The sequence below is a fragment of the Oncorhynchus masou genome, chromosome 22, assembly GCF_036934945.1.
Source record: "Oncorhynchus masou masou isolate Uvic2021 chromosome 22, UVic_Omas_1.1, whole genome shotgun sequence".
Lineage (NCBI taxonomy): Eukaryota > Metazoa > Chordata > Actinopteri > Salmoniformes > Salmonidae > Oncorhynchus > Oncorhynchus masou.
The window spans coordinates 55,829,176-55,973,354 of NC_088233.1; the positions used below are offsets into that span (position 1 = coordinate 55,829,176).

Consider the following 144,179-nt stretch of genomic DNA (forward strand, 5'->3'; position numbering starts at 1 on the left):
CCTCTATGTTGTTGTGGGAGTGAATGAGAGCAGAATATATCAGCTGTCCATTAAGCAGCCATTTTGTGATCCCACTTTTTCCTCATGGTAGTCACTTGCTCACGAAGAGAAGAAAGAATACTCCGGTTGGAACATTATTGAAGCTATATGTTAAAAACATCCTAATGATTCATTCGGTACTTAGTTTGAAATGTTTCTTCGGCCGGTAATATCACTTTTTTAAGTTTTTGTCCGATATAACGCTGACCAGAATTAGCGTTTGGATATGTATACCAAACGCTCTAAAAAAAGAAGGTATTTGGACATAAATAACGGACATTTTCGAACAAAACAAACATTTATTGTGGACCTGGGATTCCTGGAGTGCTTTCTGATGTAGATCATCAAAGGTAATTTTCACTGGTAGTTGTCATATCGATCCTGGTATCAGGATTGCAGCCATAACAGAACAAGGGTGAGTAGCCTAAAGTACGTGTTTTTTACGAACACACTAAGTAGCGTCACATCAATGACATATATATGTTAACTAAGGATTAATGACACATTGACAACGGGGTGACAGAAGGGCATATCCAGGGGAGGATTCATGATATGCACTCATTACCGATATAGTTTTCACTTGTCATTAACCAATGTGTATAAGTGACGAAATAGGCGCCCTTATCATTTTTGGTTCCAACAGGTCTTGTTTGTGACTACGTCACGCATTCTCACATCTGGGCCCCCGCCTGCGGACAGGCTCATCCCCTCAGACCCCAGAGGCAAGAGACAGTGCTCTGACATGGGAGTCCAATACCAACGTATTTTCCCACTTTGGTTTACTTTATTATCGTTCTTGATTTTTCGTTCATTTTTAGGTTCATGATAAGCAGGCAGATATGGTGTACAGGTTTTTTAAATGTATATCGATGCATAATCGGGAATTTAAGGTCATCAGTCTCAATGTAAACGGACTGGGAAGTGCCATCAAGAGCAATAAGGTAATAGCAAAGATGAAACATGCAGAGAGTTGACATACTATTCTGGCAGGAAACTCACTTATCCACACCTGAACACAAGAAACTCAAGAAAATGGGATATAAGAATACTTTTTTTTCTTCTTACAAAATAGGTAGAAGGGGAGTTGCAATCTTGATCCCAGATTGTTCATTTTGAGTTTATGACAGAAATAAAAGACAAGGAGGGTAGTTATATACTTGTTAAATGTAAACTGAATAACAAACCTCTGGCAATCTTATCTGTGGAGGGGATTTAAACACGATTTTAAACTCAAAATTGGACAGCACAAATCAAAATAGGAAAATGAGTCTAGTTGCTAAAAGGATCAATAGGACATTGCAGGATCTAGGACTGCTTGATGTGTGTGGCGTGACACCCACAAGACCGATAAGGAATATACTTTTTACTCAACCCGCCACACTGAATACTCCAAGTTAGACTACTTTGTCATGTACAGTGCAGATAGACACAGGCTTAAGGATTGTAGGATCGGGCAGAGCGACTTCATAATGGAGTTGACCTTTTTCTACACTCTACACCTAAACCAATAAATACTATATGGAGACTTAATACAAGCATGCTGAATGATCCAGCATTCAGGGAATCAATAAAGACAGAATTGAACATCTATCTGGAGAATAACGATAATGGGGAAGTATCCCCTGATTCATTGTGGGATGCAGCTATAAGGTGGTTATTAGAGGAAAGATCATAGCCACATCTTCTCTCAAGAAAAGGAATAAAGCACAGAAACTGCTGAAATTACAGGAAACCCTAAAACTTAGAACGATCTCATAGTCAATACAAAGGCCCTCTTATATTACGAGAGATTCAAAAGGTAAAACAGGAAATTGACCAGATTTATAGAGAAGAAGTAGAGAAAAAGCTTAGGTTCCTGAAACAACGATATTATGAAGCTCAAAGGCAACCAAATTACTAGCATGGAGACTCAGGAAACAACAAGCACAGAATACCATTTTCAAAATAAAAGACCCCAAAACAAAAAAGATTACATGCAAATTGCATGAAATACAGAATGCATTTGAATCATATTACACAAATCTGTACAAGCAACCAGAGAAGGCAGATGCACAGACAATAGAGCATATTTTGACCTCACTTTCATCTCCCCTCAGTTGGGACAGAGCATAATGATAGACTCATTTAAGAAATATCCACCGGAGAAATTAATAAAGCAATATCTAAAAGTAAACAAGTCTCCAGGCTCTGATGGCTTCCCTTCAGAATGGTTCAAGACCTTCGGAGAACAACTAACACCTCTACTTAAGACCCTGAAGGCTTCCCTTCAGAATGGTTCAAGACCTTCGGAGAACAACTAACACCTCTACTTAAGACCCCGAAGGCTTCCCTTCAGAATGGTTCAAGACCTTCGGAGAACAACTAACAGCTCTACTTAAGGCCTGTTTTAACTGGACTCTGCAGGAGTGGGGTCTCCCACCATCATAGAGAGAGGCCATCATATCTGTAATCCCTAAATAGGGTAAAGATAAAGAATGCAGTTTATATAGACCTATCGCAATTCTTAACACGGATTATAAACTATATCCATCAATAATAGCCAAAAGAATGGAGAACATAATCCCAGAATTGATTGACAGAGAACAAAGTGGTTTCATACAAAATAGGCAGACACAGGACAATATAAGAAGAACACTACATGTCATTGACCACATTACTCAGTATAAGACAAGTGCAATATTAATCAGTCTAGATTGCAGAAAAAAATTTGATTCAGTGGGATGGGATTATCTATTCCAAGTTATACCAATTTGTAAATCGCTCTGGATAAGAGCGTCTGCTAAATGACTTAAATGTAATGTAAAATGTTATGGAAAGATTTGGTTTATACAAAGAAGTGATACAGTGCATCAAAACACTGTATTCATGTCCGACCGCTAGAATAAAGATAAATGGACATTTGTCACTAACGATAAAATGAGAGCGAGGAGCAAGACAAGGCTGTAATCTTTCACCCACGCTCTTCTCCTTGTACCTCGAACCATTAGCACAGGCAATAAGACAGGACCCAACCTTAGAGGGAATAACAATAATAGGAATTGAACATAAGATATGCATGTATGCTGATGACGTTCTGTTATTCCTTAAAGACCCAGGCTCAAGTGGACCTAGACTGATTGGATGTTTTACAAACACCCTGAATATGTTCCAAATATGTGCTTAACGTACACCATAACCAAGCCCTAGAATATAATTATACCCCACAGGAAGAGCAGGTATAACTTCCACTGGACCTCTTCATCCATTAAATATATTGGAGCATATTTACCAAAGGATACACCCAAACTTTATTGCATCAATTACGACCACATCAACAAGAAAATATATGATAACCTAGACAGGTATAATTCACTTCCCTCAGATCTTAGTAGTAGAATTGAAACAATCAAAAATGAACATCCTGCTGAGGTTACTGTATTTGTTCCAATCACTGCCCATAGAAATCCCACCTAAACAGTGTAGGGATAAACGGATATCAAGGTTTATCTGGAACTGTAAGAGACCAAGAACTAGATATACAACATTACATTACCAAACAACTGTGGGGGTGTGGCCTTACCAAACTTAAAAGATGATTATATGTCAGCCCAATGAGACCTCTGGTGTGTTGGTGCAATTCAGAATAGGAATCCAAGAAAGACACCGAGACGACTTTGACAGAGATACATATACAGTCAGTTTTGGGCAATAAGGACATGGTAATAGAAATATGTAATAGACAAAATCAGTGGATTAATGTCTCTCTGGAGACATGGTTTAGGTTAAGTAAATAAACATGGTTTGGATAAACAATATTTTTACAGATACCTACAAGTTTGACATTTTCGCAACTCTAGGGGCAGTATTTTCATTTTTGAAAAAAAAACGTTCCCGTTTTAAAATGGGATATTTTGTCAGGACAAGATGCTAGAATATGCATATAATGTTTCCAAAACTGTAAAGATATTGTCTGTGAGTATAACAGAACTGATGTTGCAGGCGAAAGCCTGAGAAAAATCCAATCCGGAAGTGCCCCAGGTTTTGAAAGCGCTGCGTTACAATGAGTCCCTATTGAGCTGTGAATGTGCCATCAACTAGCTTACGCTTTCTACGTATTCCCCAAAGTGTCTACAGCATGGTGACGTAGTTTTACGCATTTATGTTGAAGAATAGCCGTAGGCGCCGAGAGAGATTCTCTCGTAAAATACAAAGGTAGCCATTACTCAAATCGGTCCTACTGAAACACTAATTGTCCCGATGGATATATTATCGAATAGATATTAGAAAAACACCTTGGATTGATTATAAACAACGTTTTCCATGTTTCTGTCGATATTATGGAGCTAATTTGGAATATTTTTCGCCGTTTTCGTGACTGCAATTTCCGTGCGATTTCTCAGCCAAACGTGAAGAACAAACGGAGCTATTTCACCTACAAAAATAATATTTTGGGGAAAAATGAACTGGCTATCTAACTGGGAGTCTCGTGAGTGAAAACATCTGAAGTTCATCAAAGGTAAACAATTTAATTTTATTGATTTTCTGATTTGTGACAAGGTTGCCTGCTGCTAGCAAGGCATACTGCTATGCTAGGCTATCGATAAACTTACACAAATGCTTGTCTAGCTTTGGCTGTAAAGCATATTTTGAAAATCTGAGATGACAGGGTGATTAACAAAAGGCTAAGCTGTGTCTCAGTATATTTAATGTGTGATTTTCATGAATAGAAATATTTTCTATGGATATTTATGTCCGTTGCGTTATGCTAATTAGTGTCAGGCGATGATTACGCTCCCGGATCCGGGATGGGGAGTCACAAGAAGTAATTTCTTAAGGGAGATAAAAGTGATTGACCCTCGAGCACCTCCAAAATTAATCCAACTATTCAGTAACGCATACAACTTGGGGAGTAACAAAAAAACTATTTCAAATCTCTACTTGGGTATTCAATCCTAAAAAGAAACATTCTACAAACTATATTAAAAAGAAATGGGAGGAGGAACTTAACACTGAAATAACTGATGAAACATGGTTGAACATATTAGAGAAGAGAATTCTGTTTGAAGAATGTTATACGTTTCTTCATAACAACTAAACTGGAATCAAAACAGACGGGCTCACTTATTGGAGAGAATGCGGTCTGTTGAGGGAGGATCACTCTCATATCGTTTGGACCTGCCCCGCAAAATGAAACTTACTGGGGAGGAATAAGATCTAACATTGGAAAAATAATGGGATTTGACATAGAACAAACATGAATTTCTTTGTACTTGGTTGAAATACCTGACAATATCAGGCGATATCATCATTTGGTTTCTCCTTTCTGAAAAATAGGTAACTGAGCAACACCTCAGATAAGGGGAGACCATGGCTGTGTGTCATACTTTTTACTCGCTCAGATTAGGGGAGACCAGAAGACCTATTGTCACACCTGATCTGTTTCACCTGTCTTGTGCTTGTCTCCAACCCCACCAGGTGTCTACCATTTGTCCCCATTATGCCCTGTGTATTTATACCGTGTTTTCTGTTTGTTTGTTGCCTACCAGTATGTTTTTCTGTACTTCTGTTTTTCTAGTCTCTGTTTTCTAGGCCTGCCGGTTCTGTCCATTGCTGCCTGCCCTGACCCTGAGCCCGCCTGCCCTGACCTCGAGCCTGCCTGCCGTCCTGTACCTATCAGATTCTGACCCGGTTTACAAACTTCTGCCTGTCCTCGACCTGCCTCTTGCCTGCCCCTCGTCTATTAATAAACCACCTGCCTCCCGTGTCTGCATCTGGGTCTCATCATGTGTCGTTATACACTGCTCAAAAAATAAAGAGAATACTTAAACAACACAATGTAACTCCAAATCAATCACACTTCTGTGAAATCAAACTGTCTCCTTAGGAAGCAACACTGATTGACAATACATTTCACATGCTGTTGTGCAAATGGAATAGACAACAGGTGGAAATTATAGGCAATTAGCAAGACACTCCCAATAAAGGAGTGGTTCTGCAGGTGGGGACCACAGACCACTTCTCAGTTCTTATGCTTCCTGGCTGATGTTTTGGTCACTTTTGAATGCTGGTGGTGCTTTCACTCTAGTGGTAGCATGAGACAGAGTCTACAAACCACACAAGTGGCTCAGGTAGTGCAGCTCATCCAGCATGGCACATCAATGCGAGCTGTGGCAAGAAGGTTTGCTGTGTCTGTCAGCGTAGTGTCCAGAGCATGGAGGCGCTACCAGGAGACAGGCCAGTACATCAAGAGACATGGAGGAGGCCGTAGGAGGGCAACAACCCAGCAGCAGGACCGCTACCTCCGCCTTTGTGCAATGAGGAGCAGGAAGAGCACTGCCAGAGCCCTGCAAAATGACCTCCAGCAGGCCACAAATGTGCATGTGTCTGCTCAATCGTCAGAAACAGACTCCATGAGGGTGATATGAGGGCCGGACGTCCCCAGGTGGGGTTGTGCTTGCAGCCCAACACCGTGCAGAACGTTTGGCATTTGCCAGAGCACACCAAGATCGGCAAATTCGCCACTGGCGCCCTGTGCTCTTCACAGATGAAAGCAGGTTCACACTGAGCACGTGACAGACATGACAGTCTGGAGACGCCGTGGAGAATGTTCTGTTCTTTGGGTGGGCCGCACAGCCCTCCATGTGCGGCCCTCCATGTGCTTGTCAGATGTAGCCTGACTGCCATTAGGTACCGAGATGAGATCCTCAGACCCCTTGTAAGACCATATGCTGGTGCGGTTGGCACTGGGTTCCTCCTAATGCAAGACAATGCTAGACCTCATGTGGCTGGAGTGTGTCAGCAGTTCCTGCAAGAGGAAGGCATTGATGCTATTGACTGGCCCACCCGTTCCCCAGACCTGAATCCAATTGAGCACATCTGGGACATCATGTCTCGCTCCATCCACCAACGCCACGTTGCACCACAGACTGTCCAGGACTTGGCGGATGCTTTAGTCCAGGTCTGGGAGGAGATTCCTCAGGAGACCATGCGCCACCTCATCAGGAGCATGCCCAGGCGTTGTAGGGAGGTCATACAGGGAAGTGGATGCCACACACACTACTGAGCCTCATTTTGACTTGTTTTAAGGACATTACATCAAAGTTGGATCAGCCTGTTGTGTGGTTTTCCACTTTAATTTTGAGTGTGACTCCAAATCCAGACCTCCATGAGTTGATAAATTTGATTTCCATTGATCATTTCTGTGTGATTTTGCTGTCAGCACATTCAACTATGTACAGAAAAAAGTATTTAATAAGAATATTTCATTCATTCAGATCTAGGATGTGTTATTTTAGTGTTCCCTTTATTTTGTTTGAGCAGTGTAGTATGAACTGGCCATGACTGAGCTAGAAGACTTGGGCCAGCTCCGCAATGCTGTCTGCCTGCAAGGAGCCACCATTGGAAGAAGACACAAGGAATTACTTCAGAACCTTATGGAAAGATGACCAGGGTTTCAAATCATTACTGGAGCAATTCTGTGGATTATTTATCAGGCAGCATGCCACAACTGAAACCTCCCAGACGCTCAGTAATCCCACTACCAATGGTGATTTTGTCCGGCCTACCCCGGCATCCCGTGAACCCTGCTTACCTCCTCTGGGGAGCTATGCTGGAGATCCTGGAACCTGCCGGGTGTTTCTCTTAAAGTTTTTGAGCTGCTGCTCTCTTCATTTCCTTCACATCGGATAATGCTGATGTTTGGAAGGGCACTCACCTGGGCTATGACGGTTTGGGAGCAACAATCCGCATTTGCCTTCTCCTGTAGGATTTCGGGGCGGAGGTGAGGAAGGTGTTCCATTCTCCAATTTTCGGGAGAGAGGTGGGCCGAAAGCTACTTCTACTACTTCCGGACTCCCATAGTGTGGCAGACTGCACGGTAGACTTTCACACGTTGGCCTTCACCTGTTTGACATCTTCCTTCATGGATTATCGGAGAAGATTAAAGACCAGCTCGGGAGTTACCCTTCGACCTCGACTCCCTCATAGCCTTAACCATAAGTATCGATGGGCACCTATGTGAACGTAGGGGGAGAGGAGGTCTGTTCTGGCCACACTCGCTTGTCCACGGCTGATTTCTCACCTCCAAAGAGCCGCAGAAGTTCCCGACGCCTGCATTCCTGAGAGGATCCGAAGACACTAGAGCCCCCTTGGGAATCATTGGGGACATGTGACTCATTTCCTCCCGAGCCTATGTAACAGGGCAGGGCTAGATTGTTGCTTAAGGTAAGATTCGCAGGCTGAGCTCCAACAGTTGCCGGTATTGTGGTGATACAGGGCATTACATTTCCACCTGTCCAGTAAAAGACCAGGCTCGTCATTAGGTACGTGTATGCTGGTGGGCCATACTGGGAAGATTCTAACTCCTATTACTCGTACCCCTTTTCATGTTATCCTGCTGTGGGGTGACCGGTTGAAATCTCATTGACTGGGGCTGATGAGAGCTTCATGGACGCTACTCTAGTATCTGAGATGGATATCTAAACACAACTTTTCCCCATTCCCATGGATGCCAGAGCTCTGGACGGACGCTCCATTGGCAGGGTCACTCACAGTACTGTTAACCTGCGAGTGTCGGGCAATCACAGCGAGTTCATACAGCTTCTACTTATTGAATATCCCCATGTTCCTGTTTTCGGATTTTCATGGCTCTAGAGGCACAACCCCCTGATCGACTGGACCACTGGTTCTATCCTGGATAGGAGCCCGTTGTGCCATACACATTGTCTTAAGGTTGTCCAGCCTGCCCCAGGACATCCTCCTGGAGCTCTGGAAAAGCCTTGGATTTTTTGGCATTCCCGCAGAGTCCCAGGACCTTCTGGAGGTTTTCAGCAAGGCTCGCACCACACCACCTCGTGGGCGGCTATATTCCCTGTCAGGCCCTGAGACCAAGGCCATGGAGGAGTACATTGAGAACTGTCTGCCTGCTGGGAGCATTAGTCCTTCTGCCATCCCTGCCACGCAGGTTTCTTCTTTGTGGAAAAGGACAAGACCCTGCGTCCATGTATCGACTACCAGGGCCTCAGTGACATCACTGTAAAGAACCGTTACCCTCTACCACTCCTCTCCTTGGCTTTTGAACCTTTCCAGGGGGCAACTATCTTTTCTAAGTTGGACCTTCGGAACGCCTACCACCAACTTTAGATACGAGAAGGAGACGAGTGGAAGACAGCCTTCAACACAGCTAACGGACACTACGAGTACCTACCTCGACGACATCCTTGTTTTCTCCCGTTCTGCTCAAGAGGATGTCCGACAAGTCCTCCAGCTACTCCTTGGATAACTAGATGTTTGTGCGGAGAGTGAGGGAATTCACACATTTCTTTTCTGGGATACGTCATTGCTGCAGGGAACGTTCAGATGGATCCTGACAAGGTGAGAGTGGTGGTGGATTGGCCCCAACCCACCTCTAGAGTGCAGCTGCAACGATTTGCACTTTTCTACCACCGCTTCATTCGGGGCTACAGCACCCTGGCTGGTCCCCCCCCCCCCATCCTTCACCACAGCCCCCATCCTCATCCATCCGGACCCGTCCCATCAGTTCGTGGTGGAGGTTGACGACTCGGACGTTGGAGTAGGGGCCGTTCTGTCCCAATGTTCGGCCCAGAACCAAAAGTTGCACCCCTGCGCTTTCTTTTCTCATCGCCTCAATACCGCTGAGAGGAACTCATAAAATAATTTAAATGTTGAAAGATAATGATTAAATAATTCCACTCTGAAACCTTATAATTGTATGAATTTGATTAGAATCATAACATTTATAATCTGATGATGTGTGTAAATTTTAGTCAGAATTAGATTAAACAATGTATCTGTATAGTGGAAAAACACAGACTGTCTGAGCAAGGCGTAGCTTAGGATTTGAACTTGTATGTGTGTGCCGAAGGAAAACACCTGAGAACAATTAAACTGTGTTTGGACCGACCTGGCTAGGCCTCTGAGAAACTTATGATAGCATAGGGAGTACTTCTCAAGGTCTCCCTAATCTTGGGGAATGGAACTGTCGGCTGGGTAGTGAAACACTGTGGTGAGAACTATGGAGAAGGATACAACTCACTTACTGTTTGTGTGTATGTATGTGCATAGGATACCAACTGGTTGTGTGGAAGTATGTGTGCAGCTATAAAATGGATTTCTTTGTATAATGGACATCAGAATGTTCTTGTGAATAAACTGTACTATGTTTTTGCGTAAGTCTTTGACTAATTATTATTAAACCAATGGACTTACAGATCTCGGGGATTGGTCAGAGCTATTGGTTGTCAGTTATTATCATTGGGATTGAAAATTCTCATGACAGGAACTAATGTTGGTAAATTGGGAGCTTCTTGTGGTCAAGATGGAGCTGGAGGAATGGTGGCACTGGCTTGAAGAGCAAGAACACCCATTCTTAGTTTGGCCCGATCATAAGAATCTTGAGTATCTCCGCACTGCCAAACGCCTCAACTCTACGCAGGCTCGTTGGGCTCTGTTATTCACTCGGTTCAACTTTACCATCATCTACAGCCCTGGTTCCAAGAATGTTAAGCCTGGTGCTCTCTCTCGCCTGTATAGTTCCACGGCTACACCATCAGACCCAGAGACTATCCTCCCTACCTCCTGTCTCACTGCTACACTGGTCTGGGAAATCGAGAGTCTGGTTCGCAAGGCGCAGCGTTCCCAGCCCGGAGCCCTGTAATGGGCCCATTCCTCGACGCTTACCTGTCATCCCGGGTCCCGTCGTACCCTGGCTTTCATCCAACAACCACTATGGTTTCTGATGTCTCCACATTCGTCGCCGTCTGCACTGTGTGCATTCAGAACAAAACTCAAGCAGAAAGTTCCGGCTAGCCTCCTTCAACCACTCCCTGTTCCTCATCGCCCCTGGTTCCATGTATCCCTGGACTTTGCCACTGGTCTCCCTCCATCTGATGGCAACACCACCATCCTTACAGTGGTGGATGAGTTTTCTAAAGCTGATGATTTCATTCCCTCCCCAAGTTACCTTCAGCCAAGGAGACAGCCCAGCTCATGGTACCGCACTTCTTCCGACTCCAAGGACTTCCTGTCGACATCGTGGTCTTCAGTTCTCATCCCAATTCTGGAAGGCGTTCTGCACCCTCATTGGGTTGTCGGCCAGCCTGTCCTCAAGGTTTCATTCTCAGTCCAACGCCCAGTCAGTGCGTGCTAATCAGGACGTGGAGAAGACTCTTCGTTGCCTCGTCTTGGCCAATCTCCCCCCCTCACCTGGATCCAGCAACTTGAGTGGGCGGACTACGCCTGGAACACCCTTCCCTGCTCGGCCACTGGGCTCTCATCTTTTGAGTGTTCCCTGGGTTATCAGCTGCCGCTATTCCCAGAGGAAGAGGTCAGCATACCCTCAGCCCAGATATTTGTCCGTCGCTGTCGGCGTACCTGGAAGAGAGCCACCTCCAGGTATCGGCGACAGGTGGATCGCCACCGGTCGTCTTGTCTCGTCAAGCGTACCAGCGTGTTTTTCTGTACTGCTGGTTCTTATCATTGCTGCCTGCCCTGACCTAGAGCCTGCCTGCCGTCCTGCACCTATCTGACTCTGACCCGGTTTACAAACTTCTGCCTGTCCTTGACCTGCCTTTTGCCTGCCCCTTATTTATTAATAGACATCAAAGACTCTAACCATCTGCCTCCTGTGTCTGCATCTGGGTCTCATCCTGTGTCGTTATATCTATAGACAATCTTACGAGACTCTTTTCTAGATTATTAGAAAGACCAGTGTCTTGGGTTGAAATGGGTTACCTTTTGTCCTTATAGCTTATTCAGGGGTGAAAGATGTCATTTCTTACCAGTATGGGCTGGACCCCCAAGCACGTTCACACTTTTTTTTCATAGCCTAGGTGTAATCATATAATTACATATGCCTGTAGAATCCCTATTAGTGTAATATATGATCTCTGTGGACCTAGTAGCCTAGGCCGAGTGAAGATTTGTCATCACTTTTAACATGCAATACCTTTTAACATAGGTAGCACATGGGTTTCAAGTTTGGGGAAGTAAATTTTCACCATAAAAAAATGCACCTTTATTATAAAGCAATCAATGCGTTGTTTACAGATTTTATAGAAGAGCCTACTATTCCTAATGTGATGATGAAATTGAATAGTCCTAAAACATAATAATATACAGTAACTCAATCACTGCTCGCAAAAGACTGCTCAATGCAGCGGGTAGTGGCGTAGAGTAGGCCTAGTCTATAGAAGATACATTTCTTCGCACAGGAAAATGTTGGCCTTTTATAAACATTTCATGCAATTTTATTATGCTTTATATGACTGGAGACATTTTCTTACCCCCTTTTTCTTCCCAATTTCGTGATATACCGGTCACAGCCAGTTGTGACACAGCCTGGGATTGAACCCGGGTCTATAGTTACAGCCTTGTGCCACCCAGGAGGCCATGACTGGAGACATAAGCATCATATTTTGTATATGACAAAAATTACAGGGTAGCTTACTCTGCTGACACTGACAAACAGATCAATAAAAATTATGTCTGACCCATTTAATAGGCCTAGAAGAAGGGGTGACAAATACAATATGACGTCCATCTAACCTGGAGGAGGAAATTATTGTCCAACAACTAATTTTCGTTGACACTGACCCAAAGATAGACAGTTAATATGCACACACACGAGATTTGGCAGATGTTCTCCACTGGAGTCTTTTCATTGTCTTCTCTTTACAACAATAGCCATTTGCTTTCAAAACAGTTTTTCCGCGATTGTATTTTTAAATATTGCGATATATAGATTATGCGATTTAAACAATCCAGAGCTTTTTATTTTATTTAAAGAAGCGAATTATCCCCTGTGGCCAAATTATGCTTTCTGGTGTCGTAGCTTATTTTGAATGATTTGATTTGTTTATAAATAATGTGATTTTATGAGTTTAACCAGTTGGCTCTCCCAAAGTTAAAGATCGTATTCCTGCTTAAGTTCTTTCTTGAATTGTAATTTCTAACTCAGAACAATTGTTTTTACTTGTTTTAGGGGTATATCAGCTTTATTTTTCCAGATAGATTGTGGGTTCTGTCAATGTAATTGTCTGCATCAAAACGTTTTTTTCTTTATTTATTATTTTTCTCTTAACCCTACCACCCCTCCCTTAACTTCTTGCGTCGAGCAATCCCGGATCCGGGATCCCTATTTATAGCCTCAAGCTCATTAGCATAACGCAACGTTAACTATTCATGAAAATCGCAAATGAAATGAAATAAATATATTTGCTCTCAAGCTTAGACTTTTGTTAACAACAGTCATCTCAGATTTTAAAAATATGCTTTTCAACCATAGCTAAACAAGCATTTGTGTAAGAGTATTGATAGCTAGCATAGCTATAAGCCTAGAATTCAGCCAGCAACATTTTCACAAAAACAAGAAAATCATTCAAATAAAATCATTTACCTTTGAAGAACTCCAGATGTTTTCAATGAGGAGACTCTAAGTTAGATAGCAAATGTTCAGTTTTTCAAAAAAATATTATTTGTGTAGGACAAATCGCTCCGTTTTGTTCACGTTTGGCTATGAAAAGAACCTGTATCCAGTTATAGCCTCAAGCGCATTAGCATAATGTAACGTTAACTATTTATGAAAATCGCAAATGAAATGAAATTAATGTGCTAGCTCTCAAGCTTAGCCTTTTCTTAACAACACTGTCATCTCAGATTTTCAAAATATGCTTTTGAACCATAGCAAAACAAGCATTTGTGATAGCTAGCGTAGCATTTAGCGGGCAACATTTGCACAAAAACCAGAAAAGGATTAAAATAAAATCATTTACCTTTGAAGAACTTAGAACTTACATAGCAAATGTTCAGTTTTTCCTTAAAGATTCTTTGTGTAGGAGAAAACGTTCCGTTTTGTACATCACGTTTGTGTACCAAAAAAAACAGAAAATTCAGTCATCAAAACGGCGAACTGTTTTCCAAATTAACTCCATAATATCAACTGAAACATGGCAAACGCTGTTTAGAATCAATCCTCAATGTGTTTTTCACATATCTCTTCATTGATATATCGTTCGTGGTAGTCTCCTTTCTTCGGTGAATCGCTTGGAAAAAGACGTGCAGTTGAAGATGACGCACCAATTTCAACGGAGGACACCGGGCGGACACCTGGAAAATGTAGTCTCTTATGGTCAATCTTCCAACGATATGCCTACAAATACGTCACAATGCTGCAGACACCTTGGGGAAACGATAGATCGGGCAGGCTCATTCCTTGCGCATTCACAGCCATATAAGGAGACAATGAAAAACAGAGCCTCAAAAATCCTGCTCATTTCCTGGTTGAAGTTTCATCTTGGTTTTGCCTGTAGCATCTGTTCTGGGGCACTCACAGACAATATCTTTGCAGTTCTGGAAACATCAGAGTGTTTTCTTTCCAAAGCTATCAATTATATGCATAGTCGAGCATCTTTTTGTGACAAAATAATGTGCTTAAAACGGGCAAGTCTTTTTATCCAAAAATGAAATAGCGCCCTCATAGATGTAACAGGTTAAGAACAAATTCTTATTTTCAATGACGGCCTAGGAACAGTGGGTTAACTGCCTGTTCAGGGGCAGTACGACAGATTTGTACCTTGTCAGCTCTAGACATCTAGTGGAAGCCTTAGGAAGTGTAACATAACCAATATCCCACTGTGTATTCAATAGGGTCTGGGTTGAAAATCGACCAACCTCAGATTTCCCACTTCCTGTTTGGATTTCTTCTCAGGTTCTTGCCTGCCATATGAGTTCTGTTATACTCAAAGACATCATTCAAACAGTTTTAGAAACTTCAGAGTGTTTTCTATCCAATACTGCTCATAATATGCAAATATTAGCTACTGGGGCTGAGGAGCAGGCCGTTTACTCTGGGCACCTCTGGGCACCCTTCATCCAAGCTACTCAATACTGCCCCTGCAGCCATAAGAAGCTTTAATAAGCAGACTGTGTTTGTCCATTGTTGTGACAAAGATGAATATCTGATAAAAATGTATGTGTAATATATGCAGAAATCCAGGTAATTCCAAAGGGTTCACATACCTTTTCTTGCCACAGTATATACAGTACCTTGCAAAAGTATTCGGCCCCCTTGAACTTTGCGACCTTTTGCCACATTTCAGGCTTCAAACATAAAGATATAAAACTGTATTTTTTTGTGAAGAATCAACAACAAGTGGGATACAATCATGAAGTGGAACGACATTTATTGGATATTTCAAAAAATTTGAACAAATCAAAAACTGAAAAATTGGGCGTGCAAAATTATTCAGCCCCCTTAAGTTAATACTTTGTAGCGCCACCTTCTGCTGCGATTACAGCTGTAAGTCGCTTGGGGTATGTCTCTATCAGTTTTGCACATCGAGAGACTGAAATATTTCCCATTCTTCCTTGCAAAATAGCTCGAGCTCAGTGAGGTTGGATGGAGAGCATTTGTGAACAGCAGTTTTCAGTTCTTTCCACAGATTCTCGATTGGATTCAGGTCTGGACTTTGACTTGGCAATTCTGGATATAACACCTGGATATGTTTATTTTGAACCATTCCATTGTAGATTTTGCTTTATGTTTTGGATCATTGTCTTGTTGGAAGACAAATCTCCGTCCCAGTCTCAGGTCTTTTGCAGACTCCATTAGGTTTTCTCCCAGAATGGTCCTGTATTTGGCTCCATCCATCTTCCCATCAATTTTAACCATCTCCCCTGTCCCTGCTGAAGAAAAGCAGGCCCAAACCATGATGCTGCCACCACCATGTTTGACAGTGGGGATGGTGTGGTCAGGGTGATGAGCTGTTTTCTTTTACGCCAAGGTGGCTTGTGGCAAACTTTAAACGACACTTTTTATGGATATCTTTAAGAAATGGCTTTCTTCTTGCCACTCTTCCATAAAGGCCAGATTTGTGCAATATACGACTGATTGTTGTCTTATGGACAGAGTCTCCCACCTCAGCTGTAGATCTCTGCAGTTCATCCAGAGTGATCATGGGCCTCTTGGCTGCATCTCTGATCAGTCTTCTCCTTGTATGAGCTGAAAGTTTAGAGGGACGGCCAGGTCTTGGTAGATTTGCAGTGGTCTGATACTCCTTCCATTTCAATATTATCGCTTGCACAGTGCTCCTTGGGATGTTTAAAGCTTGGGAAATCTTTTTGTATCCAAATCCGGCTTTAAATTTCTTCACAACAGTATCTCGGACCTGCCTGGTGTGTTCCTTGTTCTTCATGATGCTCTCTGCGCTTTTAACGGACCTCTGAGACTATCACAGTGCAGGTGCATTTATACGGAAACTTGATTACACACAGGTGGATTGTATTTATCATCATTAGTCATTTAGGTCAACATTGGATCATTCAGAGAACCTCACTGAACTTCTGGAGAGAGTTTGATGTACTGAAAGTAAAGTGGCTGAATAATTGTGCACGCCCCATTTTTCAGTTTTTGATTTGTTAAAAAAGTTTGAAATATCCAATGAATGTCGTTCCACTTCATGATTGTGTCCCACTTGTTGTTGATTCTTCACAAAAAAAATACAGTTTTATATCTTTATGTTTGAAGCCTGAAATGTGGCAAAAAGTCGCAAAGGGGGCCGAATACTTTCGCAAGGCACTGTGTATATATATATTTCTCTATATTTCATTTGATCATGATCATATTAATGTATAACCCCTGAAAATGCATGTTGATAGTAATGTCCTATCTTGAGATATTTGAGTTTATGATATTTTGAAGACCTAAGTACTATGTTTAGTAAAGGTGAAGAGTGTCAGCTGGTACATCAAATGTATGGCTGCACAACCCACCACACCTCCCCACAGCTACCCACTGGTTCTTGGGAGCTGGACAGCTGGTGCCTATGGCCGTCCGGCTGTGGGGTGGCTGGGAAAGACCCCAGCCTTTGCATCTGCTGCCTCCCTCCCTTTACTTTCCTCCCCCTCCCCCTGTCAGCTGAGCAGGTTGGCATTTTATGGGATGACTCATGTACTGGAGGCAGCTCTGCAGAGCGGTCACTAGCTGGCACAGCCACAAAGTCATAAAATCAGATTTGAACCATAACCCTAACCACACGGCTAACCCGAATGCCTAACCCTAACCTTAAATTGAGACCGAAAAGCACATTTTTGTTTTCATTCAATATAGATAATTTTGACTTTCCAGCTGGCCCATCTTGGCTCAGTTTTGCCTCCAGGGCAAGATTCATGACAATAAACGCCAACCCGCGTCAGCTGAGAGGGAGTTGCAGGGGGACAGCTGGTGGGCTGCCGGGGGCTCCGAGACACTGACATCATCTGTTAGAGACACTGGGGCAAGCCCCCGCATTTCCCTCTACACATGCACACAGACATGAACACGCACGAGCACACACACATGGGGCCCCAGTAGCATGCTTGTATGTGGAGTTTATGGGCTCAACATATAATGGTGAATCCTCACAATGTACACACACCACCACCAGCACAACAATCCCCACAAACTGATGGTATAATACTTTATTTGATTCTTTGTAGCTCAGTTGGTAAAGCATGGCTCACGCAATGCCAGCATAGTGTGTTTTTATTCCCGGGTCCACCCATACATAAAAAATGGTATGCGCACATCACTGTAAGTCGCTTTGGACTTTTTTCAGAAGCTGACATATACCAGAGGGTTTAGAAAATTGAGAAAATATTCTACCTTGAATATTTGTTTAATAATAATTTGGAGATGCGGTAAGAGTTTGACAACCATGGAAACGTCACCCACACATCCCCCGTAGGGGATAAATCCAGAATCTCCTCATTGGCGCCCAGCAAAATTAGTCTGCATTTAGTTGATATGTGTATTTCACACTACAGTAGGGTAAAAATCTGATTATAATTATTGTATGGATGTCGTTACCAATTCAATTTCATGTCACCATCACCAATCAACTGCATTATACTTAAAAATGTCCACCACCAATTTCTAACTTGCTAGCTATGGTACCAGATTAGCATTTACCAAACAATTATCTATATCCAAAAAGGAAAACTTATAATTATTATGCAGCGAAAACAGCCAAATTGGATTTTAGTAACCATACTGTAGGCCTGTTAAATTTTGATAGACTTGACAAATATCCTCTTTGTAGAATTAACATTTTTGAATGGGCGCCAGTGACGGTGTCCTTGTGCTATCCTCCACTGTATAGACATCTTGTTCTCTGACACAAAAACAAAATGTCACCCCATAACACAATCACATACACCCCGGTATTTATGAGATGCATGCCATTTTTCCCCTGGTCTCCATGGTGATGGCATGGCCAGGTTCATTATGTCACTCTCTTGGGGTGCAGAGGGCCCTTCCAAGGCGCCTTGTAAACTGGGGTAAAGCTGTTCAATTTGGCTAATTACTGAAGTTATGGCGCCTGCCATGGCTGGAGGAGACAGACCCCTGGAGAGGGAGTGAGAGACAGGCAGAGAGTGGGACGGAGATATGGAGTGGGGAGGAGAAAAGGGCATGAGGGAGAGAGGGATGGGGAGGAGAAAAGGGCATGAGGGAGAGAGGGATGGGGGAGGAGAAAAGGGCATGAGGGAGAGAGGGATGGGGGAGGAGAAAAAAGGGCATGAGGGAGAGAGGGATGGGGGAGGAGAAAAGGGCATGAGGGAGAGAGGGATGGGGGAGGAGAAAAGGGCATGAGGGAGAGAGGGATGGGGGAGGAGAAAAGGGCATGAGGGAGAGAGGGATGGGGGAGGAGAAAAGGGCATGAGGGAGAGAGGGATGGGGAGGAGAAAAGGGCATGAGGGAGAGAGGGATGGGGGAGGAGAAAAGGGCATGAGGGAGAGAGGGATGGGGAGGAGAAAAGGGCATGAGGGAGAGAGGGATGGGGAGGAGAAAAGGGCATGAGGGAGAGAGGGATGGGGAGGAGAAAAGGGCATGAGGGAGAGAGGGATGGGGGAGGAGAAAAGGGCATGAGGGAGAGAGGGATGGGGGGAGAGAGGGATGGGGGAGGAGAAAAGGGCATGAGGGAGAGAGGGATGGGGAGGAGAAAAGGGCATGAGGGAGAGAGGGATGGGGGAGGAGAAAAGGGCATGAGGGAGAGAGGGATGGGGGAGGAGAAAAGGGCATGAGGGAGAGAGGGATGGGGGAGGAGAAAAGGGCATGAGGGAGAGAGGGACGGGGGAGGAGAAAAGGGCATGAGGGAGAGAGGGATGGGGAGGAGAAAAGGGCATGAGGGAGAGAGGGATGGGGAGGAGAAAAGGGCATGAGGGAGAGAGGGGATGGGGGAGGAGAAAAGGGCATGAGGGAGAGAGGGATGGGGGAGGAGAAAAGGGCATGAGGGAGAGAGGGACGGGGGAGGAGAAAAGGGCATGAGGGGGAGAGGGACGGGGGAGGAGAAAAGGGCATGAGGGAGAGAGGGATGGGGGTGGAGAAAAGGGCATGAGGGAGAGAGGGATGGGGGAGGAGAGAGAGAGAGAGAGGGATGGGGTGGAGAAAAGGGCATGAGGGAGAGAGGGACGGGGAGGAGAGAGAGAGAGAGTGTGTGACTTTGATTACATTTACAGTTAACAATCAAAAATCGATTCTCTATTAGCTATTATTCAAAAGTCAACTTTTTAAAATCATTTCTGGGAGGTAATTTGTCTCCTGTTTCACAAAAACTCTTTTTACTTTTGACATATTTACACAAGTATTTTGTGCCAATGACGCTTATTGAAAATAATGTAATTGAGAGAGATGAAAAGCTGGTGAAGACTAGAGAGAGCCTTATTTAGGCCGAGAGGGCACCTTTAGGCCAGCCAAGTCCTGGAGGCATTCACATTAACAACATAACCAGTCATGGTCAGTGGGACCTCTGGAATCACACTGGCCGACAACAATAGCGAGGCATGGGTCGGGGAGAGGTATTAACAAAGTTTAAATGAGCAGAAGTTGAGGGGAAGGGGAGAGGGGGGATGTAGAAGCCGGAGATCCTTTTGTCCTCAGAAGTCTGTCCAAACAGGGGTCAAGACGGGGGTCCCCTAATTGAAGTGCTCTCTGCCAGATAGGCATCACTGGATTCCAAGGTTCAGCCACCAACAAGGGGAAGGGGGGCGGGTCTCTACTAGGGTTGTGCCGAGTAGTTGAACAAAACGAGTATCTCAACATATATGGGACATTTTTTTTGGTAGGATTATGATCCAAGTATTCTTTGTAATTATCCGTGATTGGAAAAAATATTCAGGTGCCAGCGCGTATCTTTTTCATGTCAGTCAGTCGTGCAAGGTTCTTGGTTAAGTGTTTGTAAGTAAGCATTTCACGGTAAGGTCTACACCTGTTTTATTCAGTGCAGGTGACAATACTTGATTGATTTGATTCTACATGGCCTAAATAACTCCACTGGCTAGTTTTCCTGTTTGTAAAGAGAATGGCGGGCTGTACGTTGATCCTGCTGCTTTGAAAGGATAGAGTGAAGCTGTATTTCTCCATACACTCACTTCAAAATTTCACCTAATCACTTTTCCTCGCATGTTCAGTCTGACCACTTAGATTGCTGCCGCCTGCTACTATGATAAATTCCAAGGCGAGGACGTTTGCTATTAAGCTGTCAATGTGCATAACATCGAACAAGCAGGGCATGGGTAGGGACAAAAATATGATGAGCATTCTGACTGAGTGACAGCAAACTTGGCTGCCCGCAGCAAGTTGAGGTCAAAGACACACACACACACACCCCGTGCGCGGCTCCTAATCTGCAGCATTTTTTCAGCGAAAACTTGTTTCGGCATATTAAGACACCTTTTTTTTCAGATCACAAGTATCATCCGGTCCGACTATCAACTGTGAATTTACAAATACGATTACAAATACGAGTATGGCCATGTCGAAACACCCCTAGTCTCTACAGTTGTACAATGACATAGCATCCTAGCCCAATGTAAACCTAGTAATTTGTAGGTTAGTATTGTATATTTGCTTTTTTGTATCCACAATGGGGCCCAGAATTATTGGATCCCTTGACAAAGATGAGCAAAAAATGCTATATAAAATACAGCATTTAAAAATATATATTTTAAAATAATACAATTTTTGAAATTGGTTGGTTAACAAATAATAAAACATTTAAATAAATAAGAAGATAGCGGTCCAAATGATTGGATCCCCTGTTTTCAAAACTCCAGCACCCTGCCCTCTCAAGGATAATGACACTGAGCCTTTTTCTAAAACAAGAAGCTCCCACGCTGAGGTCTGTCCAACGCTGGTCCGACCAAGCTGATTCCACACTCCAAGACTGCTTCCATCACGTGGACTGGGATATGTTTCGTATTGCGTCAGACAACAACATTGACGAATACGCTGATTCGGTGTGCGAGTTCATTAGAATGTGCGTTGAAGATGTCGTTCCCATAGCAACGATTAAAACATTCCCAAACCAGAAACCGTGGATTGATGGCAGCATTCGCGTGAAACTGAAAGCACGAACCACTGCTTTTAATCAGGGCAAGGTGACTGGTAGCATGACCGAATACAAACAGTGCAGCTATTCCCTCCGCAAGGCTATCAAACAAGCTAAGCGTCAGTATAGAGACAAAGTAGAATCTCAATTCAACGGCTCAGACACAAGAGGTATGTGGCAGGGTCTACAGTCAATCACGGACTACAAAAAGAAAACCAGCCCTGTCACGGACCAGGATGTCTCGCTCCCAGGCAGACTAAATAACTTTTTTTCCCGCTTTGAGGACAATACAGTGCCACTGACACGGCCTGCAACGAAAACATGCGGACTCTACTTCACTGCAGCCGAGGTGAGTAAAACATTTAAACGCGTTAACCCTCACAAGGCTGCAGGCCCAGACGGCATCCCCAGCTGCGCCCTCAGAGCATGCGCAGACCAGCAGGCTGGTGTGTTTACGGACATATTCAATCAATCCCTATACCAGTCTGCTGTTCCCACATGCTTCAAGAGGGCCACCATTGTTCCTGTTCCCAAGAAAGCTAAGGTAACTGAGCTAAACAACTACCGCCCCGTAGCACTCACTTCCGTCATCATGAAGTGCTTTGAGAGACTAGTCAAGGACCATATCACCTCCACCCTACCTGACACCCTAGACCCACTCCAATTTGCTTACCGCCCAAATAGGTCCACAGACGATGCAATCTCAACCACACTGCACACTGCCCTAACCCATCTGGACAAGAGGAATACCTATGTGAGAATGCTGTTCATCGACTACAGCTCGGCATTTAACACCATAGTACCTTCCAAGCTCGTCATCAAGCTCGAGACCCTGGGTCTCGACCCCGCCCTGTGCAACTGGGTGCTGGACTTCCTGACGGGCGGCCCCCAGGTGGTGAGGGTAGGCAACAACATCTCCACCCCGCTGATCCTCAACACTGGGGTCCCACAAGGGTGCGTTCTGAGCCCTCTCCTGTACTCCCTGTTCACCCACGACTGCGTGGCCACGCACGCCTCCAACTCAATCATCAAGTTTGCGGACGACACAACAGTGGTAGGCTTGATTACCAACAACGACGAGACGGCCTACAGGGAGGAGGTGAGGGCCTTCGGAGTGTGGTGTCAGGAAAATAACCTCACACTCAACGTCAACAAAACTAAGGAGATGATTGTGGACTTCAGGAAACAGCAGAGGGAACACCCCCTATCCACATCGACGGAACAGTAGTGGAGAGGGTAGTAAGTTTTAAGTTCCTCGGCATACACATCACAGACAAACTGAATTGGTCCACTCACACAGACAGCATCGTGAAAAAGGCGCAGCAGCGCCTCTTCAACCTCAGGAGGCTGAAGAAATTCGGCTTGTCACCAAAAGCACTTACAAACTTCTACAGATGCACAATTGAGAGCATCCTGGCGGGCTGTATCACCGCCTGGTACGGCAACTGCTCTGCCCACAACCGTAAGGCTCTCCAGAGGGTAGTGAGGTCTGCACAACGCATCACCGGGGGCAAACTACCTGCCCTCCAAGACACCTACACCACCCGATGTTACAGGAAGGCCATAAAGATCATCAAGGACAACAACCACCCGAGCCACTGCCTGTTCACCCCGCTATCATCCAGAAGGCGAGGTCAGTACAGGTGCATCAAAGCTGGGACCGAGAGATTGAAAAACAGCTTCTATCTCAAGGCCATCAGACTGTTAAACTGCCAACACACTGACTCAACTCCAGCCACTTTTATAATGGGAATTGATGGGAAATGATGTAAAATATATCACTAGCCACTTTAAACAATGCTACCTAATATAATGTTTACATACCCTACATTATGCATCTCATATGTATATGTATATACTGTACTCTATATCATCTACTGCATCCTTATGTAATACATGTATCACTAGCCACTTTAACTATGCCACTTTGTTTACATACTCATCTCATTTGTATATACTGTACTCGATACCATCTACTGTATCTTGCCTATGCTGCTCTGTACCATCACTCATTCATATATCTTTATGTACATGTTCTTTATCCCCTTACACTTGTGCATAAGACAGTAGTTTTGGAATTGTTAGTTAGATTACTTGTTGGTTATTACTGCATTGTCGGAACTAGAAGCACAAGCATTTCGCTACACTCACATTAACATCTGCTAACCATGTGTATGTGACAAATAAAATTTGATTTTATTTGATGAGATTGGAGAACACATTGGGACAGATCTTATTGACATGAACCCTATTGAAAACCTGTTGTTTGAATTTAATTAAAGCAGATCCTCACCAGACATCACCGGCAACAATGTTGCCTATGGGCACAAACCCTTCGTCGCTGGACCAGACAGGACTGGAAAAAAGTGGTCTTTACTGACGATTCGCGGTTTTGTCTCACCGGGGGTGATGGTGGGATTAGTGTTTATCGTCGAAGGAATGAGTGTTACATTGAGGCCTGTACTCAGGATCGAGGTGGAGGGTCCGTCATGGGACACATTTTTCAATTTCTGTCACATGTCTGTGGAACTTGTTTAGTTTATGTCTCAGTGGTTGAATCTGGTTATGGTCATACAAATGTTAAGTTTGCTGAAAATAAAGGCAGTTGACAGTGAGAGGACATTTCTTTTTTTGCTGAGTTTACACACACACACACACACACACACACACACACACACACACACACACACACACACACACACACACACACACACACACACACACACACACACACACAGTGCCTTCAGAAAGTATTCCAACTTTTTTTCACATTTTGTTACGTTACAAACCGTATTCTAATTATTATTTTTTTTTTTATCCTCAGCAATCTACACACTATATCCCATAATGGAAAAAGCAAAAACAGGTTAATTTTTATTTTTGGTAATTCAAACAAAATAAGAAACATACCTTATTTACATAAGTATTCAGACCATTTGCCATGAGACTCGAAATTGAGTTCAGGTGCATCCTGTGTCCATTGACCATCCTTGAGATGTTGCTACAACTTGGTGTCCATCTGTGGTAAATTAAAAATTGTTTGAACATGATGTGGAAAGGCACACATCTGTCTATAAGAGGTCCCAAAGTTGACAGTCCATGTCTGAACAAGAACGTAGCCATGAGGTTGAAAGAATTGTCCATAGAGCTCCGAGACAGGATTGTGTTGAGGCACAGATCTGAGGAAGGGTACCAAAACATTTCTGCAGCTTTGAAGGTCACCAAGAACACAGTGGCCTGCATCATTCTTAAATGAAAGAATTTTGGAACCACCAAGACTCTTCCTTAGAGCTGGCAGCCCCACCAAACTGAGCAATCGGGGGAGAAGGGCCTTGGTCAGGGAGGTGACCATGAACCCGATGGTAACTCTGACAGAGCTCCACAGTTCCTCTGTGGAGATGGATGAACCTTCCAGAAGGAGAACCATCTCTGCAGCACTTCACCAATCAGGCCTTTATGGTAGAGTGGCCAGACAGAAGCCACTCCTCAGTAAAAGGCACATGACAATCTGCTTGGAGTTTGCAAAAAGGCACCTCTCTGGTCTGATGAAACCGATGTTAAACTCTTTGGCCTGAATGCCAAGCGTCACATCTGGAGGAAACCTGGCACCATCCCTACGGTGAAGCAAGGTGGTGGCAGCATCATGCTGTGGGGATCATGCTGTCAGTTATGAGGTATTGTGTAGATTGATGAAAAAACATTTTTTATCAATTTTAGAGTAAGACTAACATAACTTAATGTGGAAAAAGTCAATGGATCTGAATTCTTCCCAAAGGCACTGTAGGCTCATATATAGGCTATGTGCCAATATTCGTTAAATTTCAGTTATTGTTTTCTTGCTCAAACCATGCTCAACACCTATTAAACTCCAATAATTTCTCTCAAAACACAGTGATGTCGATTTGCATTGAACTTCCCCACCAGATAGATATTCAAATTCCAAATTCAACATTTACTGTTGTTCCACTATACTTGGCATTTCTCATGTAGAGGGCCAATATTGCATAATCATCGCATCCTCGACTAGGCTACATACTGTACATAACATTACGTTAGACAAAAATCTAAAGGCTTGTTTTCGTATATATGACAAAATCCCTCGCATTTCACACATCCATGTGCTTTCACTGAGAAAAGATGAAGGTCTATACTACCTATATATAGTATATATATATAGTATATATCATACATTGTTTAAAAAAAGCATAAGAATAGATTTTATATACCTTTATTACCACTGCTGCCTGGTGGTGTATGCTGCTAAAGTGGTTAACTATGCAACTTTGCAGTATTTTTTTGTGTGTTATTTCTTACATTATTAGCCCTGACATTTTTTCGTGTTACTACATGGTCATGTCTCCATTTTGTTCTTCCCTTCCTATAAGCAGAAACTCAAACAGGACGTACCTGTGCTAAGGTCTATTCAACGCTCGATTGAACAATCGGAATACATGCTTCAAGATTGTTGTGATCACACGGACTGGGATATGTAACTTCTGAGAATAACATTGACGAATACACAGATACGGTTACTGAGTTCATCAGGAAGTGTATAAGAGATGTTGTACCCACTATGACTGTTGAAACCTAACCAAACCAGAAACTGTGGATAGACGGCAGCATTCGCGCAAAACTGAAAGCGAGAACAACCGCATTTAACCATGGCAAGTTGACTGGGAATATGGCCGAACACAAACAGTGTAGTTATTCCCTCCATAAGGCAATCAAACAGGCAAAACATCAGTACAGAGACAATGTGGAGTCGCATTTAAACCGCTCAGACGAGAGACATTTGTTGCAGGGTCTACTGACAATTGCGGTCTACAAAGGGAAAACCAGCCACATCGCGTCTTGCTTCCGGACAAGCTAAACCCCTTCTTCACCTGCTTTGAAGATAACACAGTGCCACCGATGCGGCCCGCTATCAAGGACTGTGGACTCTCCTTCTCCGTGGCCGACGTGAGTAAGACATTTAAGCGGGTTAACCCTCGCAAGGCTGCCGGCCCAAACGGCATCCCTAGCCGCATCCTCACGGCATGCACAGACCACAGACCAGTGTTTACGGATATATTCAATCTCTCCTGTTGGGGAATAATCAGAATTAGTTGGTAACATAGGTAAGATGTTTTATATTCATCATATGTTTGTAAGTTACTTCTCATCAGAATGTTTATTTTTGTATAATACTGTGGCTGGGTTGCAGTCATCTGTTCTCTGTCAGGACTAAGTTACTTGGGCTGCAGAGAGGGGAGAGGTCAAGCGTGTATCTCTTGCCTCCACAATGTCTGTGTGCCAGTCAATGTGTCTCTGTGATTTTGTCAAGGAGGGGTGGATTCGATATATGCCTGTTGATATGAGGATTTGTATTATGGTTCTGAGTTTGAGAAAAGAACATAGTTTAGGAGACAAAGCTGAACGATAAATTATGGCCAATGCTGTCTGGCTATGTGTGTCTTTGCTATAAAGGATCTCAGTTGCAATGTGTAAGGGACTCTCAGAGAATTCATTTATAGACACTGAATTGATCTGAGAGTCACAGGGTTGTGATGGAGCTCATATAATTAAAGATGGACTTTATGATAACTCTGACTTGTGTGTGGTTTGCTCTCATGTGTGTGGTTTGCTCTCTTGTGTGTGGTTTGCTCTCATCATTGGTAAATACAGGAAATTTCCACGACACTCCCTATCCCAGTCTGCTATCCCCACTTGCTTCAAGATGTCCACCATTGTTCCTGTACCCAAGAAAGCAAAGGTAACTGAACTAAATGACTATAATCCCATAGCCCTCACTTCTGTCATCATGAAGTGCTTTGAGTGGCTAGTTAAGGATCATATCACCTCTACCTTACCTGATACCCTAGATCCATTTTAATTTGCTTACCGCACCAATAAATCCACAGACAATGCATCACACTGCACACTGCCCTATCCCATCTGGACAAGAGGAATACCTATGTAAGAATGCTGTTCATTGACTATAACTCAACACCATTGTACATTCCAAGCTCATCATTATGCTCAGGGCCCTGGGTCTGAACCCCGCCCTGTGCAATTGGGTCCTGGACTTCCTGACAGCCGCCCCAGGTCATGAAGGTAGGAAACAACACCACTTTGCTGATCCTCAACATGTGCCCCACAAGGGTGCATGCTCAGCCCCCTCCTGTACTTTGCAGACGACACAAGAGTAGTAGGCCTGATTACCAACAATGACGAGACAGCCTACAGGGAGGAGGTGAGGGCCCTGGGAGAGTGGTGCCAAGAAAATAACCTCACTCAACATCAACAAAACAAAGGAGCTGATCGTGGACTTCAGGAAACAGCAGAGGGAACACACCCCTATCCACATTGATGGGACCATGGTGGAGAAGGTGGAAAGCTTCAAGTTCCTCTGCGTACACATCACTAACGATCTGAAATGGTCCACTCACTCAGACAGTGCGGTGACGAAGGGGAAACAGCGCCTCTTCAACCTCAGGAGGCTGAAGAATTTTGGCTTGACCCCTAAAACCCTCACAAACTTTTACAGATGCACAATTGAGTGCATCCTGTCGGGCTGTATCACCATCTGGTACGGCAACTGCACTGCCCACACCCGCAGGGCTCTCCAGAGGGGGGTGCGGTCTGACCAACTCATCATCGGGGGCTAACTACTTGCCCTACTTGCCCTCCAGGACACATACATCACCCGATATCACAGGAAGGCCAAAAATATCATCAAGGACATCAACCACCTGAGCCACGGCCTTTTCACCCCGTTATCATCCAAAAGGCGAGGTCAGTACAGGTGCATCAAAGCTGGGACCGAGAAACTGAAAATCAGCTTCTATGTCCAAGCCATCAGACTGTTAAATAGCCATCACTAGCCGGCTTCCACCCAGTTATGCAACCCTGCACCTTGGAGGCTGCTGCCCTATATACATAGACTTAGAATCACTGGCAACTTTAATAATGGAACCCTAGACACTTTAATAATGTTTACATACTGCTTTACTCATCTCATATGTATATACTGTATTCTATTTTACTGTATTTTAGTCAATGCCACTGCGACATTGCTCAATCTAATATTTATGTATTTCTTATTTACATGATTATACTTTTAGATTTGTGTGAATTGTTTGAATTGTTTTTAGATACTACTGCACTGTTAGATGCTACTGCACTGTTGGCGCTTGGAACTGTAACGGGTTTCTTCTATCTCCTTCTCTGACGAAGAGGTGGAATAAGGATTGGACCAAAATGCAGCGTGATTCGTTCGATACATCTTTAATGATGAAAAAAACACAAACAATACAAAACAACAAACGTCGAAAACTGAAACAGCCCTGACTGGTTTAACAAACACAGAGACAGGAACAATCACCCACAAACACACAGTGAAACCCAGGTTACCTAAATATGGTTCCCAATCAGAGACAACGATAATCACCTGACTCTGATTGAGAACCGCCTCAGGCAGCCATAGACTAATCTATACACCCCACACAACCCCAAGACGAAACACACTACAAATAAACCCATGTCACACCCTGGCCTGACTCAATAAATGAAGATAACATAATAAATATAGACCAGGGCGTGACAGGAACACAAGCATGTCGCTACACCCGCGATAACATCTGCTAAATATATTTATGTGACCAATAAAATTTGATTTGAAAATTATGATAATAATAATGCCCTTTTAGTAAGACTGCCTGAAATTTCTGCCTGTTTTGGTAAGATGGAGCTTTGGCCTGCCTGGTGACATCACCAGGTGGTCAATTAGTTAATACACCAATAAGAACCAGCTCTGTTGCTCATTGGATGTGGCAGGGCTTGCAAACTATCACAGATTACAAACGGAAACCCAGCCTCCTTCTAAGTTTGCTTCAAGACAAGCAACACTGAATCATGCATGAGAACACCAGCTGTTCCGGTCGACTGTGACCACCGATAGCCGAAGTGAGTGAGTGCTGGCAGTGGCGCGAAGGTGCAAGGTTTTGATGAATAAATAAGTTGTAGGTGTGTTGAGGCTTGACCCCTCACTGGCCAATCAGAACATGCTCCATGACTAAATATGTGGTTGGTTCAAGTTGTGTATTTACTGTCTTTTAAGTATTGCTTGGAATCAACTACAATTCAAATTTGAGTGCATTATAGTTTGTTAAATAGCTTACAGAAATTAAATAACAAAAATGTAGACCTACAGTATCTCATCTTTAATAAATATATTGACAGTCCACATTTTTCTAAGTGATTGCATGGCTTCAATATGGAAATACTGTATATAGGCCTAAGTACAGTTCACACTGATATTGTGTCATGGTTCCACCTGTCACCAGAGTGCGGCAGAGACTGTCCTAGAGATATTAATAACACTTAGCTTAGCTCAATTTACTCATTATGATTTCCCTGTTAAAAGAGGTGTGTTTTCAGTTGTCCTTTGCAGAAGCTTGAATTGTTTACCGTGTGCGTTCATTTCCTGAGTGAGTTTCTGAGACTTAGTGTTTGTTGTTTTTTCAAGTGTACTGTGATCCTGCGGCTACTGTTGTTCAGTAAAGTATTATGTTCATCCTTAACCACTGATTCCTCATCTGGTCTCTTTGCACCTGGGTCCAACCTCACCACATATAGGGGCTAGGCCTATTGTAAATTGCATTATGGTTGAGCATGGACATGCCAAACATTGTCAATAAGCAAGATTAAATTCATTATTGATAAGGCCTAAAAGAGTGGATCATTCTAATCAAATTCTAAACAAAACTGAACAACAACTTGTTATAAATCGGCTATGTCTATATACACTTACCCACACCACAATTGCTCCCCGTGGGCATATAATATGCGACCGACCACCTTGATTCTGTCTTATGTAACAAAATTAGAAATGGTGTTTTTTACATTGGATAAAAGCAGAGACACAGAACTACAAAATGGTATATAATACACTGCATTTTTGAGGAACAATGGGAAAGTAATTCTGCTTTGAAAGTTGATAAACTTGTAACCTCAATTTTGATAAAATGGCTTTTTTATGTTTTGGTACTACTAGAGAACTTTCCTATGTCTACAGACGGTTGAGACGGTTGAGCTAGCGTGTGCTAATGTGATTCGCATGATGTTGTAAATAACAAGAATATTTCCCAGAACATAGACATGTCTTATATGGGTAGAAAGCTTAAATTCTTGTTACTCTAACTGCACTGTCAAATGTACAGTAGCTATCGCAGTGAAAAAATACCCTGCTATTGTTTGAGGATAGTGCACAACAACAAAACTTCTATCATGACAACTGGTTTGATACATTCACATCTGAAGGTAAATCATGTACTTGCATTTATTTGTCATCCTGACTCAAAGATAAAATGTAGCATGATTTGTTTGATAAAATCCATTTCTACTTGCCAGGTTTGATAGCTTTCCACCTTGCTCTGATTTGTCATCCTGAGGGTCTCATAAAATGTAGCATAGATTTGTTTGATAAAATCTTTCCAGTCCAACCAGCTGTGAGATGCTGACCACTGTCACAGTGCTGTCCTTCACAACACCAGCAGTGTTCACTCTGATCTTTCTGAAGTGCTGCTTGATGAGGCCAAAGCAAACTTGGTGAGGTCTGTGATCAGGAAGTGAAAGTCCAGACTGTGGTAGAGCTAGTGCATGGTCTGCCAGACACAATACCAGAGCACAAACTTGTTCTTGTTTTGGCCACTGCAGTTATCACAATTCAGGTCCACACAGTTTCTCCAACTTCGTAGTTGGTGAAGAAATGGTGCATGTAGTTGAGGACTGTGCTGCTGCCTTTGCTGGATGACATGCCTTCATCAATCAAGTAGTTGACTTGTTGTGCTATTCTTTCACAGCAGACAAACAAGCCACACTTGCAAGTAGTTAAAGGGTATTTGGGACTTGGCTGTATAGGGTCAGAAGTATAGTGCACCTGCAAACAACACAAATACATGAATTAAGATAAATTAAAATGAATTGTTTCACCCCTGCCAGTCTATCTTTACACAGCTCAGTGAAAGGCATTTGATGGGTCGTCAGCTAGCTAGTTAAAAGTCAGCTTTAACTTGGGGTCTGTTGTTTAGACAGATAGCTAGCTAAACAATTAATCATAATCCCAATCCATAAAGTACTAGCAATACAAACCGATTGTCAGAGCTAGCTACAGTTAACCAATCAATGTTAGCTAGCTAATATTAGGCTATAACAAGCCTTGCGAAATGGCATTCTGAGATATCACCACACACAGGTCATACACGTAATGTTAGCTAGCAACCCAGACATCTAACACCAGTAAGCTTCAATTTGGGGTATTTTGTTTAGACATTGTTTAAACAATTGTTTATACAAATTGTTTAAACAATTAACCATATTCCCAATCCATAAAGTACTAGCAATACAAACTGATTGTCATTGTTTGCTAAAGTTAACCAAATTGGTTCAATGTTAGCTAGTTAGCTAGCTAACATTAGGCTATAACTAGCAATGCAAAATGGCATTCTGAGATACACACAGATCGTAAACGTATGTTAGCTAGCGATCCAGCCATCTAACGTCAATTGGCTTGCTAACAGTAAGCTTTAACTTGCAATGAAAACAACTTTCTCCCAAAATTAAAATGTATAAAATATGAATCTGTAGCTAGACTCTTACCCGTATACATGGATGAACGATTCACTGCAGACTGCAACCCCTTTCATTAAATAAGACGACCTATGTCATTTCCGTTGCTTGGCCCATTGTTGTGTCAAGTCACTCTGGTTCACACTGATCGTGTACAATGCCATAAGAATCATCTTAAGCTTTAACCCCCACCCTCGTTCTGGTCATTTTACTCACCCGAGCAGAGCTGGTTAGGCTGTTTTCATGTTATCCATAGCGTTGGTGACTGTAACTGTGCTCTTGGCAACAATTTAATTAGGCTTTTTTGCTGACGTTTACTGAAACTGGCCATATTCAACGGGTGTTGAGCGTTGGTAAATTCATCAGTTATTCTGCGATCTGGCACACTCAGACAAGAGTGCTCTGAAACACTTGTTGCAGTGACATACTACTGAAATGGATACTGCCACACCCTGATCGGTTTCACCTGTCTTTGTGCTTGTCTCCACCCCCCTCCAGGTGTCGCCCATCTTCCCCATTATCCCCTGAGCATTTATACCTGTATTCTCTGTTTGCCTGTTGCCAGGTCTTACCAGCGTGCTGTCCCATTTTCTTGTTTCTCAAGTGTTTGTTTGCTAGTTTTCCCAGTTCTGACCATTCTGCCTGCCCTGACCCCAGCCTGCCTGCCGTCCTGTACCTGCCTGACTCTGACCTGATTACGAACCTCTGCCTGTCCTCGACCTGCCCTTTGCCCTGTGCTATAATAAATGATTGAGGACTGTACTATCCGCCTCCTGTGTCTGCATCCGGTCATATCCTGAGTCGTGATAGATACTTGCATAGTGAAGTCTTTTGTTAACTTCTTGAAACTCCCCATCCCGGATCCGGGTTTGTGACTAAAGCCTCAGGCTCATTAGCATAACGCAACGTTAACGATTTCTGAAAATCGCAAATAAAATGAAAAGAATGCGTCTGCTCTCAAGCTTATTCTTTTCTTAACAACACTGTCATCTCAGATTTTCAAAATATGCTTTTGAACCATAGAAATTGACTAATTTGTGTAAGAGTATGCAAAGCTAGCATAGCATTTTGAGTAGCATGTAGCATGCAACATTTTCACAAAAACCAGATAACCAAATAAATAAAATCATTTACCTTTGAAGAGCTTCTGATGTTTTCAATGAGGAGACTCTCAGTTACATACCAAATGCGCAGTTTTTCCTGAAAGCGTCTGTGTGTAGGAGAAATCGTTCCGTTTTCTACATTGCGTCTGGCTACCGAAACGAACCGAAAATTCAGTCACCTACAACGTAAAACTTTTTCCGGATTAACTACATAATATCGACCGAAACATGGCAAACATTGTTTGGAATCAATCCTCAAGGTGTTTTTTCACATATCTCTTCATTGATATGCAGTTCGTGGAAGCTTGCTTTCCTCTCTGTATCCCATGTAAAAATACTGGCAGGTGACTTTTGCGCACCAATTTCGGCACAGGACACCGGGCGGACACCTGGTAAATGTGGTCTCTTATGGTCAATCTTCCAATGATCTGCCTACAAATACGTCACAATGCTGCAGACACCTTGGGGAAACGACAGAAAGGGCAGGCTCATTCCTCTCGCATTCACAGCCATATAAGGAGACAATGGAAAACAGAGCCTCAAAAATCCTTGTCATTTCCTGGATGCCATCTCATCTTGGTTTTGCCTGAAGCTCACGTTCTAGGGCACGCACAGAGAATATCTTGGTATTTCTGGACACGTCAGAGTGTTTTCTTTCGAATGCTATCAATTATATGCATAGTCGAGCATCTTTTTGTGACAAAATATCTTGTTTAAAACGGGAACGTTTTTCATCCAAAAATGAAATAGCGCCCCCATAGATGTAAGAGGTTAAGTTTATTATGCGATACATATTTAAAAAAATCTGTGTTAGACAGGATTACCTACACATACTGACCATCTCAAATAGACAGAAGCGTGTTATATGGCAGATCAAGCTGAACTCATCTCTCGGCAAGTCCAGCCCACTCATTATCTCAGACAATCATGGCTAGCGGGAAGGTTGCTTACTTTTTCTGTGGCTTATCCAACTAGGCTCGTAATTTAAACAATTTATAGATGGCATACAAGTTTGTTATTAAGGCACATGAAAGTTCACATGTTCGAGAAGGCATTTCTGCCCAAAAACACATTTCGATAAAAAACATTTTTTTTACGTTCAAACGTCTCTCCTGTGAAGTAGTGACCTGCGACATACACCTAGTTTCCTGAAACGGGTCACACATTAAAATAACACAAACTCTGGAGGGTTTTACGCACATCCACACTTTTTACAATAGCTTGGCAAATATCCAGTATAAAGAGAAAGGAAGAATGTCCACTCACCGTTATAGTGCTCCCAAATATAATGTTTTATGAACATAATCAGAAACATTTTACAGATCAGGATGGTGAATCATTTGAATAAGGTTGGTTTTAACCCGTTAGTCTAGTGGGGGATTAATATAACATCATACAAGGATAAAAAATACTTGATGCTGTTGAATCAGTCTTCGTTATTGTAGGTCTTGGGTAAGGGTAGCCTGTGGAGAGCTCAAATTTTGAACATATGAAACGAAAAACAAGAATTTGTCACAGGAAAATAATTTCTAAATACGGGCTTCACCATTATTCACCGAGGTTCTCACCTCTCGTTTCATGATAGGCATGGACACATGCAGCCTACATCACGGAGGGGTTTCACACGTCCAAAACGGGAGATGAATGGTTCATTTAATGTAGGCCTTCCTGCAATTCATAAATAAAAAAGGGAATATCAGCTCACTGTTTAGCTCCTTTCAAACTTGATCTTATAATAAAGATTCCTTTTCAAGTGGTCTCACGAGCCAATCCCTTTAGCGACAGTCTGGACTACTTCGTGATTGCATTGGGTAAAAAAATGCCTTCATTGAGAGGAGGGGACGCTATTCTTGTTTTTTTTTATCAAAATGGGAAAAAATACTTGTTTTTTATGTTTCTAAGCAAAAAGTATACAGTTACCAAAAGCACATTACTCTTGTTCCATGTGCATGTGAGCATGTGCATGTGAGCATGGTGAGCATGGTGTGTCAGTGTCACGCCTTGGTCTTAGTATTTTGTGTTTTAGTTAATTAGTTGGCCAGGGTTTAACATGGGTTTATGTTTGTTGTATTTTGTAGTGGTTTTTTTTTGTTATTGGGATTGTGGCTGAGTAGGGGTGTTGCATAGGTTTGGCTGCCTGAGGCGGTTCTCAATCAGAGTCAGGTGATTCTCGTTGTCTCTGATTGGGAACCGTATTTAGGTAGCCTGGGTTTCACTTTGTATTTTGTGGGTGATTGTTCCTGTCTCTGTGTTAGTGTTCACCAGACAGGCTGTATATATTTTTCACGTTCCGTTTGTTGTTTTTGTATTTATATAAGTTATTTCATGTATCGTCATTTGTTTTATTTAAAGACATGAGTAACCAACACGCTGCATTTCGGTCCGACTTTCTTGCGACAAACGAAGAACGCCGTTACAGTCAGAGCTGGATATGCTGTGTTTCCGCTGTCAAAATTCATGCCATAACCAATCTCATTACTGCTAAAACCAGCTTTTGGTTGGTCTTAAATATCCCTACCAGCGCTGCCTGAAATGAGCACTTTGGATCATGTTTTCAATTGCACACCTCAAATATTTCCACCCCTCCCATCTTCGTGCTAGCGAGTTGATAGGTACATTTACTAATCATTGCACAATAGTTTGAAAATAGCAGAGCGTCGGTTCTGTCGAAATTGTCAAAGAACGTGCGCTTGACACTAGCGCCGCCTTAACATCATCCGAAAATAGAGCCACCATTCTGTAATAAATATATTTTTTTCAAGCAGACTACGATAGTCCCTGTGTCCAAGAATGCCAAGGTAATCTGTCTGAATGACTATCGTCCCATAGCACTCACATCTGTATCCATGAAATGCTTTGAAAGGCTGGTCATGGCACAGAACAACACTATCATCTCAGACACCCTGGACCCAGTCCATTTGCATACCGCACCAACAGATCCACAGAAGAGGCCGTCTCTATTGCACTCCACATTGCCATTTCCCACCTGGACAAGAACACCGGACAAGAACACCGATGTGAGAATGCTGTTCGTTGACTACAGCTCAGCTTTCAATACCTTAGACTGAACACCTCCCTCTGCAACTGGATCCTGGACTTCCTGATGGGCCCCTCAACACGTGGACCCCTCAGGGGTGCATGCTTAGTCCCCTCCTGTACTCCCTGTCCACCACGATTGTGTGGACATGCACAACACCATCATTAAGTTCGACAATGACACAACAGTGGTAGGCCTGATCACCGACGAGAATGAGACAGCCTATAGGGAGGAGGTTGGAGAGCTGGCAGTGTGGTGCCAGAACAACAACCTCGCCGTCAATGTCAGGAAGACAAAGAAGTTGATCGTGGACTACAGGAAATGGAGGGGCCAAGCGCTCCCACGTTCACATCGACAGGGCTGTATTGGAACGGGTCAAGAAATTCAAGTTCCTCAGTGTCTACATCACTAAGGATCTATCATGGTCCACACATAAGTCGTGAAGAGGGCACAACAATGCCTCCTCCCCCACAGGAGGCAAATTGTTTTTGGCTTGGGCCCTGAGATCCTCAAAAGGTTCTACAGCCTCACCATTGACTGGCATACCGCTTGGTATGGCAACTGCTTGCATCCACTACCCTCTATAGCAAGGCGCTGTAGATGGTAGTGTGTACAGCCCAGTACATCACTGGGGCCGAGCTCCCTGCCATCCAGGTCCTCTATAACAAACGTGTCAGAGGAAGGCCCTAAAAATTGTCAAAGACTCCAGCCACCCAAGTCATAGACTGTTTTCTCTGCTACCGGATGGAAAGCGGTACTGATGCACCAAGTCTGCAAACCAACAGGACCCTGAACAGCTTCTACCCCCAAGCCATAAGACTGCTAAATAGTGACTTAAATAGTTAACCAAATAGCTACCCAGACAATCTATATTTACCCTTGTTGTACTAACCTTTTTGTCTCATCACATATACTGCTTCTACAGTTTATCTGTCACTTTATTCCTAGTTATATGTATCTACTGTATCTACCTCAATTACCTTGTGGCTATTTTCATTATTTATTACATACTTACCTGATTCACCTGCATCACCGAAGCCGCCCGCCGTAGTGCTGTAGTAACACTGGTGGGGTCAGTGGACTTGGAGCCTACATTGACTGTTAGCACAGATTCCTTTTTTGATGGTAAATCCACTCTTCCACTGTTAGTAGCCATCGTAATCGTTTGGGACAAAGTGAGTCCTGTGTATGACTGAAGCGCCAGGGGTTCACCTGACCCAGTCTGGCCGCCAAATCCTCACGAACCGGTCCAACTTTCTTCCCACCGTCTCGTCTCGCATTTCCACTAAACATGTTGTCCGGTAAACAGTGTATGTAGTATGCTGCAGCCACCACCAGGCCATTCCCTTCTTGACGTCAAAGCTGCAATGTATTGTTGGTACTGTATATGAGTTTTGGATAAATGTAATTCAATTTTCGAAAATAGAAATGAATAATTTTTTTATATGCACTTTTGCATGAAGTCCATTTAGATGGAATTTCATCAATCTACGTTGTTACATTTGTGGAGATATATCATGCAACCTGCCCTTCAAGGAACCTACAACACCATACATAAGCAATGGCAGAGTGTCGTACACAAAAGTACATAGAAAAGAGACGCTCCATCGCTGCGTTTTAGTAGTTTGCGTAAAGTGTGCAGTGGTCTCTAGAGACTTTAGCTAGCATGATTCGGTTGGTGACATGAGCATCTATGAATGGTTGTGCGGTGCTTGAATTATACTGAAGGATTTTTCTGTGTTTAGAGCCCTTGTGCCAAACAGTTAACCAAAAGCATCTACATTTTTTTAATTATTAATTTATCTTATAAATTACCAGCATATTTTTGTGGGAACCTTTTGACTGTATGGACATTTGCAGTAGTAAAAAAAAAAAAAAAATTTACTATGACGAGTATAGTTAACATGAATTAAAATGACAGTAACCAACACAGTATGACACATAATTAGTCGACCAAACTGTATCCTTCCCCATTTAGTAAATCAGGAAGCCAGTGTTTGGGAAGGGGAGAAGAGGGGGAGGAGGGAGAGGATATATGTCCATCTGCTGTGGGAAATTAAGCGTGATCAATTCATCTGGACTGTCACCCATATACTGTGACGCCCGCTAAGTGGCAAAGTGGCCATCTGCTCCAATAGAAAGGTCGCTGGTGTCCATCAATCTGCTATTGATCCCACAAATTGTTTAATGATAAAGAAGGTTAATTAACAATTTGTCTTCATTTTTTAATTTAAGCCCCATTGATTAATTCACACAGAGTGATGCCTGAAAATAGCCCAAGTTGGTTATGAGTGAACAATGGATGACAGCTGAGTGACTGCTAAATGGTGGCTTTGTGAAGCTGCCGTGAGGTTTGCGATCTGAAATTGAGTTGAGCATATTGAATTGAGTTTAACATATTGTATTAATAAATCCTCCACATAGCCGTCATGTTATGTCTAGGGATCACCATTTGTCCACTGTCTGTCTGCTTTCAATGGACAAAGCTGCTGACAAGCTTCATAATCTAATTTGATCAAACCTCTATTCAACTTTATTCCATTGAACCATGTTTTTGAGTCCAGTCAAAAACAAAATCACTGTCCTCTTGTTCAGGGAGAGCGAATGTGAATTGACATGAGGTTGAGATTCCTTTGTGTTAAACACTCTAAATGTGATTTAGTTGTTAATGAGTGAATCCAAATGTGAATTGCAATCCAGAATGTTTACCAAATAATAATAATATGATACAGTAACTTAACAGACACTTCTATCCAAAGCATTACACAGTTCACACATACATTTGTGCAACTGGTGTCATGGATCCATGTCTTACTGTAAACTAATACCCTATATCCCTTTCCTAATCCTAAGAGTCTTAAGAGTAAATACAAATAGGCCATGCGATCCACTCTGCCACACACTCACAGGACACCACACAGAGGTGTTTCCCACACTCGGTCTGTGTGTCAGGTGTCAGACCCATGACTAATCTATGTGTTTGGTGACAGCAGTGTCACTTTTTGTTTGTCAACAAATACTGTTCCTCTCTTATCTAACTCCAGACCCACGAGAAACAATCACTGTAGAGGAACCAGAAGTGTGTGTGGTCTGCCACCGTCATGGCGGAGGCTAAACTTAGGGAATGGAGGATAGAGACTCTTTAAGTGTAGTAGTCTGTCTAATGTTTACCTAATGTATCATTTCCAGGTTAAGATGGATGGTCTTCCACTTGTGTTGCAGTGTCATCTCTGGCCAGCAGCAGGCAGTGTTGACCATGGTCTCTACAGCTACCGGTAGACAGTGGTAAAAACACTCCTTAATAGTTTTGCCCTGAATGCCAGCTGTGCTTATCAAATTTTTGGGAACCTTCATACAACATTCGAACAACTTGAAATAACTTAAATCAGAAAACTAAGTATCACAGAATTTTCAGAAACTTTGGAGAACAAAATGTAAATTACATTCAGATGGGTTATTCCAGGTGTCCTTCTTCAACCCCCCCCCCCCACACACACACACACACACCTTCCCACAAGCACCCCAACTCAGTAGAGCGACCAAACACAATGCAAGCACCTCTGCTACACCCAGCCTGGGAGAGAGAAGTGGCTCTTTGTTGGTGAATGGCCACTCTGTGTGAGCAGTGGCTGTGTGTCGTTTTGTCTGTACTTTTGGGGCTGCCTTCGAAACCCAACAATATGTCTCTACCTCCTTGCAGTAGACCAACTCTGTCTAGCTGTCACCACCATGAGTGTCACATCCCTATAGGGTGAAGTAAGTGTCCCTCACGTGTCTCACACACACACACACACAGACATAAACATAGACAAGCTCACACACGTACGTGAAGGCGCGTACGTACGCACATACACAAGTGTTAGATACACACACAGAGTCCCACACACAGACATAAACATAGACAAGCTCACACATGCACGTGTGCACGCGAGCATGTACACACACACATGGAAACGGTGTCGTGGCAAGCTCTGCGGGCCAGGCTGTGTCCTCAACGCACCTGTGTTGGCACCACCTTTGCCCATTTATGCCTGCTACTCCCTGGCTGGCACACAGAGGCTCCGCTGAGCTCAAGTCCACTCTCACATCCGAACGGGCACCATGCCACCCTGCCACCCTGCCCCCTCTCATGCCCACTCTAAGAGGTCTTTCATGTCTACGTGGGCATGTCATATATTTTGCAATGATTTCACTTCCCATAATGTTTCCACTGGATGTTTGCATTGGCTGCAGATGGAATAATTGGAGTGAAATGGAAGCGACAGGGAACGTGTTGATGTCAGTAATTTAGAGGAAGTGTGGTGTATTTTGAGTTTGGGCACGCATGTGTGTCGGATATGCTAATAAATGAACTGAGGTCCTTCGTGAGTGAGTTGTGAGTGATGTGTGGGAGGGGGAGTTTTGTGTGTTTGGCTCTTAGCTGTACTATCCAGCAGAGGTGCTAATGAGCCTTGAAAGAGAGCAGATTTACTAATCACACAGGCATGTATACACACACACACACACACACTTTCCCTCATCTTCGTCTTTCCCTCTTCTTTCCCCGCTTCCCCCGCTATGTCGGTGACTGTTAGAATGTTTCAGAGGATTAGACAATAACAATTGACATCAGTTTTAGGATGAGGATTACCTTGGCCTGCCAGAGTTTGTTACTCTGTCTGAGTAGCAGCAATGCCACTGTTATCTACAGGCTCCTTAGGAGATGCACTGGGGATGACATCATCTCAAGTGTGGGTGGGGTGGAGGGAAATGTGTCTGTGGAAGGGAGGGGGGTTGGGGGGGTGGAGGAGTGTGTATGGTGTGTGACTCGGCTGGGGGCCAGAGACTACAGCAGGAACAGACACTGACTCACCGTCTGTGAGTTTATATGTTAATATGTGAGTTTCCAGCTCTCTCTTTTCCCGCCAAAACTAGCCTACTGTTTCCCCTCCCCCATCCACCCCTCCTTCCCTCCATTATATTCTGTCACTGTGTCCTCTCAGCTCTTTCTATCTATCCCTGACCTCTGACAGTGCCCTGTTGACTCAAGAGGCTAAAGAAGCCACAAAGTGCTCCTCGTGCCTCCAGCCCAAATAGCTTTACAACCTGTTTGGGAGTGGGGGAGGGGAGGGGGAGAGGGAGGGAGGGGGGGAGGGGGCAGGGGCAGAGAATAGATAACTAGACAGTGTAATTTTACATCATCAAATCAAATTTTATTAGTCATGTGCCGAATACAACAGGGTGTAGACCTTACAGTGAAATGATTACTTACGAGCCCCTAACCGACAGTGCAGTTAAAAAAACCCGGATAAGAATAAGAGATAAAAGTAACAAGTAATTAATATAAGTAATTTATGTTCAATATCATCCTCATATCCTAACATTAGATAAAATATTAAACAACAATTAATGTAGTGTCTTGTGTTATACCTGGAGTGCAGGTGAGATACCTGTTAGTTATGCAACACATACTCACAAAACCATCTACGAATTTGTAGGAATGCCTCGAAATATAGCGTACTTTACATGTGTGAGAATGTGTGCTGTATGTACTGTAAGTAGCATACACAGCATTTGTTCGCTCATCTCTCCTTCAACCACTCCCTCCCTCAACACCCTCTCGTTCTCTTTTCTCATCGCCTATTCATCAGTCCCTCACTCACTTTCGCTCTCTCTCCCTTTGTCCCAGACAGATCGTCCAAATATTCACTCTTTCACTTACCTTGCACAACGTCCCTATTGTCACATTCCCTTCACTTTCCTGCACTTTATGTCACAATCACTCACTCAATTGAATTCAAATCAATTCAATATAAGCTAAATGTCCAGTCTGTAACTTTTTACAATTCCAACTTCCCTGTTTTTCAAGAATACGACTAGAAATATCTGAAATAAAGTAGCCTTCTTAGCTGATCTTTACTTTGTACCAACACAACACTCTCAGCATTGTCCTGACCACGATGTCCAAAAAGTGTGTCATAGTCATCACATTTTTTGCTGCTCCAAAATGCACTATGTTACATGTATCTTTCTGTGCAGGCGCCAAACTCAGAGGTTAAACTCGGAAGTGTGCTGAATATCATACTCATTTTTAGTCAACAGTCGCTTATTTTGGTTTTACAACTTTTCACAGGTAACACAATAAGATAGAGAACAAGGAATAGAAAGAGTGCAATAGGCAGATGAGTACAGTATGAGGGATCCAATGACCAATCCTATTGAGATGTGTCTGTGGCTAACTCGGTCCTCTCCGGGGAGTATACGTTGGCAGAGATAAGGATGCCACTGTGTGGCAGCTGGCGCGGAGACAGAGATGGCACTTACAGTGCCAGCCAGGGGAAAGATAACACAGACGCCCCAAAAGGCAAGCAGACAAGCTCACTCAGCTCAATGTTTTTTCCTTCGGGAAGAACCGAGGTCACTGCCATTTAGTATCAGTAGGGCACACACACATATATCCGTGCACACAAGCACGTGCACACACCCACAGCAAGTGATGCCACTCAGAGAAAACACATACATTTTTGTTTCAGCCCTCACACACACCCTTCATTTGTTTGAAATTCCACGGAATAATCTTGACCCCCGAGGTGGCTGAAAGACGCATGCAGTAATATGTCATAAGCCTCACAGCACGAAATCACGATGCCCTCCGCAGACGAGGCATGCAGCCGTAGGATAAAACGTGTCCTTATCTGCTGTGACCTGCTCGGTCGAGCTACAATAGTGGAGACCAAATGCAATTGAAAAAAATAACAAGAAGCCAACAAAGACGTGGAAGACCGGGTCTTTAGACCTTTTTAAGGTAAGGCCTACATCGGCACTACTCAGTGTTTCCCCTATTTTCAGCAGTGGCCCACTGACTGGAAGTCTATGGGAACAGCTAGCATGTCATTACGCTAACGCTAGAGGGCCTGGAGTGCACACACTGAAACAGTCATGTAGTGAGAGAGAAGGGGAAAGGGAAAGAAAGGGAAAGAGAGAGGAAAGGAAAGTAGAAAAGGGAAAGAGAGGTGGGAAAGAGAGAGTGGGAAAGAGAGTGTGTGTGGGGGTGGGGGGTGTCCTTAGTGCCTCCTAGCTTGCCATTCTGGTCGCCCAGACAAAGGGCCATTGTCCCCAGGGCTCTGCACACGTCAACAATGGACTGAGTGACAGGCGACTCCAAACCTCAGTGCCGGCAATGGCAGCTTTGTTTAGAAGGGCTCGTATTGTGGGGGACAATGGCCTCGGTGCTCTGTTCTGGCTCTCTGTGTGGAGAGAGCTAGGTAGCGGCCCAACGTGGAAGCTTCAAAACAAACTGTTGCGCATCTCTATATCATTCGCTAGTCCTTTTTAGCCCTTTCTAATAACTATTATAGCTATTAGGGCTTTAGGCTCAATGCTGCTTTCCCTCTCTTTCTTATCTCTCTCCATCCTATTCTCACTCTTGTTTGTTGCCATGGGGTGTCAGAGCTGTGCATGTGTGGATCTCTGTCTAAACCTCTGTCTGCTTCTCTCTTTCTCTCCCTCTCCCCTCCTCCTCTATCTTTCAAGTCTTGTTTGCTTACATGGCTTTCCAGGACTGGAGTCACACTGCTAAGTGGAGGCTTTGCGAAATGGGAGAAGCTGAAGTTTGTCATAAGGTGAAGTCATAAGGATCAGAGGCCTCATGCCCATAGGGGGTACACGGGCACATGCCCCATCAAATTTGTCCTGTTTAAAGAAATATATTTTCATTGATTTAATTTTTGTTGTTGTGTCTCTGTATTACTAATAGCCACCTAGCAATTTTACGAAGTTGGCTTTAGCTCGCCCAGATACGTTCCCATTCTCCCAACCTGATAACTAGCTACCTAGAAGCCATTTCAATCAAGTTTTAGCGAAGCTAGCTTTTCTAACTCCCTTAGATGGCATGCACGCTGGCGAGGTTGGTAGACTTTAGAAATAACTACCTAACATTCCTTTCAATCTTTTACCCAGATTTCAGCAGAGATGTAGACAAGCATACAGTAGCGGTGCGTGGGTAAAATCACTGAGAAAGCCAAGCCAAGCCAGTATAAAAGCCATATTACAAACTATGCTGGGATAATTGTGTTGTTTGCTCTATAACCCATTTGTTCATACGCCACCGTGACATACAGTAAGGCCGTGACAACAAAAAGACAACAGTCACCAAGTGGTGGAATAAAATCACCAACCTATACGTTTGTTTAATCACCAGACGGGAGAAGTCCACAAAGAAAATGTGCATGTAGCAAACAGTTATATCACATGCAGCATGGTCAAGCAAGTTCAGGTTTTCGACAGTTTTTGACAACAACTACTGATTTAGAACCACAGAGTAACCTCAAGTCCACACAAAACTGGAGCACAGTCTCCACTATTTCAACACCATTTCAACTTAAACATTTAAACATCATCATATTAACAAGGCTATAAATTCTTAGATTATTACACTGAAAACAAACTTAAAGATACTGTATCCAAAAATATTTAGTCTAATCAATGTTGCTAAATATCATGTGGCTGCCCATGGTACTGATTTCTGGCACAGGCAGACAAGAAACAGACAATTTTTTCTGAAGACAATGTCTTGCTTAAGAAGCGATTTGATTGGTCTAAAGCCAAATCCAAACTGGCCAAACCCAAAGTTGAGCCCGCTCAATGCTGATTGGCTAATTATTGTCATAATTCTTTTATGGATTTGCCAAAAGACACCTAAAGACTCTCAGACCATGATAAACAATATTCTCTGGTCTGATGAAACCAACATTGAACTACTCGGCCTGAATGCCAAACGTTTCATCTGAAGGAAACCTGGCACCATCCTTACTGTGAAGCACGGTGGTGGCAGCATCAAGCTGTGGGGATGTTTTTCAACGGCAGGAACAAGGCAAAGATGAACGGAGCCAAGTACAGAGAAATCCTTGATGAAAATCTGCTCCAGAACGCTCAGGACCTCAGACCGGGTCAAAGGTTCACGGGACAACAGGACAACAACCCTAAGCACACAGCCAAGACAAAGTGCAGGAGTGGCTTTGGGACAAGTCTCTGGATGTCCTTGAGTGACCCAGCCAGAGCCCGGACTTGAACCCGATCAAACATCTCTGGAGAGACCTGAAGATAGCTGTGCAGAAACCCTCCCCATCCAACCTGACAGAGCTTGAGAGAATCTGTAGAGAAGAATGGGAGAATCTCCCCAAATGCAGTTGAGCCCAGCTTGTAGCATCATACCCAAGAGGACTCGTGGCTGTAATCACTGCCAAAGGTGCTTAAACAAAGTACTGAGTAAAGGGTCTGAATACTTATGTAAATGTGGTTTCGGATGTTTATTTGTATATACAGTTGAAGTCTGAGGTTTACATACACCTTAGCCAAATACATTTCAAATCATTTTTCACAATTCCTGACATTTAATCCTAGTAAAAATTCCCTGTCTTAGGTCAGTTAGGATGACCACTTTGTTTTAAGAATGTGAAATGTCAGAATAATAGTAGTGAGTGATTTATTTCAGCTTTTATTTATTTTATCACATTTCCAGTGGGTCAGAAGTGTACATGTATACTCAATTAGTATTTGGTAGCATTGTCTTTAAATTGTTTAACTTGGGTCAGACGTTTCGGGTAGCCTTCCACAAGCTTCATACAATAAGATTGTGAATTTTCGCCCATTCATCTTGACAGAGCTGATGTAACTGAGTCAGGTTTGTAGGCCTCCTTGCTCGCACACGCTTTTTCAGTTCTGGACACAAATCTTCGATGGGATTGAGGTCAGTACTTTATGATGGCCACTCCAATACCTTGACTTTGTTGTCCTTAAGCCATTTTGCCACAACTTTGGAAGTATGCTTGCTGTCATTGTACATTTGGAAGACCCATTTGCGACCAAGCTTTAACTTCCTGACAGATGGCTTGAGATGTTGCTTTAATATGTCCACATAATTTTCCTCCCTCATGATGCCATCTATTTTGTGAAGTACACTAGTCCCTCCTGCAGCAAACGACACCCACAACATGATGCTGCCACCCCGTGCTTCATGGTTGGGATGATGGTCTTCGGCTTGCAAGCCCCCCCTTTTTCCTCCAAACACAACGATGGTCATTATGGCCAAACAGTTCTATTTTTGTTTCATCAGACCAGAGGACACAATCTTTGTCCCCATGTGCATTTGCAAATCACAGTCTGTCCTTTTTTGTTGCGGTTTTGAAGCAGTGGCTTCTTCCTTGCTGAGCGGCCTTTCAGGTTATGTCTCTGTAGGACTCGTTTTATTAATGTGGATATAGATTATTTTGTACCTGTGTTCTCCAGAATCTTCACAAAGGCCTTTGCTGTTATTCTGGGATTGATTTGCCCCTTTTGCACCAAAGTACCTTCTTCTCTAGGAGACAGAACGCATCTCCTTCCTGAGCGGTATGATGGCTGATGATGGTCCCATGGTGTTTATACTTGCCTACTATTGTTTGTACAGATGAACGTGGTACCTTCAGGTGTTTGGAAATTGCTCCCAAGCATGAACCAGACTTGTGGAGGTCTACAATTTTTGTAGACTTGGCTGAGGTCTTGGCTGATTTCTTTTGATTTTCACATGATGTCAAGCAAAGAGGCACTGAGTTTGAAGGTAGGCCTTGAAATACAGCCACAGGTACACCTCCAATTGACTCAAATGATATCAATTAGCCTACCGGAAGCTTCTAAAGCCATGACATCTTTTTCTGGAATTTTTCAAACTGTTTCAAGGCACAGTCAACTGAGTGTATGTCATCTTCTGACCCATTGGAATTGTGATACACGGAATTATAAGTGAAATAATCTTTCTGTAAACAATTGTTGGAAAAATAACTTGTCAAGCACAAAGTAGATGTCCTAACCGCCAAAACTATAGTTTGTTTACAAGATATTTGTGGATTGGTTGAAAATTGAGTTTTAATGACACCAACCTAAGTGTATGCAAACTTCCGACTTCAACTGTATATATATACAGTACCAGTCAACATTTTGGACACACCTACTCATTCCAGGGTTTTTCTTTATTTTGTAATATTTTCTACAATGTAGAATTAATATTGTAGTCATAAACTATGAAATAACACATATGCAATCATGTAGTAACCAAAAAAAGTGTTAAACAAATATTGATATTTGAGATTCTTCAAAGTAGTCACCCTGGATGGCAGCTTTGTACACTCTTGGCATTCTCTCAACCAGCTTCATAAGGTAGTCACCTGGTATGAATTTGAAATAACAAGTGTGCCTTGTTAAAAGTTAATTTGTGGAATTTCTTTCCTTCTTAATGCGTTTGAGCCAATCAGTTGAGTTGTGACAAGGTAGGGGAGGTATACAGAAAATAGCCCTATGTGGTAAAAGACCAAGTCGATTTTATGGCAAGAACAGCTCAAATAAGCCAAGAGAAACGACAGTCCATCATTACTTACGGACATGAAGGTCAGTCAATCCGGAAAATTTCAAGAACTTTGAAAGTTTCTTCAAGTGCAGTCTCAAACACCATCAAGTGCTATGATGAAACTGGCTCTCATGAGGACTGCCATAGGAAAGGAAAACCCAGAGTTACCTGCCTCAGAAATTGCAGCCTCATATAAATGCTTCACAGACTTAAAGTAACAGACATCTCAACTTCAACTGTTCAGAGGAGAATGCGTGAATCAGGCTTGCCGCCATTGGACTTTCGAGAAGTAGAAACTTGTTCTCTGGAGTAAGGAATCACGTTTCACCATCTGGCAGTCTGATGGAAGAATCTATGTTTGGCGAATGCCAGGAGAACACTACCTGTCCCAATGCAAAGTGCCAACTGTAAAGTTTGGTGGTGGAGGAATAATGGTCCCCTTAGTTCTAGTGAAGGGATATCTTGTCACGCCCTGGCCATAGAGAGGCTTTTTATTCTATATTTTGGTTAGGCCAGGGTGTGACTAGGGTGGGCATTCTATGTTCTTTTTTCTATGTTTTTGTATTTCTTTGTATTTGACCGGGTATGGATCTCAATCAAGGACAGCTGTCTGTCGTTGTCTCTGGTTGAGAACCATACTTAGGTAGCTCTTGCCCACGTGGGTTTTGTGGGTAGTTGTTTCATGTTTAGTGTTTGTATCACCTTTCAGAACTGTTTAGGTTAGTCCTTTTGTTACTTTGTATTTAGTGTTCAGTTCTAATTAATAAATATGAACACGTACCACGCTGCATCTTGGTCCTCACCTTCTTCCTCTGAATGCCGTTACAGAACTACCCACCACCAACGGACCAAGCAGCATGGTAAAAATGAGAAATGGACATAGGAGGACATTCTGGATGGGAAGGGATCCTACACATGGGAGGAGATCATGGTTGGAAGGGAGCCTCACATGGGAACAGGTGGAGGCAGCCAGGAGAGCGGAGGCAGCAGGAGAAGGGAACCAGCGGTACGAGGGAACACGGCTGGCAAGAAAGCCCGAAACATTTTTGGGGGACACACAGGGAGAGGCGGAGTCAGGTTGGAGACCTGAGCCCACTCCCCATGCTTACCGGGGCGAGCAGGTGACAGGTCAGGCCCCGTGCTATGGGGTGATGCACACTGTGTCTCGGCCGAGGATTCACAGGCTGGTGTGCTCGGTGCCAGCGTTCCGCATTTGCCGGAGGGGGGCAGCTATGTGGTCGAGACCACCAGTGCACCTCCACGGCCCTGTGTATCCGGTGCCTCGGCCAAGGAAGAGGCCGCCTGTATGTCTCCCCAGACTGGTGAGTCCTGTGCCTGCTCCCAGAACCAAGTCTTCCTCCAGTCCGGATTTGCCAGAGGCGCCCTCCTGTCCGGAGCTGCCAGAGCCGCCCTCCTGTCCAGAGCTGCCAGAGCCGCCCTCCTGTCCGGAGGCGCCAGAGCCGCCCGTCAGTCCAGAGGCGCTAGAGCCGCCCATCAGTCCGGAGGCGCCAGAGCCGCCCCGCCCTTCACTCCGGAGCCGCCAGAGTCGCCCTTCACTCCGGAGCTGCCAGAATCACAGCCCCTGAGTCCAGAGGCGCCCTTCAGTCCAGTGGCGCCCTCTACGAGGGTCTTCAGTCCGGGGCCCGCTGCGAGGGTCCCCGCTCCAGAGGCACCATCTAGGTGGGCCAAGACTGAGGTGAAGCGGTGTCCACATCCCGCACTGAGCCGCCGCCGTAAAGAAGGCCCACCCGGATCCTCCCCTTTAGAGTCATGTTTTGCGGCCGGAGTCCGCACCTTTGGGGGGGGGACCATTATTGTCACGCCCTGGCCATAGAGAGCTTTTTATTCTATATTTTGGTTAGGCCAGGGTGTGACTAGGGTGGGCATACTATGTTCTTTTTTTGATGTTTTTGTATTTTTTTGTTTTTGCTATTTAGTGTTCAGTTCTAATTAATAAATATGAACATGTACCACGCTGCATCTTGGTCCTCACCTTCTTCTGAATGCCGTTACACATCTTAACTCTACAGCAGACAATTCTGTGCTCACAACTTTGTTGAAAGTTTGGGGAAGGCCCTTTTCTGTTCCAGCATGACAATGCCCCCTTGCACAAAGCAAGGTCCATACTGAAATGGTTTGTCAAGATTGGTGTGGAAGAACTTGACTGGCCTGCACAAAGCCCTTACCTCAACCCCATCATACGCTTTTGGGATGAATTGGAACGCCGACTGTGAGCCAGGCCTAATCGTCCAACATCAGTGCCCGATCTCACTAATGCTCTTGTGGCTGAATGGAAGCAAGTCCTCACAGCAGTGTTCCCACATTAAGTGGAAAGCCTTCTCAGAAGAGTGGAGGCTGTTATAGTAGCAAAGGAGGGGACCAACTCCATATTACTGCCTATGATTTTGGGATCAGATGTTCGACGAGCAGGTGTCCACATATTTGTGATTTATTCAGCCCAGATGCAATTGTAGTTATGTTTTCAATAAACCTTTAAAGGTGCAATATACAGAAATCGCTCCGCTACTTCCATGTTGCTAGAGTTCGAACAGTTTGCCGAATTTCAGTTAATGTGAAAAAACAAGCAAGTATATCATAGAGAATCATTGTACCATCTAAATCGTTGTGAAATATCTTTTAAATTACCAAAATTATTGTATTTTCAGCTCTTTGAAGCTGGTGTACAAAACCGAAAGTAAAGCACACAAAAACTAACTTAAGAATGGGAAGCATAGAAATACCGCTCTTAGAACTGATCCACCGCTTCACATGAATCCGAGGAACATGGACTGTTAATCATTCAATTCGACTCAGTTTCAAATTGTTCACAGAAAGCAGGATTTTGTAGTAAGGCTATTTTAGGATATTCAGAGATTCAGAAATGTGTATCTGGCAGTAATCAGCATGATGGATGAAAGTAAAATAGATGAGTAAATAATAGGAAACTAGACATTTTTTTTTACCTTGAATTAAGAATAATTATTATGGCTCTAGATTGCAGGAAAAAGCTGATTCAGGTGTTTGAAAAATGCAAAATTCTCCAATTTACGGCCTAGCCACCCTCCAGACCACCCCCCAGCCATACTAACATACTTTGTGCCCGCTCAGATTTTAGGGGTACCGACGCCCCTGGCAAGGATATAATGTGTGTATGATTTAATCAGGAGTTATTGTATATAGAAAGTGCTGACCTAACCAATGTGTGATTTCCAATTCCATTGAAGTGGGCTTGGAGGGATACCTTGCCAGAAATCAAGTGTTTGTGCTGAATGCTACGGTACTATTCCATCTCAATTTCACTCCTCCTCTGTTAGTAATAGTTACTGAAATAATAACTTGAAAAGAGACTCAGTTGACACACTTTTAAAGGGTTGAATACTTTCTGCGGTCTAGCCCTATTGTCCTACTGTTGTTACTTTGCAGACGGAGCAAGTTATAGGATCAGCGTGGCATATCCTCATTTACAGTGAGTGTGTTTCACTCGCTCTCTCTCTGGGTCAATAGTGCAGTTCCATTTCCATAATAAACAACACTGGACATCGCCCTTGTCTCATTTATCCCTAATATATAAAACATTCAATCCCTAATGCATACAAGAACGCCAATAGCGAAAAGCCAACCTTCCCGTCCACCTGATGGGTTTCAAGAAACACCACGCTGCCTATGCTACTGCTGTCAAATCCATCAGGTCCACTTACTACTCAAACCTAATAGACAACAACCGAGGAAACCCGCGCCACCTCTTTTCCACCATCAACTACCTACTCGAACCAGCTGAGTCACCCACAAACACTGGACCTTCCATGAGCTGCTTCACTCCGACCTCACTTGCTGAGATGTTGTCCACTATTTAAAAAAATATATGCCATAATCTGTGCCCTTGACCCCATCCCCACAACCAAATAAATCTTGTTCCTCCACTCAGCCCTTTTATAACAAAACTGATCAACACGTCCCTCCAAACAGGTGTCGTTCCCTCCCAATTCAAATCAGCAGTTATCTCCCCTGTCCTGAAAAAACCCAGCCTCGACGTACCGACCAATCTCCAACCTCCACGTCTTGTCCAAAGTTATGGAAAAAGTTGTTGCTAAACAACTACAGTCACATGTGATCTCCAATGGCCTCCTATGAGGCTTTCCAATCTGGTTTCAGGCCGAACCACAGTACAGAACTGCCCACGTCAGAGTGGTAAACAACCTCCTCCTGTCAGTTGACAGTGGACTCACTGACACTGAACATCCTTGTCCTCCTTGACAGTGGACTCCTGAACATCCTTGTCCTCCTTGACAGTGGACTCCTGAACATCCTTGTCCTCCTTGACAGTGGACTCACTGACACTGAACATCCTTGTCCTCCTTGACAGTGGACTCCTGAACATCCTTGTCCTCCTTGACAGTGGACTCACTGACACTGAACATCCTTGTCCTCCTTGACAGTGGACTCCTGAACATCCTTGTCCTCCTTGACAGTGGATTCCTGAACATCCTTGTCCTCCTTGACTTCAGTGCCGCCTTCGACACGGTTGACCACAGCATCCTCCTGGGTTGATTGAAGGAACACATAGGTCTTGTCAGTACTGTCCTTAACTGGTACACCTCATACCTTTCAAACTGCACACAATATGATTTCATAGGAAATGCCAAGTCAGAACCCACCACGATCACCTGTGGTGTCCTTCAAGACTCCTTCCATCCTATTCATCATCTACATGCTCCCCTTTGTCTCCTTATCAGGAAACACAACATCCAATTCCACTGCTATGCTAACAACACACAGATCTACATAAAAACAACCACGGACTCCCTCTCTTCCATTAACAACCTCACCAACTGTCTGGATGACATCACGGCCTAGATGTCAAAAAACCTTCCACAATTCAACAATACTAAAACAGAAGCAATCCTCATTGGCATTCCACTCCACAACCACTCCCATCACCACCCTTAACCATGGCAGCCACTCCATTCCCCTGTTCACCTACATCTCCAACCTTGGAAAGTTACTGAAACACTCCCTCTCTTTCTCCGTCCACATAAAATCTGTTTGCAAAAAAACATTATTTCACTTGAAAAACATCACCCGGCTTCGTCCTGTTCTCTCCAAACCTGATCTGGATAAGCTGGTCAATTCCCTCATCACCTCCTGACACAATTACTGCAATGCCCTCCTTGGTGGTCTCCCCTCAAAAAACATCTACAGGCTGCAGCTTGTGCAGAATAGCTCTGCCAGGGTCCTTAGAGGAACCCGGAGATCTGCCCACATCACCCCCATTCTAGCTACCCATCCAATTCAGAATCAATTTCAAAATCCTCCCGTTAGTCTTCAAAACCCTCAATGCCACTGGTCCCTAATACCTCAGTGAACTCCTCAGCCCCAGTCTTCACGGTCACTCCGGTCAAATGATCAAAGGCTCCTTGCAGTCCCAAAGACACGCTTCAAAACAATGGGTGACCTAGCATTCTGCTGTCCCGGCCCCCGGTTCTGGAACGAGCTTTCCCCCCAGCCTCCGCATGCCTCAGACCAACACTGCCTTTAAGTCTGAGCTCAAGAATCACTTCTTCAAACTGGCTTTTGCTTAATATGATCTCTGTTGTGGTGTCAATTGTTGGTCTTATACGTTGGCTTTGAGTTCTATTGTTCTGTCCTTGTTTCCTCCTTTATTATTTTGTGTATCTTGTATATTACTCGACCGCTAGCTATCTTATAATGTTTTTAGCCCTTTTATTAAAGATTTTTCATTTTAATGGTTGCTCTCTATTTAAAGAGCTTTGTGATTTACGCATGTAAATGAAAAGCGCTCTACAAATGTAATGTATTATTAAGACAATCACTTTAACACAATATAAAACCCAGGAGGCACAAAAAGTCTATCCCGGGTATTTTCAAATCCATGTACTGTAGGCCTACTGCTCACTTTTGAGTCAAGTGAGAACTTGACTATGGAGGATATGAATTTCAAGTTCTTTGGAAGAAGATTCCAAAGAATGGCAGCTGAGTGCCAAAGGTGGATTTTCCCGTACCACTCTTAAATCTGAAAAGAACCATGAAGATTTCACTCCTTCTAGTGGAACAGTTATGGTTCAGAAAGGAAATGCAGCGTAGAAAGATGTGTAACCATTTATTAAAAAATGAATAATGCAAATTGAAAAGGCTTGCGGGTTCAGTTGCACTTGCACCAGGGAAACCCTGCTATTGAGTTTTTACCCCTGGGGAGATGGTCAAGGGACGTGACCAGATGAATGAACTTATCAACGGTAAGTCTATTAGTCAAGTTTAGTTGTCTGTGTGTGAGTAATGTGTACAGTGCTCACTGACATCTGTCAGTGTCTGTGTTTGTGTGATGAGGCGAGCTAGCTAGTCAGTCTACGAGTGTGATGAGTTGCTATATAATTGTCATAATGGTCATCAAAGTTATTACATACCTTTATATCAAACAGGAACCATTTACAATACTTGTAAAAGTGTGTGTGTGTGTGTTCATGCATGTATTTCACTGAGGTTATGTGTAGTCATTGGAATTGTGTTGATAGTACTTGAAAATGTATTGGCTAGAATAGATTATGATGATGGACTGAATGTTAAAGGATTATATATTGCTATTTTTCTTATTCTTCTGATGAAAAACATCTGCAAGAAAACGGTCAGCTAGGAAAGGAGCAAACAAAAATACATCTAATATCAGAGCTGTATAAAAGCATAAACGCAACATGTAAAGTGTTGGTCCGATGTTTCATGAGCTGAAATAAAGATCCCAGACATTTTCCTAACGCACAAGTTCAATTCTCAAAAATGTTGTGACTGTATTTGAATTGTTTTATCCACGTTTATTTGCTTCTCAGTCTCTTCAGACAACGAGTGGGTCTTAGTTTATGAGCTGTAGTAACGAGTGACTCTGGTGTCTGGATTACATTACATAGCACTGCCACTGGAGGCTGGAAAAGTCCAGCATATTCCCTTCGCTGAAAGGCCCGTCACTTCTTGGCAGAAAGATCGCATATGTACACTGTCAAATGAAGCACAACGCTGGAAATCTATTCATATCCACATAAACTAGTCCCGGCATCGTTCTATGACAAACACAGAAGGTTTTATATTGAATTCAATAAAAGAAAACAGAGAGAGGGAAATAGAAATTATACAGCCAAAACATTTAGGAACTGGCAGTCTCTCTCCCTACTTCTCTCGCTCTGTTTTCTTATATTGAATTTAATATATACTGAACAAAAATATAAACACAACATGTAAAGTGTTGGTCCCGTGTTTCATAAGCTGAAATCAAAGGTCCCAGACATATTCTATAAGCACAAAAAGTTTATTTCTCTTAAATGTTGGGCACAAATTTATTTATATCCCTGTTAGTGAGCATTTCTCCTTTGCCAAGATAATCCCAACACCTGAGAGGTGTTGTATGTCAAGAAGCTGATAAAACAGCATGATAATTACACAGGTGCACCTTGTGCTGGGGACATCTCAGGGAAGATCATTTGCTTGCTCATCATCCTAATCAGGGTCTTGACCTTACTGCAGTTTTGCGTCATAACTGACTTCAGTGTGCTAATGCTCACCTTCTATGGCCACTGGCACATTTGGGATTGCTCTGGATCGACATGTATAACAGTGTGTTCCAGTTCCCGCCAATATCCAGCAACTTCGCACAACCATTGAAGAGTGGCACAACATTCTACAGGCCACAATCAACAGCCTGAACAACTCTATGTGAAGGAGATGTGTCACGCTGCACGAGACAAATGTTGGTCACACCAGATACTGACTGGTTTTCTGATCCACTGTGCACACTTGTCACCATCGTTACACGCACCTGCGCGCCATCAGACCCACTTGGACTACATCACTTTCCTGATTACCTTCCCTATATATGTCACTCCCTTTGTTTCCTTCCAAGGCATCATTGTTTCTGTTCCAGTGTTATGCATGTGCGTTGTTCGTGGTGCTTGTTTTGGATTATTTATTAAAACACTCACTCCTTGATCTTGCTTCCCGACTTTCAGCGCACATCGTTACAATTAGGGCCTACTGAATTTATTTAAATTGACTGATTTCTTATATGAACTGTAACTCAGTAAAATCTTAGAAATTGTTGCATGTTGCTTTAAAAATGTTGTTCAGTGTATTTCCTTGATAGTCAGCAAATCTTCAGAGAAACATTCAATTTCCTACACACGTACATTTTCTTTAGAGTAGTACAACTTTATTTGTTCTGTTATTAGTGGGCAGAAACAGTATTAAAAAGTTAATGATGTATTTAAGAAAGAATGAGTCATAGGCATTATCATGAATACACATTAAAGGCATGTTTTAAACAATACATTGTGTGGTTTCAGAATTGATACAGATAAGCTGCCGTTTCTCATTTTAGTTGCTGCCTAGAGAGACCAGAGCTTACTCTGACCCTTTTTAGCTCCCACTCCCTCCACTCCCTTCCCTGTTTTAGCTCTTTTCAGATAACCTTTACTCTGTGCTCAGGGATGTGTCAAATGGAAAAAATGTGTTTGAGTATAGCCTATACACATTCTCTGTGAGATGTATTTATAGGAGATTTTATTAAACTCAATATTACAGTGTCCTTCGTGTTTTGTGCACTCAGTGAATGTGCATGTACATGTAGGCAGTGCGCAAGTGTGACAATAAGTGAATGTAGCCAATACATTCTGTTGTTTGTATGTGTAAACATACAGTGGGGCAAAAAAGTATTTAGTCAGCCACCAATTGTGCAAGTTCTCCCACTTAAAAAGATGAGAGAGGCCTGTAATTTTCATCATAGGTACACTTCAACTATGACAGACAAAATGAGAAAAGAAATCCAGAAAATCACATTGTATGATTTTTAATGAATTTATTTGCAAATGATGATGGAAAATAAGTATTTGGTCAATAACAAAAGATTATCTCAATACTTTGTATATACTCTTTGTTGGCAATGACAGAGGTCAAACGTTTTCTGTAAGTCTTCACATGGTTTTCACACACTGTTGTTGGTATTTTGGCCCATTCCTCCATGCAGATCTCCTCTAGAGCAGTGATGTTTTGGGCCTGTTGCTGGGCAACACAGACTTTCAACTCCCTCCAAAGATTTTCTATGGGGTTGAGATCTGGAGACTGTCTAGGCCACTCCAGGAATTTGAAATGCTTCTTACGAAGCCACTCCTTCATTGCCCGGGCGATGTGTTTGGGATTATTGACATGCTGAAAGATCCAGCCACGTTTCATCTTCAATGCCCTTGCTGATGGCAGGAGGTTTTCACTCAAAATCTCACAAAACATGGCCCCATTCATTCTTTCCTTTACAAGGATCAGTCGTCCTGGTCCCTTTGCAGAAAAACAGCCCCAAAGCATGATGTTTCCACCCCCATGCTTCACATATGGTGTTCTTTGGATGCAACTCAGCATTCTTTGTCCTCCAAACACGATGAGTTGAGTTTTTACCAAAAAGTTATATTTTGGATTCATCTGACCATATGACATTCTCCCAATCTTCTTCTGGATCATCCAAATGCTCTCTAGCAAACTTCAGATGGGCCTGGACATGTACTGGCTTAAGTAGGGGGACACGTCTGGCGCTGCAGGATTTGAGTCCCTGGCGGCATAGTGTGTTACTGATGGTAGGCTTTGTTACTTTGGTCCCAGCTCTCTGCAGGTCATTCACTAGGTCTCCCCGTGTGGTTCTGGGATTTTTGCTCACCGTTCTTGTGATCATTTTGACCCCACGGGGTGAAATCTTGCGTGGAGCCCCAGATCGAGGGAGATTATCAGTGGTCTTGTATGTCTTCCATTTCCTAATAATTGCTCGCACTGTTGATTTCTTCAAACCAAGCTGCTTACCTTTTGCAAATTCAGTCTTCCCAGCCTGGTGCAGGTCTACAGTTTTATTTCTGGTGTCCTTTGACAGCTCTTTGGTCTTGGCCATAGTGGAGTTTGGAGTGTGACTATTTGAGGTTGTGGACAGGTGTCTTTTATACTGGTAACAAGTTCAAACAGGTGCCATTAATACAGGTAATGAGTGGAGGACAGAGGAGCCTCTTAAAGAAGAAGTTACAGGTCTGTGAGAGCCAGAAATCTTGCTTGTTTGTAGGTGACCAAATACCTATTTTCCACCATCATTTGCAAATAAATTAATTGAAAATCCTACAATGTGATTTTCTGGATTTTTTTCCCTCATTTTGTCTGTCATAGTTGAAGTGTACCTTTGATTAAAATTACAGGACTCTCTCATCTTTGGAGAACTTGCACAATTGGTGGCTGACTAAATACTTTTTTGCCCCACTGTATGTGCAAAAATGTGTAGACATAAACGTGTGCACGTATATATGTGCACAAATACGTGAGCATGTGTATGCATATACGTGCACTTGTGTGCGTGACAACAATGCAGACACTAACTGTATAGTTAGAACAAGATGTAGTGTGTGTGTGTGTGTGTGTGTGTGCGTGCGTGCGTGCGCGAGACTGGTGTCTTGCAAGTACTGTTTAATGAAGTTGCCAGTTGAGGACTTGTGAGGCGTCTGTTTCTCAAACTAGACACTCTAATGTACTTGTCCTCTTGCTCAGTTGTGCACCAGGGCCTCCCACTCCTCTTTCTATTCTGTTTAGAGAAAGTTTGTGCTGTTCTGTGAAGGGAGTAGCACACAGCGTTGCATGGGATCTTCAGTTTCTTGGCAATTTCTTGCATGGAATAGCCTTCATTTCTCAGAACAAGTTTAGACTGACGAGTTTCAGAAGAAAGTCCTTTGTTTCTAGCCATTTTGAGCCTGTAATCAAACTCACAAATGCTGGTGCTCCTGATACTCAACTAGTCTGAAGAAGGCCAGATTAGTTGCTTCTTTAATCAGGACAACAGTTTTTAGCTGTTCTAACATAATTGCAAAAGGGTTTTCTAATGATCAATTAGCCTTTTAAAATTATAAACTTGGATAAGCGAACACAACGTGCCATTGGAACACAGGAGTGATGGTTACTGATCATGGGCCTCTGTAAGCCTAGATAGATATTCCATAGAAAATCTGCCGTTTCCAGCTACAATACTAATTTACAACATTACCAATGTCTACACTGTCTTTCTGATCAATTTGTTTGTTATTTTAATGGACAAGAAAATGTGCTTTTCTTTAAAAAACAAGGACATTCCTAAGTGACCCCAAACTTTTGAATGGTAGTGTGTGTGCCGTTAAGCCATGAGAGAAATATATGACCTGATGACAAGAAGAAATAGATCTGAGGAAAAAGGATTAGGGTTATGGTAAGGGTTAGCAGTAGTAATCATTTTAAAATGAGCTGTACTTCAGCTAGTTACAGCAGCAGTGTCAATTCAGAAAAGGAAGCAAACCGCATAAACATAGAACTATACAGTGCCTCCAGAAAGTATTCATACCCCTTGACTTATTCCACATTTATTTATTCCACATTATTTACAGATGGACAATGTACAGCTGCAGTGATCGGTTAGCTGCTTAGAAAGTTGATGTTTAAAGTTGGTGAGGGAAATCAAAGTCTCAAACTTCAGTGATTTTTGCAATTCGTTCCAGTCACTGGCAGCAGAGAACTGGAAGGAAAGGTGGCCAAATGAGGTGTTGGCGTTACGGATGATCAGTGAGATACCTGCTGTAACGTGTGCTACGGGTGTGTGTCGTTATCGTGACCAGTGAGCTGAGATAAGGCAGAGTTTTACCTAGCATAGACTTATAGATGACCTGGAGCCAGTGGGTCTGGCGACGAATATGTAGCGAGGGCCAGCCGACTAGAGCATACAGGTCGCAGTGGTGGGTGGTATAAGGTGATTTGGTAACAAAACGGATGGGACTGTGATAGACTTCATCCAGTTTGCTGAGTAGAAGCTATTTTGGAAGCAATTTTGTAGATCACATCGCCGAAGTCGAGGATCGGTAGGATAGTCAGTTATATGAGGGTAAGAATGGCGGCGTGAGTGAAGGAAGCTTAGTTTTGCAAAATAGAAAGCCGATTCTAGATTTGATTTTGGATTGGAGATGTATAATATGAGTCTGTAAGGAGAGCTTACAGTCTCGCCAGACACCTAGGTATTTATAGTTGTCCACATATTCTAGGTCGGAACCGTCCAGGGTGGTGATGCTAGTCGGGCGGGTGGGTGCGGGCAGCGAACGGTTGAAAAGCATGCATTTGGTTTTACGAGCGTTTAAGAGTAGTTGGAGGCCACGGAAGGAGAGTTGTATGGCATTAAAGCTCGTTTGGAGGTTAATTAGCACAGTGTACAAGGAAGGTTCACAAATATACAGAATGGTTTCGTCTGCATAGAGGTCTATCATGGAATCGCCCGCAGCAAGAGTGACATCATTGATATATACAGGGAAAAGAGTCAACCCGAGAATTGACCAGGTCGATGAAGATGGCTGCACAGTACTGTCTTTTATCGATGGCGAATATGATATCGTTGTACCTTGAGCGTGGCTGAGGTGCACCCGTGACCTGCTTGGAAGCCGGATAGCACAGCGGAGAAGGAATGGTGGGATTCGAAATGGTCAGTGATCTGTTTATTAACTTGGCTATTGAAGACTTTAGATAAGCAGGGCAGAATGGATATAGGTCTGTAACAGTTTGGGTCTAGGGTGTCAACACCTTTGAAGAGGGTGATGACCGCGGCAGCTTTTCAATCTTTAGGGATCTCAGACGATTCGAAAGAGAGGTTGAACAGGCTGGTAATAGGGGTTGCAACAATGGCGGCGGATAGTTTTACCAAAAGAGGTTGGCCTGGGTTGGAGTAGCCAGGAGGAAGGCATGGCCAGAAATGTTTGATTATCATGGATTTATCAGTGGTGACCGTGTTACCTAGCCTCAGTGCAGTGGGCAGCTGGAAGAAGGTGCTCTTGTTCTCCATGGACTTTACAGTGTCCCAAAACTTTTTGAAGTTAGAGCTACAGGATGCAAATTTTTGCTTGAAAAAGCTGGCATTTGTTATAGTAGTTGGTGAACCAGGCGAGGCAGTCGTCAGAAAAACCAAGGCTATTGAGTCTGCCGATAAGAATACGGTGATTGACAGAGTCGAAAGCCTTGGCCAGGTCATTGAAGATGGCACACTGACTGCGTGTATTGGTTCCTGACTTCCCTGAACAGTTGCTTATCGTGGGGACTATTCGATGCTATGGCAGTCCGCCACAGGATGTTTTTGTGCTGGCCAAGGTCAGTCAGGTCTGGAGTGAACCAAGGCTATATCTGTTCTTAATTCTGCATTTTTTGAATGGGGCATGATTATCTAAGATGGTGAGGAAATTACTTTTAAATAATGACCAGGCGGGCCTCCCGGGTGGCGCAGTGGTCAAGGGCACTGCATCGCAGTGCTAGCTGTGCCACCAGAGACTCTGGGTTCGTGCCCAGGCTCTGTCGCAGCCGGCCGCGACCGGGAGGTCCGTAGGGCAACTCACAATTGGCCTAGCGTCGTCCGAGTTAGGGAGGGTTTGGCTGGTAGGGATATCCTTGTCTCATCGTGCACTAGCAACTCCTGTGGCAGGCTGGGCGCAGTGCACTCTAACCAGGTTGCCAGTTGCATGGTGTTTCCTCCGACACATTGGTGCTGCTGGCTTCTGGGTTGGATGCACGCTGTATTAAGAAGCAGTGTGGCTTGGTTGGGTTGTGTTTCGGAGGACGAATGGCTTTCGAACTTCGTCTCTCCTGAGCCCGTACGGGAGTTGTACGGGCTCAAGATAATAACTACCAACAATTGGATACCATGAAATTGGGGAGAAAAGGGAAGAAAAAAAAAAAAAAAGAACAGAATGACAAGGCATCCTTGACTGACGGGATGAGGTCTATATCCTTCCAGGATACCTGGGCCAGGTCGTTTGGATAGGCCTGCTCGCAGAAGTGTTTTAGGGAGCGTGATGAGTGGTGGTCGTTTTACCGCGGATACAGGCAATGAGGCAGTGATCGCTGAGATCCTGATTGAAAACAGTGGAGGTGTATTTGGAGGGCAAGTTGGTCAGGATAATGTCTATGAGGGTGCCCATGTTTACGGATTTAGGGTTGTACCTGGTGGGTTCCTTCATGATTTGTGTGAGATTGAGGGCAGGACTGCCGGGATGTTAAGCATCCTGCCGGGATGTTAGGTCACCTAACAGAACGAACTCTGAAGCTAGATTGTGGGACAATCAATTCACAAATGGAGTCCAGGTCACAGCTGGGAGCGGAGGGGGGTCAATAGCAGGTGGCAACAGTGGGAGACTTATTTCTGGAGAGGTTAATTTTTAAAATTAGAAGTTCAAACTGTTTGGGTATAGACCTGGAAAGTATGACAGAAATTTGCAGGCTCTCTCTGCAGTAGATTGCAACTCCTCCCCCTTTGGCAGTTCTATCTTGACGGAAAATGTTGTAGCTGGGTATGGAAATCTCAGAGTTGTTGGTGGCCTTCCTAAGCCAGGATTCAGCCACGGCAAGGACATCAGGGTTGGCGGAATGTGCTAAAGCTTTGAGTAAAACAAACTTAGGGAGTAGGCTTCTGATGTTGACATGCATGAAACCAAGGTTTTTTCGATCACAGAAGTAAGAAAATAAGGGTGCCTGGGGACCCGTGGGGCCTGGGTTTATCTCCACATCACCCGAGGAACAGAGGAGGAGTAGGATGAGGGTACGGCTAAAGGCTATCAAAACTGGTCGCCTAGATCGCTGGGGAAAAGAATGAAAGGAGCAGATTACTGGGCATAATGTGCAGACATTGGTATGGTAGGGTGCGGGTACAGCGTGGGTAAGCCCAGGCATTGAGTGATGATAAGAGAGGTTGTATCTCTGGATAAGCTGGGTATAAATGGGTGAGGTCACCGCATGTGGGGAAGGTGGGACAAAGGAGGTATCAGAGGTATAATGAGTGGAACTAGGGGCTCCATTGTAAACTAAAACAATGATAACTAACCTAAACAACAGTATACAAGGCACATTGACATATGAGAGAGACATACAGCGAGGCATAAAGTAATCACAGGTGTTGATTTGGAGAGCTAGCTAAGACAACAACAACAGCTAATCAGCTAAAACAACAACAGGTAAAATGGCGATGAATGGGCAGAGGTTTGGTTAACTACACACAGAGCCTGAGTTCGCGGCTGGGGCCAGCAGATAAAAAAATAAATATATAAATAAATAAATATATATAAACAGAAAGGAGTACCGTGATTAATGGACAGTCCAGCGGACATCAGCTATGTTGCCAAGTGATCATAGGGTCCAGGGGGCAGCAATAGATGAAACAGGGAGGCTGCGGCGTAGTCGTTACTATGCTAGCATGCGGGCGACGCGGCGTTTAAAGTTAGTTAGTTGCCCGGGGCTAGTAGAAGCGTCTGCTCCGACGGAGGCCAGTTGAAGGCACAGCAGATGGAGTATTTGTCGACAGACCTGTCGTGGTGGTGCAGCGGGGCGCCGTGTCGACTAAGGATCCAAACCTGGTGGCAAAAGAGGTATTGTAGTTGTAGTAATTTAGTTGTCAATCCGGGAAATGCGCCTGGCTCACGGCTAACTGGTGCTAGCTTCGGGCAGAGGCGTTAGCCACTATAGCCACTCGGTAGCAGCGGTGATCCGGTGCCAAGGTCCAGAGATTACGGCAAGGATCCGGTGGAGTAGTGTGTTCTAGCTGTGTTTGGGTGGAGTCCGGGTGAACAACTGAGTAGGCCGGGAGGTGGGCCTCAGGGATAGCTTCTGTACTGGGTAACTCGGTGGGTGCTAGATAGCTGTGAAGATCGGGAGAATGGCCCAGGGATTACGGCAGGAATCCGGCGTTGTAGTGGAGAGACAGTCCGTTACTGGTAGGCTGGCGATTATTATTATTTTTTTTAAAGGGCTGGTACCTGTGCAGAAGGTCAAGGCAGCTAGCAGTGGCTGACAATGACTAAATAGCTTGTAGCTAATTAGCTGGTTAGCTTCTGATGGCTGTGGTTCTTGCTGTAAGGTCTAAAAATGACAAATAATAGCGGTTCCGTATCACATTGGGTGAGGCAGGTTACCGGAATGTGTATTTGAACTAAAATGGAGAAGAGATTGAAAATAAAATTTGAAATATATTACAACAAAAAAATACGAAAAAAAAGAGAAGTACACAAGAGCATGGCACTTTGTATTGAGTTAAAAAATGTAATTGCATTACCACATTTTTCTTGCAGTATTACTTTAATGCCTTGTTGCAATCAGGATGCATGTTTTGGAATATTTTTTATTCTGAACAAGCTTCCTTCTTTTCACTCTGTCAAGTACGTCAGTATTGTGGAGTAACTACAATGTTGCTGATCCATCCTCAGTTTTTTCCTATTACAGCCATTAAACTCTGTAACTGTTTTAAAGTCTCAGTTGGCCTCATGATGAAACCCCTGAGCAGTTTCCATCCTCTCCGTCAACTGAGTTAGGAAGGATGTCTGTATCTTTGTAGTGACTGGCTTTATTGATACACCAACTAAAGTGTCATTAATAACTTCACCATGCTCAACGGGATATTCAATATATTTTATCCATCTCCCAATACGTGCCCTTTGTGAGGCGTTGGAAAATTCAGGGGTTGAATCTATTTGAAATTCACTACTCGACTGAGGGACCTTACAAATAATTATATTTGTGGGGTAAATAGATAAGTTAGTCATGCATACTCTTATTGCACACAGAGGGAGTCCATGCAACTTATAATGTGACTTGTTCAGCAAATGTTTATTTCTGAACATATTTAGGCTTGCCATAACTAAGGGGTTGAATACTTATTGACTCAAAACATTTCAGCTTTTCATTTGTATTTAAAATTACACTTTGAAATAGAGCCCCACAGTGGAGGTGTCGTAATACCCATAAAACCTAGTGGTCCAACAGGGAAATGGTTCCAATCGTTTTCCACAATAAATGTATCCCATAGAGGAGCATTAGCTGTGCTCTTTTTGTCAGTTGCCCTGTCCAGTTATGTTGAAAAATAAATTATATATATATATTTTTTTATGCACTTTGAGATGATTCTGTATAAAGAGAAGAGCTTTACAAATGTAATAAAATATTATTATTATGGCACTTAGTTTGGTTCACATGACCCACTGTATCAAACACCTTTTGGAGGTCTAATGTAACCATAAAACAACATTTCCCTTAATCTACAGTGGTCAGTTAGATAATGTAGGCAAGTGTCGGTGGAATGGGATTTCCTTAAACCGGATTGGAACTCATATTTGACATACCGGCTCAATTTTAGTTTTTTTTATACATTGGATAAAAGTAGAGACTCAGAGCTAGAAAATGGTATAACATAAACTACAGTTGAGGAACTATGGGTAAGTAATTCTGCTTTGAAAGTTGATAAACTTGTAACACTTTTAAGAAAAAGGCCCCTGAATTTTTTGTTTTTGTTGCATCTACTGGAGAGCTCTTCTTTGTCTACACCCATTCAGCATCGTTCACACCCTCTTAAGCCCCACCCATCTCTTTAAGGATTCACATGTGGGGCCATGTGATATACAGTGTGAATATGGTAGTGTACTAAACAACCGAAAATGTCAAAACTAAAGGCTGGTTTATACTACGTCTATGTCTGACAATTGTCGCATTGACATCATGAACATTCAATTGGCATCAAATTTGTTAGCTGTAAATTGAATGATTTTCAGTGTAACAAATTAGTTAGATTAACAAAACTGAAATGTTTGTAGTAATGTGAAAATGTGCAACATGAGATTTTGTAGCCCATCATCAGATATGTCTATGTCCTGGGAAATTTTCTTTTCCGTTACTTACAATGTAAAAAGAATGTAAGCCTCCCATATCTAATCACATTAGTCATGCTAATCACATTAGTGCACGTTAGCTCAACCATCCCGTGGGGGGACACCGATCCTGTAAAGGTTTTAAGTTGTTACTGATATGCAGTTGAGATACTTTCACAACAAACAATCAGGAGACTATCAGCAGTGAGGGGACATCCTAAAGATGGACTATAGACTACCTTGTTGAAATTATGAGCGAAACTGTTGAGATAGTTTCAGTACTGACATACACGCTGTTGAACTGCTGCTGATAGTCTACAGTTTGTTGAACATTTCTTGTTGAAAGTCAACAGACATGCAGTTGACATGTTACTGATAGTTTGTAGATGCATCTACAGATGGACTATCTAAATAAAGTGTTACCAAAAGAATGTGGTGGGGTTTTTTTTAGAATTTTTTATTTCACCTTTATTTAACCAGGTAGGCTAGTTGAGAACAAGTTCTCATTTACAACTGCGACCTGGCCAAGATAAAGCAAAGCAGTGCGACACAAACAACAACGGGCTTTACCGAGCAAAGACTTGTAGATAACCTGTAGCCAGTGGGTTTGGCTACGAGTTTGAAGCGAGGGCCAACCAATGAAGGCATACAGGTCGCAGTGGTGGGTCGTATATGGGGCTTTGGTGACAAAACGGATGGCCCTGTGATAGACTGCATCCAATTTGCTGAGTAGAGTGTTGGAGGCTATTTTGTAAATGACATCGCCGAAGTTGAGGATCGGTAGGACAGTCAGTTTTACTAGGGTAAGTTTGGCGGCGTGAGTGAAGGATGCTTTGTTTGCGAAATAGGAAGCTGATTCTAGAATTAATTTTGGATTGGAGATGTTTAATGTGAGTCTGGAAGGAGAGTTTACAATCTAACCAGACACCGAGGTATTTGTAGTTGTCCATATATTCTAAGTCAGAACAGTCCAGAGTAGTGATGCTGTACGGGTGGTTAGAGGTGTGGGCAGTGAACGGTTGAAGAGCATGCATTTAGTTTTGCTTGCATTTAAGAGCAGTTGGAGGCCACGGAAGGAGAGTTGTATGGCATTGAAGCTTGTCTGGAGGTTAGTTAAACCTCTTGATGCTATGGGGGCGCTATTTCATTTTTGGATAAAAAGACGTGCCCGTTTTAAGCGCAATATTTTGTCACAAAAAGATGCTTGACTATGCATATAATTGATAGCTTTGGAAAGAAAACACTCTGACGTTTCCAGAACTGCAAAGATATTCTCTGTGGGTGCCCTAGAACGGGAGCTACAGGCAAAACCAAGATGAAACGGCATCCAGGAAACCAGCAGGATTTTTGAGGCTCCGTTTTCCATTGTCTCCTTATATGGCTGTGAATGCGAGAGGAATGAGCCTGCCCTTTCTGTCATTTCCCCAAGGTGTCTGCAGCATTGTGACGTATTTGTAGGCATATCATTGGAAGATTGACCATAAGAGACTACATTTTCCAGGTGTCCGCCCGGTGTCCTCCGTCGAAATTGGTGCATCTTTTTCAGCTGCTGGTATTTTTCCATGCGATTCTGAGGGGAAAGCAGGCTTCCACGAACTGCATATCAATGAAGAGATATGTGAAAAAACACCTTGAGGATTGATTCTAAACAACGTTTGCCATGTTTCGGTCGATATTATGGAGTTAATTCAGAAAAAGTTTGACGTTTTGGTGACTGAATTTTCAGTTAGTTTCGGTAGCCAAATGTGATGTACAAAACGGAGCGATTTCTCCTACACAAAGATTCTTTCAGGAAAAACTGAACATTTGCTATGCAACTGAGAGTCTCCTCATTGAAAACATCCGAAGCTCTTCAAAGGTAAATGATTTTATTTATTTGGTTATCTGGTTTTTGTGAAAATGTTGCGTGCTAAATGCTACTCAAAATGCTAAGCTAGCTTAGCATACTCTTACACAAATTAGTCAATTGCTATGGTTCAAAAGCATATTTTGAAAATCTGAAATGACAGTGTTGTTAAGAAAAGGCTAAGCTTGAGAGCAGGCGCATTATTTTCATTTTATTTGCGATTTTCAGAAATCGTTAACGTTGCGTTATGCTAATGAGCCTGAGGCTTTATTCACGATCCCGGATCCGGGGTGGGGAGTATCAAGAGGTTAACACAGTGTCCACAGAAGGGCCAGAAGTATACAGAATGGTGTCGTCTGCATATAACAGAACTGATATTGCAGGCGAAACCCTGAGGAAAATCAAAACAGGAAGTGGCTTCTATTTTGAAAACTCCATGTTCCATAGCCTCCCTTTGCTGGATTTAAAGGGATATGAACCAGATTCCTTTTCCTATCGCTTCCTCAAGGTGTCAACAGTCTTCAGACATAGTTTCAGGCTTTTATTTTGAAAAATGAGCCAGAACGATAACATCGCGTCAAGTGGTCACATAAGTTTTGCTTGCGCAACAGAATTTGGACAGCCATCGTTTTCCCCTCTCCTACTGTGAAAGACATTTGCGGTTGATATATTATCGATTATATATTTTAAAAACAACCCGAGGATTGATTATAAAAAACGTTTGACATGTTTCTGTGTACATTATGGAATTTTTGTCTGCATTGTCGTGACCGCTCTTTCATGTGGATTTCTGAACATAACGCGACAAACAAACGGAGGTATTTTGGATATAAAAATCATCTTTATGGGACAACATTTGTTGTGTAACTGGAAGTCTTGGGAGTGAAAACATCCGAAGATCATCAAAGGTAAACGATTAATTTGATTGCTTTTCTGATTTTCGTGACCGAGCTACCTGATGCTAAGTGTACTTAATGTTTTATCGTGCGATCGATAAACTTACACAAACGCTTGGATTGCTTTCGCTGTAAAGCATGATTTCAAAATCTGACATGACATGTGGATTAACAAAAGGCTAAACTGTGTTTTCCTATATTGCACTTGTGATTTCATGAATATAAATATTTATAGTAATATTTATTGTATGTAGCACTTTGCTATTCAGCGGTTGTTGATGACACTTGTCCCGATAGGGGGATTGCAGCCATAACAACCTATCTACCTGGCCAACTTCCAGTGAGATTGCAGAGCGCCATTTTCAAATAATGAAATACTCATCATAAAAATTCTGAAAAGATACAACTATTTTACATATGTTTAAATATGAACTTCCTGTGAATCCAACCACGGTGTCAGATTTCAAAAATGCTTTATGGCGAAAGCATACCTTACGATTATTTGAAAACATAGCCCAGCAGACAAATCATTACAAACACTAACCAGCCAAGTAGAAGACTTATACAAGTCAGAAATAGAGATAAAATGAATCACTTACCTTTGATGAACTTCATATGATTGCACTCAGAAGACATTCATTTATTCAATAAATGTTCCTTTTGTTCGATAAGGTATCTTGTTTATATCCAAAAACCCTCTGTTTTGTTTGCGCGTTTTCTTCAGTAATCCACAGGCTCAAACGTTGTCACAACAGGCAGACAAACAAATCCAAATTGTATCCGTAAAGTTCATAGAAACATGTCAAACGAAGTTTATATTCAATCCTCAGGTTGTTTTTAGCCTAGATAATCGATAATATTTCAACAGGACAATAACGTCGTCAATATAAATGGTAAATGGATTCGAAATGGTCGGTAATCTGTTTGTTGACTTTCGAAGACCTTAGAAAGGCAAGGTAGGATTGATATAGGTCTAATCCAGTTTGGATCTAGTTTGTCCCCCTTTGAAGAGGGGAATGACCGCGGCAGCTTTCCAATCTTTGGGGATCTCAGACGATACGAAAGAGAGGTTGAACAAGCTAGTAATAGGGGTTGCAACAATTTCGGCGGATAATTGTAGGAAGAGAGGGTCCAGATTGTCAAGCCCTGCTGATTTGTTGGGGTCCAGATTTTCAGCTCTCTCAGAACATAAACTATCTAGATTTGGGTGAAGGAGAAATGGTGGAGCCTTGGGAAAGTTGCAGTGAGGGGTGCTGGCCAGCCGTAGAAAAATGCTTATTGAAATTCTCAATGTAATGTGTAATGCAAGGGTGAGAACTAACTGATGCAACGGTAAGAAAGGTGAGGCAGAGAGCTGATTTCTGACCAATGCAGTGGTGAGAGTTGAGAAGGAGGTTAAGTATACTTGACTAGAGGAGGTGTGAGGGTTGAGGAGGAGGGATGACACTTGACTAGTGCAGGTTGATACTTGACTAGGGGAGGGGTGAGGTCTGATGAGGATGAGGAATGATTAAGTTCACATCCACAACTGCCCCCCATCCCTTTTGGCCCACTCCCTAGCCCCCAATCCAGTGCTCTTTGCCTTGGCTCTCTGCCGTCAGATGTGGCCCAGCAGAGTGTGGAGCTGCCTGTTCCACAGTGGGTACTGGCAGTGGCCTTTGTGTGCGAGCATGCAGAGCAGCAGGTAGCCGACAGAAGCCGCACTGCAAGGCCCTTTGGACAGGAGTCTTATACGGGGGCCACATTTAGGGGGGGATGGGGACCGATGGGGTGGTGGGCAGAGCAGCACTTTAATAAAGATATTTAATACCTTTTACAAAGGAGCCTTGCCTTTGAAGGGACAGGATGAAAAGGGATTTAGGGAAAACGGAGCAGGAGTTAGAAGACCTAGAAGACCCCAGACCTCTCCAACCAATCATGGCTATGGATTATGGGGTTGAGGAAGGGAGGGGTATGAATGAGTTCATGCAACCGTCACACAACTCTCAATCTGCAAGTAGTATCGGAGTGTGAGACTATACTGAAAGAATGCAGAGAGTGAATGATGTATGTGTTTAAGTTTGACACAAACTTAAGGTTTTGGTTTGGTCATGTGTTATTGTGACCAGAAAGAGGATTGTTTGTATTTACAAGTGATACATCAATTATAATAGTAGTAAGAGGAGATGTTAAAACACACATACTTTTCTGGACTAGGCTAGTTAAAAAAGTGTGTTATAGACTGAAATGTTGAATTATTAAATTGCTCGGTCAAAATTACATTCAATATCCTTTAGGTAGGTCCCAACGCAAAACAATGAACCACTGTTTATTGTATCGTTGTGCAAGTAGAGGTGTACGAGAGACTATGCCACATTATAGGTTGGGGCAATGTGTAGGCCGTACGGCAGACATGCCAAGTGAAAGAGGCCTCTTGTGCTCAGGCCAGACTGTGGGCAGTAAATCTGACCGATGACTAGACCTGAGTTAGTCTCTCAGCCTCCGGTCTCCAGACAGGAACAGGACAGAGCCTTTGTCCCCCCTGCACCACGCTCTCCTCCATATTCATACAACTGAAGACGACATTAATGATGTAGGCTCGGAATGGCCTCACACAGAAAAATCAGTCATTGATTGTATAATGTCATGGATCTCATGGCCCAACAATGTGTGCCTTCAGCTCAGCCATCTGTGGGATTCTACAGAGGCTCGGAAATCTGTACCTTTATATGTCGTATTTTATCCAGTCATAAAGTTATCATTTCAAACTGAGCATGGGAGAGGAGAATGAGTTACAATGGCGGTAATTGAGCGTCAACTTTATACAGTCAAATATTATGCAAGACTGACATTCAACCTCATTTGTTTCTTGTTTCATTGTCCATTAGTCCTCTTTGAAATTCTTTCAGTTATGTAGGAGTAAAATCTATCCATCATAGCTGTGTCTCTTCAGTTGATGTGAAAGACTCCATTGCAGTACTGAAAGTGACCTAAGAAACCATAACATGCATACGTATATATACCACTGCTGCCATTTTCCATGCTGTTATTTTTACTCTACATTTAATCACCACCTTCTCACACACATCTTAAAATTCGATTGATTCGATAAATACTATTCATGTGTTATGAGTAACAATCGTTTTGCACATTTCAGTGCTGTTTGGTGGACAGAAAATCCCACCCTGAGTATTTAAATTGGCCTAGAGTATCCCGTTATTTTTGCCTTTACTCTCACTTTTTCCTTCTTGTCAAGTAATAATTTGTGACTCATATATTCCTGTCTCAAGGCCTAAAATGGTTTTCTTGTTGAACACTACCCCATAAACATACCCCATGTTTACATCATAGTGTGTTACAAAGTAAAGCCTGCTGAAAACAAAACTCTGCCTTATCCAGGAGAACATGTTTAACCCAGAGATTATGTGTAGACATTTTAACTGGTAACTAAAATTTAGAAACTTAAGTGTATTATTACAGTGCCTTCAGAAAGTATTCATACCCCTTTACTCATTCCACATTTTGTTGTACTACAGCCTTAATTCAAAATGGATTCAATAAATAAAAAAAAAAAATCACACCCATCTACACACAATACCCCATAATGATGTTTCATACATTTCTGCATATTTATTGCTAATGAAATACAGATCACATTTACATAAGCATTCACACCCCTGAGTCAATACATGTTAGAATCATCTTGGCAGCGATTACAGCTGTGAGTCTTTCTGGTTATGTCTCTAAGGGCTTTGCACACCTGGATTGTACAATATTTGCACATTATTATTTTTTTAATTCTTCAAGCTCTGTCAAGTTGGATGTTGATCATTGGTAGACAGCCATTTTCAAGTCTTGCCATAGATTTTCAAGGTGATTTAAGTCACAACTGTAACAAGGCCACTCAGGAACATTCAGTGTCTTCTTGGTAACTCCAGTGTATATGTCAGATGTGTGCGTACTGGTAGTGAAGTCAGGTGCATGAGAGCAGAGATTTATGAACAGGCGCACACTTTATTTAGGTAAAAGTGCAAAACGCACAAAACATTCACAAGAATTATGTTTAACAATAAACATCTTTGTGAGAATGTGGAATTCTTTGTGGAATTCTCACAGCGGTTCAGGGTCCAATACATCAGCCACCGGAACCTAGCACCTCTCCTCCGGACCGTATCCCTCCCACTCCAAGAGGTACTGAAGGCCCCTCGCCCGACACCTCGAATCCAGGATGGAACGAGCGTGGTGGAGAGCGTGGTGCAGGGGGACAAAGGCTCTGTCCTGTTCCTGTCTGTAACATACCTCGTTCACTCTCCTCAGGACTTTGAATGGCCCCAAAAACAGCGGGCCCAGCTTCCGGCAGGGCAGGCGGATGGGCATGTTTCGGGTCGAGAGCCAGACCCTGTCCCCGGTGGGAACACTGGGGCCTCACTGTGGTGACGGTCCACGCTGGTCTTTTAGTGCAGCGTGGCCTGCTGCAGGTGACCATGGGTGGCTTCCCAGGTCTCCTCCGCGCGTCTGAACCAATCGTCCACCGCAGGAGCCTCGGACTGACTCTGATGCCATGGTTCCAGAACCGGCTGGTACCACAAATACACACTGAAAGGGGGAGAGGTTAGTGGAGGAGTGGCGGAGCGAGTTCTGCGCCACGAACACCGCCCACTCCCCCGGCCGGTCCTGGCAATAGGACCGCAGAAACCTGCCCACATCCTGGTTCACTCTCTCCACCTTCCCATTACTCTCAGGGTGGAAACCTGAGTTGAGGCTGATCGAGACCCCCAAATCTTCCATGAACGCCCTCCAGACTCTTGAAGTGAACTGGGGACCTCGATCAGACACTATATCCTCAGGCGCCCCATAGTGCCAGAAGACGTGTGTAAACAGGGCCTCCGCAGTTTGTAGGGCCATGGGGAGACCGGGCAGAGGGATGAGACGACAGGACTTAGAGAAACGATCCACAATGACCAGGACCGTGGTGTTTCCCTGTGAGGGAGGAACGGCAATTGTGGAACGGGTAAGGGATGTAGCTTACCCGTTCCACCGAGCAGGAGGAAACATAAACGCTCACGTCCCGAGCCAAGGCGGGCCACCAGTACTTCCCAGTCAGACAGCGCACCGTCTGACCGATCCCCGGGTGAACAGAGGAGGGTGATGTGTGGGCCCAATAGATCAACTGGTCCCGGACAGCAGACAGAACGTACGGACGCTTGACGGGACACTGAAGGGGAGCGGGCTCTGTACGCAACGCCTGCTCAATGTCCGCTTCCAGCTCCCACACGACCGGCGCTCCCAGGCATCAAGCCGGGAGAATGGGAGTCTGATCCATGGGCCACTCCTTTATGTCATACAGCCGGGACAGTGCATCTGCCTTCATATTCTGGGAACCTGGTCTGTAGGACAGGGTAAACACAAAACGGGTAAAGAACATGGCCCACCTTGCCTGACGAGGGTTCAGTCTCCTCGCTGCCTGGATGTACTCCATGTTGTGGTGGTCAGTCCAGATGAGGAAATTGTGTTTAGTCCCCTCAAGCCAATGTCTCCACACCTTTAAAGCCTTAACCACAGCCAACAGCTCCCGTCCCCCACATCATAGTTCCACTCCGCCGGGCTGAGCTTCTTTGTGCCGTGTGCCGTGCCCGCTTCGGTGCCGTGCCCGAGCACTGAGAGAGCACGGCTCCGATCCCAGCCTCGGAAGCGTCCACCTCCACTGTGAACGCCAAAGAGGGATCCGGATGGGCCAGCACGGGAGCCGAGGTAAACAGAACTCTTAGGTGCCCAAAAGCCCTGTCCGCCTCAACCGACCACTGCAGACGTACAGGACCCCCCTTCAGCAGTGAGGTAATGGGAGCAGCCACCTGGCCAAAACCCCGGATAAATCTCCGATAGTAATGGGCAAATCCTAAAAAATTGCTGCAACTCCTTTACCGTGGTGGGAGTCAGCCAATTACGCACGGCTGCTATTCGGTCACTCTCCATCTCCACCCACCGCATGTGGACATGCGAAACCCTAGGAAAGAGACGGACTGCTGAAAGAACAGGCATTTCTCAGCCTTGACGTACAGGTCATGCTCCAACAGTCGTCCAAGTACCTTGCGCACCAAGGACACATGCTCGGCGCGTGCAGCGGAGTATATCAGAATGTCATCAACATACACCACTACACCCTGCCGGTGCAGGTCCCTGAAAATCTAATCTACGAAGGATTGGAAGACTGATGGAGCATTCATCAACTCGTACGGCATGACGAGGTACTCATAATGCCCCGAGGTGGTACTAAATGCCGTCTTCCACTCGTCTCTCTCCCAGACACACACCAGATTGTACACACTCCTGAGATCCAGTTTAGTGAAGAAGCGCACCCCGTGCATTGACTCAATCGCCGTGGCGATAAGAGGTAGCGGGTAACTGTACCTCACCGTCATCTGATTTAGAACTCTATAGTCAATGCATGGGCGCAGACCTCCATCCTTCTCCTTCACAAAAAAGAAACTCGAGGAGGTTGAAGTGGAGCACCGAATGTACCCCTGACGCAGGGATTCTGAGACATATGTCTCCATAGCCACCATCTCCGCTTGCGACAGGGGGATACACGTGACTCCTGGGAAGTGCAGCGTCTACCAGGAGATTTATCGCACAATCCCCCCGTCGATGTGGTGGTAATTGAGGCGAGAGACAAATCTGCATATTCTGGGGGAATGCGCACGGTGGAGACCTGGTCTGGACTTTCCACTGTGGTATCACCAACGGACACCCCTACACACCTCCCCGACCACTCTCGCGACCACCCCGTGAGAGCCCTCCGTTGCCAGGGAATTTTGGGGTTATGACGAGCTAACCAGGGAAGGCCTAGTACCACGTGAAGTGCAGGAGAGTCAATGAGAAAGACACTGATTCTCTCCTTGTGGCCCCCTGCATCTTCATGGCCAGGGAGATGGTGGCTTCTCTGATCAGCCTCGACTCTAATGGTCGACTATCCAGAGCGTGAACCGGGAAAGGTCTATCCACAGGAATAATGGGGATCTCTAAACTAAGAGCTGACGCTCTGTCGATAAAATTCCCAGCTGCGCCTAAAATCGGTGAGCACCTTATACTGGGAATGCGGGGAGAACTCAGGGAAACAAACATGTACAAACAGGTGGACAACAAAGGACTCTGGATGAGAGTGGTGCAGACTCACCTGGGGTGACGCCAAAGTGCCCTGCCTGCTGCCTCAACTCCCAGAGGGACCAACCCAGCAACGACCGGCAGTGTGCCCTCTGCGGCCATATGAATGTGAAGGCCCCTCCTCCAACCTCCATGGGCACCGGAGCGGGAGTGCTGGGAGATGGAACCAACAGAGCCCCCTCAGGACATCCACAGATGACCAGCAGGTTATCCAACCGGATGGACAGATCCACCAGTTGGTCAAAGGTGATGGTGGCATCCCTGCAGTTCAACTCCCGTCAGACGTCCTCACGTAGGCTGCATCGATAGTGGTCGATGAGGGCCCTGTCGTTCCATCCTGCTCTGGCGGCCAAGGCCCTCTAGCGCAAACTTCTATGCGCTCCTCGTCCCCTGCCTCAAATGGAAGAGTATTTCCTCGAAGTGGTCCAACGCCGCGTCTTCCTCTCTCCACACAGCGTTTTCCCACTCCAGAGCTCTCCCCAAGATGCATGAGACGAGGGCGAACAACCTCTCCCTTCCCGAGGGAGCTGGGTGAATGGTGGCCAGGTATAGGTCCAGCTGTAATAGGAACCCCTGGCAAGGTGCTGCCGTCCCATCATAATCCCTGGGAAGGGAGAAACGCATCCCAATGGAGCTGGATCCGGATGGGACGGGTAGAGGTAACCCCGGTTGAACTGTTCGAGGCGCTGGAGAGACTTCCTGTCTCTCCCAGCGGTCCATGGTCTGGACAATGTAATCCATCATGGTACTGAGATGATGCGTGTTCCTGGACGCGCTCCTCGATTCCTCTGACCTGGGTACCTGCTCCTGCTGACTCCATGGTAGGTGTATGATTCTGTCAGATGTGTGCGTACTGGTAGCTCAGGTGCAGGAGAGCAGAGATTTGTGAACAGGCGCACACATTATTTAGGCAAAAGTGCAAAATGCTCAAAACAGTCACAATAATTATGTTAATCTTGAATCTCCCCATCCCGGATCCGGGATCGTGACTAAAGCCTCAGGCTCATTAGCATAACGCAACGTTAACGATTTCTGAAAATCGCAAATAAAATGAAAATAATGCGCCTGTTCTCAAGCTTAGCCTTTTCTTAACAACACTGTCATCTCAGATTTTCAAAATATGTTTTTGAACCATAGCAATTGACTAATTTGTGTAAGAGTATGCTAAGCTAGCTTAGCATTTTGAGTAGCATTTAGCACGCAACATTTTCACAAAAACCAGATGTTTTCAATGAGGAGACTCTCAGTTACATACCAAATGCGCAGTTTTTCCTGAAAGCGTCTGTGTGTAGGAGAAATCGCTCCGTTTTGTAATCACATTTGGCTACCGAAACGAACCGAAATTTCAGTCTCCTACAACGTCAAACTTTTTCCGAATTAACTCCATATTATCGACCGAAACATGCCAAACGTTGTTTGGAATCAATCCTCAAGGTGTTTTTTCACATATCCCTTCATTGATATATCGTTCGTGGAAGCCTTCATTCTTCTCTAAATTCCATGGAAAAATACTTGCAGCTGACTTTTGCGCACCAATTTCGGCGCAGGACACCGGGTGGACACCTGGTAAATGTGGTCTCTTATGGTCAATCTTCCAATGATATGCCTACAAATACGTCACAATGCTGCAGACACCTTGGGGAAACGACAGAAAGGGCAGACTTACTCCTCTCGCATTCACAGCCATATAAAGGAGACAATGGAAAACAGAGCCTCAAAAATCCTGCTCATTTCCTGGATGCCGTCTCATCTTGGTTTTGCCTGAAGCTCACGTTCTAGGGCACGCACAGAAAATATCTTTGCAGTTCTGGACACGTCAGAGTGTTTTCTTTCGAAAGCTATCAATTATATGCATAGTCGAGCATCTTTTTGTGACAAAATATCTTGTTTAAAACGGGAACGTTTTTCATCCAAAAATGAAATTGCGCCCCTAGAGTTTCAACAGGTTAAACAATAAACATCTTTGTGAAATACAAATTATCAATGAACCTACCAGGTACCTCCCCAAAGCCATAAACATGGGCACCCTCATAGATATCATCCTAACCAACTTTCCCTCTAAATACACCTACGCTGTTTTCAACCAAGATCTCAGCGATCACTGCCTCATTGCCTGCATCCGTAATGGGTCTGCGGTCAAACAACCTCCACTCATCACTGTCAAACGCTCCCTGAAACACTTCAGCAAGCAGGCCTTCCTAATCGACCTGGCCGGGGTATCCTGGAAGGATATTGATCTCATCCTGTCAGTAGAGGATGCCTGGTTATTTAAAAAAAATGCCTAACCCTCTTAAATAAGCATTCCCCATTCAATACATTTAGAACCAGGAACAGATATAGCCCTTGGTTCTCCCCAGACCTTACTGCCCCAGACCCAACACAAAAACATCCTGTGGCGTTCTGGATTAGCATCGAACATCCCCCGTGATATGCAGCTTTTCAGGGAAGCTAGAAACCAACATACACAGGCACTTAGAAAAGCCAAGGCTAGCTTTTTCAAGCAGAAATTTGCTTCCTGCAACACTAACTCAAAAATTTCTGGGACACTGTAAAGTCCATGGAGAATAAGAACACCACCTCCCAGCTGCCCACTGCACTGAAGATAGGAAACACTGTCACCACTGATAAATCCACCATAATTGAGAATTTCAAGAAGCATTTTTCTACGGCTGGCCATGCTTTCCACCTGGCTATCCCTACCCCGGTCAACAGCACTGCACCCCCCACAGCAACTCGCCCAAGCCTTCCCCATTTCTCCTTCTCCCAAATCTAGTCAGCTGATGTTCTGAAAGAGCTGCAAAACCTGGACCCCTACAAATCAGCCTGGCTAGACAATCTGGACCCTATCTTTCTAGAATTATCTGCCGAAATTGTTGCCACCCCTATTACTAGCCTGTTTAACCTCTTTCGTGTCGTCTGAGATTCCCAAAGATTGGGAAGCAGCTGCGGTCAACCCCTCTTCAAAGGGGGTGACACTCTAGACCCAAACTGCTACACACCTATATCTATCCTAGCCTGCCTTTCTAAGGTCTTCGAAAGCCATGTCAACAAACAGATTACAGACCATTTCGAATCTCACCATACCCTCTCTGCTATGCAATCTTGTTTCAGAGCTGGTCATGGGTGCACCTCAGCCAAGCTCAAGGTCCTAAACGATATCTTAACCGCCATCAATAAGAAACATTACTGTGCAGTCATATTCATTGATCTGGCCAAGGCTTTCGACTGTCAATCACCACATCCTCATCGGCAGACTCGACAGCCTTGGTTTCTCAAATGATTGCCTCGCCTGGTTCACCAACTACTTCTCAGACAGAGTTCAGTGTGTCAAATCGGAGGGTATGTTGTCCGGACCTCTGGCCGTCTCTATGGGGGTGCCACAGAGTTCAATTCTTGGACCGACTCTGTTCTCTGTATACATCAATAATGTCGCTCTTGCTGCTGGTGGGTCTCTGATCCACCAGTACGCAGACGACACCATTCTGTATACTTCTGGCCCTTCTTTGGACACTGTGTTAACAACCCTCCAGGCAAGCTTCAATGCCATACAACTCTCCTTCCATGGCCTCCAATTGATCTTAAATACAAGTAAAACTAAATGCATGATCTTCAACCGATCGCTGCCTGCACCTGCCCGCCTCTCCAACATCACTACTCTGGATAGCTCGGACTTAGAATACATGGACAACTACAAATACCTAGGTGTCTGGTTAGACTCTAAACTCTCCTTCCAGACCCACATCAAACATCTCCAATCCAAAGTTAAATCAAGAATTGGCTTCCTATTTCGCAACAAAGCATCCTTCACTCATGCTGCCAAACTGACCATCCTACCAATCCTCGACTTCGGCGATGTCATTTACAAAATAGCCTCCAATACCCTACTCAACAAATTGGATGCTGTCTGTCACAGTGCCATCCGTTTTGTCACCAAATCCCCATATACTACCCACCATTGCGACCTGTACGCTCTCATTGGCTGGCCCTTGCTTCATACTCGTCGCCAAACCCACTGGCTCCAGGTTATCTACAAGACCCTGCTAGGTAAAGTCCCCCCTTATCTTAGCTCGCTGGTTACCATAGCATCACCCACCTGTAGCGCGTGCTCCAGCAGGTGTATCTCTCTGGTCACCCCCAAAACCAATTCAGTCTTTGGCCGCCTCTCCTTCCTGTTCTCTGCTGCCAATGACTGGAACGAACTACAAAAATCTCTGAAACTGGAAACACTTATCTCCCTCACTAGCTTTAAGCACCAGCTGTCAGAGCAGCTCACAGATTACTGCAGCTGTACATAGCCCTGTACATAGCCCATCTATAATTCAGCCCAAACAACTACCTCTTTCCCTACTTTATTTATTTTTCTCCTTTGCACCCCATTATTTTTATTTCTACTTTGCACATTCTTCCACTTCAAATCTACCATTCCAGTGTTTTACTTGCTATATTGCATTTACTTTGCCACCATGACCTTTTTTTTGCCTTTTCCTCCCTTCTCACCTCATTTGCTCACATTGTATATAGACTTGTTTGTAATGTATGTTTGTTTTACTCCATGTGTAACTGAGTTGTTGTGTGTCGAACTGCTTTGCTTTATCTTGGCCAGGTCGCAATTGTAAATGAGTACTTGTTCTCAACTTCCCTACCTGGTTAAATAAAGGTAAAATAAAATATATTAAAAAAACATACCACGGAAAATAACAAGCCAGTCTGGCACGTCAACAAACACGTAACACAAGCAATCTTACACAAAGACATGGAGAACAGAGTAATACATGCATGTAGATTAATTGGGGAATGAAAACCAGGTGTGCATGGAACAAGACAAATCAAATGTATACATGGAAAATGGAGCGGCGATAGCTAGAAAGCGGGTGATGTCGACTGCCGAACGTTGCCCGAACAAGAAGAGGAGCCGAATTTGGCGGAAGTCGTGACAGTATATTAGACTTGTGTTTTAGGTTATTGTCCTGCTGAAAGGTGGATTTGTCTCTCAGTGTGTTGGAAAGCAGACTGAACCAGGTTTTGTGTTGGATTTGCCCCAAACAACGTTGTATTCAGGACATAAAGTAGATTTTTTGCAGTTTAACTTCCGTTCCTTGTTGCAAACAGGATGCATGTTTTGGAACATGTTTTATTCTGTACAGGCTTCCTACTTTTCACTCTGTCATTTAGGTTAGAATTGTGGAATAACTACAATGTTGTTGATCAATCCTAATTTTTCCCCTGTCACAGCCATTAAACTCTGTAACTGTTTTCAAGTCTCAGTTGGCATCATGGTGAAATCCCTGAGTGGTTTTCTTCCTCCGGAAACAGAGTTAAGAAGGACGCCTGTATCTTTGTAGTGACTGGGTGTATTGTACACCATCCAAAGTGTAATTAATAGCTTTACCATGCTCAAAGGGTTATTCAATGTCTGCGTTTTTATTTTGTATTACCCATCTACCAATAGGTGCCCTTATTTGCGAGGCATTGGAACACCTTCCTGGTCTTTGTGTTTCAATCTGTGTTCGACTGAGGGATTTTACAGATAATTGTATGTGTTGGGTACAGAAATGAGGTAGTCATAAACACTATTATTGCAAGTCCATCCAACTTATGTGACTTATTAAGCAAATGTTTACTCCTGAACTTATTTAGGCTTGCCATTACAAAGGGGTTGAATAGTTTTCATTAGTAATTTTCTTTAAAAATTCTAAAAACATATTGTCTGTAGGCCAGTGACACAAAATCTAAATTTAATCCATTATAAATGTAAGCTGTAACACAACAAAATGTGGAAAAAGGGGTGTGAATACTTTCTGAAGGCATTGTAGATTTTGAACTACTATCAGGAAAATGGGGGAGATAGGAATTTTGTTTTACACAGCATATTATACACCACTGTCCCTCTGCTGTAGCAGTTTCGGCTGGCCGCAGTTAGAAGGCCAATCTGGGGCCTGGAGCCAGGGGGTGTTGGGTTACAATTTAGAGAACAATAGAGATAGTGCCTGAGTCAGCATTCTGTCTCGCTCCCTCCTTCTCCCTCTGCACCAGAACTGGCCAACCAATTACATCGTATTCTCTCAATGCCAGTACAGACACAAGCCAGCCAGGTCAGTGGGGGAGGGTCATGAGAGAGGGCAGGCAGGCAGGCAGGCTGGCAGGCAGGCAGGCAGGCAGGCAGGCAGGCAGGCAGGCAGGCAGGCGATAGAGAGAAGCAGCAGAGTACAGCAGAGTATGACAGAGCCTCTGGCATACTCTCTCAATTCAATTCCATTCAAAGGGGCATGGGAAACATACACTGAGTGTACAAAACATTAGGAACATGATATGTGAATCCAGGTGAAAGCTTTGATTCCTTATTGATCTTACCTGTTAAATCCACTTTAATTGATGTAGATGAAAGGGAGGACACAGGTTAAATAAGGATTTTTAAGCATTGAGACAATTGAGGCATGGATTGTGTATGTGTGCCATTTAGAGGGTGAATGGGCAAGACAAAAGATTTAAGTGCCTTTGAACAGGGTATGCTAGTAGGTGTGAGGCGCACCGGTTTGAGTGTGTCAAGAACAGCAATACTGCTGGCTTTTTCTCATTCATCAGTTTCCCGTGTACATCAAGAATGGTCCTCCACCCAAAGTACATCCAGCCAACTTGACACAACTGTGTGAAGCACTGGAGTCAATTATGGGCCAGCATCCCTGTGGAATGCTTTCGACACCTTCCATGCCAACGAATTGAGGCTGTTCTGAGGGCAAAAGGGGGTACAACTCAACTTTAAGAAGGTGTTCCTCATGTTTTGTACAGTCAGTGCAAGTTTATTTAACCTTTATTTGCCTAGGCAAGTCAGTTAAAAACAAATTCTTATTTTCAATGACAGCCAAGGAACAGTGGGTTAACTGCCTTGTTCAGGGGCAGAACGGCATATGTTTACCTTATCAGCTCGGGGATCGATCTTGCAATCTTTCTGTTACTATCCAACGCTCTAACCACTAGACAACCTGTCAACAAAAAAGTGAGAAGAAACAAATTTAGCAATATCATGAAAAACTATTCAAAATTAACACTAAACATTGCAATCAAAAAGGTTTAAAAAAGATAAAAAGACAGTTCAAAGGCTATATTATCAGCCTTTTAGCAATGTGCAAATAGTTGTAGTACAAATAGTGGGGGGAGATAGATAAACAGATACATATTGATAAACAGATACATAGATGGTATTTACCATGTTGTTTGTGCTCCACTGGTTGCTATTTTGAGTTTTAATGAAACCTTTATTAAAACTCAACCTTCATTTTATTTAGGTTTTTAGACAATGCATAAATATACAATAGACAACTTAACATTCCACAAACTTAGATCCTCTAAACTACACATGACGTTGGCTGAGGCTTAATGTCCAACCTTCAACATAAAGAAAAAAGACAAATAAAGACAAAACACCAACTCAGACCTAGATAAATTTCAACAAACATTAATCACATCACACTTGCTCAGACACACATGCTCATGCCATATTCATACCCCCTTTCCTCATGGCTATGGGAAACACATCTTGCTGCTGTGATATTTCACAGATATGGGAGTTTATCAATGTTTGATTTGTTTTAAAATTCTTTGGGGGTCTGTGTGATCCGTGGGAAATAAATGGCTTTAATGTGTTCATACATTTGGCAGGAGGTTAGGAAGTGCAGCTCAGTTTCCACCTCATTTTGTGGACAGATCATCACACACACACACACACAGTCAACATGAACCTTCACATCCTGTCAATTCTGTTTGCCCTGGCTGACTTCCTATCCCCAGTAACATCCCCACTGATTTTGATTCCCTCTATAGATGCCCCTGGGGAGCAACCGTCTAACTACTGATATTGACTTGATAGAAATGTCATTTATAGACACTGATAGCTGACAGTAATCTTTAGTCTGCATGGCAGAGAATTGTTTATGTTCTACACAATACATTTCTATCTGAATATTCTGTAACATAGCACCCTCCCAAATAAGGTGAATAGGAGTCAGTAGGCTCAAGGTTGGTCATTAGGATTTCTCTCTGACCTCTGACACAGTTATTCAACAACAAACTAGGTAAACATACAAATACATCGGAGTCCTTTAGCAGATGAGTAAATACAAGTCAATTACAATATAATTGATTGAAACAATCACTCTAGCATACGTTGTCGTCTGTACTTATTCCGTTGTCACATGGGAATATCTTGGCCAACCTTCTCACAACATATTTGCAATGTTGTAACCTTCTTATGACCCATTTGCAACATTGTGTCAATGTTATGTCTTAGCAGCAAAGGTACAACGATACAATGTAACCTCTATGACCTTTGAGTGGTTTAGTTACAACCTATGCCAAGACAGGAATTACATGTCCCAGTCTCCTGTCTCCCATACCTCTCTCTCTGTGTCTCTGGGGGCCCAATAGGTTACTAGTTAGCTAGGAGGACTCACTAGAGTGGGGCCCTGCTGCTAAGCCCAGTCAGATTCCTCACTCTGTGGCTCCAGTCTTAAATCAATGCCATAAAGTCAGAGAAGCCTGGCTCCAACCGTTCCTCAAAGCCACTGTTTGCCCATAGCTGATAAACACCAGGGTCCTCACAGGGGCCCCTCAACTAGACTGAGAATGCTCTGTCCAAATGCTGCTTTTATGGCAGGTGATATTGAGGGGAGAAGGTGAAAGGTTAGTTCAGAGAGACAATGTGACGTGCCTAAAGGGAAGTTGTATCGATGTGGTCACTGTGTCAATAGGAATTAATGGGGGGGGGGGGGGGGTTGGTGGGGTGATTGGATCGGACTGGGGTCGTTGTAGCTATGAAAATACAAATGGCTTTTGGACATGAGGAAGTAGGAAACTGCTGCCATTTTGTTTTGGTCGAATCTGTCTTCTACACAGCCTGGAGGTGTGTTGGGTCATTGTCCTGTTGAAAAACAAATGATAGTCCCACTAAGAGCAAACCAGATGGGATGGTGTATTGCTGCAGAGTGCTGTGGTAGCCATACTGGTTAAGTGTGCCTTGAATTCTAAATAAATCACTGACAGTGTCACCAGTAAAGCACCCCCAGATCATCACACCTCCTCCTCCATGCTTCACGGTGGGAACCACACATGCGGAGATCTTCCATTTATCTACTCTGCATCTCACAAAGACACAGCGGATGGAACCAAAAATTTAACATTTGGACTCATCAGACCAAAGTATAGATTTCAACGGGTCTAATGTCCATTGCTCGTGTTTCTTGGCCCAAGAAAGTCAATTTGAGAAAATGTTTGAGACTGCACTTGAAGAAACTAGACATTTTCCTGATTGACTGGCCTTCATGTCTTAAAGTAATGATGGACTGTCGTTTCTCTTTGCTTATTTGAGATGTTCTTGCCATAATATGGACTTGGTCTATCATCAAATAGGGTGATCTTCTGTATACCACCTCTACCTTGTCCCAAAACAACTGATTGGCTCAAAAGGCATCACGAAGGAAAGAAATTCCACAAATTAACTTTAAGAAGGCACACCTGTTAATTGAAATGCATTCCAGGTGACTACCTAATGAAGCTGGTTGAGAGAATACCAAGAGTGTGCAAAGCTGTCATCAAGTCAAAGGATCTCAAATATATTTTGATTTGTTATATATATATATATATTTTTTTAAATATTTATGGGGGATTGGAAATGATGCAGAAAATTACATTGATGGAAGCCACAATCTACCTGCACTATAAGCTGATCAAGCCATAAAAAAATGAAATAAAACGGGAGGCCTGAGTGAAAAAGTTTGGGAACACCTGGCTGAGTGTGTGTGTTTGCGTGTGTGTGCGTGTGCGTGTGTGTGTAGAATAATTAGGCCTATCAGTATCGCTGAAGCTTTCTGTAAAGGCAATTTCCTTTTAAGCCGACATCTGCAGAGTTTAACGTGAATGCAATGTCCGATAACACAGGATTATGCATTTAAATTGAAATCATGCTGTAGCGCCGAATTTCCACAATACAGATTGAATATAGCCCTTACTATACTTTGTAAACTACTGTTGCTATACTAGTATAACTCTTCTTCATTAACTTCTTCTTCGTGGAGGTGTTGGTGCTTGTCTTCTTCTTCCTCCCTGGCTTTTACCTTACTCTTCCTGTCACCTGAGGTTGATTTGTGACCGACCGGCTTGATTCAGTCTTTTTTTTATTACATTGGATAAAAGTAGAGACTCAGAGCTAGAAAATTGTATATTATACACTACAGTTGAGGAACAATGGAAAAGTCATTCTGTTTGATAAACTTGTAACCCCACTTTTGAGAAAATGGTCCGTGAATGTTTTGGGACACCTGCTGGAGAGCTCTTTGTCTATTCCCATTCAGCATCATTTACACCCTCTTAAGCCTGAGCCCCACCCATCACTTTAAGGATTCACATGTGAGGCCATGTGCCACTAAAACAACCAACGATTTCAAGACGTAAGGCTGGTTTATATTATGTCTATCGACATGTCTGTAGACAGTTGTCGCAGTGACATCATGAACAATCTTTTGCCGCCCGACATCAAACTCGTTATGAAAAAGTATAAAACACAACAAACGACAGGCTGCATGACATCAGAAGCCTGATGGTCCAAAATAGCAAAACTGGTGTATTTTAATTAACACCAATGAACCCATCTGTTTAAAAATGAATGTAGTATTTGTCAATCTATCAAACCAGGCAACTAAAAGCAACTTTCTAAACAATGTTTTGGTTAGTTTCTAGCTCGTTAGCTAGCATTAAGTTAGCTGGCTAGCCAGTTCAAATAATGACCATAACGTACCCTAGAGAGGTTTTAATCCAGCCACAGTGTCAGATTTCAAAATGGTTTTACAGCGAAAGCAAACCATGCTATTATCTGGGGACAGCACCCCATGAAACAAACACATGAAAATCGCATTTTAACCCACCAGGCGTGACAGAAATAACGATATAATTCACGCCTTACCTTTGAAGATCTTCTGTTGGCACTCCAATATGTCCATTAAACATCACAAATGGTCCTTTTGTTCGATATATTCTGTCGTTATATCTCCAAAATGTCCCATTTATTTGGCTTGTTTCATCCAGAAAAATACCGGTTCCAACTCGCGCAACGTGACTACAAAGTATTTAATATAGTTACCTGTAAACTTGATCCAAACAACTTTCCTAATCCAACTTTAGGTGTTTTTAAACGTAAATAATTGATCAAATTTAAGACGGGATAAACTGTGTTCAATACCGGACGACAACAAAGCGGAGCGAGCTTTCAGGTTGCACGCCCCAACCACAACAGTACACTAGACTCGACCCTCGTTCTGAACAGCATACTTCTTCATTTCTCAAAGGAAAAACATCCAACAATTTCTAAAGACTGTTGACATCTAGTGGAAGCGATAGGAACTGCAAGCATGTGCCTTCGAAATCTAGATCCACATAGAAATCTCATTGAAAAGAGAGTGACCTCAATAAACAAAATTCCGGGATGGTTTGTCCTCTGGGCTTTGCCCGCCAAATAAGTTCTGTTATACTCACAGACATCATTCAAACAGTTTTAGAAACTTCAGAGTGTTTTCTATGCAAATCCACTAATAATATACATATGCTATCTTCTGGGCCTGAGTAGCAGGCAGTTTTCTTTGGTTCTTTGGGCATGCTTTTCATCCGGATGTGAAAATAGTGCCCCCTAGCCTTAAGAAGTTTAACTGAGCAGAAGCAGATAGGTAGAGCTCCTCCTAAAATATAATTTTTGTTAAATTGTGTCCGACCAGCTCGAGTCGGTCTTATGTAGCAAAATTTGAAATTGTGTTTTTACATTGGATAAAGTAGAGACAGAGATAAAAATGGTATATCATACAATAGTTGAGGTACAATGGGAAAGTATTCTGCTTTGAAAGTTGACAAACTTATCACCTCACTTTTGAGAAAATGGCCTTGAATGTAAACGTACTGGAGAGCTCTTCTGTGTCTACACCCATTCAGCATCGTTCACACCGTCTTAAGCCTTAGGCCTACTCATCTCTTTAAGGATTCACATGTGAGGCCTTGTACTAAACAGCCAAAGTTTCCAGACTAAAGGCTGGTTTATACTACATCTATCAACAGTTGTCACAGTGACATCATGAACATTCTATTGTCGTCCAACATCATAAGTATATACACAAAAACAACAGCATTACATCAGCAGCCTGTTGGTCCAAAATAGCATAACTAGTGTATTTTAACACCAATAAAGTTATTATATGTTAATCTATCAAACCAGGCAACTAAAAGCAACTTTCTAAAAATGTTTTGGTTTCATTTCCTAGCTGGTTAGCAAGCTAGCTAATGTTAAGTTAGCTGGCTAGCCAATTCAAATAATGACCCCATCATATAGCTGACAATGTTTTAACTTGAGCTAATTTGTATTCATTATTGCAGGAAAATAAACTCACAACGAGGTCATTATTTGCAAGTTAATGGCAAACTAATTACAGAAAATAGCTTACAGTCTTGTTGGCCTAACGTCGTTATATTCTAATTTGACTTTGGTGCAGGTCATGTTGTTCTTCACATTACCGTCTCTGGTAAACACACACACTATATAAAATAAAACTATATTAATCACGCTATATCAAATACAAGTTTGTCACATGCACAGGTTACAGAAGGTGAAAATGGTACAGTGAAATGGTTACTTGCAAAGTCAAGTCTTTTGTTTGGACATGTAGCTAGCTAGGAAAACAATGAACCATAATCCCAACTCATAACATTACTAACCTGCACGAATCTGCAGATATCTAAAGCTAAACAACTAGGTTCAATATTACTTAGTTAGCTAACATTAGGCTATAATTAGCTATACCTTGTGTAGGAGAGTTAAAAAGGTTATTATCAAACGTCAAATTATTAGAATAGTATACAACGCAGAACAGAACAACCAGGTTAAGGGTCAGTGGCCGAAGCCCGTGAACAGGAATATTCCAAGTTCAGACAGAAGGGAAGAGTCAGATCGCTATGATCGCCAGGAACTTTACTTTTGGTGTCTAATTTTAATTGTTGCGCTACTAGTGCTGCCTGTTGATGTAGGCAGCTACAGTAGCTGAATAATGTTAACATCTTCAGGTTTTATTTCATTAAATTTATTTTATTTCATCTGGGTGCTTACGTCACCTGCTAACACCCTGTAGCTCCCGTTCTCCTCAGTCCGAGAAAACACAAAGAGAAAGGTATAGTATGTGTTGTAGATTACTCCTTTTTAGAAGTCCATAAAGTGAAATAAATCAAATATCCCAAGGTTAATCCTGTAGATATTGTTATAAGGGAGTGTGAGATTATTGAAACATGTAACTTTGAGTTTTATTGTTGTTATTAATATAGTTTACAGAGCGCTAAAAAGTATTGCTGTTGCTAGCTAGTATTGCTGTTGCTAGCTTTCTGTGACGCAAACGGTTAGCTGAGCTGCCGACTGATGCTAGCGTTGCATTATGGGAGATGTAGTTTTTGCCATATAAGGTCTGAATGGAATAAAGGTGATTTCACGTTGTAGCTTGTTTGTATTACAGTGTTTTTGTACATGAGTTGTTGTATCTTAATACTGTCACTGAAAGCACCTAGCAATGTATTGGGGATGTGAGACAGGATAAGTGTTTTTTCTTCATGCTCCTGTATAGAACAACTTGTCAGATGGTGCATTGGAGACTGATTTGTTCCTGTCCTGTCTTTTCATAATACAATTGCAGGTATGGTTCTATTGTCTAAGAATTAAGATTATACATTCTTTGTATTAAGGACGGGTTATTATTTTATACATCATGGCTTTATGTATGAATGTGATTATGTGGGTCCGAGAAAACACTGAGAGAGAAAGAACAACTTGTCAGATGGTGCATTGGAGACTGATGTGTTCCTGTCCTGTCATTTCATGATACTATTGCAGATCTACATAAAGCCAAAAAGACAGCCGTGGTGTCGCTCTTCATTTCTTGGTTCTCCTGTGGTACATATAAAGACCGCTACACTAGCAATGCAAATATTACTACACAGAATAATAGTAATAATATTGCTACACAGATCATACACGTAATGTTAGCTATCAAGCCTGTCAGCTAACATTACCTAGCTAGCTAAATGTACGCTATAAATTGCAATGAAAACAACTTCCTGACAAAATTAGAAACGTATAATATCTGAATATGTAGCTAGCTAGACTTCCTTACCCATATACATGGATGAACGCTTCTCCATCTCTGTCACGGATACCATGGTTGCCCTTAGTTTGAAGATGTAATTCGGTGACAGGTGTTTTATACAACAGCCTTCTGTGTGTTCTCTTTCTGACACCCTACGCATATTTGCAATCAAACCCCAGAATTTTCTCCATCTTCTTAGCTATCATACTCCACAGGGCATTCCATTGATTTCAAAACTCGGTCCTCGAGAAAGTGGAGAGAATTAGCAACACTTTTGCAATTCTTTGTGATATCTTTAAAAAAAGCTGCATTAAAAAGTATCACCTACACATATTGAGCAGCTCATGTTATAAACAGAAGCCAGCTGCATGGCAGACCAATCCGAACTCATCTCTCGGCATCCATTATCTCATCCAATCATGACGAGTGGGAAGGTTCCTTTCTTTTTCCGTGGCTAAACCAACTGGGCTCATAATTTAACAATTTGATTTGTATTTACAAATGGCATACGCGTTTGTTATTAAGTCACGTGAAAGTTCACATGTTCCAGAAGGCATTTCTGCCAAAAAACAAATTTTAATATAACATGTTTATGTTATGCCATCATTGTAAATAAGAATTTGGTCTTAACTGACTTGCCTAGTTAAATAAAGGTTAAAAAAAAGTCATACGTTCCAATGGCTCTGCTGTGAAGTAGTGATGCGCAACACAAGCCCAGTTTCCTGGAGCAAGTCACATTTGGCTTGCCTTGACCTCTGTAGGCCTGCGTCTCAGCCTCTCTGGGACCTTGCAGTGTGCCTTGTGGGGACGTCTAGTACACGGTGGGGACCAGGGTCCCATGAACCTGCTGGGTCACCATCTGCTCCATGCTGGCATGAAACCTGGTCCAGCACTATGCTCCACTGCACTGCCCCACCCTACAAGAGTACTTCCCTACATCCTCTCAGTCTCACACTTCATGTGGGGGGGGGGAGCTTGCACGTGTGCTTGTATGAGAGAGAGAAAAAGTGCCCCTGTTGGTTGTTTAGAGTGATATTGTTTAGCTTTGAGTGTTGGAATCTGTTTATGCAATGTGTGTTTTTGTGTGCATGTAAGAGAGAGATAATGGGTCTGACTGTCTGCGACTTGAGAGGTAAGACAAGATGGTACAGCTGTTTATGTTTGTACTTGTGTGGGTACAAACAGCCATGGCCTGCTGTTGTTTTGGAAAGAGTGGGTGGTGTAGGTTTGAGGGTGGGGGTTTCCTTGGATACACAAGGAGCAGGGGTCCTTATCTGCCACACCAAGTTCTTAAAGTACAACAAACCCAACAGCTGTTTGTAAAGGCTGGCACACAGCCTATTTTCCTGCCTTTGCCTTATCCTGTGTTCTTCAATGTTTTACCTCACTGAAGACACCCCTAGTACAGAGTTGAGCTCTAGCATAAAGCACAAGCCCAAATTAAACAAAGGTCATTGTAACCATAGTTGATACTTGTAATGTTTCACACATGCACAAGTTAAAAGGATCGCTCTGAAAAGGGACATCTCTACCTCTTCTTGTGAACCAACCCTCACTTACTCAGTCTAATCCTCCCTTCTCCCCTCACCCCCTCCACACTCCTGCACAAATGACAACCAGATGTTTGTAAGCCAGCTGACTAGCGCATGTGTGTCACAGTCAGATGGACAGCATGAGTGATACATTTTCTCTCTGTGAACTGTGCTCACGCATCGCAATTTTTGGCAGAGAAACTGAACAGAAAAAGGAACAACTTAAAACAAATAAAAAAGGTCATGTTGGCAAACTTGTTTTTCTCCCACAAGTGATGTTTAAATCATTATGTGTATCAAAACACAGTCTAAACGTTGTTTTTGTATCACTAAGCTGAATTACAGAATATAACAAAATAAAGATATGTTTAGACCAAAATTCAATTCATAGCACTGACAATGCAGCTTTCAAAGGCATGGTTGCTGACGATCACAGAGATCGCATGTCGGCTCAATCGGAAATTACCTTTAACATAATAAGCAACTTCTCCTTTTGAAAACGGACTATTTCGCATTGACATGGAATGAAGGGTACCGCAACAGTTTTCCTTCCTTGGGTTGAGTTTATTTCAATTCTGCCAACGCTACCCGATCATAATGCCCATGGCTAGTTTTGTTTCACATTCAATATCCCTATGGTGCTAGTTAGGGACCATCATTACACAATGTACACGGGACAATATTTTAAAATGTCAATAGCTCCAAATTTCAATGACTTAAAAACCTAACTATAAATTGCAGAAATTAATATCCAAATATTGAAAGCATTTAATGAGAGCTAAAATAGGGCAGCAGGTAGCCTAGCAGTTAGAGGGTTAGGCCAACTGAAAGGTTGCTGGTTCGAATACCCGAGCCAACAAGGTGAAAAATCTATCGTTGTGCCCTTGAGGAAGGCAATTAACCCTAACTTCCTCTGTACTACTATGGTTGATCCTGTAAAAACAACACATTTCAATGCACCTATCTGGTGTATGTGACAAAAAAAGGTGTGCAACAACAAAATATTGTCCATTTACAATGTGTAATTTATTGACAGTCCCTAACTAGCTCCACAGATAGGCTTTCCAAAGTCAGACCAACTTTGTCACGGTCGCACACCGGCTGTATCTAATTGTCGAAAGAAGTTGGCTAGCTTGCTAGCTGGTCTAGGCTACTTCCAGACATCATACCTGGTTAGACTGTTTGAAGTTATCTAGAAGGGTGAGTAACTGTGTACTGTTTAGGCAGAGTGAAAGTACAAAGGCTTCCCACATTCGAACACACAAGAGACATCCACATCAAAGCACGCCTCCAGAACCCAAAATCTAATCGTATTTCCTAGTGAGGAAACTTTTAACCGAGGCTAAATCAGGAAGTTCAGCCCCCTTTAAAATGTCAAGCGTGCTATAACGCGGATCTAGCATGGATTGGATGGAATCTCAGCCTAATTTAGAAAAAATGAAGATGTCAAGATAAAAACTAAATAAAGACTCACCTGTCACAAACAACCTGTCCTCACATATAATGGAACATTGGAAACATCTACCCATGAAAGGAGTCTACCTGCTATTTATTCAGTGTCCCAAAGCATTGAGCAATGGTTTATTTCAGTGTTTCCCAATCCTGTTTCTGGGGTGCACTTATTTTTCCTTAACAGTAACACCTGACTCAACAAATCAACTCATCAAGCCTTTTGATTAGTGGAATCAGGTGTGTGCATTTTTTTGCACCCTGGATCCGCTGACCAGCCAACCAGTCATTGACCAACAGGACACTGGTCATATCAGCCAGAGAGCGACGCTGACTGAACGGCCACTGATACAGACAGTGTTTTTGTGTGTATGTGTGTGTGTGTCTCCAAGTGGAGCCGATAACCTGAAACAGCACATATTAACCCTTGTGTCTCCAGGAAGACCACCCAGTTGTTGCGTCTCTGTGTGTGTGCGTGCACTTTGTGTGCATGCAGGCAGTGGACTGGCATTGTGTTCAGTGTTATCTACACACTCCAGATTTCCATTTGGGCTGTTAGAACAACAATCCTCACTGTGTAAGAGGAGAAAATAGTTACCTTGGAAACACACAGGTTTCACTATCGGGAAGTTGAGTCACAATGGCTCATTAGTACAATGCAATGTTGACACTTAGATTGACATTACCTTTGAATCTGAATCTTCATAGCACTTTGATTGAATAAGGTCCCATATGGTTGCATTATTAAACGTACTGTCAGCACTAAGTAAGCAATAAGTACCCCAAAGAGGAAAAGTGCCCATATATGTGAAATTGAGAGGCAAACCTTTTCCCTTCTCAACAGCTCTCAAACACACCCCACACACACCTGTGCAAACTCCCAGGCCAACTTCCTGTCTCTCAACCTCGTCACCACACACATGCACAAGCACGCACAAGCACTTTTCCTGTGGGCTCACACACTGGAAGGTCTGTTCACTGGGCATTGGTTACTGGTCAATGTGTACCCAGCCTACTGCCCCATTGCTCTGAGCCTGGCACACCATCACACACAGCACACACGCACACGCACACACACACACACACACACACACACACACACACACACACACACACACACACACACACACACACACACACACACACACACATACAGTACCAGCAGTCAAAAGTTTGGACATACCTACTCATTCTGGGGTTTTTCTTTATTATTTTACTATTTTCTACATTGTAGAATAATAGTGAAGACATCAAAACTACGAAATAACACATATGGAATAATGTAGTAATCAAAAAGTGTTAAAGAAATCAAAATATATTTGAAATTCTTCAAAGTAGCCACCTTTTGACTTGATGATAGCCCTATTTGGTAAAATACCAAGTCCATATTATGGCAAGAACAGCTCAAATAAGCAAAGAGAAACAAAAGTCCATCATTACTTTAAGACATGAAGGTCAGTCAATAAGGAAAATGTCAGGAACTTTTAAAGTTTCTCCATGTGCATTTGCAATAACCATCAAGCGCTATGATGAAACTGGCTCTCATGAGGACCACCACAGGAAAGAAAAACCCAGAGTTAACTCTGCTGCAGAGGATAAGTTCATTAGTGTTAACTGCACCTCAGATTGCAGCCCAAATAAATGCTTCACAGAGTTCCTTTAACAGACACATTTCAACATCAACTGTTCAGATGAGACTGAGTGAATCAGGCCTTCTGCAAAGAAACCACTACTAAAGGACACCAATAATAAGAAGAGACTTGATTGGGCCAAGAAAAACTAGCAATGGACATAAAACCGGTGGAAATCTGCCCTTTGGTCTGATGAGGTCCGATTTTGAGATTTTTGGTTCCAACCGCTGTGTCTTCACAGCATTCTGCAGCGATACGCCATTCCAAATGGTTTGCGCTTAGTGTAATAATCATTTGTTTTTCAACAGAACAATGACCCAACACACCTCCAGGCTGTGTAAGGGCTATTTAACCAAGAAGGAGAGCGATGGAGTGCTGCATCAGATGACCTGGCCTCCATAATCACCTGACCTCAACCCAGTTGAGATGGTTTGGGATGAGTTGGACCAGAGTGTGAAGGAAAAGCATCCAACAAGTCCTCAGCGTATGTGGGAACCCAAGACTGATGGAATAGAATTCCTCATAAAGCTGGTTGAGAGAATGTCAAGAGTGAAAGCTGTCATCAAGGCAAAGGGTTCCTATTTTGAAGAATCTCAAATAATAAAATATATTTTGATTTGTTTAACAATTTTTGGGTTACTACATGATTCCATGTGTTAATTCATAGTTTTGATGTCTTCACTATTATTATATGTATTCTACAATGTAGAAAATAGCAATAATAAAGAAAAACCTCTGAATGAGTAGGTGCAGAATTTTGACTGGTACTGTACATCTACAGTTGAAGTCGGAAGTTTACATACACTTAGGTTGGAGTCATTAAAGCTTGTTTTTCAACCACTCCACAACTGTTTTGTTAACAAACTATAGTTTTGGCAAGACGGTTAGGGCATCTACTTTGTGCATGACACAAGTAATTTTTCCAACAATTGTTTACAGACAGATTATTTATCTTATAAATCACTGTATCACAATTCCAGTGGGTCAGAAGTTTACGTACACTAAGTTGACTGTGCCTTTAAACAGCTTGGAAAATTGTCATGGTTTTAGAAGCTTCTGATAGGCTAATTGACATAATTTGAGTCAATTGGGGGTGTACTTGTGGATGTATTTCAAGGCCTACCTTCAAACTCAATGCCTCTTTGCATGACATCATGGGAAAATCAAAAGAAATCAGGCAAGACCTCAGAAATAAAATGTAGACCTCCACAAGTCTGGTTCATCCTTGGGAGCAATTTCCAAACGCCTGAAGGCACTAGTTTCATCTGTACAAACAATAGTACAGAAGTATAAACACCATAGGACCACACAGCCGTCACACCTCTCAGGAAGGAGATGCGTTCTGTTTTCTAGAGATGAACGTACTTTGGTGCGAAAAGTACAAATCAATCCCAGATCAACAGCAAAGGACCTTGTGAAGATGCTGGTGGAAACGAGTACAAAAGTATCTATATCCACAGGAAAACAAGTCCAACATCGACATAACCTGAAAGGCCACTCAGCAAGGAAGAATCCACTGCTCCAAAACCGCCATAAAAAAAACAGACTACGGTTTTCAACTGCACATGGGGACAAAGATCATACTTTTTGGAGAAATGTCCTCTGGTCTGATGAAACAAAAATATAACTGTTTGGCCATAATGACCATCATTATGTTTGGAGGAAAAAGGGGGAGGCTTGCAAGCCGAAGAACACCATCCCAACCATGAAGCACAGGGGTGGCAGCATCATATTGTGGGGGTGCTTTCCTGAAGGAGGGACTGGTGCACTTCACAAAATAGATGGCTTCATGAAGAGGAAAATTACGTGGATATATTGAAGCAACATCTCAAGACATCAGTCAGGAAGTTAAAGCTTGGTCGCAAATGGGTCTTCCAAATGGACAATGACCCCAAGCATATTTCCAAAGTTGTGGCAAAATGGCTAAAGGACAACAAAGTCAAGGTATTGGAGTGGCCATCACAAAGCCCTGACCTCAATCCTATAGAATATGTGTGGGCAGAACTGAAAAAGTGTGTGCGTGCAAGGAGGCCTACAAACCTGCATCAGTTACATCAGCTCTGTGTTGAGGAATGGGCTGAAATTCACCCAACTTCTTGTGGGAAGCTTGTGGAAGGCTACCCGAAACGTTTGACGCAACTTAAACCATTTAAAGGCAATGGTACCAAATACTAATTGAGTGTATGTAAACTTCTGACCCACTGGGAATGTGATGAAAGATATAAAACCTGAAATAAATTATTCTCTCTGCTATTATTCTGACATTTCACATTCTTAAAATAAAGTGGTGATCCTAACTGACCTCAGACAGGGAATCTTTACTAGGATTAATTGTCAGGAATTGTGAAAAACTGAGTTGAAATGTATTTGGCTATGGTGTATGTCAACTTCTGACTTCAACTATTTATATATATATAATAAATATATACTGTATGCTATGAATGTTCCACCTACTTCCTGGATCATGTCCCATACAGTTTTTGAATAAGCTTAAAGATTATATAATCAATCCAGGAAGCAGGCGGGACTTTCATAGTGTATTAAAACAACAAAGAAGTCACTTCAAACAACGATCACTGTTTTTTCTCTATCTGACATCATTGCACATAATGGAACAGAAGAGTATGAACAAAACTTTTGTATTTTTTACCATGATGCTGGATTCTCCTCTCTGTTTCTTCAACAAAAACCAAACCAAAAATAATGCATCAGAGTGAACAGTGGCACTGTTTCACCGTGGGGGGGAATCAGACCCAGGATACAGACACGTAAATGGAACATAATTCCTTTTAAACACACTTTCTCCTCTGTGCATATTCTGAATTTGACTTTAATCTTGGGGAAACACATGCCAGCCAGCTACACGTATGGTGTGCCGATCACAGAAATGGAGGCGTGGTGTGTCAAAAGATACAAATATTCTGACCTTGACTTAATTCCCTAATGCACTGTAATTTACAAATGGATAAGAGCTATTGATAAGAGCTAGGTAAATGAGTAATCTGTTTGGATAAGGGGATTGTAAATATAAATTATAATAGTTTTAGATACATTTTATCTTATGATTGCTGGAGATGTGAAACCAGTCATATGGCAGCAAACTGAAAAGCAAATCATATTGTATTTGTCACATACTATACAATACAAGTGTAGACCTTACTGTAAAATGCTTACTTACAAGCACTTAACCAACAATGCAGTTTTAAGAAAATAAAAGTGAAGAAAATGTTTGCTAAATAAACTAAAGTAAAAAAATAACCCAATAAAATAACAATAATGATGCTGTCACAACCTGACCATGGTTTGCTTTGTATGTTTCTATGTTTTGTTTGGTCAGGTGTGATCTGAGTGGGCATTCTATGTTGTGTGTCTAGTTTGCCTGTTTCTCTGTTTGGCCTGATATGGTTCTCAATCAGAGGCAGGTGTTAGTCATTGTCTCTGATTGGGAGCCATATTTAGGTAGCCTGTTTTGTGTTGGGTTTTGTGGGTGGTTGTCTCCTGTGTCAGTGTTTGTACCACACGGGACTGTTTCGGGTTTTCACGGTTCTTGTTTTGTAGTTTAGTCATGTATAGTTTCATTATTAAAGAACCATGAATTATAACAACGCTGCATTTTGGTCCTCCTCTCCTTCCCAGGAAGAATCCCGTTACAGATGCTATATAAAGGGGGTACCGGTACCAAGTCAATGTGTGGGGATACAGGTTAGTCATGGTAATTGAAGTAATATGTACATATAGAGTCGTAGCCAAAAGTTGAGAATGACACAAATATGCAGTTTTACAACGTTTGCTGCTTCAGTGTCTTTAGATATTTTTGTCAGATGTTGCTATGGAATACTGAAGTATGATTACAAGCATTTCATAAGTATAAGTGTCAAAGGCTTTTATTGACAATTATGTGAAGTTGATGCAAAGAGTAATATTTGCAGTGTTGACACTTCTTTTTCAAGACCTCTGCAATCCGCCCTGACATGCTGTCAATTAACTTCTGGGCCACATCCTGACTGATGGCAGCCCATTCTTGCATAATCAATGCTTGGAGTTTGTCAGAATTTGTGGGTTTTTGTTTGTCCACCCGCCTCTTCAGGATTGACCACAAGTTCTCAATGGGATTAAGGTCTGGGGAGTTTCATGGCCATGGACCCAAAATATCAATGTTTTGTTCCCCGAGCCACTGTTATCACTTTTGCCTTATGGCAAGGTGCTCCATCAAGCTGGAAAAGGCATTGTTTGTCACCAAACTGTTCCTGGATGGTTGGGAGAAGTTGCTCTCGGACGATGTGCTGGTACCATTCTTTATTCATTTCTGTGTTCTTCGGCAAAATTGTGAGTGAGCCCACTCCCTTGGCTGAGAAGCAACCGCACACATGAATGGGCTCAGGATACTTTATTGTTGGCATGACACAGCGCTCAACTTCTCTTCTCCCCCGGACAAGCTTTTTTTCCAGATGCCCCAAACAATCGGAAAGGTGATTCATCAGAGAAAATGACTTTACCCCAGTCCTCAGCAGTCCGATCCCTGTACCTTTTGCAGAATATCAGTCTGTTCCTGATGTTTTTCCTAGAGAGAAGTGGCTTCTATGCTGCCCTTCTTGACACCAGGCCATCCTCAAAGTCTTTGCCTCACTGTGTGTGCAGATGCACTCGCACCTGCCTGCTGCCATTCCTGAGCAAGCTCTGTACTGGTGCTGCCCCGATCCTGCAGCTGAATCAACTTTAGGAGACGGTCCTGGCGCTTGCTGGACTTTCTTGGGCGGCCTGAAGCCTTCTTCACAACAATTGAACCGCTCTCCTTGAAGTTATTGATGATCCAATAAATGTTTGATTTAGGTGCAATTTTACTGGCAGCAATATCCTTGCTGTGAAGCCCTTTTTGTGCAAAGCAATGATGATGGCATGTGTTTCCTTGCAGGTAACCATGACTGACAGAAAAGAACAATGATTCCAAGCACCACCCTCCCTTTGAAGCTTCCAGTCTGTTATTCGACCTCAATCAGCATGACAGAGTGATCTCCAGCCTTGTCCTCGTCACCACTCACACCTGTGTTAACGAGAGAATCACTGACATTATGTCAGCTGGTCCTTTTGTGGCAGGGCTGAAATGCAGTGGAAATGTTTTTTGGGGAGTCAGTTCATTTGCATGGCAATGAGGGACTTTGCAATTAATTACAATTCATTTGATCACTCTTCATAACATTCTGGAGTATATGCAAATTGGCATCATACAAACTGAGGCAGCAGACTTTGAAAATGTATATTTGTGTAATTCTCAACTTTTGGCCACGACTGTATGCATGCGTAAAGTGACTATGTATAGATAAAAAACAGCAAGTAGCAGCAATCGTATGGCCTTTTAACTTGCAGGGATTAGCCTGTAGATGCAAGCCAAATGGGTACTGCAGCCTGGAGCATGTGTTGACGAAGCAAGGCATTGCGCAATGACAGTTTTGCCAAAGGCAATCTTTGTGCACTCGCAAATGTTTTTATGATATGCCACAACTTTTTCTGTGTCCTACTATTTTGAGAGTTTAGGACTATGGTTTTATCTCCATTTGTGTCAAAATTGAGTTATTGACATTTGCCTTGTTCTGTTTTATGTGCTCTACCTATATGTACAAAAGAATACAAGATCAAAATTACTGACAGAGTTCGAAACTTTAAAGCCAAACATCAGAGTCATGATTTTGCAGATATGACCTTTTAGTTCCAAGCCCTCGATTTGTATAATGATAAATATTAGCCACTTCAGTTGCGACTGTCAGTAATAACCACACATACAAGTTACAATTTAGTTTGAGTTCCCTTCAATTGGTAGCCTACATTTCTTATCATTCCACTGTTTTGTTTACCGTTATTTGCTTATTCTTCTTTAACTGCTGGTACGTCCGTATGATTATTGCTGAGGATCACGAGTTATAGTTGATCGTATGTGACTCCTGGATTCGGTCTTATGTAGAAAAATGTGAAATGGTGTTTTTTACATTGGATAAAAGTAGAGACTCAGAGCTACAATGTGGTATATCATACACCTCATTTGAGGAACAATGGGACAGTAATTCTGCTTTGAACTTTGATCAACTTGTAAACTCACTTTTGAGAAGATGGCCTTTGAATGTTTTGGTATCTGGTGAAGAGCTCTTTGTCTACACCCATTCAGCATTGTTCACACTAAGCTAAGCTTTAGCCCCACCATCTCGTTTTGCTATCGAAGCACACACTTGACGCTCTGGTCGATGATTTATTTACCTCTAGATAACATGAGAACAGCATAACCAGCTCTGCAGGCAACAATTTCATTACGCTTTTTTGCAGATGTTTACTGACACCAGCCATATTCCACGGGTGTTGTATACAAGTCATGTAACATTAGCTAATAAGCTAGCCAGCTAACGTTTGCTAGTTATTAAACAACAACGAACAAAGTGCCAACACTGTCTAATATTAGACTCTAACTACAAAAGTAAACAGCTCTGGGAAATGAATAATAACATCTGCTAGAGAGCCAGCCAGCTATCGTTAGCTAGCTAACAGTACACTTTAGCTTAAGATGTATAGCTAGCTATTTAAACAATGAACCTAACTAGGTAAACAACGTTTAAGACCACGCACGTCACGTAACGTTAGCTAACGAGTCAGCCTGCTGACATTTGCTAGTTAAACAACAATGAACAATGTGCCAACAGTACATTTTAACTTGAAATGAAAGCACTTTGTCGAAATTAGAAACGTGTAATATCTGAAAATGTAGCTAGCCTACGCTAGACTATCTTACCTGTATACATTAACATGCATTATGGACGCGTCTCCCTGTCAGGAATGCCATACCACGGTTGACCTTAGTTTTCATCCCAAAAATGGGTTACGGTTAGAGCTTCCCCTGAGGTCAGTGTTTGTGCTTCGTCTCTGCTCCTGCGGTGGGGCGCCTGTCCTTGCACTATGGTACTTTATAGCAAACCAAGTGGAGGAACCTCCGCTACCGTTTTTTTAAAGAATGGGCCTTTAAGGTCTTGGCGTTTTCAAACGTCTGTTGTACAAATGTTAATAGTTTGGCAGAAGATTTGTATCCATAGCAAAACATTAGACCATGTTTGAATCAAACCCAAATATGGAGTTGCATTCAGGTCCCAGCACTCCGGATTCACATACTCATCGAACCATCACGCACTTGATTAGTTGAATCAGGTGTGGTAGAGGCTTGAATAGAACAGAGGCTGGGGGTCCCCGAGGAACGGATTGGGAAACACTGGGAATAATGCCTTTCATACATATAGGTCAATGTATTGGAAGACTTGTTTCCTGCTCGCTGACTTCCTTTGGGTGTGTGAGGGAATTCAGCTCACCTGCTGTTCACTGGTCTAATTGGAGGAAAGTGATCCGGCCGGGACACAAAGAGAGAGGGCGGTGGGGTCAATCCATTAGCAGGTTAATGCACTGAGATGTGTCTGTGCTTGTGTACGTGCGTGCGTGGGAATCTGTGTGTGTGTGTGTGTGTGTGTATGTGTTGGTGTGAGAAAAAGACTGAGAAATGTTGAGTATGGTTTTGGGCCTACCCGTCTTTTCTCTCCTGCTACCGGTAAATAAATTCCAGTTTCTTTCAAAGTTCCATGGAGAGGAGGGCTATCTCTCCCATGGGAGGTGACCTCTACCTGTGGGAATGTATTTGTCTCACTTCCTCTCCCCTGCTCCAGGTAATGCATTAGGAGGATGCATTAACCTATTTATACTAACTAAAGCTCTTGTCAAAGTCTCACAGAGGCACATTAAATGTTCTCAACAATAATGTACCACTTTCATTACTTTAATGAAAAAGCACAGTATCTGGAAAGCGGGAGGATGTACTGTATATAGAGTTAATTGGTGAGACTCATGGAGAGCACTGTGATTGCTACTTAACATTTTTAAAGTTTAACTTGCAATGATTGTTCTATGTGGTGGTCTATAAAGTAGACAGTGGGGTGCACATTTTGTTCTTGCCCAGTACTACCACACTTGATTGTTGCTGAATCAATTGAGTGTTTTAGTGCTGAGCTAGAACATAATGTGCCGTCCCTCTGGGGTTCCACCAGGAAGGGATTGAGAACCCGCATGTGATAAAATACTGAAGAATGACCCCCCCCAACAAAAAAAATATATAAATAAAGATACAAATATGAGGTTGCAGGCATGCAGGGAGGTAAATAGTTGAATAGAAATAGAGAGATACAGGAGGCAAGAGAAAGGAAGGACAGGGCAGGGCAGGTAAGCACCACTGAAAGCAGAATCCCTGCACCTGCACAAAGCCTTTTCAAACCTACATGGGGACACTGTCATTGTGTCCCACGGGGAGGGGGGGGGCTCAGGTTACATCTCTGGGCCCCATTGTGGTGTACAGACACAGGAAGCGTCATCATCACACACAGCTCCGACGCTGAGGCTGAAAGACACCAGGGACTCCCGAGAAGAAAACCGAGATGCGGCCACATGGTATCAGCGGGGGCCCTGGGCCTCCTTCTCTGTCCGCTAGCACAATAGGACCGTTGCACAAAGTCCCATTTGGCCAAAAGTAAGGGATATGAGGCCACATGCATGAAGAATAGAGTTGGGAACGGATATCCACCATCCTCTTTTATTTGGTGGGGATTACGTAATGTTGGAAGAGACAAGAGTTGAGAGTAGAGGCTCAGTCAAAACAACAGTGTGGTTTTCACCTGAAGGAGGTGACATCATTGTGACAAAAACCAAAAACGTGCCGTCCTCACGGTGTCTGGTACCTATAAGGAATCATGGGAAGAAGATTGTGTGTGGTATAGTAGTATAGTGGATCATTGACTTTTAAGGCATACAGTTATGGGTTGACCTTAGAGCACAGTGTTCCTTGAGTCTCGGCTCGTCCTGTTCCCTCCTCCTAACCTTGTATTGTGTCAGAGTGTGCTGTTCTTTACCATGTTGACCCCACTATGGAAACCACAGTGGGGGCTATGTCCTTCTTTCACAGGACATTGAGTTGCCAGCGAGGCAGACAGACGGACGCCTGTGTGTAGGGGTTTGTTGTTGGAGGAATTGCAGCTGATTAGGTTGAGCAGATATTTTACCCCAAAACTAAATTCAGTGTAGGCTCCAATGGATGTATATTTATGTTTAAATCCTTATCTGATTAGTGCTCCCTCTTAAAGTATGTAAATACTAAATAACATGTCAATCCTTATGTTGCACTTCCTTTCGGTCTAGAAATATTGCCTACTTATTTACTGTGGCCAAACTCTACCTATAGCCTTATCATGACCTGGTAATTGAACATGTTCATTTTGGATTGCTTTACAATGCTAATTGCTTGATGGTTTAACTTGAGTATAACGGCAGTCAGGATGCCACTGAATGTCTGTCTGTCGCTTCCAATGTAATATCTTTTGTTGACTCATAGCCTAACTTTGGTCAGCTTTAGCATTGATTAGTATTTAGATCGCTCTATCTTGTGTTGTTCCCCCCCTCTCCTTTGTTACCTGACCTGTAACCATTCAATCGGCCTCACCTTTGTCTGTGTACAGTAGCACAATATTTTGCTAATTAGCTGGCATAGATCCAGACATTCTGGTCATAAATAATAGTAATGGTTAGTTCAATGTGGATCAGATTGCAGAGATAAACAACAGCAAACTACTTGGCAAATGTGAGACCACAGCCCCTTCAAATAATGACTAAACTACACATTCTTTCATACAATAGTTAAAAGGCAGATCATAAAATGACTATGGCTGTGATTCAATTCAATTCAAGGGGCTTTATTGCCATGGGAAGCATATGCTAATGTTGCCAAAGCAAGTGAAGTAGATAATATACAAAAGTGAAATAAACAATAAAAATGAACAGTAAACATTACACTCACAGAAGTTCCAAAAGAATCAAGACTTTACAAATGTCATATTTTGTATATATAAAGTGTTGCAACAATGTACAAATGGTTAAAGTACAAAAGGGGAAATAATCCATGTTGAGTCCATGTTGTAGCCCGCTTGACATTGAAGGTGTTTTACAATTGAGATGATATCTGCAGCTGAATACTGCCTTTAAAAGGTGGATTGTCTATGTTACTTAACTTCATATGATGCAACATGTTTCGACCAAAGAACTGGTCTTCTACAGTCACAGTCAATAATATTACCACAGTCTTTTTTCTTTAGTGGTTTCACAACCCTTAGCACCTGGATGTTACTAATAAGGGGTGTGGAAAAGCCTGACATACAGATGTGAGATTTTAATCTGACCACTCTTTTGTTGCTGAGAATGTTCCTGCAGAGCAGGAAATGCACACCTTTGTATTCATGGTTTTAAAAGGCTTGTAATTTCCCCTTTAAAATATCAGACTTGATTTGCCCTAATGAAAAATGTATCAACACATACAAAACATGTCCATTAATCATAATCCACATAATAATTCACATTTCTTGTGGCTGCAGGTTTATTTTCCTGCTGTAGCAAACTGGCTCAAATTAAGATCCTACAACTGTAGGACTTGGATGATTCACTAACAGCATTCTAAGCTATGGCTGCGTCCCAAAATAGCCACTCCCTAACTGAGGCTATTGACTAGTAGAATATATAAATGTATATATGCCATTTAGCACACCATCTATCTGTTGTGCAATGTTGTGTTAATAGATTTTATTTCTAGCTCTTGACTCATACCAGAAGTAACTATAACCATGTGAATGTCAGGCTCAAGGAAACAAGTTGAACTATTGTCGGGTTTTCCCCCATTCTAACCTCAAGCTCATGTGCTGTCATGTCAGGCTTTTCTCACACATTTGCTCTCCTTATTCCTCATAATCATTTTCCTTCCTAGTTTCCTTCTCTTCCCCATGGGCTCTGTCTTCCTCTCTCTCTCTCTCTCTCCCTATTTTTCCCCTTCTTCCCCCTCTCTCTCCTCCCTCCCCCCTATCCCTCTCTGTCCTGTGGATGAACTCTCTGCCAGCTCCTCCTACCTGCTCAGCCTTTCCAGGAATCAAACAGTCCTTTCCCTTAATATGAAGGGATGTGCTTGGCACTGAGCTCCAACAAAAGAGCAAGGAAAGGGGGGGGGGGGAGTGCCAAATAATCTTCTCAAGGTAGGTTTAGGACGCACTGGCTTTCAACCAGTCCAATGTAAAGCTTACAGGAACCCCATCAAAATCAGCTTTACATATTTCTCGCCTCAACTTCTCTTTCTCTTCCTCTTAAGACTCCGGTCGGCCAAAAACCTCAAGTCACAGGTGAATCAGTCTTTACCTGTTTCTACAGGTCATATACGCTACTTGTGGTTTCTTCCTATAAAGAATTGTAGGGGTTGATTCCTTGGTATTGTTACTGGACTCCTCAGTTGTGATACAAATTTTACTCTGTCACAATTAGCAGTCATAATAATTTGTGTGAGGTTTCAGGCATTTAACTTGACACACTCAAGGTTAGGGATGTACTTTGGGACAGGTTGACATTTACAAGGGGAGGGGTGGTTCAAAATAGGGTAAGGTTATTTAACTTTGTTTTGCTTTGTGGAGGGTTGTGTGTTTTTGGGGGTTCACAGAGGAGGGTAATGTGTTTTTCCCTGGTTTACATTCGCTCTTCTGCTTGTATTTTCCCTATAAACAATGTAACTGTTTGTTAACCGATTAATGAGGGTCAGTTAGTCTACAACAAAATTGACCAAAAATGTGCAACCCTACTCAAGATAGGTACCAAACCTGAAAAGTGGCATTATGTTTGCATGTAGCTGAAACGTCAAAAAGCCAATCATTTTCAATGGAAGAACCCAGTTCGCAAAAACACTTGCTCTTTTCCGCTTTTCCTACGACCAAGGCTATAAATTCCTACCGCCAGCGGTCGAGTGGAGTTTGCCTTTCAAGACTTGATTTGCATCTCTGGCGCGTAGCCCCTACTCATAGGACCGCTATAAGCCCTTGTCAGGCCACTTTTGCATCTCTGGCAATTTACCTCCACTCAGAGGATAGCTATAAGCCATCTAGCCATGAGTTAATTTGAAAGAAAACAAGAAGGAATTTCTCTCATGTCAAATTCGGCCTGCCTCCTTCAAGCTAACCATAGCCAGCCAGAGGTTGCAAGCTGTATTTATTGTTTCTATGAATTCCTTACATTGAATCAAATTAAAATCAGAACAAATGTATTTGCCAATGTAAAATACAACCACATATGTGGACATAATGTATTTAAAATCATTGAGGATGACACAAAAAGTGATACTGTCAGAGATCTCATCCTCCTCTTCTGTGGAGGAGTAGCGAGAAGGATCGGAGGACAAAAACGCAGCGTGGTAAGTGTCCATAATTTAATGAAGCAAATTGAACACTGAACAAAAACAATAAGCAACAAAATGAACAGTCCCATAAGGTGAATGACAAACACTAAACACCCACAGAATGATAAACACCCACGAAACCCAGGTGGAAAAAGGCTACCTAAGTATGATTCTCAATCAGAGACAACTAATGTCACCTGCCTCTGATTGAGAACCATACTAGGCCGAACACAAACCCCAACATAGAAAAACAAACACAGACTGCCCACCCCAACTCACGCCCTGACCATACTAAAACAAAGACAAAACAAAGGAACTAAGGTCAGAACGTGACAGATACTCAATAATATACAGTTTAAAGCAGGAATCCGTAGGTTGTGGGTGATCCTATGCTGCCCCACTTCTTGTGTAGTGTTTTCACATTGAACGAAAACAAAGAGGTTGAGCCCTGAGATGCCTTGGACTGGCCTTCTGGGTAGGGTGTGTCTTTGCATGAAATCCTGCCTACTCGAATGACCCTGCTGCCATGGCCCTGGAGCAGAAGTGTAAGTCAATTTCAATGTAACGTTACAGACATCAGAATCAAGCAGACAAAGTCAACAAGCTAGCTAACTTGTTTGCAAATAAACTGTCCTTGTATCAGGGACAAAAGAACCAAGCATCATTCTTGGTTCTTGGATCTAAATCAATTCAACCTTTATTTAACCAGGTAGGCCAGTTGAGAACAAGTTCTCATTTACAACTGCAACCTGGCCAAGATAAAGCAAAGCAGAGCGACATAAACAATAACACAGAGTTACACATGGAAATAAACAAACATACAGTCAATAATACAATAGAAAGTACAGTTTGTGCAAATGAGGTAAGATTAGGGAGGTAAGGCAATAAATAGGCCATAGTGGCGAAGTAATTACAATTTAGCAATGAAACACTGGAGTGATTGATGTGCAGAAGATGAATGTGCAAGTAGAGATACTGGGGTGCAAAGGAGCAAAAAAAATAAAAAATATGGTGATGAGGTAGTTGGATGGGCTATTTACAGATTGGCTATGTACAGGTGCAATGATCTGTAAGCTGCTCTGACAGCTGATGCTTAAAGTTAGTGAGGGAGATATGAGTCTCCAGCTTCAGTGATTTTTGCAATTTATTCCAGTCATTGGCAGCAGAGAACTGGAAGGAAAGGTGGCCAAAGGAGGAATTTGCTTTGGGGGTGACCAGTGAAATATATCTGCTGGAGCGCGTGCTACGGGTGGGTGCTGCTATGGTGACCAGTGAGCTGAGAGAAGGTAGGGCTTTACCCTTTCATGACCAATCCAGAAACCGGATGAACATTGGAATTAATTTTGAGAGGTGGAAGATGGATGCATAAATACCCGCCATTCTCATGGACTGGTAGCTAAGTAACTGTTTGGTTACATTTTTTGTTTGGTAGCTACGTTACCTACTAACCACATTAGCTGCTAACCTTAATGTGTTCGATGTTCAAGCTATCTAACCCAACCACTTAACTAGTGATATAAGATTCTATGTATTCAGACTGTTTTGTACTCAAAGCAATCTAACAATCCATATCCATATATTTATATGTACATATTCTTATTCATCCCTTTACACTTGTTAGATTGCTTATTAGATACTACTGCACTGTCGGAACTAGAAGCACAAGCATTTCGCTACTCATGCATTAACATCTGCTTACCATGTGTATGTGACCAATCAAATTTGATTTGATATCATCATGTAGCTACACTACAATAAACCCCACAAGATGCCAAATGCCTTTATTTCAACTAGCTAATGTCAGATGTGCAGATTGTTTACATGATAATACTAGTGTCTTTGCTTTGTAGATGATAATGTTAGCTAGTTCTACAGGAACCTGAGGAGGGAAAAGTTGTGGTTGTGCAAACCCCAACACTGAAAGAGAGGTAAGAAATGCTGTATGCGTTTTTTGTTATCCTTTGTGATTCAATAATTACTTGGTTGGTAATAATCCAAAATTACATTACATTACATTACAAATACATTATGTTTGCCTGCTAGTTCAGCACATTGTCTGTTTATACAGACAATTGATTCCTACCTAGTGCAAACTACCGACCAGAATGGACAGTCAAGTAAACAATGGCTCACCTGCATTCCATATTGGTGGACTATGGGCCATCAAGTAAAAGGATAGTGACATTAGCATGACCCATATTACACTGGTTACAGAACAACATCACATCCTATTTATGTAAAAGAACACTGCTGTGACAGAAAATAATTTGCTATTCTTCCTAGATCTGGCCGCCCGGCCAAACTGAGCAATTGAGAGTGAAGGGCCTTGGTGAGGGAGGTGACCAATAACCTGATGTCCACTCTGACAGTTTAATTTTGATAAAATTGCAAAAATTTTAAAACCTGTTTTTACTTTGTCATTATGGGGTATTGTGTGTAGATTGTTTTTTCCCCCTCATCAATCTGACCACTTTCTCAATGCACTGCATATACAGTGTATATAATATATATATATATATATATATATATATATATATATATATATATATATATATATATATATATATATATATATATATATATATATATATATACAGTGCCTTGTGAAAGTATTCGGCCCCCTTGAACTTTGCGACCTTTTGCCACATTTCAGGCTTCAAACATAAAGATATAAAACTGTATTTTTTTGTGAAGAATCAACAACAAGTGGGACACAATCATGAAGTGGAATGACATTTATTGGATATTTCAAACTTTTTAACAAATCAAAAACTGAAAAATTGGGCGTGCAAAATTATTCAGCCCCTTTACTTTCAGTGCAGCAAACTCTCTCCAGAAGTTCAGTGAGGATCTCTGAATGATCCAATGTTGATCTAAATGACTAATGATGATAAATACAATCCACCTGTGTGTAATCAAGTCTCCGTATAAATGCACCTGCACTGTGATAGTCTCAGAGGTCCGTTCAAAGCGCAGAGAGCATCATGAAGAACAAGGAACACACCAGGCAGGTCCGAGATACTGTTGTGAAGAAGTTTAAAGCCAGATTTGGATACAAAAAGATTTCCCAAGCTTTGAACATCCCAAGGAGCACTGTGCAAGCGATAATATTGAAATGGAAGGAGTATCAGACCACTGCAAATCTACCAAGACCTGGCCGTCCCTCTAAACTTTCAGCTCATACAAGGAGAAGACTGATCAGAGATGCAGCCAAGAGGCCCATGATCACTCTGGATGAACTGCAGAGATCTACAGCTGAGGTGGGAGACTCTGTCCATAGGACAACAATCAGTCGTATATTGCACAAATCTGGCCTTTATGGAAGAGTGGCAAGAAGAAAGCCATTTCTTAAAGATATCCATATAAAGTGTTGTTTAAAGTTTGCCACAAGCCACCTGGGAGACACACCAAACATCTGGAAGAAGGTGCTCTGGTCAGATGAAACCAAAATGGAACTTTTTGGCAACAATGCAAAACGTTATGTTTGGCGTAAAAGCAACACAGCTCATCACCCTGAACACACTATCCCCACTGTCAAACATGGTGGTGGCAGCATCATGGTTTGGGCCTCCTTTTCTTCAGCAGGGACAGGGAAGATGGTTCAAATTGATGGGAAGATGGATGGAGCCAAATACAGGACCATTCTGGAAGAAAACCTGATGGAGTCTGCAAAAGACCTGAGACTGGGACGGAGATTTGTCTTCCAACAAGACAAGGATCCAAAACATAAAGCAAAATCTACAATAGAATGGTTCAAAAAGAACCATATCCAGGTGTTAGAATGGCCAAGTCAAAGTCCAGACCTGAATCCAATCGAGAATCTGTGGAAAGAACTGAAAACTGCTGTTCACAAATGCTCTCCATCCAACCTCACTGAGCTCGAGCTGTTTTGCAAGGAGGAATGGGAAAAAATGTCAGTCTCTCGATGTGCAAAACTGATAGAGACATACCACAAGCGACTTACAGCTGTAATCGCAGCAAAAGGTGGCGCTACAAAGTATTAACTTAAGGGGGCTGAATAATTTTGCACGCCCAATTTTTCAGTTTTTGATTTGTTAAAAAAGTTTGAAATATCCAATAAATGTCGTTCCACTTCATGATTGTGTCCTACTTGTTGTTGATTCTTCACAAAAAAATACAGTTTTATATCTTTATGTTTGAAGCCTGAAATGTGGCAAAAGGTCGCAAAGTTCAAGGGGGCCGAATACTTTCGCAAGGCACTGTACCTTCTGTAGTCCAAGGTCATTGATGATTGCTATAAGCTCATCCGCAATGTAGAGACCGGTGTGTCTGTTGTCCCTTGTCTGTGCTCTCGTAGAATACTGGTTGAGGGGTGGAAATGATGTAGTTCATTATTCCTTGCCCACGAACATTCGACCACCCATCAGAGATGATTGCAGTACAGTCTGCTTTCTCTATGATTTGCTTGACCTTTGAACTCTGTTGAACTCTGCATCCAGCAAATGAGTAGAGGTCATTGTCCTGTAGGAAGGTAAATCTTTACCACAGTCTAAGGTCGTTTGGACTCTGAAGCAGGCTCTCGTCAAGGATTTGCCTGTTTTTGGCTCCATTCATTGTTCCCTCTATCCTTACCAGTCTACCAGTCCCTGCTGCTGAAAAGCATGATGCTTCCACCACCATGCTTCACGGTAGGAATGGTGTTAGAGGGGTGATGAGCTACGCCTGATTTTTCTCCAGACATAGCGCTTTGCACTCAGGCCATAGAGTTCAATTTTTGTTAAAATCTTTCAGATTCAATCTTCATTACCCATAACAGAAAAAAACGAGTGATGAGAGTGTTGACAAATGAAGAAAGAGCTAAATGAGAGAAATTAAGATTTTTAAAGAGAAAATGAAATAAGAAGTAATCAAAATGAATTGGAACTCATTTATGACACACCATAAATCGAAGTAAAATAAAAACAAAAATCCCCATTAAAATCCGTCAGTTTTAAACTAGAGATATCATTTTTATTCCACTGGATGCTTCTCATTCCTCCATAACCGCTGATGTCACACCTCTGCATCTGTGGTGAAAGGTGGCAGATGTTTGACAAACAATGAGACATCCTGAAAATCTTCTCACACAAATGTATGTAGCTTTCGAACGGTTTGACCTACAAAACCTTTGACCATTCTATGGAAAGGGGAGACTCTCACAAATATGATGGTGTTCTCCATCGTGTTTGTGAGAGTCTCCAAATGTTTTGCCTTATGCTCTGAGTCATTCACGTGCAATTTTTGCCAACTCCAGGAGTGGCTTCTGCCTGACCACTCTCCCATAAAGCCCAGATTGGTGAAATGCTGTGGAGACTGTTGTACTTCTGGCAGGTTCTCCCATCTCAGCCAAGGAACTGTGTCATTCTGTCAGATAAAGATATACAAATAAGTGGCGACAGGGAGTAATCATGCCGCTGGCTTGACGCTGAAAAAAGCATCCTGCCTCCGACTGACAGCTGTCACCGGTTGGGAGAAGGGAGAGAGTGCTGTGCAAAAAAAGCTGTTGCATGGCGCCCGACACCTCTGGAGGGATGCCAACCTTCCAAGTGCTTGTTGCGAACTGGGAAGACCTGAGCGATATGACTAGATATGTCAACCTGGTTGGATGAATTATGTGAAAATGTACAACATTATGCAAACTATAGATTTCGCCAGCTTTGATACTGTGCTGGATATTGCTTAAACCTAACCAGTTGATTTGTATCTACAAACTGCTGAGAGAAAGGACTAGGTGTTGTGTCTTGGACCAAGCAAGAAAGAGGTAGGCTGCGTCCCAAATTGCACCATATTCCCTTTATAGTGCACTACTTTTGACCAGGGCCCATAGAGAAATAAGTAACACACAGTATCACAATCTTTACTTCTCTTTCTCTGACTCACTCACTCACTCACTCTTTACTCATCTAGCTCTCATTTCCTCTTTCTATTCTGTTTTTCAAGGATAGTCGACATGAAAGTGAAATCTCTGTCCTGTTGTAACAGGCAATATTTATATCTACTGTAGCTGTGTGTCTGTTTTTGTGCCGGTCCTTACAGCGTATTCATGTGCATAGACATAGACATGCAAAATATATATCTCAATAGCATGCGTATCTATGAATGCCTGTCGGCACACTGTGTGTAAGCTGATACTGCTGCATTACTTTTGTATGACCTTATTATAATTCAGCGCATGCCCGAAGTCTTGACAGTGCAAGTCAAGGCATATTGAAACGACAGGAAAATGACATTTTCTAATTAAGAGATTGTGGGCTATGCCAAATCACGCTTAGTTATCCTGTGTTCACACCGCAAGTTCATTTGAATGTACATACTGATGAGGAAGCCAAACTGTGAGGTTTGTCATAACAGATTGCAAATGAGAAAAATGGCTTGGAGCAGATTCCTATACGCATAGATGTTTTACCTTATGGCATACTGTAATGCCTATTGTCATTCTTATTCGTTGTATAGTGTGTGTCAGTGCTATGTTTAGCTTATGATATCGTCATTGTCATCATCACAAACAAACATTCAAGATTGGACAAATCAAACATAATAAACACACAGAACAGTTGAAACTGGAGCAGCAACCAACCATGTCAAGTAGTCCTGGGGCATGGTCCTAGGGCCGGTTCAGCCCAAAACACAGCCCACACCTTCAACCATAGCGCTATTTGAAGCCAACTGCATCCATTTGCTTTAATTGCCAGAAATTCTGCAAATTATTTTAATGAAAGGGCAAGGCAGTCATTCTGAGGCTTCTGTTGTAAAGACAGCTTGATTCCAAACAACAATTTCACGCAAAAGTGTTGTCCCTAAGGGCAACTGTGTCTGGCAGGGGCTCCATTCAGGCTCCACTAGTCTAGCCTTAGAAGGGGACCCTTCATATGCTTGTCTGATCAGTCCCCTTGTAATTCTACCCTTGCCCAATTTAGTGGTTGGAGGCAGGCAGACTGATTAACCCCAAGTCTACAGGTTCCAGAGCCAGTCTGGAGATGAAACCTTGCTCATTGTGAAATTAGGTCCTATTTTCAACAAGCTCTCATAGTCTCACTGCAGAATTAGACGTTTATCCACATATGCACCTAACGTCAAATTTCAAAGTGTTTTTGACACACTGGGTTGACTCGTCCTGCTCAGTATTGCTCCGTTTCTCCAAATGTCAAATTTTGAAGTTGTTCCAAACATTAGAAATGTAAGGATTAAGATTTTGGATATGGTTAAAACATTAAGTGTAGGCGCTCATTCTGAATGGTGAAGGAAAGGGTTACAGTTTGGGATAGGGTTAAAACATTAAGTTTAGGCACTCATTCCGAAGGGTGAAGGTAAGGGTTAAAGTTTGGATAGGGTTAAAACATTAAGTTTAGGCACTCATTCAGAATGGTGAAGGAAAGGGTTAAAGTTTGGGATAGGGTTAAAACATTAAGTTTAGTTTAGCACTGGAGTAATATGATCAAATTTTTTGGTTCTAGTCAGGATTCTAGCAGCCGTTTTAGCACTAACTGAAGTTTATTTAGTGCTTTAAACATTTGCAGTTAACCTAGAAGTGACAAAAGCTCTATCATTTTTGAAAGTTTCTGGTGAAGGTAAGGGTTAAACTTTTGGATAGACTTAAAACATTAAGATTAGGCACTCATTCCGAATGGTGAAGGTAAGTCTGAAACACATTAAAGTTTGGGATATTGGGTTAAAACATTAAGTGTAGGCACTCATTCAGAATGGTGAAGGTAATGGTTAAAGTTTTCAAGATTGGGTTAAAACATTAATTTAGGCACTCATTCCAATGGTGAAGGTAAAAAAGTTTCAACCATAGGATTAAAACATTCCATTTGCTTTACTTGCATTCAGAATGGTTTTAATGAAAGGGTTAGGCAGTTTGGGATTCTGTTAAAACATTAAGTTGATTCTCAAACAGAATGGTGAAGGTAATGTGTTAAAGTTTAGGATAGTGTTGGCAGGGGCTCCATTCAGGCTCCACTAGTCTAGCCTTAGAAGGGTGACCCTAATGGTTAAAGTTTGGGATAGGATTAAAACATTACATTTAGTGGTACTCATTCAGAATGGTGAAGGAAAGGGTTACAGTTTGGGATAGGGTTAAAACATTAAGTTTAGGCACTCATTCAGAATGGTGAACAAGCTTAAAGTTTGGGATAGACGTTAAAACATATGTAGGCACTCATTCAGAATGGTGAAGGTAATGGTTAAAGTTTAGGATAGGGTTAAAACATTAAGTTTAGGCACTCATTCCGAATGGTGAAGGTAAGGGTTAAAGTTTGGGATAGGATTAAAACATTACATTTAGGTACTCATTCAGAATGGTGAAGGTAAGGGTTACAGTTTGGGATAGGGTTAAAACATTAAGTTTAGGCACTCATTCCGAATGGTGAAGGTAAGGGTTAAAGTTTGGGATAGGGTTAAAACATTAAGTTTAGGCACTCATTCCGAATGGTGAAGGTAAGGGTTAAAGTTTGGGATAGGGTTAAAACATTAAGTGTAGGCACTCATTCAGAATGGTGAAGGTAAGGGTTAAAGTTTGGGATAGGGTTAAAACATTACATTTAGGCACTCATTCAGAATGGTGAAGGTAAGGGTTAAAGTTTTGGATAGGGTTAAAACATTAAATTCAGGCACTCATTCCGAATGGTGAAGGTAAGGGTTAAAGTTTAGGATAGGGTTAAAACATTAAGTTTAGGCACTCATTCCAAATGGTGAAGGTAAGGGTTCAAGTTTGGGATAGGGTTCAAACAAAAAAAGAAACACTCAACCTTCTGATCCAGAGTCACGGGATTACACACACACATCACCCTTGTCCACAACGCCCTAGGAAAACCCAAGCCTACTTGATGGTAATTGCACTCACTGTTGCTAATAGTGGCTGGTTTTGAAGGCATTTCCCGACGTCCTCAGGACATGGATATTTTATGGTGGCCATTGTTTGGGATTGTTTTAGCAGAAGCTCCCATGCCCTGTCCACCCACCATTGTGTGTGTGCCTGAGGCGCTCGTGTGTGTGTGCGCGTGCATGCATGTCTGTGTGTTTGTGTAATTATGAGAGTTACCAATAGACTGCCGATAGGTACTTATCACAGTAGGAGGCCATTCCTTCTCTTGCTAGAACAAAAGACATACCTGCTATGTACCGACCTGGTACTGCCGTTTCTACTTGTAGAATCGCAATGCTCGGCAGTGGCCTGAACTTGACATTGAGCCAATCAGAGTGAGCCGACAGGAGTGACAAGAGAAAAGGAAAAAAGGTGGTCTGGTCTAATCCAGCCTTTTCAGGAGAATTGTTCTAACTAAAACGATAAAGCTGCCTAATAGATATTTTTCTTTAACATGTTTTAGTGTAGCTAAGGAGTTTTTTGCTTGAATAATGTTTTTTTTTGGTTTGATTTTATATATGCACACTAGCTTATTAGTTAGCTAGCTAGCTAACTAACATTAGATTGCTGACTGAGCATGGCAGTCACACATTTTCTTCATATGAAACGAATGTGGTGGTAGCTAAATGCAGCACACTGCACACAACACCAAATGCTTTACCAAGCTATCTATCTGGCCACTCTAGTAACATTATATTTCAATCACAATTGATCTGTTTCCACGAAGCAGCTGCCTGTAGCTAGCTGCCGAGAGTGAATGCAGTGTCTTTACTTTACCTAGCTAGCACAACAGCTAGCTAGAGAATCATGCTAATCATGTAACTAATGTTAGCCAGCTATCTAAAAATGTATCAATGGTCTGTATATGGTTATGGAGAGTGAATAAAATTATTTCTTTGTCATCTTGCTAGCTAATTATCTAGCTGTGGCCATCTGGTTAGTATCAACAAAGGCTTTCTTCAACAATAACAATATTAGCACAGCTAACTAGCTAACATTGACTAGATCATAAAGCTCCATGCACGGACATGCATTGTGAAACAATGCTACTGCCACCTTGTGGTTTGGAATATTTTACTAAGACTGAGTGGCTGATGATTTCAAAGCAAGGCCTTTGCTGTGTGAACACAAAACAGATTTTGTGAACACAAAACAACACTCTGTTCAGAGGTGCTAAGCACTGTCGTCAGGCAAATGTTTGACAATCCTACCGGTGTGGGAACCCTGTGATGTTTGTTGAGACAAACATATAGCTGTGCAGCCACAGCAGTCATGGCAAGGCTTAAATGCGTCTCTGGGTCTCCAGCTAATGAAAAGCCTCTCAGATAAATTAGGGGGGACTACCCTCCTCTCCCTCCCCTCCATGGCCAGCTGGAGACACTGCAGCCTCCTATACCTACTCATATCATAACCCTCCAAACCCTCGCCCACTCTCACCCGACTGCATCGGTTGGTACTCTCAACTGATAGACTAGACTGAGTTAGACTCGGCTGGTACTCGAGCCGGTTTCCTGGACTGAGATTAAGCATAGTCCTTCACCAAAAAGCATGTTCAATGCAGATTCTGAATTGAAAGTGCTTTTTTAGTCCCAGACTAGGTTTAATCCGTGTCAAGGAAACCTTCCCCTTGGCAAGTCACTTTGTTTACACTTGGTTACACTTTCCATGAGCCACCTTTGTCTACTTCTATGTCTTCAATTGCAACTGGGTTTATGGTAATAATTGTGCAACTTTCATCTCTTTCTTGGAGTTGTATGTACCTCAAAGATGTGTACTCTTTATTTCCTTATTATGTGTTGTACAGTTGTAGCCTACTGACCTTTCCTCCTATTATTTTGTACTACAGTGGGGTGCTTTTAAAAGGAGAGAGCTATTGAGGCCTCCTCCTGATTCAAGGTCAGGTTATTAATAAAAGCGATAGCAGGTGCGACTATCATACACACTACACTTTAAGTACGCTGGGTAAAGAAGTAGCTATCTGCCTTCTGACGTATTGTGTTGTAGGCCATGGTTGAGTGTGTAGGGAAGGGGCATGTGATATTTACATACACATACTGTACATACACGCATACACACAAGCACACACATGTATAGACACACACTGTTCAAACTCCTGTCTCACTTCTCAAACTACCTACCCTGTCTCTTGCTGTTACTCATTCTCTCTAGTCTACTTGAACAACTGTGCACTTACACCCTTTTTACCCTCCCTCTCTCTATCCATCTTTCTCTACCCCCTCTAATTCCCGAACTTCACTTGATATACTGTATCTCTCTTCTCCCGCTTAACGCTCTATCTTACTTTACCCCCTCTCATTCCCCCCTCCTCTCTCCATACAGTAGATACTATCTGGAGTCCGGGAGTGCAGCAGGCAGTGAGTAGTGGACTAGGTAGGGGAGAGAGCTGGCTAGAGCTGCCAGCTGGAACACTGCACTGGGGGGGTTAGAGCACTTGGACTCCAGCCAAAGGCCTTAACGTTTTGGATGACTGGAGCACAAACTGACACTTATCTTTAGGGGGAGGAGAAGACAGAGAGGCAGAGAGGCAAAGGTCCTATTCCCACTACGAGATATGAAGGAGTGTCTGAGGAGCGGGTGGTGAAAGAGTTCCACTTTTAAATTTTACATTATATCCTTGTCTTATCTTTCGTTGTGGTTGGCAAATGGTTTATTTTCACGTCTATTTACACTCGTTACATTTTAGCTTCAAGACAAAAGCACTGAGTTTCAAATAGCATGCCTTCATTGAGTAACGTTAGCCTGTCAAAAACGAATGATTCACCCTCTCACATGAATATAAAAGTACAGTAGGCCGACCTTACAACATTACAACTAACCAGGCTTCATTTTTATCCATATCATGCAAATCATTACATGTAAAAGCAAATTGCAACGGAAAACGTGTGTATGAGTTGCAGGTAGCCTAGAGAAAGAACCCTATGATCCCATCTGGGCCTGGCCACTGTAAACCTAATGTCATGTTTTATAGCCCAAGCTATATACTGTATATATAGCTTAAAATAGGCCTATTTATTTGTGTTCTGAGAAAATGGGAATGTGATCAAATTTGGTTTGTATTTGGGCCTTTTTAATACACAATTATTGACTGGAATTATTCATTTAAATGTTTTCCATTTTATTCATTTAGCAGACACTCTTATACAGAGCAATTTACAGTCTGTGCATTCTTCTTAAAATAGCTAGGTGGGATGACCACATATCACAGGCGTACATATTTTCTTAATAACGTATCAGTAGAGTCAGAACTAGAAGGAGGGTTTGGGGTGGGGGGGGGGGGGGTATTTACGATACTGTTTGAAGAGGTAGGGCTTCAGATGTTTTGGGAAGATGGGATGGGACTCTGCTGTTCTAGCTTCATGGGAAAGCTGGTTCTACCACTGGGGTGTCAGGACAGGGAAGAGCTTGGACTGGGCTGAGCGAGAGCTGCCCTCCCGTATAGTAGGGAGGGCAAAGAGATCTGAGGTAGCAGAACGGAGTGCTCCGTTTGGGTTTGAACCTGAAGGTAGGGAGGGGCAGTTTCTCTTTCTGTTCCGTAAGTAAGCACCATGTTCTTTTAGTGGATGTGCGCTTTCACTGGTAGCCAGTGGAGTGTGCACTGGAGCAGGGGTGACACTAGAGTAGGACCTGCGCTGTTTCCTTTGTGAGGTAGGGTCAGGTCACTGCCTTGATGTTTGCAGAGAACGACAGGGTGTTGTCCAGGGTCACGCCAAGGTTCTTTACACTCTGGGAGGGCAACACTGTGGAGAGGTCAATTGTAATGGAGAGGTCTTTGAGTGGGCAGGCCTTTGGAGGATATGAAGGAGCAGTGTGACTTGGTGTATAGAGAGAAGAGGGCCTAGAACCGAGCCCTGGGGGACACCAGTTGTGAGAGTATTTGGTGCAGACACACGTCATGTCACTTGGTAGGTGATGACATAATGTGTAAGTATCTTTATTTATTACAAACTCAAAGGCCTACACGGTGCATCCCTGTCTTTTAAGTTGTTTTTTATACCATATGACCTGATTAGAAAAATAATTTGATCCCATCAGTTTACGAAAAGTGTAGTAAGTGTGAAGAGGCTCTGAGAGATGGCCAACTGGGTTGTAAGTGTGTGTTTTTTGGGCAGGAGGGCACAAGCACTGGCTGTAAAAGTGATTCAGACAGTGGGTGAGTGATGAGTGGCACAAGCACTGGAAAAGTGCTAAATAATTCCACAACCAAACGATATAAGATGGGAAATATTGCCTGATATAGTACACAAAGTTTCCATACACACCAAAATACATATTAACAAGCAACTCTATTTTACCTGGGTATCTAATACACACACACACACACACACACACACACACACACACACACACACACACACACACACACACACACACACACACACACACACACACACACACACACAAGTGTGCTTATGAGAGGTTGTTGTTTGGGCACTACAGCTGAAGCAGGTGCACGGTTGGCTGAGAGGCATGCAATCAGCAACTTTCCCTCCATTGGACCAGATTAGCCACACACACTGTCACGCCATGCCATGCCATGCAGAACACGTTCCTTTCAAAGTCAAATGACCATCCCAGAAGTGAGCACAGATGTACACCTGCAAATGGAATCACGTGGTAGAGGACTGCCCTATGCCTCTATCGCGGCCTTTTATGACAGGCCTTCATTAATGCATATAGGAGCTCCATTGTCTTTGTTCATGGCACATGGTTCAAGTTGATTGTTATTGTACAGGATAAGGGAGCCTGAACTTAATTTTGAAATTAGTGACACGGCTTCCCTGGAAAGGGATCATAATGGATGAGGGTTGTAACAAACCACTGAAATATTTGGGCAGCTGCTGTCCCATTACAGAGGTCAACTGGTTGGCTGACTCAGGGTTAGCTTGTGCCCAATCAAAGAGCCCTCCCTCTGTCTTTTGTGATGGGGGTGCACTTTCAGACACAGATCTCACCTCTACAGATGCATTTTAGGCTTAGGTCGTTCCAAAACTCATAAATAAAATTGATACTAAATACTAAAACATAATAAACAAAAGCTACCTTTCACACCGTTTGTGTGCTTCTTCCTTGACTAATACAGATTGCTCCAAAATGTTGCTCTTTGGTTATTATGAAGGGAGATGCAGGACATGGGCTTATTATAATTCCTTGAGCCCGGTTTTTCGTTGTACTCATCGCGGGGCTGCTAAAATCAAAATCAAATCAAAGTTTATTGGTCAAGTGCACAGGATACAGGTGTAAACGGTACAGTAACATGCTTATTTGCTAACTCTCCTCAACAATGCAGTATGTGTGTGTGTGTGTGTGTGTGTGTATGTCGTAGCAAATAGTCTCTTAACTTCTTGATGCTACCCATCCCGATACCGGGATAATTGTCATCAGCAACCGCTGAATAGCATAGCACCACAGTCAAATGATATTACTAAAAAATATTCATAATCATGAAATCACAAGTGCAATATTGCAAAACACATCTCAGCCTTTTGTTAATCCACCTGTCGTCTCAGATTTTGAAATTATGCTTTACAGCGAAAGCAATTCAAGCGTTTGTGTAAGTTTATCGATAGCATAGCATAACATTATGTACAGTAAGCATTAAGTAGCTAGGTCACAAAAATCAGAAAAGCAATCAAAAATTTGTTTACCTTTGATCTTCGGATGTTTTCACTCACGAGACTCCCAGTTACACAACAAATGTTTCTTTTGTTCCAAAAAGATTATTTTATACCCAAAATACCGGCGTTTGTTTGTCGCGTTATGTTCAGAAATCCACAGGAAAGAGCGATCACGACAATGCAGACATCTATTCCAAATAATATCCATAATTTCAACAGAAACATGTCAGACGTTTTTTATAATCAATCCTCAAGTTAAAAAAAAAATATATTTGATAATATATCAACCGAGTGTGTTAAATAACAGCGCGCTTTTTCAATAACAGCGGGAGAAACAATGGCCGTTTTACTCAGTTGCACAAAACTCACTCTGAGATCCCCCACCTATTCACTTACGCAATGAGATCCTTCACGCTCATTTTTCAAAATAAAAGCCTGAAACTATGTCTAAAGACTGTTGACACCTTAGGGAAGCCATAGAAAAGGAATCTGGTTGATATCCCTTTAAATGGAGGATAGGCATGCATGGGAACAGAGAGATTTCAAAATAAGATGCACTTCCTGATTGGATTTTCCTCAGGCTTTAGCCTGCAATATCAGTTCTGTTATACTCGGAGACAATATTTTTACAGTTTTGGAAAGTTTTAGAGTGTTTTCAATCCTAACCTGACAATTATACAGTGGGGCAAAAAAGTATTTAGTCAGCCACCAATTGTGCAAGTTCTCCCACTTAAAAATATGAGAGAGGCCTGTAATTTTCATCATAGGTACACTTCAACTCATGACAGACAAAATGAGAAAATAAAAATCCAGAAAATCACATTGTAGGATTTTTAATTAATTTATTTGCAAATTATGGTGGGAAATTATTTTGGTAGATGGCCAATACGAAAAGGAAACACAACACTTTTTTGACTGGATAATTCCAACCAATCACCAACTCACATCGGTTTCAAAAAGACCCTTCATGGTCAATCCGACATCTGCAGTGGCCGTACAGCATTTCATGCAATAAGTCAGAGTAAACATACTTTTTGTGCTTTGTGGAGTGCAGAGCTGTTGTGTAGGAAGTTGTGTTTATTCAGTACCTCCCGCCCCACCTACCATCAACCAATCATGTCAATGCAGAGCTGCAGTATACCTGAGCGCATCGCATTGTTACAAAATTTGAGAGGCGCACTATGAAACAGTACAGTCTTGATTTGGCCACTGCATGCTTTTACAGGCTCCGCAATTCAGTCACACCCTCCATATGAAGCCTCCAACCACATTTTTGGATCAAGCCTAAATTGGCTTTTAATAGCAACATGGGTTGGTTTTCATTTGAAGGATGGCTTAACACTCAAATCCACCATGAATGGCCAAAGTGCCTACATGTGGCAGAATACCAAGCAACAGTATGTTGGTAACCAGTTTATAATAGCAATTATAATAGCAATAAGGCACCTCAGGGGTTTGTGATATAAGGCCAAAATACCACAGCTAAGGGCTGTTCTTAGGTACGATGCAACGTGGAGTGCCTGGATACAGCCCTTCGCCGTGGTATATTGGCCAAATACCACAAACCCCTGAGGTGCCTTACTGCTATTATAAACTGTTTACCAACGTAATTAGAGCACTGAAAATGAACGTTTTGTCATACCCGTGGTATAAGGTCTAATATACCACAGCTGTCAGCCAATCAGCATTCAGGGATCGAACCACCGGGTTATTGCTTAATTGTACCCTAATTGGAGACAAGAGACAAGGAGACAAGAATAACATCTCTGACCTGCTCTTCTATATAGAGCATACTGTTGCTTGGTATTCCGCCACATGTAGGCACTTTGGCCATGCCAGAAAAAGAGAAATCACTGATGGTTGACAGATCTTGGTATTTGATGATAATCAACATTTTACATCACTACAAGACCATGGTGCTTGCCTACGAAGCAGCAAGAGAAACTGCCCCTCCCTTACTTCAGGCTATGCTCAAACCCTACACCACCACCCGATGCCTACATTTTGCCACCTCTGGTCTCTTGGCCTTCCCACCCTTACGGGAAGGCAGCTCATGCTCAGCCCAGTCCATTCTGTCCTGACACACCTATTTTGGAAACAGCTTCCCCCTTAAGCTCGGACAGCAGAGTCCCTGCCCATCTTCCGAAAGCACCTGAAACCCTACCTCTTCAAAAACTATCTTAATTAATTGCCCCCAGAGCTCGGACTTTGCTGATAGCAACGTTATTGAGGAAAAGTATACTTAGTATGCCTGTGATATGTGGTTGTCCTACCTAGCAATCTGAAGATGGATGCACTAACTGTAAGTCACTCTAGGTAAGGGCATCTGCTAAATGACTAAAATGTCAAATGTAAAGAGCTAGCAGACACCTTGAAAGAGAATGAACTGCTTTACTTCAATCAGATGACAGACCTGGGGAGAAATCAGTTTATTTTAAAAGTTCTCCCACCCTCATATCTAACCAAAACACCCAAGTAGACAACATGCCCTAGCTGTCCCAGTTCTTTTGGAGTATCTCCCTACTGGAGGTAGATGAGGAATGGGCTTGGTGGTAAGGTGACAGTTCTGAGGCAGGATAAGGAGGAGCTGAGAGAGAAATTGGCAACGGTCGAGAGCATCATGAAGAGAGAGGTAGCTGATATCAGGGAGGAGCTACAAAGGGAGTTGTCAGCAGTCATAGAATTGCTACAACACAGAGACACCAGAACCCACACTCTAAGAGAACAACTGGAGCTTACCACAACCCTCACTACCACACCCTCACATCACCTCATTGGCAATACCACTGCTTCTCATAGGGAACTCCTGGAACACAGACTCAGCACAAGTAATCAGAACCAGAACAACTCCTCCTCCCACAGCAGCACATTCTCCTCGTCAGATATAGATCAAGCCTCCACAAGATACTCACTAGTGCTCTGCTGGGACCCTCGGGAGAGAGGAAGACAGGAAGGCCACCCCACCCCACTCTATCCAAAGAACATCACTCCAGACACCACAGCACACAAGAGCAGCACACAGGCAGAGCACCCTATTGTCTTCATTTTATGTGACTCCAATGGGAAATCTGTTAGAGGAACTGCTATTCCCTGGCATGTCAGTCAGAAAGCCATGGTGCCCAACAACAGCAAGTGCCTTGAAAAGTCTGTCAAGCAGAAAATTAAATGGGACCAAACTATAATTCACACAGGTACTAATGCTTTGATGGCAATGAGATGACATGTAGCTCATGCAATGCAACAAGTGGCAGCTAGAGCTGCAGAGAGATTTCCTAACACCAAAATCACTATGTCCACTATGTTGCCATGTGGAGATTTTCCCTTCCACATTATTCAGAGAAACAACACTGAGCTGTGTAGAGGCTGTGCTCTCTTGGACAATGTTTACTTAGCGAACCACCATTCACATAGCTGATGTACGACGTAGTACACTTGAACCAACAGGTTGTCAAGGTGTTTGCTAGGAAACGGAGAGAAACTGCTCTGGGACAAAGGAAAAAAACAAAGTAAGAGGTACTCTGCCATACATCCTGCAAGATCATGACCACCAGCCCCCACGCAGAGAGATCAGTATCACCCTACACCACCTGCCACCTCTAGAGAGGACAGCTCTACCCTGCACCAAGAGGCCCCACCCAGAGAGGCAAGCTCTGCCTTACACCATTGGGCGCCATCCAGAACAGCCAACATGACCCTGCACCATCGGGCCCCTACCAGAGAGGCCAGCTAGACCTTACACCACCAGGCCCCATCAAGAGAGGCCAGCTCCACCATACACCATCAGTTCCCTGGCAGAGAGGCCAGCTCCACCATAAAACATTGCCCTATCCAGAACAGTCTACACCACCCTGCACCATCGGGCCCCTTCAAGAGAGGCCATCTCCACCCTGCACCATCGGGCCCCTTCAAGAGAGGCCATCTCCACCCTGCACCATCAGGCCCCTTCAAGAGAGACCATCTCCACCCTGCACCATCGGGCCCCTTCAAGAGAGGCCATCTCCACCCTGCACCATCGGGCCCCTTCAAGAGAGGCCATCTCCACCCTGCACCATCAGGCCCCTTCAAGAGAGGCCATCTCCACCCTGCACCATCGGGCCCCTTCAAGAGAGGCCATCTCCACCCTGCACCATCGGGCCCCTTCAAGAGAGGCCATCTCCACCCTGCACCATCGGGCCCCTTCAAGAGAGGCCATCTCCACCCTGCACCATCGGGCCCCTTCAAGAGAGGCCATCTCCACCCTGCAACCTCAGGCCCCTTCCAGAGTCAAATCAAATCAAATCAAATTTTATTTGTCACATACACATGGTTAGCAGATGTTAATGCGAGTGTAGCGAAATGCTTGTGCTTCTAGTTCCGACAATGCAGTAATAACCAACAAGTAATCTAACTAACAATTCCCAATCTACTGTCTAATACACAGTGTAAGGGGATAAAGAATATGTACGTAAGGATATATGAATGAGTGATGATACAGAGCAGCATAGGCAAGATACAGTAGATGGTATCGAGTACAGTATATACATGTGAGATGAGTATGTAAACAAAGTGGCATAGTTAAAGTGGCTAGTGATACATGTATTACATAAGGATGCAGTCGATGATATAGAGTACAGTATATACGTATGCATATGAGATGAATAATGTAGGGTAAGTAACATTATATAAGGTAGCATTGTGTAAAGTGGCTAGTGATATATTTACAACATTTCCCATCAATTCCCATTATTAAAGTGGCTGGAGTTGAGTCAGTGTCAGTGTGTAGGCAGCAGCCACTCAATGTTAGTGGTGGCTGTTTAACAGTCTGATGGCCTTGAGATAGAAGCTGTTTTTCAGTCTCTCGGTCCCAGCTTTGATGCACCTGTACTGACCTCGCCTTCTGGATGATAGCGGGGTGAACAGGCAGTGGCTAGGGTGGTAGATGTCCTTGATGATCTTTATGGCCTTCCTGTAACATCGGGTGGTGTAGGTGTCCTGGAGGGCAGGTAGTTTGCCCCCAATGATGCGTTGTGCAGACCTCACTACCCTCTGGAGAGCCTTACGGTTGAGGGCGGAGCAGTTGCCGTACCAGGCGGTGATACAGCCCGCCAGGATGCTCTCGATTGTGCCTCTGTAGAAGTTTGTGAGTGCTTTTGGTGACAAGCCGAATTTCTTCAGCCTCCTGAGGTTGAAGAGGCGCTGCTGCGCCTTCTTCACGATGCTGTCTGTGTGAGTGGACCAATTCAGTTTGTCTGTGATGTGTATGCCGAGGAACTTAAAACTTGCTACTCTCTCCACTACTGTTCCATCGATGTGGATAGGGGGGTGTTCCCTCTGCTGTTTCCTGAAGTCCACAATCATCTCCTTAGTTTTGTTGACGTTGAGTGTGAGGTTATTTTCCTGACACCACACTCCGAGGGCCCTCACCTCCTCCCTGTAGGCCGTCTCGTTGTTGTTGGTAATCAAGCCTACCACTGTTGTGTCGTCCGCAAACTGGACAGCACCCCACAACCCCCCATGCTAACAGGGCAACACCCCAATCAAAAGAGACCAACAGTCCAGCAAGACAGCTATGCAGAAGTGGAACGAAGAATAGAGCACCCTGCTGCAGCCGAGCTAAACCAGATAAGGCTTTGGCTGAACATAATCTGCTCAAATATCCATTAAATCCTTCTTTGTTATTATCAGAAATAGAATTATTAGAAATACAACCTATTATCATTATGAGTTCAGTTTTATATAAGCTACCCAGGAGATGGTTAAAGTTAGCTCATATAAATATATGAAGCCTCAGAAACAAAATTCCTGAGATTAGTAATATCCTAATCTTAGATAATATTTATATATTAGCCATTTCTGAGACTCACTTAGTCAGCACCTTTGCTGATACAGCAGTAGGAATACAAGGATGTAACATCTATAGAAAAGACAGGAATGTCTAGGGGAGGTGTTGCTGTATATATTCAGAGTAATATTCCCGTGAAGCTCAGAGAGGATCTCATGACAAATGAAGTAGAAGTGCTGTGGTTGCAGGTTCACCTGCCTCAGCTGAAGTCTCTTCTTTTAGGGTACTGCTTTAGGCCACCAAGTTCAAACTGTTAGTATCTGGAGAATATGTGTGTGATGTTAGATGAGGTTTCTGATGCTAACAGAGACATGTATTTTCTTGGTGTCCCAGGTGTCCTCTCAAGCTTCTTACAAACTTCTTATGGTGACTTATACCTGCAGGGCCGGCTCCAGGCCTAAGCGACATAAGCAACCGCATATGTCGGGGTCTCAAATTATTGTTGAGAGTAAGAATAGTAAAATACACCAGGTTCAATTTCGAAATCTAGTTGTGCATCAGCAGTTTTTCTCTTGTTATGTAGGTCACTCAATTAGTTGACAATTTGCTATGTACATTTTTAGATTGATAGTTAGTCAAGCCAGCTATCTAATCTTGTAGTAATCACTCAAATACTGACAGGGCACGCATGGGCCTTGTCCTCAAGGGGGCCATCATTGATTTTGTTTGTCAATCTGACTCAAATATCATATTAACATGGCATCTCAAGGCAAAATGTTTATAATTGTAGGAATGTAGCTTTAAAGGCCCCCACCAGAAGGCAATGCCACCCCTATTTTGGCATAATTCTTGTCCCATAGCGGAAATTCTCATTTCGATTCTGGATTTGTCATAAGCATTTAGGCAAAACTTTGCTGCTGATGGATAGGTGAAACCCATGTCTTTTGTTATTTCAAAGGTTTTGGCATGTTACATAAATTGAATCCTCCATAGAAATAATAATCAGCTGGGTGGTTACATTTGTCCTATGTACAAGTGCATGTGTGAATTGGAGAGTGGGGTCTGAGCCAGGGATCAACCATTATTGATTGCGACCCTGGAGCAATTAAGGTGAACTGCCTTGCTCAAAGGTACATGGACACATTTTTCACTAAGTCTGCTCGGGGATTTGAACCAGTGACCTTTGGTTACTGGCCCAATGCTCCTAACCGCTAGGTTTCCTAGCTTTGGCAATATGGATAGCCTAACTATTGGTTAGGACTAGAGCTGTGTTTTTCTACATTGTAATGGACACAGTGCAACCTTTGGTAGGCTGCTGGCAGGCTTTTTGGCTGTGCTCATGCCATGGTTCTCACAGCTAGAGGAAGTGACATGATAGGCTACAACAACTTTGCTCAGGATGCAATGTTCACATAATATATGTCAACATCCTATGCGCATCATGAAATGAAAAACCAATGCATGGAACAACAGCGCAATATAGACAAACTAGTTGGTGGAAATTTCTTTCACGGGTGCTGCACCAATCAAAGCATTGGAGCGTGGTCCAAACCATTCATCTTGAGGTTAAGGGGGAGCTGGGTAAAAAAAAGAAAAAAGGAATCATATCACATGCAAATTTACCATTTATAAAATGGTGATATATTTTTAATACAGACTAGCTCAAAAATAAGTGACACTTGATAAATGATCCAATGGATTCTGATAATTTGCTGTTAAGATGTGGAGGTGCAAAAACACAAGTTTGCCCCCATTATTGCTACGGTGAAAAGCTGTTTGTAGCCAAAGATTATCTATTATATTGCTCAGTTCCGTCCCGAGGAATACATTTGCAGGTGTTTCTGATTAATAAACAGTGCAATGCTGGTGGGTGGTAACATTCAAATTAAACCCAGTCCTGACAAAAAAAATGTAGACTGCAAAGTATTAGCATGTCATATCATAGGGCAAAGTTAACACTTTGGATATCCCACTTCAACACCAAATATATAATGCTTTCACTAAAACGATGACTTATTGACTTAAATCAATGTGCAACATCATGGGCATCGTCTTTCAACTGAAAAAACATTGAATTTCTTTGTGGGCGTTTAAAACTGCAAAAATGTCTCTCCACCCCATGGCAAAATGGGTAGAATTGTAGGAAATAAACTTTAAAACGAAACATGTTCTCTCCGTTGTCAAGAGAGGGGCCACTAAAATGTTTTGCTGCGAATTGGGGCCCCCCAACCAAATCTCACCCTCAAAAGGCTAGAGCCGGCCCTGTCTGCCTGTAACATCACCCAGGTTATCACTCAACCAACTAGAATGTATACCAATAGTGTTGGATTTGTGAAATCCACTTATCAGTTCCCATTGGCTGTAGTGACCATATATTATTGGCAGAAAACCCAATTCATATCCATCATATGGATATGAATTGATGGGTCATTTACAACACAACCTTTAGATATAGCCAATCATTTCAATAACTATTTGACTGGTAAAGTAGATAAAATGAGAAGTGAAATGTCAACATTGAACAGCGAGGCATCATATTGTCACGCCCTGGTCGAAGTATATTGTGTTTGTCTTCATTTATTTGGTCAGGCCAGGGTGTGACATGGGTTTTTTGTACGTGGTGTGTTTGTATTGGGATTGTAGCTTAGTGGGGTGTTCTAGTTAAGTCTATGGCTGTCTGAAGTGGTTCTCAATCAGAGGCAGGTGTTTATCGTTGTCTCTGATTGGGAACCATATTTAGGCAGCCATATTCATTGAGTGTTTGGTGGGTGATTGTCCTTAGTGTCCTGATGTCCTTGGTCTGTGTTAGTTTACACAAGTATAGGCTGTTTCGGTTTTCGTTACGTTTATTGTTTTGTAGTGTTTGTGTTTAGTGTGTTTGTCATTAAACATGAATCGTAATCTACACGCCGCATTTTGGTCCGACTCTCCTTCCCACAATGAAAGCCGTAACACATATTGTATTTGTGTATTGGAGATCTAGTAATAAAAGAGAAGGGTTGCTGTTTTGAATTTGGTCAAGGATGTGTGAAAGACGTGGAAAAACCGTAGTTATCCATCCCCAATGATGGATAAAAAGAGTCACACTCTAGTAATGTACCCAATAAATTACTGCAAGCTTGTATATAGAGTATGCAACTCTCTATATTTATTTCTATAGCCTACTCACTGTTAGTCAGCACCTCTATGAATTTTGTTGGGTGTGCGCTAGCACAGGCTTTTTATTAAGCCACCGGGTTTAGACAAGCTAGAATGGAAACTATTGAGAATGCTAGCAGACTGCATTGCCACCTCTATCTGCCATGTCTTTAACCAAAGCCTAAAGGAGTGTGTGTGTCGACAGGCCTGGAAGGAAGCTAAAGCAATTCCACTACCTACATATTTTTTTCTCAAATCTTTGCTGGGTGTCACAGCCGCCCAATCAGTTTGCTGCCTGTTCATAGAAAACTGATGGAGAGGATTGTGTTTGAACAAAAAAACTCACTTGTTATGGCATTACATCAACTGCCTTAACAGGGTTGGAGAGTTACTTGTCCGATAGAACTCTGAGAGTTTTCTTCAATGGAAGAATCAGATAACAATCGATAGGTACAGCATGGTATCCATCAGGGCAGTTGTCATGGTCCATTACTGTTCTATATTTTTACAAATTATTTGCCACTTGTCTTACAAAAAGCTAAAATTACTATGTATGCTGATGATTGCACACTCTACAAATCAGTAGCTACAGCCAGTGAGCTCACTGAGAGTCTTGGCAAGGAGTTACAGTCGGTGTCAGAATGGGTAATTAACATGCCTATTACATTGTTAGCTAGATAATTAACCAAGTGAAGATAGTATAATTCTCAAAATACAAGTAGCTTGCTACTGTTTGTGTTAACCAGCTAAATTCCAGCTGTGTCACTTAGTCCTTAGCTAATGTTAGCTAGCTAACTATGTTGCTAACGACAGGCTGGGATCAAGATGGTCAAAAGGCGCATCATTTGCACTAAGATGTCACATGAAATCCACCGATTATCAAGACAAAATCAATTCTAAATTTGAACTACATTAATATCTTACTATTTATTCATCTTGGTTTTCCTTGGTCAACGTTGACTGTCACTGCACTTTTGTCCTCGATGTCGTTCAACATGTCTTTTTTTTACTGATTAACATTACTTCACGCACTAGGCCTCCTGTGTACCTACCTAGCCTTGCACGTCCTGTGCCAGTCTTGCTCTCAGGCTCTCCAGTACACCTTCACGGTCCAGTCCATCCTGTGCCACCTTCACACACCAGTCCTCCGATGGTAGCTCCCCGCACTTCCACGTTGTGCGTGTTATAGCTCGATCCAGTACCACCAGTTCCAGTACCATCTCAGATTTTCAAAAAATGCGAACCATACCAGGCATTCAGTTCGCCTCGCCTGTTCAGCACAGCCAACGTAAAACTTTTCCGGATTAACTACATAATCCCTCCTGCGCTTCAGTGCGCCTCGCCTGTTCAGCGGAGTCTCCCGCCTGTTCAGCGTTTCTAGAGCCTTCCTCCTCTACAGCGCTCTTTGTATTTCTGGACACGGAGCCTCCTGCCTGTTCGGAGCAGCTAGAGCTGCCAGTCTACATGGAGCAGCTAGAGCTGCCAGTCTGCATGGAGCAGCTAGAGCTGCCAGTCTGCATGGAGCAGCCAGAGCTGCCAGTCTGCATGGAGCAGCTAGAGCTTCCAGTCTGCATGGGGCAGCTAGAGCTGTCAGTCTGCATGGAGCAGCTAGAGCTGCCAGTCTGCATGGAGCAGCTAGAGACTGCCGGTGTTGCATGGGGCAGCCAGAGCTGTCAGTCTGCTTGGAGCAGCCAGTAATGAGGGAGTTGCTGCAGTCTGCATGGAGCAGTCTATGAGTTGCCAGTGCATGGGGATCTGCATGGAGTTGGCAGTCTGCATGGAGCTGCCAGTCTGCCAGTCTGCAAGGAGCAGCTAGAGCTGTGCCAGTCTGCATGGGGCAGCTAGAGCCTGTGCCAGTCCTGTGCAGTCTGCCAGTCTGCATGGAGTCCATCCTGTGCCAGTTCTGCACCAGTCCTGATGGTAGCAGTTCCTGTGCGTGGATCCAGCCAGTTCCAGTACCACGCACCAGGCAGCTGCCAGTCTGCAGCACAGCCAACGCTTTCTCCCTCTCCTGCGCTGTCGGAGTCTGTTCAGCATTTCTAGAGCCTTCCTCCTCTACAGCTGCAGGAGCCTCCTGTCTGCATGGAGCAGCTAGAGCTGCAGTCTGCATGGAGCAGCTAGAGCTGCCAGTCTGCATGGAGCAGCCAGAGCTGCCAGTCTGCATGGAGCAGCCAGAGCTGCCAGTCTGCAGCTGCCAGTCTGCATGGAGCAGCTAGAGCTGTCAGTCTGCATGGAGCAGCCAGAGCTGTCAGTCTGCATGGAGCAGCCAGAGCTGTCAGTCTGCATGGAGCAGCCAGAGCTGCCAGTCTGCATGGAGCAGCCAGAGCTGCCAGTCTGCATGGAGCAGCCAGAGCTGCATGGAGTTGCAGTCAGCAGGAGCAGCCAGAGTCTGCCAGTCAGCATGGAGCTCTTCCAGGAGCTGCCAGTCAGCATGACTCTTCCAGAGCTGCCAGTCAGCCAGACTCTTCAGTCTCTTGGAGCAGCCAGATCTTCCAGAGTTGCCAGTCTGCAGTCAGCCAGTCTGCATCAGTCAGAGCTGTCAGTATGCAGAAGCCGCCAGAGCTGTCAATCTGCAGACTCAGCCAGATCTGCCAGTCAGCAGACTCAGCCAGATCCGCCAGTCAGCATGGAGCAGCCAGATCTGCCAGTCAGCCAGACTCTTCCAGATCTGCCAGTCAGCCAGACTCTTCCAGATCTGCCAGTCAGCCAGACTCTTCCAGATCTGCCAGTCAGCCAGACTCTTCCAGATCTGCCAGTCAGCCAGACTCTTCCAGATCTGCCAGTGCCAGACTCTTCCAGATCTGCCAGTCAGCCAGACTCTTCCAGATCTGCCAGATCTCAGCCAGACTCTTCCAGATCTGCCAGACTCTTCCAGATCAGCCAGACTCTTCCAGATCTGCCAGTCAGCCAGACTCTTCCAGATCTGCCAGTCAGCCAGACTCTTCCAGATCTGCCAGTCAGCCAGACTCTTCCAGATCTGCCAGTCAGCCAGACTCTTCCAGATCTGCCAGTCAGCCAGACTCTTCCAGATCTGCCATTCAGCCAGACTCTTCCAGATCTGCCATCTTCAGATCCAGACTCTTCCAGATCTGCCAGTCAGCCAGACTCTTCCAGATCTGCCAGTCAGCCAGACTCTTCCAGATCTGCCAGTCAGCCAGACTCTTCCAGATCTGCCAGTCAGCCAGACTCTTCAAGATCTGCCAGTCAACCAGACTCTTCCAGATCTGCTAGTCAACCAGACTCTTCCAGATCCGCCAGTCAGCAAGGATCCGCCAGTCTGCCAGGATCTGCCAGATCTGATAGTCAGCCAGGATCCGCCAGTCAGCCAGGATCTGCTGGAACCACCAGCAAGCCAGGATCTGGTAGATCCATCAACCTGCCTGAGCTTCCTCTCACTCCTGAGCTTCCTCTCACTCCCGAGCTTCCTCTCACTCCCGAGCTTCCTCTCACTCCCGAGCTTCCTCTCACTCCCGAGCTTCCTCTTACTCCCGAGCTTTCTCTCACTCCCGAGCTTCCTCTCACTCCCGAGCTTCCTCTCACTCCCGAGCTTTCTCTCACTCCCGAGCTTTCTCTCACTCCCGAGCTTTCTCTCACTACCGAGCTTTCTCTCACTCCCGATCTGCCTCAGTCCCGAGCTGTCCTTCAGTCCCGATCTGCTCCTCAGTCCAGTGGGGTTCTGGGTGAGGACTATTCGGCCATGGTCGGCGGCGAGGGTGGATCATCCCAGGACGCGAAGGGAAGGAACTATGACATTTATGGAGTGGGGTCCACGTCCCGAGCCGGAACCGCCACCATGGACAGACGCCCACCCGGACCCGCCCTATGGTTTTGAGGTGCGTCCGGGAGTCCGCACCCTAGGGGGGGGGGTTCTGTCCCGGTCATTGTATTTTGTGTTTTCGTTATATATTTGGTCAGGCCAGGGTGTGACATGGGGTTATATATTGTATTTTCGTATTGGGGTTTGTAGTATTTGGGATTGCGGCTGAGTAGGGGTGTTGTTTAGGTTTGGCTGCCTGAGGCGGTTCTCAATCAGAGTCAGGTGATTCTCGTTGTCTCTGATTGGGAACCGTATTTAGGTAGCCTGGGTTTCACTTTGTATTTCGTGGGTGATTGTTCCTATCTCTGGGTTAGTGTTCACCAGACAGGCTGTATAGGTTTTTCACGTTCCGTTTGTTGTTTTTGTTATTTCATGTATCGTCATTTGTTCTATTAAAAACATGAGTAACCAACACGCTGCATTTCGGTCCGACTCTCTTTCGACAAACGAAGAACGCCGTTACACATAGGTTCTAGGCGTGTACACTGCCAGGTCGGGCTGACATTGACCAGTGGAGGCTGGTGGGAGGAGCTATAGGAGGACGGGCTCATTGTAATGGCTGTAATGGAATAAATGGAACAGAGTCAAACGTATTTTCTATGTGTTTGTTACCGTTCCATTAATTCCATTCCAGCTGTTATGATGAACCCGTCCTCCTTTGGCTCCTCCCACCAGCCTCCTCTGACATTGACCCATATATTATTTCACCAGCTGGAACACATTTTTTTTTAAATGTTGCTGTGATGATGCATTGAAGAGAATAATCATAGCTTTCCAGTGGCCAGTGTCCTTCATAATTGTGTATATTATTTTCGAGAAATGTGATTTCTGGTCTTTCTACAAGGGCTCGCGCTCTGTGTCCAGGCTGCAGTCGCACTCTGGACACTATGGACTGCAAGCGCATGTAGAGGGAGTGAAGAGCTTAGGAGACGCACACCCTTCTGGTCAACCTTTGGCCTGCAGCCTACCACTCAATATGTTTCATGTCTGTCTGGAAAGCTTTTTCTCTCCTATATTCAACAATGTGTTTCTATTCCTACTGCTACTGAAAAAGTTTATTGATAATCATAGTATAATGGAATTGAATGTAATAGAATTACTTAGCGTACGTTCCATTTCAATTATCACTTAGTGTCCGTCTCTAAAACATGCACCTGTGTCTGAGTTAAATGTTCATGTTTCCTTGCAGGATTTGTCCAAACAAGAGGAGGCACCATCAGACTCCCTCCTCCTCCTGCTCCATCCGGAAGGATTCAAATGTTTAGCCATTCTCGGATTCCACTTACAGATTGGGTAACATTTCTTCATCGGTTGGTTAATGAATTTGACAGAATGTTTGGGATAATTACATCTTCAGGAAGTGGTTCACAATCAGGGGCTGCATTACCCAAAAGGGCTTCCAAAAATCCCTAACACGTTTTTTTGTTTTGTTTTTCCACTAGGATGGCATGCTTCATTGATGATTAAATAGTTGGGCTCGTGGTAGACCTGCAAGGGTCAGAAAAAACATCATTTAGACCTCTTTGTCTGTTAACAGCTGTCACACACAGAAAGATTCATGCTCTTTCAGCCCCCAATAAAATGAAGCATAACAACCATACACAAGGCACTGGTGAGTGTGGGGCTCTCTACTAAGTAAAAACATTATTACCTATATTCACTCTGAGGACATTTTTATTCACTTACAAACTATTCCATGCATTATTTACTGGACAGCTAAAAGGGGCTCTCCAAGATTTTCAACAACATGTAGCTTGCTTTGCCACCCATCCCCACCAGTGTTTCCCACAGGCATTTGGGTTACTTGTCATGGTGGCATGCCGGGAAGAGCAGCATGGCCTGACTGGGGAGGCATGCACCACTGCTGCTGCCCTAATTTATTATTCTTGTGAGCCTACACTATTCAGGCAAATTAAATAAAAGCTGTTACAAATGTGTTTGCAGTACTGTTTTTTAGAGCTGCAACTAACAGGTATTTTGATCATCCATCTGTCAGTTATTACTTTGATTACTCAATTTGTTTGACATTTAAAAATCCTGTTTTGCTGACTGAATATAGGTTGAATGTTTTATCAAATATTCAAATACGTACAGTTCATTACAGTGCAAATGGCAACAACAGACAAACTCAAAGTCAGTTATTTTCTGAGAACTTCCATTAAAACCTCTTGATACTCCCCATCCCGGATCCGGGTTCGTGAATAAAGCCTCAGGCTCATTAGCATAACGCAACGTTAACGATTTCTGAAAATCGCAAATAAAAAGAAAATAATGCGCCTGCTCTCAAGCTTAGCCTTTTCTTAACAACACTGTCATCTCAGATTTTCAAAATATGCTTTTGAACCATAGCAAATCAATCATTTGAGTAAGAGTATTGCAAGTTAGCTTAGCATTTTGCGTAGCATTTAGCACGCAACATTTTCACAAAAAACAGATAACCAAATAAATAAAATCATTTACCTTTGAAGAGCTTCGGATGTTTTCAATGAGGAGACTCTCAGTTACATAGCAAATGTTCAGTTTTTCCTGAAAGAATCTTTGTGTAGGAGAAATCGCTCCGTTTTGTACATCACATTTGGCTACCGAAACGAACCGAAAATTCAGTCACCAAAACGTCAAACTTTTTCCGAATGAACTCCATAATATCGACCGAAACATGGCAAACGTTGTTTAGAATCAATCCTCAAGGTGTTTTTTCACATATCTCTTCATTGATATGCAGTTCGTGGAAGCCTGCTTTCCCCTCAGAATCGCATGGAAAAATACCAGCAGCTGAAAATGACGCACCAATTTCAACAGAGGACACCGGGCGGACACCTGGAAAATGTAGTCTCTTATGGTCAATCTTCCAATGATATGCCTACAAATACGTCACAATGCTGCAGACACCTTGGGGAAACGACAGAAAGGGCAGGCTCATTCCTCTCGCATTCACAGCCATATAAGGAGACAATGGAAAACGGAGCCTCAAAAATCCTGCTGATTTCCTGGTTGCCGTTTCATCTTGGTTTTGCCTGTAGCATCTGTTCTGGGGCACTCACAGACAATATCTTTGCAGTTCTGGAAAATTCAGAGTGTTTTCTTTCCAAAGCTATAAATTATATGCATAGTCGAGCATCTTTTTGTGACAAAATATCTTGTTTAAAACGGGAACGTTTTTCATACAAAAATGAAATTGCGCCCCCAGAGTTTCAAGAGGTTAAAGTGTATTTCCACATGAGACAGGAGCAGTGTCAGCTCAAGACGATTTGGAACCTGAAGTGAGATTTGATTTCGGTGTCCCTCCTATAGAAGTTGATGGTCATGCATCCCTGGGACACTCAAGTCTTCTCATATCACTAACATTTGTCTTACCTCTCATTATTGAAGGTCTGCAACAAAGCCCTAAAGAGGTGTAAGAGGAGGAAGGGATTTCAAATTGGGTCAAGTTCTCTATGGAGATTGGTGGTGATAGATGAATCCAAGTTCTCGCACAAGAGAAAGGTATAGCATTATCCATTTTGATGTACTAACATTCATTATCTTGGCTTAGGAACTGAGAGATAATTTGTTGATATATTTTACTTATGGTAATCATTTTCATTTTAAGGTACTCCTCAGTCGATGTACTGATATGGATAATAAATTGAGGGCTTGCACATTTCATAAACTGAATTCTTTGATAAATACATCTCTGTGCTCTTGGACACATCATCAGTGATGTTTCCTAGAATCATGTTTTGGGTCTTTCAACATTATACAACTTAACCTATCAGAACTTACCTTGTGTCATAAGTGACATTACTGTAGTTCCCATGGATTTGTTGATCCCTTCCATTTCAAGGCATGTTGCAAAAAAAACGATATGCAATTGTTCCTATATTTCAGTACAATTGTGGAAGGATGGTGCCAACATGGAGAAGACAGAGTTGGGTGTTTGGGATGATGGAGGTCAAACACAACAGACGGCGCCCAGTTCTTAAAATGGTGGAAAACCGTTCACAGGCAACCTTAATCCCTATCATCAGACGACATCTGCAAAGAGGTTCCACCACTCTAAGTGACTGCTGGAGAGCGTATGCCAGGTCTCTGAATAAGGCTGGGTTACAATCACCAGACAGTCAGCCACACAAACAACTCCTCACACAGGATGTCCCACACAACACATTGAAAGAGCGTGCCAGACAATAAAGGGGCAGGTCTGGGGGCTAAGGGGCAATCGGACCCCAAAAAAGTTGAAAGAAGTATCTCCATTTTATTGAGTGGATGTACTGGTTGGGTGAAGAAAAGAAAAGGGAGTTCTCTCCACTCTTCAAAGACATCCGATTAGTATAGTAGCTGTAAGATTTTTACTCTCAGCATGCATCCCCGAGAGGAAATGGTGCCGGGAGTACCCGGTGTCGGGTGCATTGCTGCAGTCAATTTAAATCGTGGTCAATACTGGCCCTTTAAATACACGCAACCCCTGCAGGCTCTATTTTGATCAAAACAACAGAATCTCAACTTTTCATTTATATCAACCAATACGATGTCTTTGGAACTACGATCCCACAGCAAGTGAATGTGTTTCATTCTTTTGACAGGGTTTTAAGCATGTTTGTTGCTAACAGCGTTTTTTGGGTCACGCCACATAAATATGTTTGATATCACATGAAACAGGAGACTCTAGATTCCTTTGCTTCCAAACATATAAATGTTTCATCAACAGGCTACGCACCAACTCTCAAAGTGTATTACCAAACTTCACTTTCTATAATCAAAAACATGTTGTAACAAATGTGTTTTCCTTTATGTTAAGTTGCTTGTTCCTGTGTAGAAGCATTGTATTTACAATACTTTTCTATCTAACGACATTGTAATAACCTAACTTTTGACATACTCTGCGGTATATTTAATAATATTGAAAGTACATAGTAATTACACTTTAAGGTGCTGTAACAACATTTTTCCTAGATTGAGATTAATTCCCATTGATCACAACTACAAGTACTGTATTGGGTGTCTTCCATTGTTGTAATATAGTAACTACATAGTACTGTAATTACATGAGTAATTCATGGTCTGCTTAACTTTACGTTAAGTTGCTTGTTCCTGTGTAGAAACATTGTAGTTAGGATACTTTTCTTTATAACAACATTGTAATAACTGACATTTTGACAAATCCTGTGAAATATGTAATTGCATTGAAAGTACATTGTAATTACATTTACAGGTGCAGTAACAAGTTATTTTACATTTAAGTGTATTTTCACCAAGATTGTAATAAAAAGGTTTACTGTTTACTTCACTTGAAGCTGCTTGCTCATGAGTATCTACATTAACATTATACATTATATTATTTTGAACAACATTTCACTTACATTACACCTTTGAAGCCAGAGAAATAAATCCCTTCTCAGAGGCAGGTGCATAGTATTTACAAAGGTTATACCATTATGTTTCAGTTTACATTAAGTTGCTTGCTCCTGGGTAGGTACATTATAATTACATGTATATCCATTGTAAATGCATTGCTCGTACATTTAATTCAGTACATTCTTTAAGACAAACCATATGGAATTAAAATAACTGAAGCTGTAGTTAATGATAGGGTGTGCATTGTTACAGCCTAGTTTATTTAGGTGGTAGTGACTTATGTAATCACATGTTACAAGGTTACATAATAGGATGCATTGTTACAGCAGCTGATGTTCTAGCCTAGTTTATTTAGGTGGTAGTGACTTATGTAATCACATGTTACAAGGTTACATAATAGGATGCATTGTTACAGCAGCTGACAGAGTCCAAGCCTAGTTTATTTAGGTGGTAGTGACTTATGTAATCACATGTTACAAGGTTACATAATAGGATGCATTGTTAGCATGGTGCTACACAGGAGACTGCAGAAGTGTAATTACAGAACATATTAGTAACATTTTGAACAAGACATCTTGCAATGACATATACATAAATCATGAGTAATTACACATGTGGAATAACCTCTGACAAGCTGATTTGTAATTACATATCCTTGTTCCACTTATGTACTAACCTATGTCGCTAAACCCTAATTACAGTGTACTTACATAGTATTTGCATAGTAATCACATGCAAGTACTATGTTATATATACTGTACATGTCTTACTATTTAGTTACATTTTAATTACCCTACATACTAACTCACTAACTCATTAAAACCCACCAACTTATTCCACTTCCAATTCTATCTGATCCTACATCAGGCCAACAACCTGAGAGGATGGGACACCACCACTCAACAAACCCTGTAACTCTTCTGAAGTCAAGTCTCGTACCCCCAAACACCTCTCTGCCGCTGCCACCACAAGGTGGTGTGCCAGAACAGATGGACATGCCAATGAGTGAAACAAACCAGCCCTGCATTGTCCAATCACTAAAAGACTTAAGTCACACTCAAATTACACATTGAAAATCATAGCAGCTTCAAAGCCTTTCTTCCTCTATTTTCTGTGAGTTACGATCCATCTCTGCGGTACAGTTGTTAACCATTGCTATGACCACTAAGAAGTCAACCTTACTGAAACATACAGTACCTGTATATCACTCATTGGCATGTCCATCTGTTCTGGCACAGATCTACTCTTCACAGGGATGAATCCCTCAGACTTGATCCACCCTCCTCTAATTTTTGCACGGCCTCAGCAGTGAATAACTACTCTGTACAACTATGACCCTGGCCACCTCAACCTGCCATTTTATCCACTTTAGAACAAGGCTGCAACGCAAACAAAATGTGGAAAAAGAGAAATAAAGCAGGTTGAGGTGGTTATGGTTATGAATGTATGGCACTCCTTTACATACAATCGCTACTAGCTATCATTTTCTATGAGAATGCTTTTTTTAAGTAACACTACATACTCCATAACCCCTGAGGGGGCATTGATTGACTGGTCCGTTGGGACAAAGCTCATAAAATAAAATAATTTAAAAAAGGAGAATGGACTCTACCTACGTGTGTATTTATCCTAATGTTTTTACCAAACAAATGTCAATTCCCAGCAACATGAGTTACAGTTGACACACACAATTTTTTCCACCGAAACTACACATTCCTTTGTCCCATGTCCTCCTGAACACTTCCCACATCTTGGATTCTCCCTCCTACACACTGCTGCAACATGCCCCTAAACGTGACACCTATAACTTCATTGGGATAGGGGGCAGCATTGGGAAGTTTGGATGAAAACCATGCCCAGAGTAAACTGCCTGTTACTCAGGCCCAGAAGCTAGGATATGCATATAATGGTCGATTTGGATAGGAAACACTCTACAGTTTCCAAAACTGTTAAAATAATGTCTGTGAGTATAACAGAACTCATATGGCAGGCGAAAACCTGAGAAAAATCATCCAACCAGGAAGTGGGAATTCTAAAATTTGTAGTTTTTTAAGTGAATGCCTTTCCAGTATCCAGTGTCTGTGGGGTCAGGTTGCACTTCCTAAGGCTTCCAGTAGATGTCAACAGTCTTTAGAAGTTGTTTCAGGCTTATATTGTGAAAAGGGAGAGAATAAGACCACTCGGAGCAAGTGGCTCAGCTGAAAGCCATGAGTTGTTTACTGCGCGTGGCCTTGAGCGCACTCTCTCCTTTCTAATGAAAACGATATTGTTGAAATATTATTGAATATGTATGATAAAAAGATCCAAAGGATTGATTATAAATATCTTTTCACATGTTTCTACAAACTTTAATGGAACTTTTTTGACTTTTCGTCTGGATGTTGTGAGCGCGCTTTGTGCCTTTGGATTACTGAACTAAACAAAACTGAGGTATTTGTACATAAAGAGGGACTTTATTGAACACCATGAACATTCATTGTGTAACATGGAGTCCTGGGAGTGCCACCAGATGAAGATCATCAAAGGTTAGTGATTCATTTAATCGCTATTTCTGACTTTTGTGAGTCCTCTCCTTGGCTGGAAAATGTCTGTATGGTTTTTGTGGCTAGGCACTGTCCTAACATAATCGCATGGTGTGCTTTCGCCGTAAAGCCTTTTTGAAATCGGACACTGGATTAACAAGAAGTTTATCTTTAAAACGGTGTATAATACTTCTATGTTTGAGGAATTGTAATTATGAGATTGCTGTTGTTTGAATTTGGCGCCCTGCAATTTCACTGGCTGTTGTCGAGGTAGCGTCCAACCAATCCCAGAGAAGATAACACAGCAGTGGATTGGGAACAAAAGCACTCACAGCATAACTCATATATCCTAACATTACTTTGTCAGGTAAAGATTCTGAATCAAAGCTCAAAAGAACAGACTGTGTCACCACGCTCCCCACCAGATCTGTGTCTCACCAAACAACAGACGTCTCAAACACCAGGAATCTTCAACTTAAATCACTCCACCTCCACACTTAACACTACTCCAGAAATTACTCCCTTCAATGGTGCCCTGGACCTAAGAAACACTACTCCAGAAATCACTCCCTTCAATGGTGGCTTGTACCTAAGAAACACTACTCCAGAAATCACTCCCTTCAATGGTGCCCTGTACCTAAGTGCAAAACAGGTCTTTCCCAAAGTTGCATCTCACCGAGCTCATGCTCCCTCTGACCTGAAGAAACACAAACATCACAAGTTCACTTCGGGTAACATCTTTTCCACCCAAGCTGAAACCACCCATAGATCAGCCAAAATTCCTGGTTCCACCCTATTCAAAAATCTAATTCCAAGTGAACCAAACGCATTGTTATCATAACCATGTCCATCAATGCATGGCTTGGGCTCCAAGCTTCTCACAGCGCCTTCCATTTCACCCCCAGAACTCGAACTGGCATCAGGCTGAATCGGTTTGAACTTGATACCAATCTTCCTTGACATACCCTCTCCCTTGTCATTACTAGCTTCAACAGATTCAAACCCATCCTTTGCCTTCCTCAGTCTTCTTAACCTCCTATCTCTTTCCTCCAATCCTCCTCCCATAACCAACTACCCAACTTTCCAAGACAAAATCTATTTTTAGCTTCCTAGAGAGAGAGAGAGAGAGACATGCTAAGCCCTGTACTCCCTCCACTTCAAACTCGAGCCATCAGACACCAGTATTGGTCCCCATAATCTGTATAGAACACAATATGCTCTATACATGTAGGTTTATCACCTATGGGTGGCACAAATTGGGATATGGGGAGGGGAATGGGTAGGGTATATGCAAATGAAATACTGTAGTATTTACTTTAGTTAATAAAATGCTTTTTTACAGACTGTAGTGTTTTTGCGGACATTTACTACAGTGTTGTTTGCGGAAAATACTGTAGTATTTACTATAATATTCTACAGTATACTACAACACTCTATAGTAAGTACTACACATGCTTGAGTGATGTGTAGTATAGTATTCTACGGTATACCACAGATTACGAGAGAATTCTATAGTAAATACTGGTGTATTCTATAGTAAACTAGTATTTTCTTCATGTGGGTAGACAGACTCTCTGCCTCCATCCTGGGCCTCAGCACCCTTTTATCTGTTAGGTTAAGATAGCCTTCCTGGGAGATAGCACCCCCCTTCTACCCCCGTAGTAATATAAAAGTGATATCAGCCCCATGGGATCCTAAATGGTACAGCAGACCAGGCCACTTCACTACAGTCTCCCAGCCTCCCTGTCTTTGAGGACACAGGCACTTGACTTTAGGGCCACCATAACCGGCTGTAGACCTGACAGAGGCCAGTATGGAGTACCCACCTCAGATACTTACTGATAACGGTGTAGAATTCATATTTAGCCTCGTAACACCTGACAAAGCATTTTATGCCTCTGCTACTCTCTGTTTATTATCTATGGATAGTCACTTTAACTCTACCTACATGTACATATTATCTCAATTACCTTGACTAACCGGTGCCCCTGCACATTGACTCTGTACCGGTACCCCCTGTATATAGCCTCGCTATTGTTATTTTACTGCTGCTCTTAATTATAATTTTTGATTTGTTTTTTTTTATTAGCAATTTTTTACTTAACACATCTTTTTCTTAAAACTGCATTGTTGGTTAAGGGCTTGTAAGGGCTACACTTGTATTCAGTGCATGTGACAAATAACATTTGATTTGATTTAGTGAAATTTTCATATTTAAGTGAGTAATATTCAATCAAAATGTTGTTGAATGTCAGGTGTCATGGATGTAAACACAAGACTACAATGGGATAAGCAATGAGGTAATCTCACACTGATTTACGCAATGCGTTTCGGGTAAACAAACACAATCACTTTCACACTGTCGGCACCATAGGGGAAACACAGTGAAAACAGGGCAGTGCTGAAAGTGCAACGCTTCCCTGTTGGTAAGACAATACAGATGAACACAATAGAGTCAGGCTTTTGTGGTTTCAGCTCACGAGTGTTTCCCTCCACATGACTGTGAGGAGTTTTCCCCTTCTCGTTCCCCCAGTCAACAACCCCACTACACTGCATGGCCCTGGGAGAGGGAGAGAGAAAGAGTTTAGAGTATTCAAGTTATTGTATTTTTTCCTGTACAGCAGAACTATAACATGAGAGAGAAAGAATGAGAAGGGAGAGGGGGGTATAATGGAGGGGTGAGAGAGAAGGAAAAATAATAGCTTTATACAGAGAGGTGTGAGAATGTATGTGAAAATAAAGTATGTGCATGTGTGTGCATATGTGTGTGCCAAATGCCCACACCCCTCCTCCTCTTCCGTAGCCCAGGGGAGGGCTGGATGGGCCGGGTCCTGTGGGGGCTGGAGCTGCCTCTGCCTGGGGAGAGAGGTTACCCGAGTCCAGATGCCTGGAGAAAGGCCAGTTTCCACCGTTTATTGCACTGGATCATTACCAGTCGCTTTCCTGACCCAGAACATTGTGTACCATTCAACAATTACAGGCAACA

At 42.9% G+C, this 144,179-nt stretch overlaps 1 long non-coding RNA gene across 1 annotated transcript; it reads right to left on the minus strand.

Annotated features, from left to right (window-relative positions):
* Nucleotides 1-34,380: 34,380 nt before the first annotated feature.
* Nucleotides 34,381-92,334, minus strand: LOC135509719 (uncharacterized). Its single transcript, XR_010450967.1, has 4 exons — nt 92,252-92,334; nt 82,003-82,069; nt 34,681-34,780; nt 34,381-34,575 (listed from the first exon to the last, which is right to left on the minus strand). It is a non-coding gene; the product is annotated as an uncharacterized LOC135509719 (long non-coding RNA).
* Between the last annotated feature and the right edge of the window lie 51,845 nt (nt 92,335-144,179).